The sequence below is a fragment of the Anastrepha ludens genome, chromosome 2 (genome assembly GCF_028408465.1).
Source record: "Anastrepha ludens isolate Willacy chromosome 2, idAnaLude1.1, whole genome shotgun sequence".
Lineage (NCBI taxonomy): Eukaryota > Metazoa > Arthropoda > Insecta > Diptera > Tephritidae > Anastrepha > Anastrepha ludens.
In genome coordinates, this window is record NC_071498.1 from 94,007,795 (window position 1) to 94,129,690 (window position 121,896).

General features: G+C 36.6%; 2 protein-coding genes across 11 annotated transcripts; one reads left to right on the plus strand and one right to left on the minus strand.

Moving 5' to 3' along the window:
* Nucleotides 1–4,331: 4,331 nt before the first annotated feature.
* LOC128854779 (microtubule-associated protein tau) lies at nucleotides 4,332–72,941 on the minus strand. 10 transcript variants are annotated; one of them, XR_008453646.1, is made up of 10 exons: nucleotides 72,921–72,941; nucleotides 38,057–38,915; nucleotides 37,817–37,860; nucleotides 26,556–26,742; nucleotides 24,180–24,382; nucleotides 23,137–23,322; nucleotides 18,252–18,290; nucleotides 17,620–17,775; nucleotides 5,536–5,672; nucleotides 4,332–4,840 (listed from the first exon to the last, which is right to left on the minus strand). XR_008453646.1 is itself a non-coding variant. In XM_054089171.1 (9 exons), exons 1-9 carry the CDS (start codon nucleotides 72,924–72,926, stop codon nucleotides 4,775–4,777), a joined length of 1,746 nt encoding a protein of 581 aa, XP_053945146.1. In that variant the 5' UTR covers nucleotides 72,927–72,941; the 3' UTR covers nucleotides 4,332–4,774. The 10 variants fall into 10 exon arrangements, 9 of the variants coding, with proteins under 9 accessions (XP_053945146.1, XP_053945148.1, XP_053945150.1 ...); XM_054089171.1 differs by lacking the exon at nucleotides 5,536–5,672; XM_054089168.1 differs by lacking the exons at nucleotides 4,332–4,840; nucleotides 5,536–5,672 and adding an exon at nucleotides 6,478–12,157.
* A 7,578-nt stretch (nucleotides 72,942–80,519) lies between these two features.
* LOC128870849 (uncharacterized) lies at nucleotides 80,520–121,087 on the plus strand. Its single transcript, XM_054113290.1, has 3 exons — nucleotides 80,520–80,801; nucleotides 81,367–81,931; nucleotides 121,080–121,087. Exons 1-3 carry the CDS (start codon nucleotides 80,520–80,522, stop codon nucleotides 121,085–121,087), a joined length of 855 nt encoding a protein of 284 aa, XP_053969265.1.
* Nucleotides 121,088–121,896: the final 809 nt, after the last annotated feature.

A 121,896-nucleotide genomic window follows, 5' to 3' on the forward strand; every position in this document is an offset into this window, starting at 1 on the left:
TTACAAGAAAGATACCTAAACCAACTAATGATTAACAGAGAAAAATCTTAGCTGTTGCTAGAGAATTGCATGTGAATGCATGAAATTTAAAATTTCCGTTTAAATAGTAAAAATAGTTAAAATATTTAATTCTGCAATAATTATTATGTATCATATTTAAGCTTCAAGACACCTAATTTTAAGATTTTTTGAAATAAATTTTTAAATTGTATTACATGTTTGAAATTTTTTTAGCATTTGCAGTTATGCAGCTATGGCAGAAATCATTTGAGGGAAACCCCATTCGTTTCCCAAGCCTTTCCATTAGGGCGGGCCCGATGGTTATACGAACCAGTGGAAGCCTGATCTAGATTGATGAGCGATCTAATTCTGGTACTCATTCCTTCTAGACCAAACCTGTCTAGTTATCTCACAAGTGAGCTCCCTGATCCACCTATTGTTAGCCTGCGTGATGTAGACCGACCTGATCCAGAGCTTGCTTGAGAATAAAGGGATGCCTACATATTGGGCAGAATTAACGATTCAATTTCCAGGAATGCCTCAGTCTTTATCGTGCGGCTCAAAGTTTTCAAATTTCGTATTTACTAGTGGTGTTCGATAACACAAAAATTTGTGATAGTTATTCCTAATTCTTGCAGGTAAGGCGTTCGTTAATGCCAACAAATTGTCCACACTCAAAAATTGGTAGAGCGAAGAGGCACTCCAGTGCAAGAGAGATGATCCTTTTATGCTGGAGAAATTATAACCAGCAAAAGTTATCCAACATAATCGAAAACATATGATCTACAAGCATCTGATTGAACTTTTTGTACATAAACAAATTAATTTTTTGTGAAATCTGGTATTCTGTACATTTTTAGCCTTGCGCCGGTTTGAAATTTGCAGCTGACTATAAGCGGTTAAATTCAAAATTTATCAACCAAAAAACATGCGGATATAAAATATATTCATAGTGTTTTTTTTCTTTTTTGGACAAAACAAAAAATTGCTGATATGACCTCCTCTATTGGTTTTTGCAAGTGATGGCAATTGTTCCGTTTGTGAACTTGTTTGCTTTTCCTTCTCTTTAGGTGAGAATTTTTGCTTAGGATCCTAATTTGGATTAATGACTAGTGATCGCTAATTTTGTTACCGAAACACATAAATTTGTATATTACGCGTAAAAAGTGTTATTAGTCGAGTTCTGTTAGAAATATTATTATCCGTCTTACGAAGATCATTTTTTCCAAACATTTCAACCTCGCACCATCCCTTTCTACAGGCAATTAAATCATTTAAATTAATTTTCAGCCTATACAAAAGAATTAAAAAAATTGCCAAATTTTTCTTTTTAATTCTTTGGTTTTTAATTATAATTTTTTAGAAAGATTTTTGATATGCAGTTATGTAGCTTATTAAACTTTACTGCAAGCTTGAAAATGCTAAAAAATCTTCTGAACTTTTTATATATATTTTTTCTGCACGGTTTTTTATTACAAATGCACGACATTCTCTTTATGTAGACCAAATACAAATTTATCTAAAACTTCTGATTAAAATCCATGGCATTGGGATGAATAGTTTGTGAAATTTTTCTAATTTTTGCATATTTTTTGTATATGATTTTTGTTAGACAAACCTTTACAAGAAAATAATGACCATCCAAAAAAAAGAAAGAAAAATAGTCATAACTGGTAAAAACATTGATGTGCTTTCATTTAATCACGGCGGTGTATGTATCTATAGTAATGTAATACTCTTTTCGTAAAAAGCTCAACACTCTTCCCATAAGTCGCTTTTCAAACTCGCCTTATCTCTAAAACCTCTTGTATAACGATCTGCATCAATATCAGCTGTTTTTATGCAAATTTACTCGAAACTTTCGTAACTTTTAAGATCATTTCGTCACTCACAGAGTTGGATCATCCTCAGTACGTCCTGCTTTAAACCACATACTTAGTATAAATTCAAAATAGCGAGTTTTCCAACATGCACGGAAAAATCACTTTGTAACAAAATTATTGCTCACACGCAAATGAAAAATTCACAAAGCTGGAAAATACTCGTAATAATTTTGACAATAACTCAAGCGTTTTTCGCTCATAACATAATTATTTTTATTTTTATAATACAATACATTTTTTTTTATAACGGAACTCTAAGTTTGAATCTTGCAGGTCTCGCTTCCATTAGACAAACTGTAAGTCCATCACAACCATTTTAAAAAGACTTTCGGATTTTCGTTAAAAAAATTTATTCGATAAGAGTGTTGATGACTTCGATAACATTTGAGACGAGACAAGAGTCTATAAATAAGACTTCGAAACGAACCAATAATTATAGGAACGACACTTCTCAGATGGACTAAAACGCTAGAATGTCGATCTAAAGAAGATTTTTTTAACGGCCTTCTTTGCACTTCAAATGCCTTCTATGAGGTTAAACTGGAAGTAAAGAATATAATGTGTACTAAAGTATGTGAGAGAGGATCATCGACCCAAGAGGCCGGAATCACACTTTCTTCATCTCCCCAGTAATTTATTGTAGGCGCCTAATTGTCCAATCGCCGTTTCACGTTTCGCGAGACTTTTTCTTGTTCTCATGACTCAAGTTACGACTTCGCCTTTTTGAGATTATTTAGAGGATAAAGGGGACTTCGCAGAAAGAGCTCAAGGTGGTTTCGAAAGGAATACAAGTTTATCTCAAAAAGTAATGTGACTGTTGAATGTTGATCATACCTAGATCTTTGAATTCATGAACAGATTGCAGTAGAATATTAGCAATATTATAAAATGATTGAACAACATTTCAAGCGTTGGCAATAGTAACATGAAAACAATTCTTGAAATTTAAAAAGATGCCTGAGTCACTGTCCCGCATTAATTTCCGATTGCAACATAGTCGCAGAAAATATTTTCATATCATCAGCATATTGAAGAAAATAGCTTTTAATCAAGCCTGCTATATAGTCCATCGCGTCATAGTGGAGACTATTCCACTCTTCTCACTATTTAGCTTTTTGTTAAATACAATATCGTTGCAAACGTCAATTCCTTCAAAATCACCTCATCACAAAAAAGAAAGCTTTTTAAATTCTCCATTAATGTGTAACATAGCTTGCACCTTACCACGGGCAGCAAAACATGCGGTGTTGTGGGCTGTATTTCATAACATATTGCCAAATGTACTCTTCTTGATAACCTAGTAAGTACTTCCACAATCTATATTTGAAATGCTTCGGGCTTGGATTGTAAAAAAGTCTACCTTTTGTACGCATTGCCCCCAAAAAAGGGTTTGATTTAAGCGGCGTGTCAGGATGCATTCCATGTTATACTGGTCCTGGAGATACCGCTACAAGCCGCTAAGCGACTTGTTGCTCATAAACACGCCATTTTGAAAACGAAATATTTTATCCACAAATCTTACTTTCCCTCAAAATTGCTATAGCCAGCAACCCAGTTTCTTGTTAAGCCAGCTAATTTGTCAAGAGGGAACGAGAAAGCTGTAGTCAACCACAATAAAGCGAGACATGTCATGGTTGACGGATGCACGGTGAAATTTGTCGAAAGCGTCTGCTGCCTCGAGTAAATGCCTTCGTATCATTGGTAGAATCTTCTGTCTGAACATCATCAGCAAGCACGCACTGTATAGATTAACGAATGAGGAACCCATCCTCTGGCAAATCAAACGCAGAAGGTGGCGATGGACAGGATATGCGCTTAGAAATTCACCAGATAGCATCACGAGAATGGCAATGGCCTGCAACCCGCAAGGAAGTAGAGGTCGCGGTCGGCCAAAGAATACTTGGAGAAGGTCGATATTGCGCGAGCTAGCAGATGCCGACATCACATGAGTCGGCGCAAAAACAGCAGTCCAGAACCGTGAACGACGGAACAGTCTTGCGAGGCCCTATGCTGCCGAGCGGAGTGAACAAGGAAACTAAAATTCAATAGAGTATTTCTTTATAAAAAAAAATTCAATAAAAATTGAAACTCAAAACTTTGCCATGTGTCGCGCTGCATTTATTGTACGCAAAGGTGTACATAGCAGACAGTTCTGAAAAGGAGATGCGTTTAAAGTGAAGACAAGTTACTAACACGAAGCCGAGAAAATGGATACAAGTGTTTATTTTCGTTATAATATGGAGTCCTCTGTGTTGAGTTAAGGCAGTTTTTTAACTATACTTATATTATATATGTACATGTAAGTATGTATGTAAATGTATTTACGTTATAGAAAACTAAGCGTATTTTGCACAGTTCAAACAACCTACCGAAATTAAAAAGAAAAGTAACTTGTGATGCAAGAAATATTTTTTTTTATAATTTATTTTAGAAGTGAAAAACGTGAAATTTGTGAAAAATGATTTATTATTTGCAAATTGTTTGCTACATTTCAAATGCACACCGAATTAATACGATAAAGTAATTTTACATATTTTGTGGGTTGTGACAATACAGTTTCAACAATTACAGTGTTGTTCATATGTATGTAAATTTATATTTGTATGTATGTATGTTTGCAAATTTTGAATTATTTTGTTCCATAAACGTTTCCTTCAATAAATATTCAATCGTATGAGAGTGATGCTAATAATAATAATAATAATAATAATAATGTTTTTATGAAATATTTTGTTTCTTTTTATTTTTGTAATTTTTGTTTTTTCTAATTTTCTTTTGTAAATATGTATGCATGTAATGTTTATTTTATTTTGCTGATTTTGTTTTGTTTTTTGTTTCTGCTTGTTTTTTGTTGTTTTTTTTTTGTTTTTGGTTTTTCGTGCTTAATTTATTTAACTCTGCTGATTTAAATTTTCATCGGCACCAGTTGTTGAAGTCGTCATGGATGGTTGTGGACTCTGCGTTTAAGAAGAAATGATTCAAATAAAAAAGTATCAAATCATAAGTGATCTCCTCAAATTTAGTCATCTAAACTTACTATGAACAAGTTTCTATTCACAAACAAAACAAACAAAAAAAAACACGATAAGTAATCAAAGAGGAATGTCAAATGTGATGTAAAATATATTATTTGGAAATGAATAGAAGCAGAGGAATATGGAATGCTGTATGAGGACTTATATTACAATAATTTTCCATAGCAAAAATACAAAAAAAAAATTAATCACTGGCGTTTAGAGTACCCATTCAAACGATTTATATGTATGCATAGGTATGATACTATGTACAGATGTAAATATGTAAAATGTATGTAAGTATGTATATTTGTATTTATGCATGTCGCATGTACATATAGCAAATGAGGGTCCATGGATCGCAGGTACAAAATGTTTGAATGCAGTTATTTGAGATGGAAATGTATAATATTTATGATTTTTTTTTGGGAGTTTCAAGTATTATATGAGTAAAACAGCTTGCAACCGCCTTGCAATGCATCCACAAAGTGGCTCTTCTACGCTACACGCTAGTAGTACAGTACGTCAATTGCGTCAATACAATGTTAGTCAATTGCGGAATAAAGAAAAAATATTATTTTTTATCTTTCGAAATATTAAAATAATAGAACCCAATGTAATTTGTTGCTCGCACTTACGGTACACGATGGTTGTTGGTTGAGTGAACGTTTTCTAGCGGATACGTAAATACTCGTATATATGTATGTGGTTTCTCATGACAGTTAGGGACTATCAGTTCAGTATTGCCTACTCAGTAAAACGTATATAAATATTCCTATAAATATAAATAGTTAACTTATCTTTTAGTTATATATATTAATTTTTTGTTAAATAAATAAATTTGTAGTTTAACATCTTAAACTACCTAAGGGCATGAGGACGTAATATTTTAACCATATCCCAGACCAATGATACCAGTTTTAAGCAAACTTAATAAAAACAAAAAAAAAACAACAAATATTAATAAATACATTTTTGTATATTGAAATAATAATAAAAATATATTAGAATATTACAAATATTTACATATAGGAAAATACGCTTAGGTCTACATACAAATTCTATAGAAAGTTCGTCGAACTTATATTTTCGAATACAGAGCAATTCCATGTGAAGTGAGCCAAGTACAACGTGGTGCAAAATTAATCATCCAATATTGTTTTTGAAGCACTTTTTTACTAAATAAAAATATGCTTTTGAGTAATGGAAACCTTAATTTTCACCTTTTTTGCGCTCCATTGCTTGTCTGTTTGTATACTGCAGCTGTCTGTCTAGATATCAAGTAACAAATATGATTGGCGTATGACGGGATTTGCGAAAATTATAAATCTTCCGATAGGGTGACTAATTTTGTGCCACCTTGTATTTTGTATATTGTCGTAAACTTTTATGAAAATTGGTTAATTTGCAAGCTTGAGCAATAAGAAGTAAACTGACGAATTTTTGAAAAAAAATTAATCATTTTGAGATTTGTTCAATATAGAAAATTTTTAAAATGAAATATCTTCGTTCTTATCATTTTTGTAAATTCTTTTTTTAACTTTTTTAATTTTTTATGATATAGTATATAGTATAGAGTATATACTTTTTAAAAAAAGTGTTTTTGGAACAATATCAAACATTTTTTGTAAACATTTTTGTGTAAAAAAATTTTGTTGGGCATTTTTTAAAACTGCTTCCCTCTCAGATTTGTTTCTTATTTTTGTCATTAATTGCTAAGACGTACTCCCTGAGAGTTTCATAGACCGCGTTCACACAGGGCAATATGTGTTCAAGCAATTCGAAACTTAAGGGGGGGGGGGGGGGGGGGGGGGGTTAACGTTTTTAAATTTTTTTTTTTGAATTTTTTTTTATTTGATTTTTTTAAATGAAGAACCTTTCAAAAATATTCTGTGAAAATTTCAGATGAATCGGAGCAAAACTTACAAAGATACAGCCATGTCAGTGTTGCTATCTACCTGGCTCAACCGCGCGCCATTTGTACTTTAAAGCGTTTTTCCCACAACTTACGTTTTCAAAGTCGGTGCCCCTCATAACTTTGAAACTACTTCACCGATTCTTTTGAAATTTTGAACACTTTTTCTGTAGATGTTTTACAAGGTAACGCCGAAGAGTTTTTTTTCGAATTTGTTGATACTTTTGTTTTTACGGTAACTAATTCACCGGTTTTTTACGCGAAAATCGTGTTTTTGACTTTAACGTGTTCCCAAAAATCGAAAAAATTTTAATTTCAAAAAACCCTCTCGGCGTTACTCGATTATCTAACGAAATAACTTTGGTTTTTTGATTTCAGATGATTTAACACCCAGTTATGAGGGGCACCGCAAAACTACTTTTTTTTTGAGATGCGTCCGAATAATTTCTGCCATTGCCGTATTTTTAAATATTTTTGGATGAAAATTTCACAAAATATACTTCAAATGCTATAGTTTTATGTAGTAAAAGATTTGACGAATAAATTTTAACTGTGTCATCAAAAAAAAATCATAAAAATGTGCCTTTTTTCCATGAATTAACGTTACCCCCCCCTTAAAGAAAAGGGGGAGACGAAGGAAGAAAAGCAGTACTGGCTCTCTCATGCTCGAGCAACTCACTTTGTGTTTTCATTCGTCTCAATTTTTTTGTTCACTATAGACTAAAAACTAAAACAGTTACAAGCAACGGAGAAAAGGGAAGCCTAAAGAGCTACAGCTCTCGAATTTGGTAGGTATTCTTGGGATTGAGGACTTGGGATTGATTCATGTCCTTTCAGCAGAAGCTGTATGGAGGACGAGGTGGAATCATCTCAGCTACCCTAGTCTCGTCGGGCAAAGATTTAGACAGCTGGGCTCCCAGTTTTTCGCTACACCTGCGGATATTACGGGCTTAAATGTCACACATCTGGTGAAAATCATCAGTAGCTTGAAGCGCCTAAAGTGAACGTAAATAGTCACTGTTGGTCATCATGCTCTAATTCCAAAGCCTCTTCTTCCTTCTATTCCTTCTCCTGTATGCTATCACGACGGACGAATTTTGAATATTTGTCCAAGTGGGCCCCTCGCAAGAGCAGCCATTTATCCTAACCTAACCTAATGGAGTTGCCCTGAAACTGTTGTCATGTCCTTTTTGACCAACAGATCTACCATAGGCGCCTTCAACTTCGATTCACTGCGGGAAGTGCATTGTTTGCACTAATACGTGGTATCTGATCAGTTGTAAAGATTTCATGGAAACATGAAGTAATGCAATAATCCTTTGAATTGCAAATGAACGTCTGTCCTTTGTGAGTATGAAGGGTTGCATATGGTGCCACTAGTGAGCAAACATCCTATCTTGCGGATAATTTTTGAATCACCTATTACAAAGGTTTACATTTTTTTATGAGACTGGTTTCGGATGTATTATTCTGCGCTAAACTCGTTTCTGGGGATTAAAAGTAACCCGTATTTTTTACAACTATTATTTTTTAAACTTGATACACTAGAGACTTGAACCTATACTCAAATTAAAGCTTGAATCTTACGCTATAATAATCAAGTATACAAATTCCGAAAAATATAATAGGGCCCAGAATTTACGATCAAATTGCAAATTATTATGAGCTTAGCTAATTTTTCAGGGTTTTTGGGGCCATTCTTTACAAATCCGATGCCATTTTGACTACAAATATCTCAGAGACTTCAGTTGGATGGCCTTACCTCAACCTTTTGATTTTGAGTAATTTTTGGCTATAGGAAGAAACCGGCCGCCGTAATCAAATGGGTTTGTGCGCGACTACCATTCTGTTGAGCACGGGTTTCAAACCTAATCAAAGTATGAAAAAACATATGATAGAAAAGGTGCGGAGGCGCCATAAAACTGTAGAGCAATCTCAAGACGCACAACCCAAATGGTAGGAGGAGCTCGGCTAAACAAGAAAGGATCTAGACGCCAATAGATCCTAAAATAGTAAACATAAAGTTAAAATCTGAGGCTGTGCTTAAGGTTAAATAACCGACAGTAAATAAATATCAATGATAGTTGCAGGTAAGCACTTAAAACTTTTCAATACACCGCAAAAGCAGAAAAATTTTGTTTCAATTTGCTCGCTCGTTTTAAGTATCTCATGAACAAAACAATTTTGAGCGTTCGGATATATAATTTTATTCGGTTTTGAATGAATTTATTTTCGAAAGCATGAGACATCAAAAGATATATCCTTTTTTAATTACACCTTCTTAGTGATGCATGAAACAAATAAAAATGGCTGCCATTTCTAGGACTTTCGATCTGGACGCCAACTTTTGAGTATCTTTCGTCATGAAATTGGCCACAGAATGTAAATTTAAATTCTAGTCGGTAGTATATGTATATATATATAATATAATATATACCATATATAATAGCCGTTAGCCCCGAGTGGAGCGTATGTGTACATATGTATGTATATGTATATAAGAAACCATTTTAACTATAAGTAGCTAGCAATTAAGGCACTAACACACATACATATACTATATTTACATACATGTTTATTAAACTTAATACGATTAAAAACGTGCATGCTAAAATTTGTTAATTTTAGATCAAAATTAAAGAATTAAAAATTAGTAAATAATTAGGTAAAAACACGTTTAACTGGTCATTGGTCTAAAAATGGTCGTACCTAGAGATTTCTACACAATACCCGGTTTCTTAAACCGTTAATAAAATTGTGTTTAAATTCTCGAGTGTTTAAATTACACTTCTTACTGATCAGAACTCTTAAATATTTAATACCTACAAATTACATTCTACATAACTTATCTATATAATTTAATATTAAGGAGAGTTAATCGCCTTTCACTATGGCACTATTCTCCCATTTTTTTTGTATTAATCTCCTATTTTTTTGTAATTTTTGTAAATTTTTTGAATCTTTTTTTGTTTTGCTTAATTATGGTGATAATCTTGCCACTGTAACAAGTGTTCGTAGAAACATTTATAAATATTATTAACATATGCATCTGATGAAATTCGCTAGGCTACAAATTAAATCTGTAACTTTGATTATGCACCCTTAAAAAATATGTGTGTATTGGTATACTTGAGCACTAGGTGTGTAGCAATAAGTGCATCTCTTCAAATTGTAGGATTGTATATAGCATTTCAAGTGTAGGCATGTAAGTACATAGTTTTTTACAGTTTATAGTCAAACAAACAAATAAAATATTGTCAATGTTATATGTATGAATGTGTACGAGTATGTAATAAATTCTTATTTGGCATAAAATAGCTCTCTTTATCCTTCTTTGTACAATATCATTTTGCGTTTGTGTTCACCGTTTTCATTTTGTGTGTTATGAACTAGAAACTATATAAGCTTGCTTAGAAACGACCTAAGTCAAGGCTGTGTGCTTGAGATTTGTGTTCTTATGGTTTGTGAGTCGTAATTAACACGTTGAGTGCTGTCATATACATGATGCTTGCATAACCCAGTTGTTATTGTTGTTATTGTTCGTACATATCGGGAAACAGTTTTCAGTAATAATAAAGTTAAGCTTTTTCTTGGTGTAAAAAGTGCATATACAAGTTTTTTACTATAGATTTCTAAAATATGCAGATAAAAAATGTCTTTTGAATTGAGTTATACGAGGGTTGGCTTTTGTGATGAGCTGTAATTCTATATTTTTATAGGAAGTTTTGCTATTTTTAGCATAAACTCACATATAATGTTTTCACATCCAAGTATTATTTGTTCTTTTTTCAGTGAGTTCATGAAATTCATCTAGCCCAAAAGATGGAATTAACTCATGAACATTTTCGTTAACGATTTTTAACGTAAATTAACAAGGCAGGTGTGCATTGATCAACTTATTTCCACATTTGGCGTTGAAGCACCACTCTTAGTCACTGTGAAACTCTGCTACAAAGGGTTCCAACATGACCGTCCTTCATTACATGATGCATTTCGTGAAGGCCGCACATAAACAGTTGTGCCAGAAATGCTGTGCGTCAATTGATAACGCAAAATCGTCAAGTGACATACGAGTATAAAGAACTAGAGGCATCCTAGTGGGACTATTAGAAACAAAACAACAATCGATATTACGGATGTTCTAAGATGGCCATGTCACATCCATACCACTAGAGGCACTTAAAACAGTAACTTCTGAGTGCCATACAACCATTTGTTTGCCAGAAGTTTTCGGAGAATTGAGGACAACCAACCGCCGAAGATGAATCACAAGAGAGTTTTTGAGCACTCAAAATATCGAATGGGTCATCCGCTTTATATCCGCGGTCTGGATTTGACACCTCATAATTTTCTTTTTGTTCCCGAACATCAAAAATAAAATGCGGGATCAAAGTTTTTCAACATCTGAGCAATCTGTTGAAGCCTTTAAACAGCTCGTTTTGGAGGTATCCACTTCTGAGTGGCACAAGTGCTTTGGAAATTAGATTAAGTGGCAATAGACGTGTATTGACTTCCAAGGATAGTAATTTGGAATATAATAAAGCCATTTTCATTATTATTTTACTGTGTTTCTATTATTGGGCGCAATACGTACGTGTGGCATACATGCCAACCCTGTATACGCGCCAACGTAATATAATCAATTTTTTTATTTGGTTTCAAATGTTTTCTTGATTTAATAGGAGGACAGCTGGCACTCAAAGTGTTAATTTTTTTAATAACAGCACAGCCGGCGTTAAATCTGATAATTTTATTTGAAATGGTTTTTAATGTAATTATATGGTAGCCGGCTTCAAAGGGTTAATTTTATTAAAAAAAATGTTTTCCTTCTGATTTAATAACAGGATAGCCAGCACTCAACGTATTAAGTGTTTCAAAAATGTTTGATTTAATAATAAGGTTATATGTATGATTTTTTATAAACCCTAATATATACTTATTTTTTGTTGTTATTGTTGTAGTTAAGCTACTGAGCTAAGCGTTCTTGTGAATTAGTTTTTGAAGGTACAAAATCGAAATTTGCTGATTGCACAAAATTAAGTGCCGTTTTTAGTTATTCGCTTTTTTCCTTTGGCGTGTTTGATTGCTTAAATTTCGTCAATTTTTTTGTTTGCTTTTAGTATTTTGCTTTTTCGCATTTTTAGTTTTACTTAATTTGTTATGAATATATGTAAATATATGTATATATATATATTTTTTTTTTGTTGCTGTTGTTGTTCATTTGGCAAAGCACATTTATAGTAAATTCATTTAAATAGCGATTGAAATATTTCATTACACACACAGTCTGAATTACAAAGGCCAAATTCTAGGTGGATGGTGGCAATAAGGCGCCCCTGCGGGAACTATAAATAAAAGTAAAGAGAGAAAAAAGAATAGAAGAACGGGATGTTGTTGGTTGCTGCTATGTATAGTTAACGAATTGGCATTTCATTGAAATTGAATTAAATTGAATTTAAATGGCCTGAGTTAGGCTGAATTTTGAATTTTTGAATATTTATTTGTTGAAACTAAATAAAATAATATATAAATTATAGACACATACAATTGAGGATTGAAAATAATAAATTATTATTATGATAAATGTTATGTAATGTACAAAAGTTATTATTTTGCTCACAGGATATCATAAAAAGTAATTTTTGAAATTAAACAAAAAAAAAAAAAACAGAAAAGTTGTCATATGTTATATACTCGCATAAGCATTTCTAAATATTATGAAACTCTTTAAAAGATTTCTTATTATTTACCAAATTCATAACGAATGAGGCAAAGAAAGAGATGAAATGTGCAAATCTATGTATTTTATTTTAAAATATAAAAATATTAATACATAAAAATATATCATTTTCAGTATACTGTGGTTCTTTTTGAATTGGTTAAAAGCAATTGTGGGGCTGAGCTTTTCAAGGATCCACACCTAGCAGAAGTACGTATAGGAGCATTTAGTAAGTCGTTGAATGCTTGACTTTCCTTTCGATCGGCTATTGTACTGACTAAGCAGAATATCTCGGGTTCTCAGAGCAAATACATATAAGCACAGTATTGTGGTTGTCTCCTTTCAACTCTTGAGCAGGTGGCACCGAAGAACTATCAAAGGGTACGCTAAAATTTGAGTAAAAACGATGAGTGCGAGCAATATATGTATGTACTTTAAAACTGTATGCAAATAATTTAATACCAAATTGCACAGACGTAGTAGAGTTGTAGCTGACCGAAGCCAAGAGTAAAGCTGATCAATGCTAAAAATGCAGTAAAGAAGACGAAAGATGGAATACAAGCCTGCGCCTCCCGAATTCGCTGCAATGCCATATCTTCTAATATATAATAAAATAAAAAATAAATTAACAAAAGGAAAAGGAAGAGTAAGCGAAAGCGATGGACACTGCCAAACACAAGAAATTACACACCCACACACACTTTCTAGACACGCCGTCATCGGCAAGAAAACACAAAAAAATGTATTTGCAAGTATTTTTATAATTCGTGATTTCACAATTTAAGCCTGAATAATTACACACATAAACCTTCCCTTCCTTTTGTTTGTTTATTTCAAGTGATCACATAATAGATTGTCAAAATCGCATAGTGAAATTTTTTCTCGAGCTGCTCTTCAAGATCAAGAATAAATAAATGATATCACAAAAACTTTTTGTTGAAACCATTCGAAAATCAATTGGAGGTGAAATTATTGGATGCTTTCCAAACTATTTCTTCATTAAAAAATATTCAATTCAGAGCTCAATGCAAAATATTCTTTCCTTGATGGAATCATTTCCTACAAATTACAACATAGATTCCCTTCTCTATCTAGTGCCACCAGAATGAAGTCCCAGATATAGAATTTCCATCTAGATGCAGCTGTTCTGTAAGGGAAATTGTGTTTGTTTTTTAAATCAGCCAACCGAAGATGGTAAAATGGTAGATGGTGAGAAAAAACTAACCTAACTGACTAACTAAATAGATTTAGTTTGTAATTAAGAACTTTAAACCTTCTACAAAGTTACCTAAGCTACTAATTCACGTCATATTTTGAGGCCAAAAACTCGATATGCGGACTGAGTAAGTTTCGGTGACTTTGTAAAACAAAAAAAAAAATAATTTTGAGTCTTTTTTTGACCATTACGCCCCCCTTGCTTTTTTGCTTGTATACTGCAAGACGTAAGAATCCATTTGCAAAAATTAGAAATCTTCTATGCATATATAATTTTGGCGGGTGTTTGGCCGAGCTCCTCCTCCTATTTGTGGTGTGCGTCTTGATGTTGTTCCACAAATGGAGGGACCTACAGTTTTAAGTCGACTCCGAACGGCAGATATTTTTATGAGGAGCTTTTTTCATGACAGAAATACACTCGGAGGTTTGCCATTGCCTGCCGAAGGGTGACCGCTATTAGAAAAAAACTTTTTCTTCATTTTGGTCTTTCACCGAGATTCGAACCGGCGTTCTCTCTGAATTCCGAATGGTAGTCACGCTCCAAGCCATTCGTCTACGGCGGCCGTCAAAACTTCCACCTAGAGGATCTTCAAATGAAGTTAAAATTTTAGTTAATTCAATCTTATATTTTATTTTGTTTTTAATTTTCATGGAAAAAGCAGTCCCAGAAGTAGTTAAGAAAGAGATTCATAATTATTTATTTTTTTTTTTTTTTCTTCAGTTAAATTTATATAGCATTTCTTATGATCTATTGCTGAATTATTCTTAGCTAACAACTTAATTAAATTTTTGATAGAAACTTTCCATTTCAGTTTTGATTCTTTGGATTTGGGAAAGCATTAAAGTGTGAACAAGAAAATTCTTCTTAGACATCCTGTGAACGAAGACTCAAACTAAAATTTAAGAACACAAGCAGAAATTATAACTTAAAGAGGGGAAAACAGGAAAAAATTATATCAAAAATTAACCAATTCAGTATTGAGCAGTTTCGGATAGGTTTTTGGTCTGATATGGGGAACTTTGTATTTTTTCACATTTCTTTTACAGTGCTATGCTAAGCTGATGTAAACATTAATTAAGTAGATTAGTAGGTTATTGCTTCAAAAGAGTTATGAAAAAATTTAGTAAATGTATATTTTACGGTTTCAGTAAGTGTACCGATGCAAATTTATCTAGTACTCAGAATGATTAGCGGTATCTAGCTATTTGAATATTTTTGAGAATAATTGTTTCTTTTTATATTTGTATGTATGTATTTGGATAATCGGAAATTTGTGCATGTACAGTACCGCGTGATTGTGCTTCCCTTAATTAATTTCTTATTTGCCTAATATTGCTAGTGAATCGACTCAACTATCCACCAATCAATAAATTTTGCATAATTTCAATAGAAATGTTCTAAAGTGAATGCATTTACTTATATATGTATATATATGTATGTAGTTTGTGTGTGCTATGTCAGCATGCGATCATAACGATTTAAGATGAGTGTCTTAAGTGTTTGTGCAAACTTATTAATTAATAAATGTTTTACTTTCATTTCTTCAGTATGCTAGACAGATTAGTTCTTAACCAAAGATATTAAGAAATACTTGTAAAACTGTTAGTTATTCCAATTGCTTAAGAGTAGGCAAATTATGCATTATGTTTGATGCGAATTTGATTTTTAAAAATATTTGAACTGATCAATGAAGTCGCAGAAACAGCGAAAGCCAAGCACTAGTGCGATACAGGGTGCACGAATAACGGTTAAACGAATGTGATACTCAAAGCAAAAAATAATACATACGACTAGGACGCAGAGAGACGCAAAAGGTTTTAAAGAGCCATTAGATTTAGAAATAATAATGCGAAATTTTACCACAAGAAAATAGTATAGTATAATAAAATATAGTATAGTACCGTAAAGAGTATAGTAAAAGCTCTCTTGCGGAGGCTCCTAAAATATGTCTTCTCTGATAAGCTTGAGAAGGGTGACGGGAGCGAGGATAGCAAGAGTGCTACCGAATTTTCTGCTTGATAACTCTTCAGACCGGTTAGCACACACCAGTGAAGGTTATTGAACATTACGGCTCGGTGGACCCTATTAATGAGTCTTGCACTTATTGGAAGAACTTGTGGGAATGCATGGCAATATATGCTTTCAATCTGTCATTACATAAGTAATTTGTTCGGCAAATGAAATGCCAAAGAAACGACTCAACTTGTTACTAGCAGGCAAAGAGGAAATTTCAAAGTTTCTTAGAGCAAATGTTTCCAAAATTGTGTATACTAGAGTTCTGGATTTTGTTTGCACAATTTAGGCATCCCGGGCAAATGAGTGACGAGTAATCGCACACCTGTTCGATGTTCATTACTCCAAAATTTTCGAGCATGAGCTCGGGTATATGAAAAATTTTTAAATAACTCGGCCAATACTATTGATTATTTTGACTTTTTTGTCAACACATTTTTAAGTTTCATAAATTAGTCACACACAGTGCTAACGTTATGGGAATATTGATGATAAATGATAAATAAAATTGACAATTTTGACAGTTTATCTACTCAAACTGTTCAAAAGCTCAAAAATTTCGAAGCAGCATTTGTGCAGTTGAGCAATGGACAAGTACGATTAGTCGCACTGTTCGATACCAGTGTGTATGGAACTCTAGTACATTCACATTTTTAAGTTTAACAGTTGATCAATTTATCAGTTCAAAAACGAAGTGTGTCCGCTTCTCATAAACGTAAGCTGAAACTTTAAGCACGTTTTTCTCATAATAACATTTTTAAGTCTGTAACTGCAATTACTCAAAAGCTTTTAAAATAATTCTTATCGATCTTATAATATCCTATGATAATCTGGTGATATATAAAAAGATTTTTTCAGCAAAACTTTAAAGAAGCACCTTTTTTTAATGAAAGTCAAACTTTCAACTTTGACCTGGCCCCTTTTTGTCAATTTATGCATTCCCTTTAATTTTAATAGAAATTAGTAACAAGATAATCCTTCAATTGAAATAAATCCATTTTATTTTTGCATTTCAAACGAACCAGATTTGCAAATTTTTGGTCACGGCGAAACGTATTTTTCTGAAACAGGTCACTTTGAACGCTCATAACTGCTAATTGTTTCACATTTGAAACAATTTTTTCAATTCAAGCTCAACTTATGTACTTTTAGTTATTCATTTTCATAAAAATATTTACTGTTTCATGAAAAAAAAATTTTGCAGAAATCCTCTTTACCCGATACAAAAAGTCTTTGCCTACCGGAAAAAAACAAGCATTACCTATCTTCCAACCAGCAAATTTATATAAGTAATACGAATTAATTAAAAAACAAGCAATATTGGTAGAATAATACAGAAGACATACAACTAAACAAAGTGACTGATTTACACAGTTTAAAATTATCAGATATCGATATGTGAATAAAATAAAATCTACTTCGCATAGACCAAGGATTAATGTAGTTGGCTTAACAAGGCAAATACGACTTGCAAATTACTGCCCCACCACCTGGCATCAGCCATAACCATAGAAAATCATTGGAATCATGAGCGACCGCATATGAAAGCTTTTACTGTATTATTTGAAAAAAAAAAATGCAAAGATTTTTCTCTTCCTTACAATTTTTTTTAAGTTTTGAATGCCTTTTGCGCCCTACCTTTGTCCTAGCTATTTTTCTTTAAACTGGTAAAAAAAACCACAAAACCAAAATTTCTAAAAATCAATTTCTTAATAATTTTTAATCAAATAATATTTAATTAAGAACTAAAATAGGTGAAATTTAAATGCTTCAAAATTGTCTTTACTACATCTTCAATTCCAAGAAAATTCCTAAAACATATTGTACGATTATTACTATGTTAATCACATGGTGTTTACCTGTGTCGGTGGTGTCAGTGCAACTGTATGTTCAACATTTTTCAGATAGTCCTTATCATCAAAAATTTTCCTCTCCCCACCACCGGGCTTGTGCTTAATGTTATCCAAAGAGCCCACTTTGCTTTGTGCCTTAAGTTCTACCTTTTGAGTTTGTATCTGAAAAGTAGTAGCACCCGAATTTTGAAAAAAACCACGTCATTTGCAAAGTAATTAAAAACAGACACACACACAAGAATGGGAAGAAAAGAAGACATTTAAAAACGAGTCACGAATTATACAAATTGTTTTGTATTTTTAAAAAACTCCATAAACAGCCAAATTGTGCAAAGAAAGTGCGAGTTTTCAACAATTTTACTAGTTATGTAGCTAAATATTACAAATCTAAGCGAAGAAAGAAATATATGGCAGAGGAGTAGAAAAAATTTAAGAAAGTATAATTTTTTTTTTTCCTTTTCATTTTCTATGCACTACTCGTCTACTGAGTTTGTTCATTTGCTGCGAGTTGTTTGTTTGTGGTGCCTTTAGCCTTATATTCACATATGAAATTTTAGACCAAAAAAAAATTTAAATAAGCTTTGGATAGTACACAAACAATACAGTTCTTTTACATAAACAGTTTACAAGCTACTTACATCCTTGGCGGGTGCGTTTTCCTTCAAGATTTGCGATTTCTTACATTAATGTTACATTAATTAATTTTTTTGTTGCGTTTAACGCATTTATATTATAGTAGTTTTTGTTTTGATTTTAGTTTGCCAGTATCAATCAATCAAAGTTTGTTTAGTTTCGGAACATAAAATGCAGAAAAAGAGAAGAAACAAATAAAGTACAATAAATGAAGTACTAAGTAATAAAAAACGAACACCAAATACTGCTCCGTTACATAAAAATAAATGCGAATATGTATGGTAAGTATATACAAGTACGTTTGATTAAATACAAGTAAATGCGCGTGACATTTTACTAAACGAGTATAGACAAGGTGGTGCAAAATTATTCATCCAATTTTATTTTTGAATAACTTTTTTACTAAATAAAAAAAATGAGTTTGAGTTATGAAAATCTATATTTTGACCTTTACGCGCTCCATTGCATGGCTGCTTTGTACACTGCAGACCACACAGTTCACAAGTGTAAAATGTGATTGACCTACGCCGATATTTTCAAAATTTATGAACCTTTGGATAGGGTGATTAACTTTGCACCACCTTCTACAAATAAGATAAGTAGATATCCTATATGGTATTGCAGAAACTCCTAACAATTTTTTATATAAGTATGTGTACATATCGCACCCTAAATACAAAAGGGGCACAACTCAAAATTTTCCACACTCGATCTTGGCTTGTTTACAGTAGCGCAGAAAACAAACTATGTGACATATCACGCTGAAATTTGCCACGTAAGCTTATAACAGTCCTACCAAAAAACAAAAAATGTATTTTTGCCATATGTCATCCGCGGACCGTTTTATTGATAACGTCTCCCTCATATTTGAGCACAAGGTACATTTTGAGTTGTGACCCTTTTGTATTTAAAACTCCAAAGTTTGTAAAATTTCTTAATAATCCTAACTTTACAAATTTTTGTATCCTATGTTAAACATATAGTGTTCTACGTTTTATTTATATACTATAATATATATAAATAGATACATATACTAAATAGAAGATGAGTTCAAAACTCAAAAGTCAATTCATGTTTTACGGACCCGTATCGGAGCTTATGAAGTACACTTCTTTCTACGTTTTATTTTGGTGGAATTATATTATATGAATTTCGAAAAAATTTTAGAGTTCACAGTTACTTCAATAATAATAATATTGTAATATCCGGGGAATGCAAATTTTGACCGCGTCTGAGAAAAGGTGTAAAATCCTGCGAAACAAACCATATTTTCATAGAAAAAAACTTATTTAAAGCAATTTCCTAGACGCATTTGCAGGAAAATTTTTAGCGAATCTTCTACTGATTTAAGCTCTAATTCGATATACCTACCGTAGTTATAAAAAAATAAATACTTAGCACCTCATTTTCTTCGTAGGAGTAGTTTCATGGTAATAGTAAACAAAAATCAACTTTATTTTGAATTTGATAAAAATTAAGTCAATACAAGTTCACTGCATACTCAGAATATTTGCAGCGTTAGGCATTGCTGAGAATAGCTGTGCCTTTAAAATAATAAAAATTTATTTTTTTAGAAGTCAAACCCCACAAATAAATCAGCGTACGAACTTACACCTGCTTTATGTGTTTGCCTAATTTGAGTATTGATATAATTATACTTGTATGTATAGGTATGCATTTCTCCAATTAGCTGCGATCCAAGGACACCTCCATTTACTATTAATTCTATATTTTCACAGCATAGTACGAAATCTGCAATAAATATATACGCCTACAAAATCGACATTTTTGTGTTTCTTAATTGATATGAGTCTGATTTCCGAAGTATTTTTGCGCGCTGAGAACTGAGTGTCTATCATGGCAGTTTTCAGAATATCCTACTTTTCTGAAAAACCTGTCGTGCAAGAGATTTCAACTTATACTCGAACATTTTAAGATTCAAGTTTTACTTTGAATATAGATTGAAGTCTCCGCAAATACCCATTTTTGTGGGTTTTGGCCAGCATTTGCTACAAGCATAATAGCCACAGCTCTAAAAAATATGGTGTTGCCGTACTGCGACAGCCACAATATTCTAAGTACGTTTTTCGTTTAGCTATGCTGTGTCTTCAAATGTTTGCTCGTATGATTATAATGTGGCTTGAGCTGTTGAAGAACTACAACAGAGCACAGCAAAGCTCTAAAAAAATACATGCAACGCTTGAATCTTTGCAACTCTTTAACAACTATGGTGTTTACTACCTGCGCGATCTAACACTGCTCTTCCAACACAAAAGCAAAGCAATAACGGTTGCGGCAGTAAATGCGAAAGCAATTCGACAGTAATTGGCACAACAACACTCAAACATTTTCTAAACGGCTGTCGCTATGATGCCGTGATTTTTTTGTGGTATTACTTTACTTTCGCTATGGCAGCTTTAATTTTCGCAGCCGAATGTACATAGACATATATAAATATATGCATGTGTAGTTGGCGCTTACAGCCTTTATTTGATGAGAGGCCGAGCTCCTCCTGCTTTTTTGGTGCGCGTCTTGATATTTTTCCACAAATGGAGGGACATACAGTTTTAAAGTCGACTCCGAACGGCAAATGGTTTTTTATTAAGAGCTTTTTAATGGCAGAAATATACTGAAAGACTGTGGACTTCTAAATGGGAATTATATTCAGCGTACAAAAATACATCTCATATCAGAAAACAAAAACCATGTAGACCTGTGCTATTTGAGTCCCAAGTTACGCAAGAAAGTCAGATTTGTTACTGCGTATGTTAAATGCAATTTTTTTGTAAATAGTATCATATAATGTGGAGTCCAGACATTTTATAAGCCTCCGAAGTGATCTCGTACATTCTCAAAACTTTAATTTTTATGCTATTACTAAGTTCACAAGGAAGTATTTGTAAGAAAGAACAACACATAACTAGAGAAAGGTTGAATATTATCAAGAGTCGACTATTTAAATCTCTGCGTCACAATTATGATACAATCGAAAATATTTATTTTACAAGCGATAAATAAAGTATTTTCTGAAGATTAAAACTAACCGCAAATTTTTTTAACCAACGAATTTATTATGTGCATACTAGGTGTGTTAAAAAAATATCGCGAATTTTGTGTTTTTTCAAAAATTATTTATTAATTCATTAATATCTATTTTGTCCTCTTCAAAGTAATCCCCATGAGATATTGTGCACTTGTGCCAACGTTTTTGCCAATTTTCGAAGCACTTCAGAAAACTATTTTTTTCTAATCTTGTTCAGCTCCTCCTTCGATGCTGTCTTTATCTCGTCAATCGTAGTGTAGCGTCGTTCTTCCCCATGGAAGGGAACAAGAAAAAGTTACAGGGGGCCAGATCTGGAGAATACAGTGGTTGTGGCATCATCAGTGTGTTATTTTTGGCCAAAAACTCGCGCCCAAGCAACGATGTGTGTGCAGGGGCGTTATCGTGATGCAAGAGCCAATTTTTGTTCTTCCACAAATCCGAGCGTTTCTGGCGGACTGCTTCGCGCAAATTGCAGGTAATATTCCTTATTGACCGTTTTACAGTATGGCAAGAACTCATAATGCACAAATCCCCTGCAATCGAAGAAAACGATAAGCAAAACTTTTACATTCGACCGAACTTGGCGCGCTTTTTTTGGTCTTGGTTCGTGCGGCAGTTTCCATTGAGATGATTGAGTTTTGGCTTTCACGTCATAACCATAAAACCACGATTCGTCACCAGTTATGATCCTCTGGAGAAAATTTGAGTCGTCGCGGGCAGAGTCCAACATCTCATTAGCAATGTTCATGCGATGCTGCTTTTGGTCGAAATTGAGCAGTTTTGGTACGAATTTTGCGGCGACCCGTCTCAGGCCCAAATCAAACGAATGGCACGATCTAATCGATATGTCTAGGTCCTCAGCAACTTCTCTAATGGTAATCTGACGATTGGCCAATACCATTTTCTTTACTTCATCAATTTTTTCGACTGTTGTTGAAGTGCTTGGGCGTCCGGCACGCTTTTCGTCGTTCACATCTTCTCGACCTTCTGAGAACATTTTGTACCACCAATAAACGTTGCTTTGGTCCAAAGTAGCTTCTCCGTATGACACTTAATTTCGTTTTTCACAAAAATGTTGATACAGGTTCTTTGATCCATCTTTTTGAATAGGTAAAAATCAAACACGAGCCGAAAGACGTGCAATCAAAGCAGCTGTCAACAATTAACTGAACGTTCAAAATGGCCGAACTCGACGGCATGAGTGAGAGACATGAGTACGAACATATCGCCACAAAAAAATCGAAATTCGAATATACGCAACCTACGGAAATTCAAAATTCGCGATACTTTTTGAGCACACCTCTTACGTATGCATGCACATCTCATATGTTTGGCTTTGTTTTAGGTCTAAACATTTCTGATATAGTTATACGTGTATACTCGCATATGCAGCTTAAAGTTCCCTTATAAGTACTTTTCTTCCAATTACACAAACGCAACACTAAGTCAACATATAAGTGTATATATATTTACATAAAAAAAATATTTCAAGTTAATAACGCATTCCCAAAATTTGCTAAAAGTACGTACGTATGTATGCTAAGAACGCAGCTAAATCTGAATTAATTATAATATTAAAAAATGCATTCAGACTCCAGCGCAAAGCCGATTCATATGGGCATGCAAATTTCAAAGCAATGCTTGAGTAAAGAAACTGCTTGACTAATTGCTTCAATGCAAGTATATATGTAATAGCATTCCATTTCAATAAACAAAGTTTGTTTTTATAATTATATAAAAATGTAACTCGAACATGCTTCCGAATCATTTAACAAATATTGTACTTATGCATTCGACTGACTGAACTGACATACAAAGTTTTCTGTAACTTTCTGCGGACACCTTACCTTAATATCACCACCGCCCGGAGTATGTTTGACATTATCCTTTGAACCGACTTTCGGCTTAGCCTTATCTTTAAAGTCCGTTTTAATTGTTTCAATCTTCTTATCACCACCGCCCGGCTTATGATTGGCATTCTCCAAGGAGCCAATTTTCGACTTGGCGTTCCATTGTAACTTTGTCGAAATTATCTGTGTTGCCCATAATATTACAAATTTAAATAAATATGATTTTCATATGTAAGTATACTTATATAATATGTAAATATGTAGTAGTATTGAGTATGAATCATATTGACACATCTATGATTTAGTAGGCACTGATGTTTATGAAACTAAAGAGGGGAAGTTGGAGTATGACAGCTCGTAAATGTGGGAATTATTAGAATGCCTAACCACATTTAAGTTCCTAAACATAATTTTGCACCGAAATTTAATTTTTAATAGTTCCAAATTTTCAAATTAATTTTTGTATTCATTTCCGTATACCTTTTCTTTATTTTTTTTTTTCAAGTTTTGCTTATATGGAACGGAGCGTAATGTGAAACACAAATCGACCGTTACAGTATTGTCTACATATGTTTAATGGTGTCTGAAATCATAACATAGTAATCAGAAAACTATTCAACTGTGAAATTGCTCCCCCACTACATACAAATAAGTAGTGTATGCACATAAGATACATGACAGAAAAATAAGTAAACTACAATTGGCAAGAAGTGACAAACTTCAACAAATTAAAAGAAAAATGTCTGCATAAGATGCATACAAACATATGCATATGTATGTATGCTGACACTATGCTCCAAACTACTTGATTTACATTTGATAAAGCAATACCAACATTATTCAACTACGTAAAATACGCTTAAGTGCTTTATTAAACTCAAACTAAATGCATATAATACGAATATTCGTTGTCAAGTTTCGTTTAATTTATTCAACTCAATTTCACTTATTTGAATGAGTTCAGCACTCTTTGATGGCATGCTTCAAGTTAAATGTAATTTTTTTTTCTTTTTATTTAAATTCAAATCTACTGATCTTACCTTCTTTTCGCCACCACGTGGCGTGTACTTGTCATTTTTTGCCTCAATTCTGGGTGCTGCTTTTATTTCGATTTTCTTGCTCTCAATTTTGACATTACCGCCACCCGGCTTGTAACTAGCATTGTCCAGCGACCCAATTTTGGAGCGCACGGCCTTAAGATTGGGTGAAGGAGCGTGACCGACTTGAATTTTGTTCATTGGTACTGTCAAAGAGAAAGTTGTACAAGAATAGTGTATTTATTTAATTATTTTTACATTTTTGGTATTGAATATGTAAATATTGGTAGATTATTGAAATTGAAAAAAAAATTCTAATTAAAAAAAAAATTGTTTTTGTTTTTTATAGCAATAGTGGGCGCAGAAACAAATTTAATTAATTTTAATTTTCTAATTATCAAACAAAAATTATTAAAACAAACTTTCTGTTTTGTTAAATATCAGAAAAATTTGTCAACAAAAAGAATATAAAAAAAAGGTTTCATTTCTCTTGTAATTGTAATCTTAACTAATAGTTATTTAAAACAGTCCCAGGCATTTTGGACTGCAGAAAAGAAAGTTAACAGGTGCGATCGAGTTGAAGAGGGACAATTTGTGTGAAAATGTTGTAGTGTTTAATTTTCAAGGCATAATTTGCGTAATAAAAGCCATTTGAAAGCAAACACACGTAAGCTTTTGTAAAGCTTCAGCAGTAAGGGGTGCAGCAGAGACTTCTCTTTGCGAATGTGCAGCTCTCGCAAAATGAAGACTCGTACACCTGCTTGGCATAACACAATACATAGACCACATCAGGGGTCGCAGTGCTTTTAGGCGAAATAATAATAATACCTCAATATAGAGGGACCCTAATTCATATCCTGCGTTAAATAACTATAACAAAGGTACTTCTTGACAGGTGTTTACAATTTCATTTTTCCTCATTTCACTGTGATAAATTATACTCGTCAGCAAATAAAATTGTCAAAAGTCAACGCGATCTTTCAGCCACTTGAAACTTGCACTTTATTATATCAACGCAGTTTTGATAGTAATGCAAAAATTTTTTATCGAAGGTATACTAAGAGCTTTAACCTCAAGATCCCTCAAAAAAATCTTGAAAGAAAGTCATTGTCATGGAAAAATGCATGGCTTTATTCTAGAACAACGTTGAAAAATATTGCAAACTTACTTCCAAAACAAGTTTTAAGTAGTCCAAACAGTGTGTTTATTGAAAAAAAGTTAATTTTTCCAAGAAGCTCGTTTTCATATAAGCGTCTATGTTAACTAGCAAATCTGTCACATCTAAATATGTATGGTATTTAATAAGTAAGTTTACGACGACATAGACATAGCGCAGCATATTCGATGCGGTACCAGTTGGTGGTAGTAGAGGAAGAGGAAGGCCTCCTCTGCGTTGAAGAGATCAGGTGGAGAAGGACTTGGCTTCACTTGTGGTGTCCAACTGGCGCCGGTTAGCACGAGAAAGAAACGACTGGCGCGTTTTATTAAACTCAGCCAAAATCGCCCAAGCGGTTATCGCGCCAATTAAGAAGAGAAGGAGATATATTTATAAGTAATTAGCTAGATGTTTAGGTGGCTCCTTTTATTTGTGATGTGCGCCTTGATGTTTTCCCACAAATGGAGGGACCTACAGTTTTATGCCGCCTGCGAACAGCAGATGATTTTTAAGAGGAGCTGTTTCATGGCAGAAATACACTCGGAGGCTTCCCCTTACCTACAAACGGGCGACCGCTATAATTTGGTGCTTCATGCTTGGAATTTCGAACTCGGGCATTACCGAATAGTAGTCACCATCAACCCATTCGGCTACGGTGACCGCCTTATGCCGCATCTGTGGGTCAGAAAACCCTTACGTGATCGTCGAGAAGCTTATGCAACCTCAAAGAGTGGCAGTTCGATGCGGACTTTAGAGCCCATTTCCATCATTAGCCCATTTTAGATTGAAAATGTTGCTGGAAACGCCATTTCAATCAACGTTGAGCACTATTGAAGAAATTGAAGACATGAACTTTGGCGATTTTTGGTTCCAGCAAGTTCGACAATCGTGTTAGCAGGCGTCTCAGCGACGTCTCAATGTTGCGATTTGACGCCGTTTCGTTTTTCTGCGAACGATGCAGATCTATAAGATGAATATCGAACAAGTCATAAGTGAGATAGAGCCAGAAACCGACTCCAAGGTAAATTGGGTTAACAGCCACATGAATGAAATCGTCTTCAATAAATAATGGGAGTAATTGCTCTTTCGAATAAACCAGTAATAAACTATGTTAATTTTTTAAGTAAACCATTATATAGACCACCCTGTATGTGATCATTTAGTATTCATCCATATTTTGTTAGGTTAAACATCAGTTCTGATATTTATATAATTTCTCTCACCTTTTTTTACTGGCTCCGGTTCGGGAGTCTTCAACAGCAAGCGATTTCTGGATGTGGAACGTGATTTGGACGATTTGTTCGATGGTGTTGCACTGGGTGGACGAGATGCGCCTCCTTTGTCTCCCTTCGAAGTAGTAGATGTTGGTGTCTTGGCCGGGGAGCTGGGTGATCCGGGTCCGTTGCGCTCCTAAAATTGGATACACAAATTTGGTTGTTCAGAAATACGTTCGTCTTTATCTACATATTTATGTATGCATGTATATATGTATGTGCGATACGCCCAATGCTGCGCGTCAAATCCTGTTTACAATTAAAAAATTCGTGTCAGCTGTAATCACCAAATGCATTTTTTCACGCATTTCAAATTTAGCACAATTTTCTATATTATTTTTAAATATTTATTTGACTTTTTTTAATTTAATAAATTATGTGCGCTTCTTGTTCGATTGGTACTCTTTTTCGCCTTATTTCGTTACACTGCTTTTGTAGACTTCGACATTTCGACTAATTTGAGCATTATGACTTCAAAGGACGAATGTGATTTTGCAGGAATTCTTCCACATTGTTTTATCGATTCAACTCGACGCAAAGTGTACCACTTTTGGTATTTTTAGTGTAAAGGTAGTTGAATAAAATACCATGCAAAGCAACAAAAAAGAACAGAAAAAACTACAATACAAGCAAGAACAGAATAAATTCAATGAAATGCGCGAAAACATAAATAATATTCCCACACCCCTGGCACTTCAAGGCTGATTTTCGCGTCTGCGATGGGGCTTTACAATTGGCATAGATAGTTCGGTCGACGGTAACACTCCTCAGCACATTTACGCCGTTTCGTTTCATTTCGCTCACATCAATAAACATTTGTTCTAAATTATACTTTATGAGTTTAGCTGATTTACTTGATTAGTTCTTTTGTTTTATTCATGCTCATACTTCTTTAATTTATTTTTGTCTCTTTGCGAGCCGAAGTAATTCTTTGCCATTAGTTGTGCTTTTGTTTATTTTGACGAAAAGTTTCTTGACTCCGAATTCATGTAGAAGTCACACACTCATATCCTTGCCATGTCAGTGGCAAGGTTCACAAGTTTTGAGCCGCCTGACGTCTTACCATCAAATGTCTATCTACACACCACTTCGTATCACAAAAAGCAGCTGTTGGAATTTACACACCTGTTCAAGCGGCAGCGCTTATATCTATGTGTTGATAAGCCTTGAGTAATATTGTTAGCACAATATTGCACAATAAAATATGTATGTTTATCTTTTTTAGCAAATATGTAAATATGTTTATAAACTACTGCACGGCAGTAATACAATTTTTTAGTATGGCAATTTAGTTGTATCGCTGAGATCGCTCATTCAGGACTGAGCTGTGAAAACTGGCTTCAGTAAAATTTTCAGCTACGGATTCTCAGAGCAAAGCAGCAAGTCAGTTGCGTCAATGAGGGCAGGTCATCAAAGTGTATGGTTTACTTTCTACATACGCGCCATATGTAGCTGCACAAACTTTTGCTATGTGTTGTATGTGGGCGGGTTCGCTACTGAAGCGTGGCGCCATATCGAAGTTGAGCAACGTTTTTCAAGAATTGTTCGAACTCATCACAACTATGCACACAATGTTCTTCAAAAAGTTCAATTTCAAAGCGGATATAAGTAAAAACGTATGTATATGCGTGGGTCGCTTTGTTGTTAAGTCGCATATGGTAGTAGTAGATTTCAGTCGCTTTTCATCAATTTTTTTATTTTTCATTTTCACATTTTCGATCTTATTCCGCTTACCTTTTATGGTATGATTTAAAAAGGCAAAGAAATTAATTGAAAATCGTTAGTGTTTCCTGAGTTACGTTGCCCAGTAAGCAAATGAAAGGTAAGAGGCTGTTTTCTACCACTTTATGATTTAGGTTTTATTAGATGACTACTCCCGAGTGACTTAAGAATTTACAAGAAACTTTCTGATGGCATGCTGTCGGGGGTTTGCCCATGTAGTTTTATTGTAGATTAAATACATCGAATTCAATTTCTTCATACTCGTAACTACCACTGTACGATCAAAATCTCCACCCATATAACAGGTGGCACTAAAGTAATAATCCTATCAGAAAATGCTATAAATTTTGCGATTGGCCCCTAATGTCAGTTCTGTTTTGACATTTGTGTAGTAAACACATGCGAAATACACGTTAATAAACAATGCTACGCTACACTGCTCCAGAACGCGGAATATTGCTAACTATTTATTTGACCAATAATTGGTCGGTGACTTTAGCACAACGTGAATTTCGTCGCAGATTTCCTCGCCGTCCAACGCCTACTGGTGAAACACTGCGAAGTTTAGCTGCTCGCCTCGAAGAGACTGGCACAACACGAGATGCTGCCAGGCGTGGCAGACCCCGGAGTAGCCGTTCTGCAGAGAATATTGCTGCTGTAGACGAGGATGTCATGGAAGCGCCGTCGACATCGACCAGACGACGTGCCACGCAAATGGGTATCAGTCGACGGTCTTTACAGCGAATTTTGGGACAAGATTTGAAGCTGTTTCCGTACAAAGTCCAGACGATGCATCAGCTCTTAGCTGCTGACCGCCAATCGCGTCTAATATACGCTCAAGCCATCCTTAATCACCACCAAGAGGAAGATGATTTTTCATCAAAAATAATCATGAGTGATGAGGCCCATTTCCATCTTAGCGGGTACGTAAATAAGCAAAATTTACGCTTCTGGGGCACTGAAAATCCGCGTGTAACCCACGAAGAGCCATTACACCCGCTCAAAGTCACTGTATGGTGTGCTGTTTTCGCTGGAGGAGTCATCGGACCTTTTTTCTTCGAAGACGTCGCGGGCCAAACGGTTACTGTGAATGGTGAGCGCTACAGAGCAATGATCAACGAGTTCTTTTTGTCGCAACTTGACGAATTGGGATTGGAAAACATGTGGTTCCAACAGGACGGTGCAACGGCACACACTGCACGTGCCACAACCGATATGCTGAAGGATGCATTTCCCGAGCGCCTAATATCCCGTTTTGGCGATTTGCACTGGCCAGCAAGATCGCCTGATTTGAACGCTCCAGACTTCGTTTTGTGGGGCTTTTTGAAGTCGCGGGTTTATGTCAACAAGCCTCAGACTCTTGCAGCTCTTAAAGACAATATCCGTCAAGAATGTGAGGACCTATCGCCGGAAGTTTTGGCCAAAGTGATGGAAAATGGCATAAAAAGGGCTCAAATGGCAATCAACTGTGGCGGCGGCCATTTACATGACATCATATTCTCGACTTGATGTAAAAAAATTAAAAGACCAAATAAAAATAATCCACAAGAAGAATCAAAGTTTTTCATTTTTTTTTTAATTACAGCCAAAAAACATCGCAAGGTTACTTTTGCGCCACCTGTTACTTTAGTTGAACGATCACCATATTTGACTCTTTTAACTCCGCACTATGGACGCATTAATTAGTTCTGCAAATCAAAGATGGATTTAAAGGCTTGGACAGCGTTAACACCTGTCCAAGAGTATTATAAAGTTGAGTAGACTTCAAATTAGGACCTTAGTAGGGGCCCTCACAGGACATTACCTCATAGGAAATCATGCAAGGAGATTGGGCGTTTACTCGCATGATTTCTATCGTAGCTGCAAAAATGAGGAGGAGTTGGAAACAATTCAACACCTTTTTTGCACATGCCCAGCTCTAGCCAGAAGCAGGAACCGATATTTAAGATCCTGCTTCTTAACGAATATATGTAGATAATCTAAACACTTTAGGTATCAACAACTTTTTATGCTTTATAAAAAGCTCAGGATGGTTCACTATGGAAAGGGAAATGTAGCCCAGCCTCCGGGGCTCACAGCGGACCCATTTAGTGGTCTAAGTGGCGTCGTTGTCTCTATGTGTGATGCGGCTGCCAAGCCTAACCTAACTCCGCACCCCTTCTGAGTATTCAATAAACTAAAATAATCCCTTCGGCGACAGAGTTTCGAGCCCATGGAAAAGATGCGACGTTTGCCCTTGCGAAAATTTAAGATCATTTCAAAAACAGATTTCAACAATTTTTTCAACAGTTTGAGAATATTGTAGCAAATTAATTATTGACTGCTATTCATTTGGAGAGTGAGTGAGATTTGGAGGTATTAAATAAGATTGTAAAAAACCTCTTTCACGATAATCGATGTTCATCACTTTTGTTTGCAGTTGTAGTAACTGTACTCAGGAATATAGGAGAATATCTGCAGGAAATAAAGGGTCTATTAAAAGTGACGCCTAGATTTCAGGAGTGAATAATTCCTAGACGGTACATTTTTTATGTCATCTTCGCCAACTGTCAAGTAGATAGATGTACAATTTTTCACAATAATTAAACACCTTAATTATTGAAACTTATTATGAAAATGGTCGAACTTTAGGAACAACATATTGCAAAATTCTTGATTATTTTGGTGGAAATAATCGTTTGAATGAGTCTCGACAATTCAAAGATTGATTAAAAATTTCAAGAAACTCATTCTGTCGAGGATAGAAAATGTAGAGTGAATCAGCCAACAACGATTCCAAAGCTGAAACACAACATTCGAATCGAGATTGCTCAATGCGATTCTTTGAAAACTTTAATTATCGCATGGTAGCCTGTAGCCGTGCTTAAGACAGACATTTAAATGATGTAACTTTTCACATACGAGGTTTGTTGAAAAAATAAGATGATTTTTCAAATTTCGCGGGCTACGCACATTCGACTTTCGTTTATTATTATTTTTTTTATGTTGGTACTCGTCTCGAAGATATGTTCACGGTTTTAGCAATATATCATGTTTAGTTTATTTGTGAGGGGCATAAAGAAGTCGTGACGTGTTCGTCGATTTTCTGCTTTTAAACCCGTCTTTTGAAAGACCCTTTATTACCAAGCAGTTTTATTTATTTATATAGAACTGTGGTCAGAGCTGATTGGCTGAAATAGCAAATAACAAAATCGAGTTAAAGGAAATAACCGACAAGTATCGATTCAGTATAATAATAATAACAATAAACCCAAAGATTGCCCTTCTCCCACGCAACCCACACGAAAGGCACAGATCGCACGACACACAGATTTTGTTTGTTTTAGCGCTAGTCAAAGAAAGCCAGAAATTAAGTTAAGTGTTTAGACGTAAAACTGTTCAGCTACAGAAAAAAGTCTTCAGCTGAATAAAATGTAATATTAGAGGCAGGATACAATATTTTTTACAAATTAGTCTTACTTCTCCTTCTATTCCACCATGCTAGCTGGTGCACGAACAAAAATCGTGATTCGTATTTCTTGTGGTATTAATTTATATAAACAAATCCAACTTTTTGATGTTGGAAAAATAAAATAGAGCAAAGCCCTTTTAAATTTTCTTTGGGGTTAAGCTTAAAAACAGATCACTCTCTCAATCACCATCGGAAGTAACTCTGATTGTTTTTTAAGCTTCACCAGGGGAGTGACGTTACACCTGGCTAGAGTCAGTGCATCAGCGCACCACAGCTAGTTAAATTGAAATTTTTTCTGTAGTAAAACTAATTTAGCTGCGAAAAAGTTACTGATATCTGATCAATTAGTGGCATATGAGCTATATCGCACAGACTACCGACCTCGAATACCTTATAGTTTGATTGTTGGGTATATAACCCACAAAATTTAACGGTTTTATCTGTCTAAATGAAGGAGTTATATTGCGAAACCATGTATCTGAACAATAATGAAAGTTTAGATTGGAATTTAGGACTGGGATTTTCTAGCGCATGAGAGCTATTATGAAGAGAACCCTGTTTGGACTTTTTAGCTACAGGTCAGACAAACGCTTGAAGTGTAATAATTTTTTTAATTTTTAAATTAATTAAACTTGTTTTTTATATTGTTTATATTTTATAATATCTCTGGTTAAAAAATGTGAACTTTTGATGAAAATTTGTTGAATTTTTTTAATTTGCAGAAAGTTGGAAAATTGGATATACATATATGCGTTCTGCAACAGAATTAACTATATTTTCATTAAAACTTATTAAAATTAAATAACAAACAAGTAAACTATCAAAACTTGTTCTCTCAAAGACAAGTCCGAAGAAAAAACAATGCTAGAAATCTGAATCTTTAAGGGGGTATTCTAGTCTAGAAATTTGAAAAAATTGAAAATTTTTTTTTTCAAAATTTGATAGTTTAACTATTCAAAAATATCTCCCTAAAAGGATTTTTCAAAATTCAAATTATTTCCGAAGCTACAACTATTTTAGTGACGCGACAGCTGGACTGGTTTGAGCGGTCGGCGAACTTTAAACGTGTTTTTCTCGAAACTACTTCTTTCGATACGGTCGGCACGATATCTCAAGTTCTAATCAACCGATTTGCTTGAAATTTGTCATGAATATTCCTTAAATATATCTCTATCGTATGAAGCTCGAAAAACTGGAAATTTTTTAATATGTGTAAACAATTCGAGAAAGCTTAAAAATTAGAGAAAAATCGACCTCAATTTTTTGAGTAGCCGCCATTTTATGGAAAAATTTTTTTTTCCGTTTTTTCTGGTTCATACGATAATGACATTCATATTAATTAAGAATTTGTATTTTTTTTTTTTTTCAGATGACTACAAGGGTAGAAATCGTGACGCCGGGGACACTGCCTTTTTTTCCCCCCTTCCACTTCAAGGACGCATAACTCCATGAAAATTTATTTTTTTTTTCAAATTTATTTTGTGTGCTCCTAATATATGAATAAATAAATGATAAAAAAATGTATCGTAAAAATATCAATAGCTTTTTTTTTATTCATCGTCAAAAAATGCTCGAAATTCGGGCTTCTAGACTAGAATACCCCTTAAGGAAAGGTGCTGACTACAATAAAATCTATACTATAAAGGTGAATGTCTGTATGTTGTCCGCGCATCACTACGAAACGACAACACCAAATGACGTAAACATTTTTATACATTCATATTTTTACCCAATGAAAGTTATAGGCATGTTTTTATGATGGAACACCCCTTCCATAGCCCCCAGGCGCACCACTCTCATTCGTCACTAATAATCGAATATTTGCTTAAATTTAATCTAAAAAATCTTAGTTTTTCCTATATCCCACTATTTATAGCACACTCTAGACTTCATAATTCACATACACTGTGGGCAAAAAGTAAGGTGAATTTGGTTGTAAAATGAAAAATCTTTATTTATTCTTGTAAATCAATTTTATCCCCTTCAAAATAATCCCCTCTTGATGAAATACACTTATGCTAACGATTTTCCCATTTCCGGTATAGCCATCAGCACCTTCTCCGATTCAGCTTTTATCTCCTCAATCGACTCGAAACGCGTTCCCCGGAGTGGTCTCTTGAGTTTTGGGAATAGCCAGAAGTCACACGGAGCCAAATCAGGCGAATACGGTGGTTGCGGAACGATATGCGTGGAATTTTTGGCGAAATGGTCACGAAGAACGAGTGCAGTGCGAAACGGTGCATTATCGTGATGCAAAAACCAAGAGTTATTGGCCCATAATTCTGGTCTTTTTAGACGAATTGCTTCACGCAAACGACGCATAACGCTCAAATAATATTCCTTATTAACAGTTTGGCCAGGTGGAAGGAATTCATAGTGCACCACACCACGAAAATCGAAAAAACTGTCATCATGACCTTTATTTTTGAACGACTTTGACGTGCTCTTTTCGGTTTGGCTTCGCCTTTAGCACGATATTCGCTTGATTGGTCGGTTGTTTCAGGGTCGTAAGCATAAATCCAAGTCGCATATCCCGTAATGATGCATTTGAGCTTGTCCTGATAGTCTGAAAGCATTGTTTCACACACATCAACGCGACGACTTTTTTCCAAGAAATTGAGAGTTTTCGGTACCAAACGAGATTTGACTTTTCGTAGGCCCAAATGGTCTTTCAAAATTGTTTTCACAGATCCTTCTGATATTCCGATCATATCAGTAAGGTCTTTAACAGTCAACCGACGATTTTTGAGCACTAACTCCTTCACTTTATTGACGTGTTGGTCATCTGTTGACGTCGATGGTCGTCCGGAGCGCTCCAAGTCATCAACACGTTCTCGACCCTCTTTGAAGTCTTTGTACCATTTATAAACATTTTTCTGCGACATGGTCGAATCACCAAATGCCTTCTGCAACATGCTAAATGTTTACGCAGCCGAAATTTCATTCCGCAAACAAAATTTGATGGCACTTCTCTGCTCAATCAAATCAGACATTGTAAAAATCGAAAAATGCACTCTTGGTCGTTTGGTAAACACAAGCGTAAATATATTACTGATAATGACATTCACATGAAAGTTGGCCCAGATGTTATTATTAAAAAAATAACTAGAGCGAAATTTTAATCCCGCGAAGTTTGACAAATAAATTCACCTTACTGTTCAACTATGACCCAAATGCAAAGTTCAAAAACGGTTTGAGATAGAAAATTGATAAAAATAATTTTGCTTGATACTTTTCTGATTGGTTGTTGTAATTCTTTTATATACATATCCTAAATCCCTCAAAACAACTCCTACGCGAGCGGGGCCGCGGGTTAAAGCTAGTTTAATTATAATTTAAAATTATACAGAAAACAGAAAATCCAAAGGCAAAAGTGAAAGAATGAAAGTTGGAATTGAAATTATGACCGACTCTTGCGAGACTCTGTTGGATGCATCGAGATGTATGATGGAACCTATGTCAAAATAGACTCTAGAAAATTAGCAGGTCTGTAGTACCAGAAATAGAAAGTAGGTACTGTGGATGGGTCAGTATTATGCATACATAAAAGTTGAAAAAAATTAGGAGAAGATTCCAATTTCCTAATTTGTATTTATGTATCGTTCAAGAACAGTGGATATATTCCATGCTCTCTGAGAGGTTGTTAACCGCTGGAGAGAACAGTGGCGAACTAATCACCCTCAAGGGCACGCAAGGTCTGTGCGCTAACATCGGATAAATTCCTAAAAAGGCTCTGCACGAAAGTCTTTCCAATAAAGTTAAATGTCTAGGAGTAATCTTGGATAAGAAGTTGACTTGGAAGACACACGTTTCACTGAAGGTGAATCGCGCATTAAGGATTTTTCAGCAATGCCGCAGAGCCTTTGGTAAAACCTGGGGTCTGAGACCTGCTGTGGTCCTATGCATATACACATGAGCACTTATCAGACTAATCATCACTTACGCCTCTGTGGTCTGGTGGCGACGGACCATGGTGAAGTCCACACTCCGGGAGCTATACAGGCTCCAAAGAAGTGTATGTTTATGCATTACGGGTGACATGAGTACAATCTCCGACGATGCTCTAAATGCTATGATTGATTTGATCCCCTTGGGTCTTAAGATAAAACAGGAAGCAATAAAAGCAATGTGTACAATCCATAAATATGGTTTCTGACACGAAGACGGAACTTCGGAACACAAAGAAATCTTTAAGATGCTATCTGAGCATCTATCGAGACATCTCCTCCTTGACTACCTACCTTCTTTCCAGAGCCACCAAATCTCTTCGTGCTCCTTGGCTCGACCCATTCAAATTTGAATTTCAATTTATTTACATGACGGAAACTATGTCGGCCGAAGTTTACAAAAATGAGTACCTTAATTGCGACTACCTTATACCATCCTATAAAAAGCACAATCTTTCAGGAATGTTTTTGCCTCGGTTTGGCTACTGTGTCCCTTCATTTTGGCTCTTTTTTTTTTAAAAAAAAATACGTCAGTTATGTGTCAAAATACGAGAACCCGCCAAACGCTCCAGAATTGAATCCAATATATTAGACCGATATTAGGCTGTTGGGAAACAAAATCAAGGGATGGGTAAGCTACTGGTAATCTTAAAGAGTTCAAAAAAAGAGCAGTCTCAAAACAAGCGATACGGTACGATCACAAAATGGCGTGTGTAGAACTTGGTGAGAGTGATAAAACGAGATTTCGGCAGAATTCAACTAGCGCTTATAAAACTGGGTACTTTATTAGCAAAACAAAGTGTGAAATTTTTCATTGAAAAAATAACAGGTTCTTTAGAGTACATTGAAAAATACTGAATTATGAATTATGACTCAAAGGAACTAAGCCATTTAGAATTTGTTTCACATTTTTTACAGAATGTCTACAAAAAGAAATATGGTATTATAATGAAGAATTAGGACCTCTACATGCAACAGTACAGCCCTCGTAATATTAAAACAAGGATTAATAAAAAATATACATATATAGGTACATAATTCAAAAATTTTAGAAGCAAAATAAAGATTTCCATCACTCAAAATATTTCTTTTTTACTTAGTAAAAAATTTATTCAAAAACAAATTTGTGATGTATTAATTTTGCATCTCCTTATATAATTCCTTCATATCTTGTCTGTAGGCATTCTGACTCCTAGGCCCATATTTTCAATATGGAAGGCCCCTTTTTATGATACCTTTGAACAAACGAGCGCTTCCTGATTCAACAAAATTCTGGAATCGAATGGAATTGTGGGTGGTCGGAAAATTTATTCCAAACACTCGGGCGATATTGCCCTTTGCACCTAAGATCAAGTGATGCATAGGTTATAAAGGATGGGGAGGGATAGAAATTTATTACTCTTCAGCAAACTTTCAAGCTTTATGAGGAATCTTACCAGTTTCTCAAGGGAAGAGAAAGTCGTAAATTCTCAATACATTTGATACTTTGTTAGGTCCTTTTAGGAAACACTTTGTTGTTTTGCAGATGTTGGTACTACCTTGATATAACCTACCGCTACCGCTATATTTGGCCCAATTTGGCTTCGATCCAATTTAACACTCTAAGTAACCGCTTTCCGTCAATTAGTTGCCTCAAACCTCAAAGTATTTCGGCATCCACATGAGTTTAAGTTCATTACGTCAGAGTTTAGCCTCAACTTACATATCTTCAGTTTTGGAGCCGTCGGTGTATGAAGTTCCTACCGAATTTAACAAGCGATTATCTAAATCTCTCAAATATTAGCTTGTAAGAAAACTAATGACATATTTTCTTCCAAAGAAATTCCAAGTATCAGTTTATCAACAACAGTGGGTCTTGCTCTGACAACCTTTTAAACAAGAAACTCCAATTTTAAATGTATTTAAATATCGTCGTTATTGTAAATACTTATTTAATTGCACATTGGGTTAAACTCAAATTAATAATTTTTTAATTAATCAAACATATTTCTTGATAATTACGTTAACAGAATTTGGTGGTACTAGCTGATATTTCTATAAAAATACCAATACGACGACGAAAGCGTGTTTATGCTCATAAATTCACTCACCTTCTCCTGAGTTGACTCATCAACGCCACTGTCATTGTCACCTTCTGCAATGAAATGGAAGCGTTATTATTTATTGAATTAATAGAGTGAGAAAACGAAATAAAAGTTAGTTTCAATACTTGCAAAATTCCATCACAAAGAAAATTTCATATCCAATAAATAATTCTACACTAATATATAAACATAAACGTGCAAAAGTACATAGCCAAATACGGTTATTAAACTATGTCTTATTCTTACTGGGAACACCACTTTTCTGCTTCTTCTCATTCCCTTCGCCGCTGCGTAATATTTCATGTATGTCCGACAATGATTTCACGCCATTCGCATTCACCTCAGCTATGGACGGGAGCGTCTCGCCCATACCAAATGCGTCTTTGAACGAATCCGATTTATCTACCGTCAGCGCTGGTCCCATAGGATCTTCGTTTACACCCAATGTTTTACGCGGTGTTATCGCTTGACCCATTACCACATCGTCGTCATCTTCGTTGTAATTCGAACCAGCTGAAGGTGGACGTGGTGGTAACTGTTGTTGTATTTGTTGTGGGGGCGATTGTTGACGTTGTTGCTGATGCGGCTGCTGTTGGTGTTGCAACTGCTGCGGCAGCGGCTGTAGAAGTTGTTGTTGTTGTTGGTAAGGTGGACGTTGCGGTGGTTGTGCGCCCACTTGTGGAGCGCCAGGTGGACGTACAAATGGCGGGCGCGCAGGAGGATTACCAGGATAGGGATTTTGTGGACGATTACCTGGCATTTGTTGACCCGGTGTTGTGGCAGACCATGGATATGCACCAGGTGGACGCGGTTGGCCTTGCCCTGGTGGGCTCATTGGACCACCATTTCCGACAAACGGACGCATTTGCACATTTTGTAATGGTGGCGGCGGAGGACGCTGCCCGCCACCTGGACCCCCTGGACCCATCAGTAGATTTCCTCTGCTGTCTGTGTTACGCAAAGGTGGTGGCATTGGTCTTGGCGGAGGACCGCCGGGCACTCCGCCCATATTCATAGGAGCGCGTGGTGGCCCGGCCATCGGACGAGGTGGCGGCATGCCTGCACTGGGAAATGGAGGGCGGGGTCCAGTAACGGTTGGTCGCATCTGCTTATTCATGATTAAAATTGATTTTAGTTGGAGGCAAGAAAAATTACACATTAACAAACCTACATATCACTAGCCTACTGTACTTATATATGTTTATATGAAAAAAGTTACGATTATGTTCCCAACCAACGAAAACCAAATGTGTCTTGCTATGAAATCGTGTAAGACACCTGGTTAATTCCAGCCCAGATAACGCGGTATGTCGCTGTATAGAAATTTTTGGGTTTATTTGTAAATATTTATGCGCAAGTAAAAATATGTAAATATGTATAGCTTTCTATGTATTTACTCTACTCGCTGAATTTGTTTATATTTTAATGGTATCGTATTTCGTGATTTTGTTCAGCGACATTCCGGAAAAGAGTAGCAGATTTGACCTAAATAATGAAATTCAGTTGTAATCAGAGCTGAACGAAAGGCTACAAATCGCTTATTGATTCAACAAATTCTGACTTTTATATTCCCGCATAGCTACATACATACATACATATGTATGTAAAAGTAAACGAATATTGTCGTTATTTGTTGAATAAGAAATGTATTGCCCAAAATACAAATTAGAATATATTTGCAATACCGCAAGTCCTAGTGTTTGATGACAAAAGTGATTGTAAGTAGCATTTCTCTAAACCCTATGCCAACGCAAATCAACGTCTGCTAGAACAAGATTTTTACTTGTACAATGATAAATGCCTTCAATATTTCTTCAGCTGCTTGTAACATAGTAGGGAACTTTATTGCCTAATTTGAATAACAGATTACTATATCAATAGCAACTCTCGGTGCAAAGTATCCATTTTGGCTTTCTTATGATTTATGTGCATAAATCTAGTAATTTATGAATTTTAAATGAGATTCATATAAATATATACAGTCTGTCTAAAAGTACGTTCACATATGCATTAATTACCAATAAATCCGCCAAATTAATATACCCGTTCACATATGGCAGTTTACCTGCAAAATTGACAATCAACTGTCAAGACTGCTTTGAAAGGGTTTCCTTTATAGAAATTGATTTGGTGGAATATTTTGGAGTTTTTGGTTTGTTATTATTAGCGATATGAAGAAAGGACAAGGAGAAGGAATAGCTAATTTATCTGCGGAATTGGCTGCTAATAATAAACAGTTGGAGGAAATCCGTACACGACGTTTACTTAGGTTTATAATCTCAGATTTTGGGAGAGAAATTTTGTATGGGAAATCTCGCTTTTTAATTACGGATTAGGAGTTATGCTGAAAACAGTGAACACCGTAAAAGCAGCCCCGATTCAGCTGTTCCGATCAAACTAATGAGAACCCCATGTAAATGAAAAGTTCCTTCCTTCCGTATCGTAGTACCGTAGATTTTATTTCACGATGTTTAAAAAAATCCCGTAATACCGACTCAGCTGATTGCTCTCTCACCACACAGTGTTGCCAAGCAGTACATTTCGAAATCATTTACAAAATAAGCTTAGAAAAATGATAATTTTTGTTAAAATAGCTTAAAAATACTGTTGAATAATGTTAATTATAGATAAATGAACTATTTGCATTTGTTGGTTTTTGGCTTTGGTTTATTAAACAATGAAAAATTGTAACTGATAACGCGGATGTGTGAAAAAGTGTGGCAAAAATATCAATGGCAACATTGTGTAGATACAACCAAACACATACACACACAAACCGATGTATTGTATAAATATGTAATTAAAAGAACGCAGTTGTAGTCGGGGGTGAGTGTTTGTGCACGGTAAGGGACTGCGATAAGGGATTCCGTGCGGTGTTCACTGTTTTCAGCATAGATGACTAGATGTGAAACTCTTTTTCTCGTGAGAGCGCTGAAAAATATGCATTTTTTATAACATTTTCCAATATTGCCACACCGGTAGAAACATGAATTGGGTATTTTTCAACCAAAGGTCTGGAATTTTTAGTTTCCACACCACCATTGAGGTTAGTATTTAGTGTGCGGTTGCCCAATAGCCTTATATCACTCGTAAACACCTACATATACTAAAAATAAACACAATCCGTATGAAATATGTGCATAAATAAGCCAAAAATTTAAAAATTTATATGTAAATGAAATTATTTAAAACTGATATACATAAGTAATTTAATAATAATAAAGTTATGAACCCAAAAAACATGAGTTATAATTAAAAACATGACTTATTGCGATTCTTTAATATAACACAGAAAGTGGGTAACAAAAAAAAAAATTCTCAAACAACGAACAGAATAAGTTAAAGCAGATTACCTTTAATTTTTGTAAAATATCTCAAACACAAATTCAGTTCCCTTACGTACGCTTTTCAACCATAGAATATTTACGTAGATACAAATTTACATAAACCAGCACACAGTTTTCAATAAAATTACATTATGTACATAAGACTAATTAAAAGTAGAAGTCGAAAAGGATATAACGAGCTTTGGATTCTACAAACTCACTTCAATTCAAATTATTCCATTTCAATTGAATTAATTTTAAGACAAATAATTATAAACATTTCAACACGTCATTTCTCCAATTAGCAAAAACGAACTGTTTTCGTCTGTTATTTTTGGCGCGTTTCTTCTGGCAGTCTGCCATTTCGCCTATCAGCTGTTCAAAATCCCATAATGTGTGAGTGCTGCCAAATTTTGAAACGTCCTCATGGGCGCGATCTCTCTCAAAATGAAGAAGTTTCACATCTTATTATCTATGGTTTTCAGCATAAAGCACGAAAGAGTCATCTACTTATATGTGAACGTATTATAATAGAAGCGTGGCCAGCAAAATTCAAACCTAGACTTTCGTTACAAAAAACATGTAAATGCTGCTAAATGTAATGTATATTTTTTCGCAAAACACGTTGTGCATTTTGTAAAAAACTTAGAAAACGTGCAAAATGAGCTTCGCGTATGAAAAACGATTAGAAACAGTGTTCCTATGTAAACACACGAAAGGTCTAAAAATGTTACGTGCATCTGCAACGAAATATTAGAAAAAGTCAAAGATTCGAGGACGTGTACTTGCAAAAGAACTAAAATTCCGGAGCACATTGAAAAAACCGCTGCTCTCATTATTCTTCTGTTCTTGATTGGCGCGATAACTGCTTTCGCGATTTTGGCCGAGTTTAACAAAGCGCGCTGACAAAGTGAAGTACCTAGGACTTATCCTTGACAGAGGTCTTACGTGGAAGCTAAACATTGAGGAGAGAATTAGGAAGGCAACAGTCGCCTTGTATGGTTGCAGGGGCGCTATCAGAAAACGATGGGACCTCTCGCCTAAAGTCACTTTTTGGCTTTATAGCACGATTATAAAACCAATCTTGCTATACGGAGTCCTTGTCTGGTGGAACTCGCTAGAAAGGATGGAATCAGTTAAGAAGCTGGAGAGGGTACGAAGGTCTGTCCTCATTGGAATCAGTGGCGTTGCACGCGCCGTAATCAGACTAAGGTGTTCAGGCCATAAGCTAGACTTAAGTTACGGACACTCTAGCATTCTTAAAAATGTTAAGTTCATCCCCATGGTGCTGGATCACTGTACACCCATGCTAGGTCCGGGCGGACCTTTCTCTACTCATATTCCCTCAAGGGAGGAGTGAGCGGTGTGCAACATTTGTTGGCTAGGCATGGTAAACATGTTCACGGATAGCTCGAAGTTGGACGGAAGGGTAGGTGGGGGAGTTTTCTGTAAGGAGCTTCCCATCAAACTTATATTCAGGCTTCCGGACCACTGTAATGTTTTCCAAGCGGAGGTATCCGCAATTAAGGAAACTATGGATTGGATGCTTACCTCGGTAATTACCGTTAAAGAAGTAAATATTTACTCCGATAGCCAAGCGGCAATGAGGGCCTTGGGCTCCTTGTTTGTGCTTTCGAGATTGGTCGGGGAATGTCTGGCTTCTCTCTCGATTGCATCCGAGTACTTCGACATCAGGCTCATTTGGGTTCCCGGTCACAGCGGCATAGAGGGCAACTGCTGGGCCGATGAGCTGGCTAGACAGGGAAATTTGGAGACGTTTTCGTCGCAAAATGAGAGGATTGGGGTTCCCTTAAGAACCTGTGGTCAGCTCCTGAAAAAATGGGCCTCGAGTCAACTCAGCGGGCGCTGGGCTAGTGCGCAAACGTGCAAGGTCGCGAGATCCTTCTGACCACGGGTAGATCGGGGACGCTCAAGGGAACTCCTAAGGCTAACAAAGCCCCAGCTCTCAAATTTGGTGGGTATCCTTACCGGGCATTGTCCGTTAGGTGTCCATGCGGTGAGACTTGTGATTGCCTCAAGTCCGTTCTGCAGAAGCTGTCTTGAGGACGAGGTGGAATCATCTCAACACCTTCTTCTCAGCTGTCCTGCTCTCGTCTGGCAAAGATTTAGACACCTGGGCTCTCATTTTCTTGCTACGCCTGCGGATATAGCGTGTCCAAATATCTCCAATTTCGTGAAGTTCATCAGTAGCTTGTTGCGGCTAATTACGAACGCAAATCAGAAACCGTCGGCGCCGTCATAAAATGCATGGCCATCATCGTCGCTAATCCCAAGGCTCCTTTTTCCTTCCCTTCTCCCTTCTTCTCTCCCCTGTATGGTATCACAATGGACGAATTTTAAATATTCGTCCAAGTGTTCCCTAAGCTAGGGCAGCCATTTAACCTAACCTAACCTAACAAAGCGCGCCAGTCGTTTCTTTCTCGTGCTAACCGGCGCCAGTTCGACACACCAAGTGAAGCTAAGTCCTTCTCCAACATAGAAGAGGCCTTCCTCTCCCTCTACTACCACCCGGTACTGCTTCGAATACTTTAAAAGTCGTTTGTATTCATTCGGACGACATGACCCAGCCAACGTAGCCGCTGAATCCTTATTCGCTGCGCTATGTCTATGTCGTCGTAAAGCTCATACAGCTCATCGTTCCATCGTCTGCGAAATTCGCCATCGCCAACGTGCAAAGATCCAAAAATCTTCCGCAGATCACTTCTGCTAATTTGCTCGCATTATAACACATTGAAAAAATACTTGCATAGGCCAAGACAAATTCAGAACGGAATTGGACAAACGTAATATTCACTCAAAAATCTTCCTTTCGGGCGAATAATTGCATACGTCGGTCCTGGTGTAACACTTATAATCGACAACTTCAACGAACTTTTAATCATGCAGTTAAAGTTTATGTTAGGTTGTTCAGTTTTGATGAAGTAAATCTACCAAAAGGCCGACAGCTGCGAAGATGTTTGAAAGAACTAGCCAAGGGTGGATTTTACAAGAAGACAGCAAACCCAAGTATAGAAGCTGAAGGTGTGTAGAGTGGAAACAGCCAAATGCAATTGAAATGTTGGATTGGCCTTCACACTCGCCTTATGCCAACCTTATAGAAATGTTTGGGCAATAGCTAAGCAAAAACTCAAAGAGAAAGAATATGACGGTCAAACAGTTATCATGGCAAATTCGGCTGATTTGGAGCCGATTATAGCTAATGGTCATGGTTAAACGTTTTTTTGTTTTGAATATTTTGCTTTTAATAAATATTATAAACCTATAAAATGTCAGTTTGTTAGAATTGAATTCGTCAAATAGTTTCTAAGTTATGGCGGTCACGCTTCTATTATACCGACTGTAATTATTCGATTTCGACAGTTATTGTAGCGAATCATCACGCCTGTAAGTATGCAAACAACTGCGCTGTTTACTTACCATTCTATGTATTTGCCTGGCACATATCCGCAACTCTCAAACGACTTATGGAATGGTAAGTTTAAAATGTACACTGTGTGCATACAGTATTAACACAATAATAAATTATATGCCCATATTTACTAAAAATATTTTTTACTAAACCTTTCATTAATTTTCCATCTTCAAAGATTTTGATAAATACTATCGACTTAGCTATCGACGCCACTTTCGAATATTTGTTAGTGGGGATGTATATCCCCTCTCAAGAAAGCTCCAGATCAGATGGCTGAGGTTTTGTAAAAAACTCTTATATGTGGATGAATCCTAAGCGAAGAAGTAGTAGCAGGGTTGGGCAGGGTTTAGCGATAGCGAAAAATTGCTTTGACCACACCCCAATACTTAGCAGGGACCCAAAGTAAAAGATACAGTTCAGAAAGTCTTCTATATAATCACCTGCAAAGTGGTAAAACAATTTTCTATAATTACAAATCAATAAAAAAATAAATTAAACTCTTGCAGAAAAAAAGAAATATTCTTACTAAAATATTCCTATTCTTACAAGGTGAAGCCCAAAATAAACATGATTGACAATTCTGACAACTTCGAGTTTATTTATTCAAAATAGTCCCCTCTGGCCTTGATGCTCTGTTTTGCGCGACCTAAAAGCTTTTCGAAAGAGTGTTTCAGGCCATTGACGGCAATGTTCTTCAGGATGTCAGTAGAACCCTTTTGGATGGCCTCTACGGACGCAAAACCTTTTCCTTTCACGACCAAATGCAATTTTCTGAATAGAATTTTCCGGTAGAAGGCTCAGGGAGCCATATCAGGCGAATGCGGTGAGTGATTAATGGTTAAAATGCGATTTCTAGTCAAAAAAGCAGTCACAAGATGATGCATTTTCTGAGTTTTTACTTTAAACTTTAACCCTTTTTTCAGAACGTGATTTTAATCACCTATATATTCTCTTTGCGATGCCCTGCGTCTCCAATACTAAACGTAAATTATTGGAGGTTGAATTAGTTTTAAAGGTTTTTTTCGAAGATTTGGGGCTTTATTGTGAAAAAAACGGTACAAAATATTTTATTCGAAGTATTGGCCATCGCTAGCTACAACTTTCGCCCATCTTTCGGGCAATTTCCGGATGCCGTTTCTCCAAAATTCTGGCCGCTGCTTGGCTATCCATGACTCAACCCATATTTTGGTAGCCTCGTACGAGGAGAACCGCTGGTCCGCCAAATCGAGACTCATATGCCGGAACAAATGATAATCGGAGGGAGCTATGTCTGGACTATACGGCGGGTGGGGTAACACTTCCCAGCCAAGCGTTCCAAGGTATTTTTTGACAGGTTGAGCAACATGCGGCCGAGCGTTGTCATGTTGCAAAATAACCTTGTCGTACCTTTTTACCGTTTCCGGCCGTTTTTCTTTCAATGCCCGGCTTAAACGCATCAATTGCAGTCGGTAACGATCCCCCGTGATTGTTTCGCCCGGTTGGAGCAGCTCAAAATATACGACGCCGACCTGATCCCACCAAATGCAGAGCATGATTTTCTTGCCGTGAATATTCTGCTTGGCCGTCGACGTTGATGCGTGGCCGGGCAAACCCCATGATTTTTTGCGTTTTGGGTTATCGTAGTGGATCCATTTTTCGTCGCCAGTCACCACCCCATGCAAAAAACCCTTCCGATTTTGTCGCTCGATCAGCAATTCGCACGTAAAAAGTCGCCGTTCGACGTCGCGCAGCTTCAACTCGTACGGGACTCAATGTCCTTGCTTTTGGATCATTTCCATCGCTTTTAGACGCTTGCAAACGGTTGATTTATCAACGCCCAATGATTCAGCAAGCTCTTCTTGGGTTTGGCACGAGTCCTCGTTTACCAATTCCCCCAATTCCGCGTCCTCGAACTTTTTGGGCTGGCCAAGACGCTCCTTGTCTTCGGTGTGAAAATCACCACTTTTGAATCGTCGAAACCAGTACTCACATGTTGAAATCGACGGAGTATGGTCTGGGTAGGCCTCCTGCAGCAATTCACGGGCTTGGGCTGTATTTTTTTTTCAAATTGAAGCAGAAAAGCAAAGCTTCCCGCAAATTGCGTTTCGACGGCACGAAAGTTGACATACTCGGAACACGAAAACACTGCGTTGTTTATACTTCAGCGAAATGACAGATACTGATAAACAAAGCCTAGGGATGAGGCTTTGTCATGAATATATATTCAGTATTGCCAACGCGATAAAGTGATAAATAGCGCCATCTGTGTGTCACCTTTACAACTAATTCAACCTCCCATAAAATTAAGAGTCATGTTTCTTTATACTGCCGAGTAAATTTTCTTTTTCATGTAGATACATAGCTATTTTCTCTCTCTCTCTCGTTTTAGCTAGAAACTAGTTTTAACATATCCATGATTGGCAAATTTTTGAAAACTGATTCTAAGTCAGAATTTGGTTTTAACTAAATATTTGTTCACGTTGGACTATGACTAAAGCCATTGAGTTTTTGTTGTGAAAGAAGAAATATAAATCAAATGGCAAATATTGCTTACAAACTTACAAGAAATCGAAATTAATCACTATGCTCGAGCGAAAAAATAATAATCGGAAGCTAAGTATTATTCTTGAGTTAATAAATAAAAACCGAATAATAATCATTACTCTTGACCAAGCGCCTTAAAATCGAGATGAAATCTTTATTCATGAGCAGAAACACAATAATAAAAATATAATCAATGCTTTTAACTAAATTATTTATTAAATATGCTTAAAAACGTATACATCAGATAATAATAATTTTATGTTGGTAAGTACTTTTTTACTTAAAATGGTTAAGATCTCTGCTAAAAAAATTCTCAAGTAACCACATAATTGTTTGTATTCAAAAACTCTGAAAATTTATATGCATTTACTTGATATAAATCCTTTTGATTGGTTACAGAGCATACTAATCAAAACACCAAAAAAAGGATCGTCAACTGATTGCAGTAACTGGAGGGGAATCATGCTACTTGGCTCGACATTGAAAGTCTTCTGCAAAATTTTGCTTAACCGCATACAAGATAAGGTTGAAAAAACACTCCGGAAGGAACAAACTGGTTTTCGTTCCACGCATTCATGTATTGACCGTATTGTTTCCCTAAGAATCATTATTGAACAAATGAATGAAATGCAACAACCGTAGATTTTCAAAAACGCACTCGACTATGTGAAGCACGAAAGCTTATTCAATCACTAGATCGAAAAGGCATAGCAGAGAAACTTTGTAATCTGATAAAGGCACAGTATTCAAACTTCAAATGTAAAGTAATGCATGAAGCAATGCTCCCAGTACCAATCGAAGTAGTTACAGGCGTCAGACAAGGATGCAGTGTTTGAGTGTAATTGACGAAGGCTTATACAATGCAATTGACAAAAATCCCCGGATTAAATACTCAACAGGATTAAACAAAGCCAAAGCAACCTTTGCAATGCTCAAAAAAGTGTGTTACTCCAAGCAGCTTACGGAGAAAACGAAAATATGCATTTTTAATTCTAATATCAAACCGGTCTTTGTGTATGGTTGAGAATCCTGGTCAGCATCAGTGGAGTTTGTGTTTAAATTGCAAACGTTTGTAAATCGATGCCTCCGCACAATAATACGCGCTTGGTGGCCAGAAATTTGGATAGCGAATGCTGAATTGCACAGAAGGCGCAATCAAGTTACAATCGACGTCGAAATCCGTGGGCATGAATTGGACGCACCCTTAGAAAACCAGCCCAAGAAATACCAACGATGGCCTTAGAATGGAATCCATAAGGGTATAGACGCAGGGGAAGACTAAGAGGATCCTGGCGATGCTGCTTGCATGACGAAGTAGCTCGCAGCGATCTCACCTGGACTCAATTGAGGCAAAATGCAAGCGTTAGAAATATGTGGAAATCATTAAATTTGGCACTATGCGCAACATAATCGGGGATTAAACAAATAATAATAATAATACTTTATACATTCCATTAAATTTTTCTTTGGATGACTTTTACTAGCTGGTGCTCGACACCAATAGAGAGTTATATTCCAATTACTAAAATCGCTACTTCAGCATAAGCATTCCAAGTCTATTGAGGGCATAAAAATAAATTTGCGGAAGGTGTTGCTGATGCACAAAAATGTATACGATTTTTAAATGTTCGTCACTTAAAATTACTCAAAGTATTGTATTTACACAGGAGTATATGAGAAGGGTAGTCGAAACTTACTAATTAAAGTTTTTTTTCTCTATAAGTGGGGATCACTTGGCTTTGTAATATTTCTTCACTTTAGCGTGTTATTTTTAGCCCTTCACTGGGCAGGTCATAGATTTTGAATTTGCTGGCTGGGAACGCTAAAAGGATATAATAAAGGGTGCCTCAAAATGATCTGCCAAATTAATTTAATAAGCAAATAAATAGTGTTATTATTTAAAAAGTACGAATAACTATATTGGTATATTACAAATATTAAGGCTATAAGAAATAAGACTTAGGTGCGAATATTCGTGAAACACCAAAATGAATAAAAAAAATTGTTTTCTAATAGGGTCGCCCCTCGACAGGCAATGGCAAACCTCGAGGGTATTTCTGCCTTGAAAAAGCTTCTCATAAAAAGTATCTGCCGTTCGACTCAAAACTGTAGGACGTCCCTGCATTTGTGGTAAAACATAAAGACGCACACCACAAATAAAATGAGTGGCCAAACAAACAATAACAGACTTAAACGCTAATTCCTTATATGTATATGTGCATTTGTAATGGGTGCATAATTTAAATAACTTGATTTAAAAATTTGAACATGCAATGGAAAGTAAAAACGCTAAACCCTTTAGGAAATATTGAAGCTTATCCGTTCCAGTAGAATCCGGACAATGAACATACCAAATGTGCCATAAGATGGGAGTAGCCCGTTAAAATCAAGACATTGCATAGCAAATCGAACAAATCTACATTGAACTCTTTCGAGGGTGGCACAAAATTACCCCCTCTATTAGAAGATGGTAACACTTGTAAACTGAAGTATACAAACATACAAGCAATAAAGGTTAAAGTAAAGATTTCCATCAATGCAGGTCTGTTTTTTTTTGTATTTAGTAGAAAAAGTGATTCAAAAGCTAAATTGAATGATTAAGGATAAGGATGATAAGGTTCATTAAAGTCTCGCTCCTACTGTCGTAGAAAGGCTAAGTTGGACTTTAGCAAAAATGAAACTAATGTAAAAGCAAAATCCTAAGTAAAAAGCAGTCCTGAATCCGAAAATTAGTATACCGCGGAAAAACAAGCATTAGAAATGGTATAAGTATAGGCAATCGGATTTGGAACGTTACGGGAGATCATGTGAAGCGATTATTTGCTTGTATTACACCACTCGGATAGTTTGTTGAATATGGTTAAATAAATGAGTGAAATGAAATGAAATATTCAAGGTTTTGGTGCTACATTAAAAGGCCGTAAATTGTGATAGAAAAAGACATCATAATTTTTTTTAGTTAAATTTACTTTTAATTTAATTTTAAATTAAAGCTAGCGAAATTGCCTGATCTCAATTTTCAATGATTAGTACGCTATATTTAGAAATTTTTTAAATATCAGATCACTATGCGACACCCAGTACATATAAACATACATATGTAGGGTCTGCCAAGACCTAGACGGCACCTGTTTTTATGGCATCTTTGATATCTGTCAAGTTGACAGTTTTACAATATTTCACGATAGAACAACGCATTAAAATTATAGAAACTTATTACGAAAATGGTCGAACTTTAGAAACCACCAAATTTTGTACATATTTAATTTTAAAACTACATCTGGACGCATCTTTTGAAAGACCCTTTATATAATATAGATGCCTGAACAATTGCTTTGTAAGACGTGATTTTACATACTACTGCTATACTTACCGCTTCTGCATCACCCATTCTTGTTCACAATCAACTAAATTAAGAGCTTAATTTTTATATTTAATTTATTTCGTTACTTAAATTCACTGCTGCGTTTTAATTATTTACTACTTATTTCAACGTATCAAACCATTCGTTACTGCTACTATATGAGTTTTGTTATTTAGCGTCAGGATTTTATTTATTTGTTTGTACCAAGTGTCTGCGACAACTCCGACACTTTGAGATCGAAACGCACTCACTCACTTAAAGTTTCGTTGAACAGAGGAAATATACAAAAGCAAAAAACAAAAAAAATAAGTCATTTAATAGTTAAAAATACAATAAAACGGCTTTATTTCCCGTATTTACCTATAAAAAGTAATGTTTCAAAATGAAACCAGGTCAGTCGGCGTAATGACTCTATTTGAAATTCTTTCAAATGCTTCTAAGCATTCACAAACATATAAATTTCTCATCACAAACAAATAACTCAACCGTCTCAAGGTATTTATAGACCACAAAAGCACTTTTTTGTTTTTATATTTACATACCTAAATCAACCTAAGGACCTACTAATAGCAATTATACATACATATGTATGTAAGTATGCATAGTTAGAAAGAGAAAGTGGTTGTACGTATCTTGCACGTATTTACTGCCATTTCTGACCACGAGTGCTCAGTGAGCAGCCAAGCAATCAAGCCTTCGCTGATTTGCGTATTCTAATGCCCTGTTTAACACTTTCAATATTGTTTGCCATTTGGCTTTTAATCTAGAGGCTTTTATGCAAAACACTTCCCTTTTATGTACCCTTTTCACGTTGTTGCAGTTCACGTTGACAATAAAGTTGAAAGTTGAAACTATTGAAACTTCAAAAAACTTTGCTATTGCTAATTTGCATGCGATTTTCTATTTGAAGCGATTGAACAAGAATGCGCAATCACAGCCACTGCCGTCGCCGTCACCGCCTCTGTTACTGTCACCGTGTTTGATGCGCGCAAAACCCTTTGGATTGGATCTATGAATGTAAACACTTGTATGTGAGCATCTAACTGGCTTGTACGATCGTATGACTGTAATTGTTTGTGTTGTGGTTTTTTGTAGGGGTATCTAATACAGCCACAAATGGCTGACGGGTACGAAATGCACGAATAATTTCAGTTTGCGGTAAAGTTTTCGACGCCATTGTTGCGGCAATCGACATTGATTGCTATCGATGGCGCTGTGCTGGTGGTGTACAGTGGTGCTGTTGGTTGGTCGAATATGAACAAAAAATTAAGGTAAAAGAAATAAAATTGGAAGACTGCAAGGAATGAAAGGCTGCACATTTTTCATAGATATGAATGACTATGGCGGCCGCCGTAGTCGAATGGGTTGGTGCGTGACTATCATTCGGAATTCACAGAGAGAACATAGGTTCGAGTCTCCGTGAAATACCAAAATTAAAAAAAACAACATTTTTCTAATCAAATAGGAAATTAATTGATAGAAAATTTTGAAGATAAAAAATTATAATAAAAATGTTTAGTGACAGTAAAATTTTTCTTTCACGCCGAAAGATAGGGAAAGTAAAACGTTTATTGAGCTAATTATTTAGTGCACTCTCCCCAACCCCGATCACTGAGGTATGAGTTTTGGATTTTCTAAATATTAAAAGTTGTTTCGCAGTTTATAAATATGTATGTATATCCCAAGTTGGCCATATATATATTTCATTCTTTTATTCTTGCGTTGAACATAGGGTCCCAAGTATTCAAATTAACAGCAATGTCTTATAACCTTACTTTCAGAAGCTGGCAATTTTAATGAGTTGACAAATATTTTTTGTTTTGTTATAAGTCAAAAACTCAAACTCAAGATTTGAAAGAGCTGCTATCCCTTTACTTCAATTGCAGTTTTATTTTTCCAAGTGGAGCTAATAACTACTTGCATGAAACTACTGCAGAAACTACTTCTGATGAAAATATATGGATAAAATGAAAAATTATGTGCTTCTCAGTGAAATACCAAAACTCGGTTTTTATTAAAATTTAATTTAAAAAAAATTATTTAATATACAATAGATCATTTGTTGGGTGACAAAGTATTCAAAATTCCTATTACATAAACCTTTTGACCTAAGCATGTGTGGAAATCAAACAAATATTTTTTCTACATTTAAATAACTTGCAAATATTTCAGCAAGGTGAATTCATTTAAGGTAACCACAATGCTGATTTTTAATATTTTTTTTTTTTTGAATGTGTTGAACGTTAACACGTTGAGTGCCACCATACAACAAAAAAAAATGGGGTTCGTCCGGCCACGATTTTTTTTTACATAATACAATAGAATATTTGAATTTTTGAATAGGCCATATGATGCCACATTGGTCTCATACCCATAGGCCAAGCAGCATAAACAATGCAATGGCTCTGGTATGGCGTGAATACACTACTACTAATAGCCTCTATGAAGCAGCTGCATCAGCACAAACCGAAATCTCACACATTATACCGTGAAACCAAGTGTCACCACGAGGCCTGAAAGTCCCTTCGCACTGTGAGACCAACCTGGACTCACATGGCACTCAGCGTGTTAAAGAAACATTGTTTTTTTTGTTGCTTATGTGTTTTTGTTGTTGTTTATTTACATTCTGATTGAAATTTAGACATTTTTGCCACTAAATGCATGTAAATTCTATTTGTGGTACTACTATCACCTTGTTTGGATTTACCTAGAAATTCAAGTAAAACACAATTTCCTTCAGTAAAACCTCAGTACTAAATTTTTCTGATTGTTTGGAAGAAAATTTCGTGCTACACAGCTAGAAAAGTAAACCATCTAATTTGTGAGTATCAAATGATTGACTATTCGCTTGCTATAAAGTAAGTAAATTAACTATTTTGAAGTAAGTAGACAATCAGTTTATCTAGTTTCTTGAGCGAATTTTTCCAACAAAAGTCCTAACTCCCATCTGAATATTACTAAGAACTATAGGACTCCTTTAGAACTGTAGAATAATCTGCTACAACCGATTAAATGAGGCATAATGGACTAAATAGTTAACTTGTCAATGGAATGTTGTGATTCCAGCTAAAAGTGTTGTCCAAAACAAACTATAGACATTGCCAGCCTCTAACGGAAAACCATTGCCCATATTTGGGGTATTCACAAGAATGTCGCTAAATGTCGAATTGTCGTATGGCGTAAACTTTAAATGGCAAAAATATATTTAGAGTTTTTGCAAGGGATTGTATACAAGAACATATGTCATGTTATGACAATTAAAAATACTTGAGATTTTAAGGCGCCTTGGCATTTATTTAACCATTAAAACCTTTAGGGCATAAGACAATAAGAGACTTACGTTACCTTGTGAGCAACCTAATTGATTTTCCCCAATTCTGAGGATACGTAGATATCTACTTCCTAGACTTATTTTCACTCTCATACTTATAATCTAAAATCTTATGTAATTAGAGAGTTCTCTCCACAAAAAAATGGTTTATAGAAATGAGAAGTAAAATAAACTCTACATAAATATATTATTTGTTCCGATAAATATGAAACTCAATATTATGAAATTTCAACCCCATATTTGTAGTTGCGGTAGGAAGAACAACCACTTAAAAAGAGAGGTAATTTTGATTACATACAATAGAATGTATCTCCCTATAGAGCAATTCCATATCAAGTAATAAAAGCATTTTGGACATTGCTTGAGTGAAAATATTTTGAAAACAAAAATTATAAATTTAAGATCTATTCAATGTTAAAAAACTTCAGATAGTTTTTTTAAATAAAATATAATTTATATATATATAAACATTTTGTTTTTTTTTTTGATAAAACATTTTTTTCCTTGTTCGAAATCTTTGGAAAGTAAATTTTTTTATACAATATATTTTTTTTTCTTATTTTTTATTAATTGCTGAGACTATGCTTAGCCGCCGCCGTAGCCAAATGGGTTAGTGCATGACTACCATTCGGAATTCACAGTGAGTGAAACACTAAAATGAAGAAACAGTTTTTTCTAATAGTGGTCGCCCCTCGGCAAACATTCGAGTGTATTTCTGCCATGAAAAAGCTCCTCATAAAAATATCTGCCGTTCGGAGTCGGCTTGAAACTGTAGGTCCCTTCATTTGTTGAACAACATCAAGACGCACACCACAAATAGGAGGACGAGCTCGGCCAAACAACCGAAAAGAGTGTACGCGCGATTATACTATATATACCTACATACATATATAAGCTTAGAAATCTCTGCAATCTTCTTAGTTTTGAAAAAAAATTTTGTAAACGATGTTGAGAATGTTTTTATGAAAATTTATTTATTTTATTTAAATTCAAATACGCAAGTTAAATATAAAAAAATGTACAGCCAAACAAGAAGTTAGTCTCAAAATGGTACTGGAGTTTAATTATTTTTACTTTAAAGTTTCTGATTTATATATATTTTAGTGTCCAAAAACGTTATTCATTCTTTCTTTACTAACGCTTCAGTTATAAATTAAGAATTTTTATGCACCCTGATCGCAAAACGATACACTGTGAAATAGCTATGCCTTATTTGGGAATTCCAGCAATATTTCGTGTGAGAGCGCGCTATTAGAACAAATTATTGAAAAAACTAATTTCGAACACAATTAAAATTTTCGGCAGGGTGCATACCAAATAGTTGCAGTTAAGTCATCAAGTTTTAAGTAATAAAATTTCTTCAATAATAAAGTAGTATTAAATGTTTATATTATAAAAGCCACTAATACGTCCATATAGTATATAAATATTATATTCATTATTATTTATTTTTATAGATATTTTTATGTAGCCTCCAAAGCAGGTGTAAAATGGTAACAGTGTCCAGCTTAAATTGTAATTTTATTGATTTTTCATGCATCCACAGCAGGGCATTAACACTTGACGCCAGCCAGGATAATGCACTTTAACCCAGTGAAGGGTCAGTCTGCACTCATAGCAAAGTATTTTTAACAAACATCTTCAACTATTTCGCACAACACGCGATTTACACAAAAAATATATGTATCACGAAAAACCTTGTTTAAGCTGTGCAGCTGTAAACTTTGCATTGAATATTTAAAATTTGTAGCAAAAAAAATTTCCTATTTCACCAAAACATTCACAAAATACACGAAACTGCATCAAACAAAACAGAACTTGTGAATGAACGCTTTACTTTATTTGCCAGAGAGTATCAATTTCGATAGGCAAACAATCAACTGTTAAACGCGAACGCTCAGACACGACTATTCATGCGATTGGCAAAGGAATGGAATTTCTTAGAAATTTGTTTTGATTTTTTCGTTTGCGCTTCGAGCGGCTCGATGTAAGTTGGAAAAAAGGAAACAAACATAAATGACCTCCTTCCAACGTCAATACCTCGTATTAAATACATATATAATACGGCATACAACAACAAAACAAAGTAGATGGAATACTAGTAGTCGTAGTCGTAAAATAAAAATGTCCTTGCGCAGTTTGTTGGTTGTCAGTGGCAAATGCGAACGACTAACCGCCCGCCCGCACAGCTAAGCAAATCAAACGACACAATTGAATATGAAGGCATAGCGTATCTATTGACAAACATACATACATACTTATTTACCCCTTTAGATAATCCGCGTGCTTATGCACCCGCATGCGCTCCTACTACTCAAATATTTATAGCGAGTGGTATTAGGTGGCCAAACCATAACAAAGCGAACACTTGCACATCGTGCTTCTTTAAGAAAACCCGAGTCGCGAAATGTGAAAATAAGGGCATGGCGGCAGGTGGTACCGGCAAATTGTGTACCTCTTGTTTTTTTTTTTTTTTGGAGTGAGACTTTAGCGGATAGACTTTTGTTGGTGAAGTCATTAAATACAGTCGGAAAAGTTTCAACAGTAAAGCGTCAAATAAAAATCTATTAAAAAGTAGAAATAATTAAAAGTGGAATAAAAATTGCTACAGCAAATTAAGTAGAGTAGAATATATGGGAAGAAAGATGAAAAAATACGGATATGAAATGGAACATTTTCAGCTTTTCTTCTTGCTAATCGATGGAATCAAGTTATTCTGAAAGCCTGGGTTTTTTTTTAATTTCTCACTTGGTAATTTTAAGCGTTTTTTCCACGAAAAATAAATTAAGAAGCAAAGTAGAAGAAAAGAAAACAATAAATATCTTAGACGTTAATTCTGAATTTATGACCTCCTTAACTTAAAAAACGTAAAATACTGAAATTTTGAATATCTGAAATTTTTATGTTTTTTTTATTTTATTTCTTTTTTAAGTCTATGATTACAAAAATCTTACAGACCAGATGCTACAGAAAGTTCTTAATATTAGCTTCTTAATGACTATTTACAAAAATTGTTTCTTGTAAACAATAGGAAGTAACCCTAGCTACAAAAAGAAATCTTGGCATGGCAAAATCAAGATCTACATAGTTTTCTATAGATTTTATTAATTTCATTAACTATAGGGTGTTTTTTTTTTACTTCAGTGCACCAAAGCGCACCATAACAGCCATTTTTGACAAAAAATGAATTGCACATTTACAGTTATCGTACATGAAACTCCCCAGAAAAACCTGTTTATGATAAAAGTATTTGCGTTTAAGTTAAATCTAGTTTTTTAAATACTCCTCCGAGACCAGCAGTTTTAAGTTACAACCCATACTTCCAGAAAAACTTGGTTGTATTAATTCTGATCAGTATTAGCATCGCAGGCAATCGAAATTACATGAAATACTATTAGGTAAGAAAAAAGTTGTCGGTGTTTTTTACATTAACGCCTATATGTTAGTAGTAAATAATTCCTAGACGGTCCCTTTTTTATGTCATCGTTGACAATTGTGAAATAGAGAGATTTACTATTTTACATGATAGAACAACGCCATAAAATTATTGAAACTTATGACGAAAATGGTCGATCTTTATGAGCAAGATATTGCAAAATTCGTGATTCGTTGACAATTCGAAATATGGACGTTATGTTAAGAATACAAGGGGAAGTCCAAAATAAACAAGACTGGCGTCATAAAAATGTTTTTGATATTGCCGTCTTTTTAATGAGTTAGTGCGTTAGAAGTTACATCCCTAGCTGGCTTCCAGTGAAAGCTAGGTGATATTCGGTTCAGTGGAAGTGAAATTATTGCGTCTAAAGTGTCAATATGTTTGTGTCATCGGCACAAAAATGAGTTTCGAACAAAGAGCTGAATCAAATTTTGTTTTACAATCGATAAAGGGTTTACCGAAACAATTGAATTGATGAAAAAAGTTTATGGCGAGGATTGTCTATCTCGTGCCAGAGATCATGAGTAGTTTACACGTTTTAGAGATATCGGGTGATCAATCATGAGGTGCTTTTTTCAATGGTTAAAAAAAAACAAAAATGTAATAGGACTATGAATAAGTTCGTGCGGTTTTTTTTTCGAAATTTGAAACTTTATTGACGTAAAATGGTTACAAATTTAATATTCAAAATATTGTCCATCGCTTACTACTACTTTTTCCCATCTTTCTGGCAATTCACGGATTCCCTTTGTGAAAAATTCGGTCGGTTTTGCCGCAATCCACGAATCGATCCATTTTTTGACTTCATCGTAATTACGGAAGTGCTGGTCAGCCAGGCCATGTTGCATCGATCGGAAGAGATAGTAATCGGATGGCGCAAGGTCTGGACTATACGGCGGGTGGGGTAGGACATCCCATTTGAGCGTTTCTAAGTATGTTTTGACCACTTGTGCAACATGTGGCCGAGCATTGTCATGTTGCAAAATAACTTTGTCGTGTCTATCGGCGTATTGCGGCCGTTTTTCTCGCAGTGCTCGGCTCAAACGCATCAATTGTCGTCGGTAGACATCCCCCGTAATCGTTTCATTCGGTTTCAGTAGCTCATAATACACAACACCCAGCTGGTCCCACCAGATACACAGCATAACCTTCAGGCCATGAATATTCTGCGCCGACGTCGATGTTGAAGCATGGCCAGGGTATCCATACGTTGCCCGACGTTTTGGATTGTCGTAATGGACCCACTTTTCATCGCCAGTCACAATTCGATGCAAAAAACCCTTTCTTTTGTGCCGTTGAAGCAGTTGTTCGCATGCCATAAAACGGCGTTCAACGTCTCTTGGCTTCAATTCATACGGCACCCAATGGCCTACCTTTCGGATCATTCCCATGGCTTTTAAACGTTTGGAAATGGTTGATTGATCAACTCCCAAAGTTTTTGCAACCTCTTCTTGCGTTTGAGCCGGATCTTGATCGAGCAATTCCTCCAATTCGGTATCCATGAACTTTGGCGGCGCACCCTCGCGTTCTTCGTCTTCCAAGCCAAAATCACCACTTTTAAAGCGTGCAAACCACTTCTGGCACGTTCGCTCAGATAGAGCATGCTCACCATAAACTTCCACCAAGATACGATGACTTTCGGCTGCTTTTTTCTTCATATTAAAATAATGAAGAAGAATTCCCCGCAAAAACACATTATTTGGCACGAAATTCGACATTTTCAAGTGTGGTAAAAATATTGTTGTTTACGCTTCAAATAAAAAACTTATACTGACGTTTGTGCCTTACGACAGTAGCTCTCCAATGAATGTTTGGAAATGTGGATCGATGGAATAATAATCAAGTTACGCCATCTGTTGTAAAACCGCACGAACTTATTCATAGTCCTATTAAATTATGTTCAAAACCTTTATTTATCATTTGAAAGGACATTCTTTGACATTTACTTTTTGAATATGACTTCATTCAAATGTTGGCCGCAGCTACGCTTAAGGTGGTCCATTCTGAAGGTCCAATTTTCAATCACTCGTTCGAGCATTTCGACTGGTATGTCGTGAATAACACGCGTAATGTTGGCTTCCAGAGCTTCAATCGTAGCTGGTTTATCAGCATAGACCTTGGACTTCACGAGTCCCCAAAGAAAAAAGTCCAAAGGTGTGATATCACAAGATCTTGGTGGCCAACTCACAGGTCCTAAACGTGAAATCAGCTGCTCTCCGAAATGACTTCTCAATAAAGTCATTGTTTCACGAGCTGTATGGCAAGTGGCTCCGTCTTGTTGAAACCAAATGTCGTAGAGATCATTAGATTCAATTTCAGGTAGCAAAAAGTCCGATATCATGGTACGGTAGCGAGCACCATTCACAGTTACGTTGCGGCCATCATCATTTTTGAAAAAATATGGACCGATGATTCCACCAGCCCATAAACCACACCAGACCGTTGTTTTCTCTGGGTGTAAAGGTAGCTCTTGAACCTGTTCTGGTTGCTCTTCATCCCAAATACGGCAATTTTGCTTATTGACGTAACCATTGAGCCAGAAATGCGCCTCATCGCTGAGCAAAATTTTGCTCGAAAACAGCGGATCTTCTTCAATCTTTTCAAGAGCCCAATCAGCAAAACGGTGACGTGCAGGAAGGTCATTTGGCTTTAGTTCTTGTACGAGCTGTATTTTGTATGCTTTTAAATGAAGATCCTTCCGTAAAATTGACCAAGTTGTTCCATACGACAGCCCAAGTTGCTGAGAACGGTGCCGAATCGATTCATCGCGGTTTTCACGTACACTCTCTGCTACTGCCGCTATATTCTCAATGCTTCTTGCTGGACGTGGTCTATTCGGTCGAGAATTATCCACCAATGAATATTCGGATTCAAATTTGTTGTTGGTATGTCGAATAGTGTTTAAGGCAGGCCGATTATGTTGACCATAATGGGGTCTAAGCGCACGAAAAACATTTGTCACAGAACGCTGATTTTCATAATACAGTTGAACAATTTGTAGACGTTGTTGCGGTGTGAGTCTTTCCATGATGAAATGCCAAACGCTGTTCAACAAATCCACGATGACAGTTTGCCACAACTCGCGCGCGATCTGTAAAAAAAACGCAAATGAAAAAAACTCCTCTTAATTGATCACCCGTTAGTTGTGAGGACATAAATGTCAATGAACATACGGGCCGCCCAAAATCAGTAATCACCGAAAACTCAATCGAAATTGTTCGTAAATTTATCAAAAATGAACCGAAATCATGGTTGACATTCATGGAATCGGAGTTGAATATATCCAAAATATCGATTTATCGCATTTTAACTTATCACTTGGTCTAACGAAAGATCTGAGCACGTTTCATTCCGCACAAGTTAACTGAGGACCAAAAATTTCTCAGAATTCAACATTCGAAAGACCGCATTAAAGAGGTGAGAAAATACGAGAACTTCCTTAGTAACTGGTGGTGAAACGTGGTGTTCCCAACATGAACCTGAAACTAAGCGTTAAAGTGCCGAATGGAAGGCCGCCAGACGAGCCACTACCCAAAAATTCGCGTTTGGAGAAGTCAAAAATCAAGTCGATGCTCATTTGTTTTTACGACTCCAAGGGAATTGTCCACAAGAAGTTCGTGCCAACGGGCCAAAACGTCAATGCAATTTTATATTTTGGCGTTTGTTGCATTGCAATGGTCCAATTTGCCCTCAATACCGCGAAGGAGGAAGCTAGCGCTTATTGCATGACAATGCACCATCTCATCGATCCACTCTTGTAACTGATTTTTTTACTAGAAATCGCATTTTAACTATCAATCACTCACCGTATTCACTTGATATGACTCCCTGTGACTTCTACCGGAAAATTCTATTGGAAAAATTGCCTTTGGCCATGAAAGGAAAAAGTTTTGCGTCCGTAGAGGCCATCCAAATGTCTATGTCATCCTGAAGGACATTCCAGATTCCGGCCAATGACCTGAAACACTCTTTCGAAAAGCTTTTAGGTCGCACAAAACAGTGGATCGAAGCCAGAGGGGACTAATTTGAATACATAAACTCGGAGTTATCAGAACAAAGCTCCTGTCTTTATATTTTAGCTCAGTCTTGTTTATTTTTGACTTCACCTTGTATTGTTGCTGTAGCGCAAAGTATTTCTGAACAACCTACAGCCAACAACGTCGATATCTCGACGTTCTCAACAATTATGCATTCATCAATCGAGTGCTTGATGTGTTTTACCTGTAGATGTGCTCATGGTGGACATTTTGATGGTGTCATTTTTCATATGCCATGTAATTGTTAAGAGCCGTTTTTTAATTGGTTATATGTTTTATTTTAAAACAACATATAGCCGCGCTTTTAAAGGACTATTTATTTAATTCCTGGATAATGGAATAAGTGCTCACGTGTCAGTCTGACTCTATTATTTACATGATAATTTCAAAATTTTTCGACGACTGATCGACCAAAACGAAATCGGTGGAATCACCGCTTTTTTATTGTACTCATTACTGTATTCGATTACGAGAGTCATTTGAAAAGTCCGTACAAAAATAAAAACTACTTAATTGTTTGCGGTAAACCCTTTTTAATTTTCGACATCGTCTCATTTTAAGCTTTTACACTTCGTCCAACGCTGTTAGAGTTTGTTGAAAAATCTGAAAAATAGCTATTTGTTTCTCGTTTGAATACAATCATTCTCCCGCCAGCCATTTCTTCAAATTGGGGGTCAAATTGCAGTCCAAAGGATACGATGGAGCCAAGTTAGGAGAATAGGGGAACGAGGTGGTTAATTATGCGACCACAACTGCTGAGGCCGCAGCTGGTGTGTTGTCGTGATAGAAAAAGAAAATCACTCGACTTCATCGCCTCAAACGAATGTCAAACACAAAGCAATCGACCGATCTCGATTAAAATTGGCGAGTATTCTTCAAAGAGATGCTACTAACTAAATAGAACCTCACACTGGGTCATCTCTTTGACTTTGCACGGACTTTTCAAACTACCTTCTTATAACCAGCATAGCAATTTGGCAGACTGCTCCGACTTGTCAACTTGGTTGTAGTGGTACTAAAGAATGTAATGGCGTTTCACATAACTGGCTTCATTGAACACAATATAGTGAACGATTTTTTTCTAGGCGTAATGTCATCTTTCAATTGCCGAGTAGTGTGACCTGATGCTTATCGTGAGATAACACTTAATATACACACATCTAACGGGTCAAATTTTTACTCTTAGTTCATATTTAATATTATATAATATTGTAATATTGTAGTAATCCGGTCTGCTTTGTATTCAGATTCGGTTAAAAATAAATAGAGTATAGAGAGTGTGTATTTATAGCGGGGGCATTATATTCACATTCCATGAAGCTGATGCGATAGACGAAGACCGAGCAGCTATCTATGTACTTTAAAAGGTATGGCAAGTCAGGAACAAATGTCAGGAACTTTGTGAATATGAATGAATATTTTCTTCATTTTGCCAATTGATATCAAGAACAGAAAAAAGTAGCAAATAACTAGTACCTTGACAATTGAAAGTTTTGGCGTCAAGTGGCCTACAAAGCATCAATGCATCTATATACAAGGAATGACTGTTTGGTGCGATTTATTGCAGGTGGTATTATTGCGACTTATTTCTTTCGAAATTCGTTCGGAGTCGGCTTGAATCTGTAGGTCCCTTCATTTGTGAAACAACATCAACACGCACACCACAAATAGGAGGAGGAGCCCGGCCAAGCACCTAACAGAAGTGTACTCGTCAATTATTTTATATTTATTTTTTTTTTTTATTTCTTTCGAAATGAGGAAGGAGGCACCGTTACCGTCAATGGGCCTCGGTATAGAACGATGTTACCTGACTTTCTGTTAGAGCTTTACAACAACGATATATTCCAACAAAATGATGTAACGCTTGAAATTGTGAAAGAACGTACGTCATTTGCGTTCATAAATTGGCTGCCGCGTTCATGTGACTTGTTTGTTTTCCCTGGAGTTACATCAAGTCTATAGTCTATGGTAACATGCATGCCATTTTGGACGAAATCGAGGTCAACATTCGAAACATTATTACCGGAAAAAAACGCGTATATTAGAATGAGTCATCAAACATTTAAGCAACTGCTTGAAGCCTTGCTATCAAAGCTGAGTCGATCGTTTGAATAATATGATATTTCATAAACAAAGGCTCGAATCGCATGTTAAAATTCGATATGTTTGAGCTCACGCTCGAAAGTTTCCAAGGAATTAGCCTCGAAAAGGAGTGCGGGTTGTTGCTCTTTTGCGCGGGCAGTTTTCAAATGTGGTAACAAAATCGAGAGCTCTAATTTAAATTTATTTTCCATGCCTTACCTGTCAACCCTATAAATTAGAAGACGCTCAAAAGGGTATTCTTCTATTTGATTGGCCCAAAAAGATACCAAACAAGTGGCGCCTATAAGGTCTATAAGATCGTATACGTATAAAGTTATATGCCTATGTGATATTTCATTGATTACATTCTTTATGACTCTCTCAATATAAAGAGTGACTCACGCATTTGCTTGCGTTTTACTACATTCTGGGTATGATATTATTATTTTGATGGTAGCAGAGCATACATATGTATGTACATATATAATGCACTCATTAAACAAACTTTTACGTGTTAATCTACAAAATTAACACGCATTTGTTTGAGGTTTTACTGTAGCCATGACTTTAACTGTTTATGATAATAACCCTCAATTACAATAACTAAGCTCAATTGGCCAGACAGAACAATTAAGTCAAATTTATATTCTTTAGCAATTTCAATGCAGATTTTGATGCAAGTTTCTTCATATTCATAGAGTTTTTTTTTAATTCTAACATTTCATTTATTTAATAACAAAACATTGTTCGGTATATTTGTAATACCCTTATTCGCAAACCTACAAGAACATGCACGTAGAAAATAACGAATATCGATGATCTTGAAATTAAACAGCTACTAGGTTACGAACTATCTAAATATGTAAGCGAGTACTATCTGAAACCGTTTATCTTGTCGAAATAATGAGCACGAGTTTATTCTACAAAGAGAATTCAGGTACTACTGTTACTACGCCTACGCAGTTGGCAAAGTTAGAAAGTATTCATTACAATTGTAATTAAATACTACCTATCCGAAATACGGACTTGTGGCAGATCACCGAGCAAGATCCAATCCAAAAGGTGACAAGTAGTCGTAAATGGCGATGGATCGGGCACACTATCAGAAATGACAGGAAAAGCATTAACAGAACAGCATTGGAGAGGAACCCACAACGACACACCCGGTCGTCCACGAAACACTTGGACTAACCTTCGTGAACTAGAAACAATCTACTAAATGTGGGATGTCGTAAAGGGAGTAGCGATTAACGGAATAAGATTTAAATGCTTTGTTGAAGCCCTATGTGCCCAAGTGGAATAATAAAGGAATAAAAAAAATGTTCAAGTGTCCAGTAATTAACATAAAGAAACATCATTGTATCATAGTATAATTAATTTTTATCTGTAATTGGTAATGAATACACAGTTTTTGAATTACTTTTCAATTGCGTTCGATTACTGCCCATAACCTACTAAATTTTGCATAGATATGAATTTCTAACCCTTAATAAAATCAACAAGTTCAAACGCAGCAACAACCACAAACACACGTAGCACTAAAGCTCCGTTTTGATACCATTCTGGGTTCTCCGACGGGCAGATATCCACAGCTGTTGATGTAATGGAGAAGGTTGATGGGATTAAGTTAGCAGCACAGCCCCAGGCTATCGAAGAAAGGAGCTCCCAGTGATCTTAATCGTTTAGCTCTTTCCGTCTCGGTGGTTAGCGTTGCAAACCACCTATTTTTTATTTTTTTTACGACGGTTGGCGACATCTATGTTTTTAATTTTGCACGAATATTGATTATTGCTTCCTTTTAAGTGAAGAGGGCGCTAATAGCTAGAAATACACCCACCACCTGTTGAGAAAATTTAAAATAAAAATCCGTGGCCGCGCGTTGTTGTGAAAGCTAGAAAATTCATAATAAATTCAATAACGCAATTTATGGTTTGATTTTTGTGCAAATTTAGTTCTTGTGGTGTGTTTGATACACAGTGGTTGCTTTCTCGCTTAAATTTCGATTATTTGACGAATATTTTTTATAATCAGTGGTGGTTAGCCACAATAACCACCGTGACGTAAGTATTCCTAGAATTTGCTTTTTTATACGGTCACTATGAGTGGGACTTTCTTTGGTATTTACAATATTTTAGGCAATTATTTCAATAATAAAACCATCATTGACGCAAAGGGAAATTGAAGAATGTTTGTATGAAGATTTACCTTCAAGACCTGAAAGTGAAGCCAGTTCCGATGAGGATGAAAATCTAGACACGCCTGAGTGGCCAGTGTCAAAATCGATATTGGATGTGTGTGGGGCAGATGTACAGAATATCCATGAAGAGCTATTCGACGGCGAGGATGGCATACCATTATCAAACTTTGTAAGTCAGAATAATATTGATAGCTCTACGACCTTGCAGCCTCCTAAATGGAAAAGGACCTTCTCTATGGATATACCTGGCGATATACCTCAAGATGTGGAACAAGTTACTCACAGGGAACGTGATGGAAGTGGAGTTAGGATCGATTGCCCTCTGGCTGTAAAGAAATACAACAGCAATATGAACTTCGTTGATAAATTCGATCAATTAAAAGCGTGTTATTCCATCGACCGAAAATCCCAAAAGTGGTGGCACCGAATTTTTTTTCATTTCTTGGATTGCTGCGTTATAAATAGCTCTATAGCTTACAAAGAGCTTCTGATTAACAGACCTCATTTGGATGAGTTGACATTGAAGGACTTTCGCCGCTCAATTTATCAGGGGCTGTTAGCAGCTTGCTTCGTAAACAAGCGAACTTCAGGAAATTCCGCGATCAGCAATGGATCAAGCCCAAGATCTCTTGTACCAGTTGCTATAAAACGGTATAAGCCTAGCGTGCCTGCTGAAATCCGCCATGAGAGTAATCGACACCAACCGCTTAGAGGCACACTTAGAAGATGCGCCTTTTGCAGTACCAAAACCGTCCCTGTCCGCACAGTATGGCAATGCACAACATGCCACGTCCCACTTTGCCTCCGAAAAGGAAAGACATGTTTTTCAAATTTTCACAAGAAATAATTATTTGTAAATTTATTACCAAATTTTGTATTGTCTTTTTTCTAAAAATAAATAAAAAGTGAAGTAATTGAGTGCATTAGTTTTATATTAATAAATTTTTGTACCCTTCAGTCATGGTGGTTACTGGTGGTGACCACCTTGTTGCTCAAAAACCTAACGGTAAATATTTTTTTTTTGCATTCGTGTGGTACTTGTATTCCATATTGACCAATTAACAACAAAAAATAAATTTTTTATGTCGCAGTAAAGAGCGTGACGGAAAGAGTTAGCTGCCAAACCCGGACATTTTCCGATAAAGTGCTCAACAGTCTCTTTCTCTGAAAGGTCTCCACAGCTTCAACAATGGGGATTAAATGGTAAACTTAGCTTTCATCCAATGACCAGTAAGTACAGCTACAAGTTTGAAAATTGAATAGCGAGGAGTCCCAACAACTTCCTGCGTCTAATATCATTGTACTGGGGCCCAAGAGTTTTCCAAATAGCACATGAAGAAATGGAACTCCATCTGCCCAGCGCTTTAATTAAAAATAGTTTTGAAGTGAAAGAGATACCGGTGTCTCGGTAGAAGATCTCTGAGTCAATTCAGTCGACCCCTTCCTGGCACGCTCACCAAATTTGATCAGGAGTTGACCATCTGCACCATGGTGTCGTCAGAGCTTTGATCGCAGCTTGACTATCGGAGAAAATGTTAATATCTTCCTCGCTTCCTAAGCATTTCCATGCCAGCAGGTTCGCAAAAACGTTTATCTGAAGAACACTAGCAGTATTCTGCAGTTTAACGGAAATAGATAAATTGGCTGATTTAGGGGAAATCCCTAAAAATGCGGTGTTAGCCTGAAAATGCGACCATATCCCTTGAGAGATTGCCTCCTGATTGCACTTTGAGCAGCGATGGAAATAACGTGTAAGACGATGGGAAGTAAGAGCAAAACGACATTAAGGGCGGCACTGGGACAAGTTGTACATACACCGTGGATGTCAATAGAAACAAAAAAAATCTAACTTAAATGTGAAATTTATTTAACGGCACTGTTCTTGAAATACAAAAATGATTCGGAAAGGGCATGATTGATGTGTGTAACATAAAATTAATAGTGACTCCAACCCGGTTTGGCATCGAAACAACGACCTTTGTTCCAAAACGACTTTACGTAGCTCTTCTACCGTCTGAAACTCACAACTTATAGAATGTACTCGACAAGAAAGGTTTCCCACACATATTTTCGATCGGGTCTAAGTCCGGGGATCGTGATGGTCACTCTAATACTTCAATTTGTTTTTCCTATAGCCAACTATGGGTAGCGCGAACCGCATATATGGCGGCGTTCTATTGCTAAAATACGACGTTTGTGAATGGCAAGTTCTTCATAAAGTTAGTCAAGACTTCGTACAACAAATTTATGTAATTTTCTGAGCTCATAGGTCCGGAAATTTTTGTACATGGGTGTTTTGTTGCAGTAACTGGAACCAGCCTAAATTACCAAAATCCCCCTTCACTTGCTAGAAAAACTCAGTACAAATTATGCCAATAGTATGATAATTAAATCCATCTAGACTGCCGAGTTTGAATTTTTTTTTCGTCGGAAAATGTCGCGTTTGTCCATCCACGTCGATCAACGACAAATGAAGTTCTGCAAATTGTAGTCTGCCACGTTTCTGTTAATAGTCGATTACTGCCGGCTAAAATATATTGCACGCGATGCTTGCACACACAAAATCAGTAAAAGCTGCTTAATGACTCTTAAAAATAACATTATTAAAAAACAAAACAAATTTGAGACAACATAGCCATAGAATCAAGCCAATAATTTGCAATAAGTTCTCCAACTACTTATCCAACGGTTAGTCGCTGAACAATTTTTTAAATGCTTAAGCGAACCAAGTACATTCCCTTTAAGTTCGCGTGATGTATCACTGCAAATGAAAATGATAAATGATGAATAATCCAAAATGACAAAGGCTAACCGATTCTTCCCTTAAAAATCTTGCTTTAAAGCATGCCAACTTTTCATTTCAATAAAATGTTCTAAGAATTGCCTTTAATATTTATTCAGTTCAGTCAAGGTCAGGTTTTATGAATGATGCTGAAATTAAAAGTAATTCACATAAATTCAAATTATAAGTAAATCTACTTGTTATTTGATTCGACCAATTATCAGAAAAATATACGACAATGGCCATAATACTTCGATCACTTGATATGGAATCGCTGACTTTACTTTACAAAAAGAATTTATACAGACTACAACATGTAAATACTTATTTAATAAAGGTCTGTTCTCAGATTTTGATTTATTTCATTGTTCTACTGAAAAACATTCGCACAATTTGCTTATTTTTCCGCCGCTACCCTTAAAAGTCAATTGAAAGTTGCTCATACCACCCGTATTACAAAATTTGAGGACAATATATTTTTGGCTGCGCATACGAGCTATGTCTATATAATCCAAAAATTTATTTAAATCAGTTTATTATTAAAAAAATCTCTATGGTACAGGCCTATATGAATATATTATTAAGAAATCCATTATTTTTGCGTAAAACTTTTAAAACTGTTTTATGGTCGATCTTTAGATTTTGGGCGATGCTATGACTACTACATGCCGGTCAACTTTGATTATTTCTGTGATTTTATCGACATTTTCGACATTTTTTTTAGTGTGAAATGTCACCTTGACAACGAGCATAAACTTTAAATTGTTTGTTCGATACTTAACGAGTAATCGACATAAAACTCCATTTGTGGAAAAATGTCTAGGCGCACACCACAAATAAGAGGAGGAGTTCGGCCAAACACGAAATGCAGAGTAGAAGTCCCAATGGTAGCGGGAGATTTCTAATTTTTATTCTAAATAAGCTGAATAATGGAGAGCGTCAAAATAAAGATATCCGTCACTCAAAAATTCCATTCTTCATTTATTAAAAAAGGTACGAGCTGCCGCCGTAGTCGAATGGGTTAGTGTGTGACTACCATTCGGAATTCAAAGAAAACGTAGCTTCGAATCTCGGTGAAAGATAAAAAATGAAGAAAAAGTTTTTTCTCATAGTGGTCGCCCCTCGGCAGCCAATGGCAAACCTCCGAGTGTATTTCTGCCTTGAAAAAGCTCCACATAAAAGATCTCTGCCGTTCGGAGTCGGCTTGAAACTTTAGGTCCCTCCATTTGTGGAACAACATCAAGACGCACACCACAAATAAGAGGAGGAGCTCGGCCAAACACCCAAAAGGGTGTACGCGCCAATTATTATACATTCTGTCAAAAAAGTATCGGGAATTGTTCAATAAAACGCAGAATAATTGTTTGATTATTAAAAATTATTTTTCCGCCTTCAAAATAGGCCAAATTCAATGCAATACACATATGCCAACGATTAGTGCAGCCATCAAAGCACCTTTTAAACGCGTTTGAAGAAATCTTCTTCAGTTCCTGCAGCGAATTCTCCTTAATGACCTTTATCGACTCAAAGCGGCGTCTGCGGAGTGGCAAAATCTTAAGTTTTAGGAAAAGGAAAAAGTCACAGGGAGCTAAATAGACTGGTAAATACGGTGGTAGTTCGATGATATTTGTCAAGTTTTGGGTCAAAATATGATCCACAATATGAGCTTCGTGAGTCGGTGCGTTATCATTGTGCAAGATCCATGAGTTTTCTTTCTACAAATTGGGCCGTTTCCTCCGCACATTCTCTCTCAAACGTCGCATAACTTCCAAGTTATATTCTTTATTTACCGTAGAACCTTTGGAACGAATTCCGAGATTCCGAGTGCGCAACATCAGGATAATCAAAGAAAACGAGTAGCATGGCTTTCACTTTTGACCGACTTTGACGTGTTTTTTTTGGTTTCAGCTCATGTGAATAATGTGGATAGCGCCATTCAACCGCCTGTTGACTGGTTTGCATGTCGAACTCATATACCCACGTCTCATTACCTGTTATGATGCGCTGGATAAACGTTGGGTTCGAATTCATTTGCTCAAGCATGTCTTCAGCCATCTTCTTCCGATGAATGTTTTGAAAGAAATTCAACTCTCTTGGAGACATACTTGGAACGAGTCGAGCAGCCACGCGTCTCATGCCCAATTGATGATGTAAAATGTTGCAAACTGATTCGTGAGACACGCTAAGGTCACAAGCTACCTCTTTGAAACTTAAATGATGGTTTTCCAGTACCATTTCCTTGACTTTGTCGACGTTTTCATCCGTTTACACCTGCGGTTGACTGATATAATTAAATGCCAAAAATAAGCTAATTGATAGGCCACGCTCAAACTCTGCGACACTATAGAGGACAGTTGTACCAACATTCCAGCAAAAAAATTTAGACATATGTGTAACGCGGGCTTTTTAAATGAACAATTCCCGATATTTTTTTGACAGAATGTAGTGCTCAATAAGTAAAGTATTTTCTTCCAGTTTCTAATCATAATACCCTAAACACTAAAGATTCTGAAACTTGTGGGGTATGAAGCCGATAGGAAAAACCATAAAAGCATTGGATAGAGCTTTTCTAGTCTACCGAAATAGTTGTAACAAAATTGATATAAGATTGGCAAGACGCATTATACGAAGACGGGATGTGACTCCAGTGAAAAATTATTAATTTCGGTAGTACTCAGGTGACGTGAGACAACATTATAGCAATAGAGTACCTTGGTTTATGAGCAGGGTGCATAAAGTGAAGTAAGTGGAAATCCTTAAAATATTTTTCCTAAACATGGCTTAAGTAATCTGTATCTCGCCCTCAATAAGTGGGATCTAATGGCAGAAAAGATATCATTCTAAGCAAACTGCTGAGACAGTTCTGTGATTGCTTGAATCAGTATAAATTCAGCAAGGGTCGAAGATAGACACTAGAGAAAAGAGAAAATACACCATATTTCGGAGTTTTTCTTCGATAAAGACAAACCAGGTGGCTCAAAACGTGAATAAAATGTTTGTGATGTGCTAATTGTGCTTATGCTAACATTCAATTAAGCGCAATTTTGGTCTCATCGATTCCTTTCCAGTAATTTTGGTGTCAAAGCTTCCGCACGCTCTTCTAAGCCAATGCCCAAAATTAGGATAAAATAAAGAAAATTGCCGAGACCATCCACTATGTAAACACTTTTACAATTAACCAGGAATACCAATAACCAAGGTGGGATACACAAAGAAACTCAATGTATGCGTGAAGCGGGTGGAAAGTGGTAATGAAGAGTAGATCGCTTACGATAGTGCTAAGCGAGAGTGGTCGTGATCAAATCAGGATCATGACAGGATTGACGGTCAGAAATGACTTGCTATGAGGCTGATGACATAAGTCTATACTAGATGGGCTCGCCACGCCCAAAGGAAGCAATCTCCTAGAAGAATCCATCTTTGGCTAATAGATAAGAATTATAGTCCATTATATCAACACCAGATTACACACATTAATAGTGCTTGCCAGAATCTTCCTGAGTTTATTTGGAAAGCTCTTATGCATCCACCATATGGTTCGGACCTAGCCTGTCAAGGGCCTGTTTCTGTCTATGACGAATGATTTTGATGGAGAGAGAAAAAAAGAGAAACCGGGTGTCATAAATTTTTGTGAATTTCTATGAAAAAGGTATACTTTCAAAATGGCAATAAGTTATGGAAGTGAATCGGATTATACTGACCATGCTAATAAAGTAATGGATTTCTTTTTACTACGCCTTATAAAGGGTGGGCCATGTAAATTTGCTTTTTGAATCGGCTATAAAAAAAAAAAACTAATCAATATTTTTTCAAACTTTTTTTTTATTTTGAAGATTGAACTTTGTCATTTATGAATAAAAAATAATATCGTTCAAATGACTGCCATGACTGGCTTTACAGTTGGCCATTCGATCAACCCAATTTTCAAGCACATTTTCGATTGCTTGGGCTCCAATTTCATGAATGGCAACTTCGATTTCGTGTTTTAAAGCATCAATCGTCTGTGGATGCTTCGCATAGCATTTGTCCTTAACGGCTCCGCACAAAAAATAGCCCAACGGGCTTAAATCACAGCTCCGAGGCGGCCAATTGATATCGGAATTTCGGCTGATTATTCGGTTTTCAAAAACGGTAGCCAAAAGTTCGAGTGTAACTTTGGCAGTGTGACAAGTTGCACCGTCCTGTTGAAACCAAATGTCGTCCATGGCATCTTCTTCAATTGTTGGAAACAAAAACTCGTTAAGCATGTCACGGTAACGCTCGCCATTTACTGTAACCACGGAGGAAGAAGAAGACTCACCACTTTGGAAATAGGTTTTCCACATTTCCCAATTTTATTCAAGCGTATAGCGTCCCATTTCGTAAATGTCAAACCTTTAAGTAAATTATGAACACATTTGACATGTCATTTGTGTTACCATTCTCAAAAAAATAGGTGGTTCAAACAGCAAACGCCATATGGCCCTCCCTGTATTATTACAAAATATTGGAGAGAAGTGGAAACGAGGCGATTTTTTTGACAAAGCTGTATGCTCATATACAGTGCTATTATTAGTTTCAAATGAAAAATTAATGGAAAAATTTAAAAAACCATGTTACCTGCATCAAGTCTTGAAGCTTTGCAAGCATTGCAAGTATTGAAACTGATTTTTGAAGAGAATGAAAATTACCTGAAAATAAAATAAAGTGCATAATGAGTTGTGTTATATTAAAATAAATTAGGAAATATATGTAAAAGTATATACATACACATATTTACATAAAAACATTTAATATACATATATTTACTATACATAATTATTTTTTTTGAAATTGTAATACGTATGTGGTCGTAAGCTTAATTTAGTTTAGACTTTACATTAGGAATCCCAGGAAGTACACCACATACACACATATACGTCTATGCAAAGAAAGCTTTGATTGCACTTACATTCATACATACTTACATACTCTACTCAAATTCGCATAGCATTCCGACAGAGCGCCACTCGACTAAAGCTCCACAAGTACTAAACAAGAAAAAGTTGCCATACAATCGAAAGCTCATCGTTACTGTTACACTGTTAATTGGACTTCTTGTGTAGTCTCTCATTGAATGCCTCTCTTTGTTTATGAAACACACACTAACCTACCCGTACCATCATGAAAACCACCTAAATTACGAACATCGGTAAATGTCAACAATGAGCGGCCAGTGGTCACCCTCAGCAAGTGATTGGATTAGTTTTGTTATTTATAGTTTTTTTTTTTCTTTAACATTTTTATGCCATGGCACTTTGTACGCTTCTTTTGTACACCTTTGTTGCTTCTACTTTCAGAAAATAACAAAACTTAGGCACAATCAGAATTCGTTTTCTTTCCTTAAAACTATTCTCTACGTATATATTTTTTTACTGTTTTACAATTTTTTACTATTTTCTTCTATTTTTTTTTAATAAATTTTCCTCTTCATTTTTATTTGTTTTTCTTTTTTGTTTTCCCTCATTCACTTTCATTGGTTAGCGTCTCCTTCAAAATTATAGTGGGTGATTAGCTTAAGGAGAGTGTGGGGGAACTGAGGATTGAGGGACAGATACCTGAACAGCTTTGCATGACTAATCGTTCGGTCCACCACCCGCCTGGGGCAGGGCAAGGAGTGGCAATGGGCAATAAATAATAAAGACAAAACCTAAAGCAGTGACAACATACACAGGGGTGGATATGTGGACATACTAAATGTTAAAGAGGTGGGTTGGTTGACAATCACAATACCATTTCATCATCGCCATAACGCGCCGAATGCGCTGGCGCAATGCGCAGTTAAATTCACACTCTCTGTATGGCCCGATGTATAAATAGATGAACATAATAGTCGCGAAAAGTACATATATGCATATTAAAATATAACAAAAAATATGTGAACACAGTGAACACCAACATTCAAAAGTGTATATATATATATATATTATAGTATGTACTTATATACATATGTAAGCCTACCTAGCAAACCATAATTATCAAAAAGAAAATCTAATGATTGCTTTTTCGCAGCCTTCAGCTTCATAATGAATATGCAAACAAAGCTTTCAAAAATCATGATTCATCATAAAAAGACTTAAGGGAGGTTTAGAAGTTATTTTTTGGTGATTGATTTTCTAGGTTATAAATAAACTTACATACATATCAGTACAGAGGATTTTCTAATTATTCATCCTAAAGCATATACACAAATATTTATTCGTTTTCAGTTCAAACAGTTCGTTCTTTTATTCGTCATCTGCTTTTTTTTCAATTAAAAAAACACCGTTTTGAAATATATTTTCATTTGGCCCTGCAATAGCACATCCTATCAACTCAATTTTCCCAAATACATACTTATTTACGTCTGTACGATCTGCGGTCGAATCATCACATCAGCGAACGTACCACTCGTCACTGAAAAATGCATATTTCGTACTATGGCATACATATATGAACGTGGGCTGAACGTACTAAATAGTTTCATCGAGCTGTCACCGACAGCCGTCCGCAAACGATCGAATTTAACCATAGATATAAGTAAATTGTAAAAGTATATAAGGAAATGCGGTTTTTGTAATAAATATATTATAGGTAAATTCAAACCCACCCAAAAAAATGTCTTGATGGACTAAACGACCAACAAAGACTGCAACTTGCAGCCCTACGCGACATCTTAGGGAGATAAGTAACTGCAAACTTGAATTTTAGTTTTAAATATTCAGTGGATAATTTTTCATTTATATGTAAGTTATTTTTGTTGGATACCCTATCCAAAAACTAAGCATGTGGCAACACTCAACATAACTCGGATGATTTTGACAGCGATTCGTAATAACGGGTGCGAGAAGAAGAACAGAAGCCGAGGCAGACGATCTTGATATACGCATTTTCTATAAATTTTATTTCTGGTGTAATGTATTTTTATTGATTAACGAAATAAACTAATTTGTATTATCGGGATAAGACTAAACGTGTGACACGGACACAACAATTTTGGATGTTATTTTATTTACTTTTGTATTCTTTAGTATTTAAGTATTTATGACGAAACATTTTTATGTGATAAATGCAACAAATGGCACTAAGAAAACATGTGATAAAAATAAATAAAAATTTATTTTTTTTTTTCATTTTTCTTTATTTATTGAATCTTTCTTGTATAAGAAACTAACAATAAGTTTACAAATCTGATATATTAGAGTAATATGTTTCCTTGCCAGTGCAAAGAAACGAATTATTTGCTCAAATGAATATATATTTACATATATGATTAAATTTATTTGCATGAGTATTATCTTTTTAATTCACGTTAAGTATGGTACAAAGACTTTCCGTTTGACTTAAAAAAGTATTTTAAAATTTTAAAATTTTCTTAAAATACAATTTTTTTTTTCTTTTTTGTATGTAAAAGAGCCTACAAAAATTAAATATCGTTTTTCTTTTTTTTATTGTAAAAAAAATACTGAAAATACCCTAAATTTTCGAGCTCTAGACCATCGGGACCCCTTCAGAAAATATTCGACAGGAATGCGAACAATTATCACCAGCAATCTTGCTGAAAACATGAAAAATGCTGTAAAATGGGCACAAATGTATATCAACCCTGACGGTAGTCACTTGACAGATATCATATTTTCCAATTAATAATTTGTAAAGGTCCAAATAAAGATTTCCATTACTCGAAATGTTTTTTTATTTAGTTAAGTTGTTAAAGTTATTCAAAACCAAAATTGGATAATTAATATAAGTATACAGGCATAAATGAAAAATAATCAACAAAAAAAACAAATAAATTTTTATTCTAAACTTTGGAACGAAATGACGCAAGGGTAGGATATAAAAAAGGACGAATTCTTAAATTTATTGAGAAAATTGGGCTCAAAGAAATATTCAGAATCCGTGAAGGCCACACAATGAATCTTTTTGCTAAATACCCTTATATTAATAATAACTGGAATGACAAAAAACTGTAGAACTTTGCTGCAATAGCATTTTTAAAAAACTATATCTTAAAATTATCACAGAAGCATAGGAAAGCTCAGAACTTATAATAATTGTATCGTATTTTTGTTGTTAAGTTTGTTCATTATTTGGTTCACTGGGTAGGTAAACCTAAGTATGTATATTTGGTATGCGGCAGAGAAATTTTGTAAAAATGCATTTTTATTTACAGCACCTCGCTAACGCCACAAACAGTTACATTCCCCATATGACTTGAGGTGCTAACTGCGGAAAAACGAATACGGAATCCATTCACCATTTAATTATCTATCCACTTATTAAGGAGTACACTTTGCACCTTTCAAATAGATGATTAGCACTTTACTTTGCGCTCTACTACAACAATAATCTAAATGGACAACAAAGGAAAAATGCACATGTATGTGTATGTGTGTTTAAATGCTCATTACACTTTAATAGGTACTCGTATTTGTATTAAATGTTACCCACACATATTCATATGAACATCAAGCAAACGGAAAACATTCGATATAAGTAGAATAATCGAAAAAACATAATAATTTCAGGATTTTATTTGTTTACTTATGCTCCGACCTACCTCAACATCAGAGAGTCGCATACATTTCATTTAACAGCTTGAATACTACAGATTGTTGAGTTTCTACCAGACACATCTTGCGTTAATAAATCAGTTTAATACAATATTTACATTTTTCTTGCAAGGCTGTTCACCTATATACCATTGGACTTTAGGACAACAAATTTAGACCTTTTGTGATGTTAAATAAGGAGATATGATAGATTTCGAATATACGGTTCATATCATTGATCTAATTTTTAATTGTGCTCATAATTTTGAAAGTAGTCTAAGTCATACATATTTTGGGCGAGGAAGTCAATGCTTTACATTTTCGTAAGTTAAAAAATACTTTTCTATTCTGCTATACGTATTAGGACTATGAATAAGTTCGTGCGGTTTTTTTTCGAAATTTGAAACTTTATTGACGTAAAATGGTTACAAATTTAATATTCAAAATATTGTCCATCGCTTACTACTACTTTTTCCCATCTTTCTGGCAATTCACGGATTCCCTTTGTGAAAAATTCGGTCGGTTTTGCCGCAATCCACGAATCGATCCATTTTTTGACTTCATCGTAATTACGGAAGTGCTGGTCAGCCAGGCCATGTTGCATCGATCGGAAGAGATAGTAATCGGATGGCGCAAGGTCTGGACTATACGGCGGGTGGGGTAGGACATCCCATTTGAGCGTTTCTAAGTATGTTTTGACCACTTGTGCAACATGTGGCCGAGCATTGTCATGTTGCAAAATAACTTTGTCGTGTCTATCGGCGTATTGCGGCCGTTTTTCTCGCAGTGCTCGGCTCAAACGCATCAATTGTCGTCGGTAGACATCCCCCGTAATCGTTTCATTCGGTTTCAGTAGCTCATAATACACAACACCCAGCTGGTCCCACCAGATACACAGCATAACCTTCAGGCCATGAATATTCTGCGCCGACGTCGATGTTGAAGCATGGCCAGGGTATCCATACGTTGCCCGACGTTTTGGATTGTCGTAATGGACCCACTTTTCATCGCCAGTCACAATTCGATGCAAAAAACCCTTTCTTTTGTGCCGTTGAAGCAGTTGTTCGCATGCCATAAAACGGCGTTCAACGTCTCTTGGCTTCAATTCATACGGCACCCAATGGCCTACCTTTCGGATCATTCCCATGGCTTTTAAACGTTTGGAAATGGTTGATTGATCAACTTCCAAAGTTTTTGCAACCTCTTCTTGCGTTTGAGCCGGATCTTGATCGAGCAATTCCTCCAATTCGGTATCCATGAACTTTGGCGGCGCACCCTCGCGTTCTTCGTCTTCCAAGCCAAAATCACCACTTTTAAAGCGTGCAAACCACTTCTGGCACGTTCGCTCAGATAGAGCATGCTCACCATAAACTTCCACCAAGATACGATGACTTTCGGCTGCTTTTTTCTTCATATTAAAATAATGAAGAAGAATTCCCCGCAAAAACACATTATTTGGCACGAAATTCGACATTTTCAAGTGTGGTAAAAATATTGTTGTTTACGCTTCAAATAAAAAACTTATACTGACGTTTGTGCCTTACGACAGTAGCTCTCCAATGAATGTTTGGAAATGTGGATCGATGGAATAATAATCAAGTTACGCCATCTGTTGTAAAACCGCACGAACTTATAAATAGACCTATTATTTTCGGCTTTTTATTGTCTTGAATAATGAAAATATATTATGAGTGTTAATTTTTGTTCTAACCTTCCACATAATTGATTTTTTTATAGATTTAAATGACTTAATCCACTGCCAAAACCAAGTAAACATGAAAATAATTCAAAGCAGTAAAATACGAACTTTACTGATAATTCAAATGTAATAGACAAATTCACACAAAATCTGTTTCACATTTCCAAAGCTATTTTAATTTTTTTGTGTAATACTTTTAAATGCTCAAATTGTTCGTGAAAGATTGTAGGGATTTTACATTAAATGTTTCTGCCAACACTACTGGTTGAATACAATGGAAATAAGTCAACATTTTTTATCCTCCTCTGTTAACCTAAAGATACAAAACGTTAAATTCAGTATCATCAAAATTTTGTTTATAGGGAAGTCTTAAAAATTCTTTTTCACGAAATTTTCATCCAAGAAGCATATCAGCCCGAGTTTGCAAGTCGCTTGATGGAAATAATTACACAGCCCTACCATTTTAAAAAAATGTTACCCAACACAAACGTACGCTATTAACACGGCCGATCCTCCCTAAGATTGGTAAGTGCATGTGTTTGCAATGCATCTGTATCAAATGGGCAAATATTAGCTAGCGCAAAGCTTTCTAGCGCACTCACCTTAACCCGTAAGAGTTTTTTTGGCTTCGGTTAACCACCTAATTAAAATTGTCTGCTTAAATTTTTTTTGATAATTTCAACCCTCCAACTGCCTTTTTAATGAACTTTAATTATACTTGTTTTGAGAAAATACCTCTTTAGAAAGAAGGTAGAGGATTAAATGTACTACAAAAAACTCCTCATTAAATTCTACTGTAGAAGTCTGAGGACAGAAATTATGATTCAAGTTGTTTTACACGTAATATTTTTGAACAACTATTCGCACTATTGCCAAAAAATTTTACAAATTCAACCCTACGTAAAGGGGTGTAGGGCAGATCGCCTCCTCGTGGTGCACCCTGGGTAACGCCAAATGATCTGCGGCCTTAACGGCCTTAAACCTGAACGGTGACGACCCTGCATTCTTTTGGCATTCTCTCTACTCTATGGTCTTGAACTTCGTTTCCTGAGCTGGTGGTTGCGGCATTCTGCCACCTGAGTACGCTGGGGTGAAACTCAACCGAAACGGCTGGTGGGCAAATGTCGTGACTGCCCCCGTCCCGTTAAAACCCTGGCAGGCCTCGGAGTACGTTCCAAACTCGTCGCCATTGGGTTGGTGGTGTAGGTGCGGTTGAGTTGACTCCCGCTTTGCGTCCGATCTGGCTCTGAACGCATACCTCATAAGGGTATGCGTCAACCCTAGCACGGCCTCCCTGCCTCGGCACAGATAACCGTGGGATCACTTAGGGACGACTACACTTTCGAGTCATGGATAGCGGCTCCGAGTGGGGACCCAATAAAACAAACATGAATATTAACAACAACAACAACAACAACAACAAAACAAAACCCAAAAACCCGAAAAATTTAGGCGGCAGTGGGGGATTCGGAGCCGAACCCCAAGGTCTCCTCACTTAAGGAAAGAGGGGCGGAACCGCCTTCTCTAACCAGCCCTAACCGAGAGGCAAACCCGGGGGACAAAACAAGTAGGTGCGGAAGGGTGTCGGAGTCGACGCTCAAAGCATTATCTGGGTGGAAGTCGGAATCGACTTCGAGCACCATCCCAGGGGGGGTGAGCGGGAACCCGCTTTACGTAGGTAGACGGTCGCTTGCGGAACCGCCTGCGACCCGTAGTGAGGTAGGACTGGAGGGGATGGCCAGTACCAGTAAGGGATTTTCCCCAAGCTTTCCGGGGGTTTCTGGGACTTCTTCTCAGGGGTCCCTTGCTAGGCCTAAACGGCAGCCAGGACAGAGCAGGAAAGCCTTCTCTGACCAACGCATAGCCGCTAAAATCCTGGAACGCTACGGCGGCCAAAATGCTTTGCAGGTACCTGAGAAGTATTTAAGGACGCTTGAGAGGGCCAGGATGGTACTTAGCGGGGCAGAGAAAGGCCGAGTGGAAAGGGTGGGTGCGGTAGCACCGCCAGTAGAATCGGCAGTGAAGCGGCAACGCTCTCAAGAGGAGGAAATTCTCCGGCCGAAGAAACCGAGGACTGGGGGCGGTCCGCCGAAATCTTTTAGCGAAGTCGCTAAGCAGGCGGGATCCATCACTCTGGGGGTGGTCGACAACAGCAGGGAAGATGGCGCCATTTCCAGGGACGAGTGGAAAGTAGTGGCATCGGCCATCTCTGCGGTGTTTATGAAGGTGGTAAGGGAAAACCCTGGATCTCCACCGTGATGTGAGAGTGCCGGGTGGCACCACGGCACCTTTAAGCGAATTGTGTGTACCGATGAGCGGTCGGCCACAATGTATAGGGCGGCAGTAGCTCTGGTGGGGGAGGTCTGGAAGGGAGCCAAGCTGGAAGCTGTGGACAAAAATGACCTACCTCTTCGTCCGCACGCCCGGGTCTGGCTTCCCTCAGAGCCCTCTGCTCCAGAGGATATGGACTAAATCCTCCGTTACTGTAACCCTAAACTTCCCACGCATAGCTGGAAGGTAGTCAAGGTGGAGAAGTCCGAAGGACATTTTCGGCAAGCGCTGATTCTGCTAAATGCAGAGTCCCTCGGGCCTCTCGCTGAAACTAAAGGGATCATCACCTATGGCTTCGAGAAGGTAGTCATGAAGGTTTACCAGACCGATGCCAGAGGTGATGTCTCTGCAACTCCGGTAATGCTGGGAGGGGATAGGCCCACGGTAGAGGAAGCTCCCGTGGAGATGGACGTGGAATCTGTCATGTCGGATGGGGGCAGTGCTGACGACGTCCGCTCTCTAGCGGGGTCAGTCTTCAGTATCGGGCAACTGTTCGACAGGGCGGAGGAGGAGGGGCTTCTGGCCTCGGATAGTGAGGAGGCTGACCTCAGGATGTTGGAGAAGATTATTGAAGATGAAGATTCTTCAAATAAATCTCCAGCACTCTAAGGCAGCTTCCGCTAACTTACTAATCCACCTTGAGCAAGGTGGAGTTGACGTAGTCCTGATCCAGGAGCCGTGGCTGAGCAGTAGCGGTATCTCTGGAATTAGGACGAAAAACTATTTACTGATGGTTCACAGTGGTGCAGGTAAACCAAGATCCTGCATACTCATCAGAAAAGAACTAAAAGCATTCATTTTGCCTAATTTCAGCAATGAGGACATTGTCTCTATAAGCCTAGAGAGCACCATCGGGAGACTCTGGCTGATCTCAGCCTATATGGCACACGATGACGAGGTGGAGCCACCTCCGTTACTGCTAAGGGAGGCCCTAGCTGAGGCGAGGCGGAGAAAAATCGACGTCATTATCGGAACCGATGCAAATTCCCATCACACTTGCTGGGGAAGTTCGGATATCAACTCAAGAGGTGAGTCACTTTTTGATTTTATTTTAAGCGAAGACTTGGTTATTTGCAATAGAGGTAAGGACCCAACCTTCATTACGGCGGTTAGGGAAGAGGTGCTTGACCTCACCTTAGCCTCTTCTACACTTAGGTATCGAATATCTGATTGGAGGGTGCTCTGCGCTCATTCCTTTTCGGATCACAGATACATCCAGTTTTCTTTGAATGAAACCAAACCGAATAGATCCTCCTACAGGAACCTTAGAAGCACGGACTGGGACCTATACTGCAGAAACCTGCAGGCTTTCCTTCCGGAAGCACCGCAAGAAAACGCGGATCTCTCGGAAGAATCTATAGATGTATTGGTGGAGACATTCACCGCTGCGTGCAACAGAGCTCTCGAGAGCGCTTGTCCGCTAAGATCCCCCCCAAAAAGGAAAAACCGCCTTGGTGGACAACCGAGCTCACGGAAATCAGGGCTTCTTGTAGGCGGCTCTATAACAGAGCCAGAAGACTTAAGTCTCCCTCGGGATGGGAACTGTACAAAGAAGGACTGGGAATTTACAAGTCCGAAATCAGGAAAGCGAAGCGAGACTCATGGCGGAGATTCTGCGAAAGCGTGGAAGGCTGTCATGAGTCCGCGAGATTCAGACGTATTCTCTCGAGGAATTCCACGCCTATGGGGTACCTGAAAGACAGCTCGGGGTGCTGGACCATGAGCAGCGAGGAGTCACTCCGGTTACTCCTTGACGCCCATTTTCCGACAAATCCGGGCTCGCTTAATATCGGCTGGGATAGGGCGCATAGCACTCCACGCACCCACCACCGATGGCTGAATAAGCGACGCCTGGCTTGGGCGATTGACTCTTTTAAGCCCTTCAAGTCACCTGGGCCCGATGGCATTATACCGGCTCAACTGCAGAAATCTGCTGAGGTATCTTGTCATTGGCTTCTTCCGATCTACGCGAGCTGCATAGATAGGGGCTACATACCCAGATCATGGAGGGCTGTGAGAGTAACTTTCATACCCAAGGCAGGAAAGATTTCACACGTATCCCCTAAGGATTTCAGACCAATCAGTCTCTCCTCGTTCCTGATAAAAACCCTGGAGAGGCTGATTGATCTGCACATAAGGAGTGAAATTCCTCGGGGGCGTTTATCGTACGCTCAACATGCTTACTGTAAAGGCAGATCGGTAGAGTCTGCTTTGCATACAATTGTTAAGGATATCGAGGTGTCCCTCCACCAGAAGGAGTTCACTGTGGGTGCCTTCCTCGACATTGAGGGGGCTTTTAATAATGTCCTCCCGGAGGCAATCACCAAGTCGCTAGGTAAACTAGGAGTCGGAACCGAACTCATAAGGCTTATCCACACGATGCTTACCGATAGAACGATCGTGGCAGAATGGGGTGACACCTCTCTCCGCCGGCAAGTGAACAGAGGCACTCCGCAAGGCGGTGTTCTCTCGCCACTACTCTGGGTTGCCGTACTTAACGGTCTGCTGGAGGAGCTGGAGGGGAGGGGATGTAAGGTGATTGCATAGGCGGATGACGTGGCACTTATTGTCAGAGGCAAGTTTCTAGATACTCTGATGGAACTGATGCAGGGTTATCTGAATCTAGTTATAAATTGGACCGCAAATTGCGGCCTATCGATAAATCCTCTGAAGACGGAGCTCGTCTTATTTACGAGGAAATACAAAATACCAAGAGTGTTTCTCCCCTCAATATTGGGCGCTCCGTTGGAGCTCTCTGACAAGGTGAAGTACCTGGGACTCATCCTTGACAGAGGTCTTACATGGAAGCCAAACATTGAGGAAAGAATCAGAAAGGCAACAGTCGCCTTGAATGGTTGCAGGGGCGCTATCGGCAAAAGATGGGGCCTCTCGCCTAAAGTCACTTTTTGGCTTTATAATACGATTATAAAACCAATCTTGCTATACGGAGTCCTTGTCTGGTGGAACTCGCTAGAAAGGATGGTATCAGTTAAGAAGCTGGAGAGGGTACAAAGGTCTGCCCTCATTGGAATCAGTGGGGCTCTCCGTACCACTCCTACTCTAGCACTTAACGCTATGCTGAATGTGGCGCCCGTGGACATTGTTGGAAAAACTACCGCTGCACGCGCCGCAATCAGATTAAGGTGTTCGGGTGATAGACTAGACTTAAGTTACGGACACTCTAGCTTTCCCTACGGTGCTGGACCACTGTACACCCACGCTAGGTCCGAGCGGACCTTTTTCTACTCACATTTCCTCAAGGGATGAGGGGGCGGGGTGCAACATTCAGCGGCAAGGCATGGCAAACATGTTCACGGATGGCTCGAAGTTGGACGGAAAGGTATGTGGGGGAGTTTTCTGTAAGGAGCTTCCCATCAAACTTAGATTCAGGCTTCCGGACCACTGTAGTGTTTTCCAAGCGAAGGTATACGCAATTAAGGAAGCAATGGATTGGTTGCTTACCTCGGTAATTACCGTTAAGGAAGTAAATATTTACTCCGATAGCCAAGCGGCAATTAGGGACTTGGGCTCGTTGTTTGTGCGTTCGAGATTGGTCGGGGAATGTCTGGCTTCTCTCTCGACTGCATCCGAATACTTCATCATCAGGCTCATTTGGGTTCCCGGTCACAGCGGCATAGAGGGAAACTGCTGGGCTGATGAGCTGGCTAGACGGTTTCGTCGCGTAATGAGAAAATTGGGGTTCCCCTGAGAACCTGTGGTCTGCTCCTGGAAAGATGGGCCTCGAGACAACTCAGCGAGCGCTGGGCTAGTGCGCAAACGTGCAAGGTCGCGAGATCCTTCTGGCCACGGGTAGATCGGGGACGCTCAAGGGAACTCCTAAGGCTAACAAAGCCCCAGCTCTCAAATTTGGTGGGCATCCTTACCGGACATTGTCCGTTAGGTGTTCACGCTGTAAGACTTGGGATTACCTCAAGTCCGTTCTGCAGAAACTGTCTGGAGGACGAGGTGGAATCATCTCAACACCTTCTTCTCAGCTGCCCTGCTCTCGTCTGGCAAAGACTTAGAAATCTGGGCTCCCACTTTTTCGCTACGCCTGCGGATATAGCCGGCGTAAGTATCATAAATTTGGTGAAGTTCATTAGTAGCTTGATACGGCTAACTACGAACGTAAATCAGCCCCCGTCGGCGCCGTCGTAAAATGTATGGTCATCATCGTATCTAATCCCAAGGTTCCTTCTTCCTTCCCATCTCCTCTCTCCTCTCCCATGTATGGCACCACAACGGACGAATTTCTTAACATTTGTCCAAGTGAGCCCTTTAGCTAGGGCAGCCATTTAACCTAACCTAACCTAACCCTACGTAAAAATATAATTCAGACCATCTGAACTAGCACTGTATTCAGTAAAGTTGGTCCTGGAGGCATCCTCTTTCATAATTATTAGCATTTGTTCGTTTTGAGTAACCAGTGTTGGACAGTATTATTATAGTTGCGCTTTCAATTAAAGTTGCCACCGTGTCCTTTATGAGTGTTGTCTGATTGATATAACTAATAATTTTGGTTTTTGTGCTTTTTTTTTATTTCCATAACTAACAGTAAACTATTTTCGCAAACTGTGCTAATAACAAATAGTATCCACGGCTTCATTTGCGGCAATTACTGGTAAATTTTAGTGAACATAGTTTGATTAAAATAACATGACGTCAAATTAATAAAAAAAATTAAAACAAATAAATACAAAAGGAGTATATACGCGATTCAAGGGATTTTTTTTTTTAATTTTCCTTTTTTACTTATTAAGTAATACCGGCAAGAGAGTCATATGTATGTATGTAGGTATAAGCAAACAGTTTAAACACGTTTAGAAACTTTATAGTCTAAGTGTATTTGAAAAACTCTTTAATATTGGAAACTTTTAATCTCTTTGTGGACTAACAGCTCAAGTTTACTCGGACAGTGCGGCCATAACATTATTTACTTATTGTTTTTTGCTTATTTTGCATATTTACATAAAATCATTACTTGATGTCATATTTTTCAAAACTAATTAATCATTACATCAATCAAGTAAACAATTTTTTATGATGCTGAAATAATACAAATACGAATAGGTTTAACAAGGTGAGTAATTCGAAAAAAAACTTATCGCCCGATTGCAGCAAAATTAGCATAGCTCAAAAGCAATTCCGTTAGCAAATTATGCAGTTATAACATAGTAAAAAGCATTATGACCATCGTTGCTGCTGGTATTTTGAAGTGATATTCGTACATAACGGCAATATTCGATGCAAACTAAGGTTATAAAATATCCAAGAGTTTCTTTCGATCCACAATCGACGTTTGAGTGAATGTCGTTTGGAAACGGCATTCAAGGACAAAACTAAAATATACACCGCAAATTGGAGCGGAAGCCTGTCTTAAACATCTTTCTAGAATATATTGGCCAGTCTACTCAAATTGTCATTTTTTTTATGATTAACAATACATTAAATTAAGTAATTCAATACATGAATTACCTCACTTTCAAACGTATTTAGTTTCCCTATTTTTTGAAAATTATAGAATTAGATTTAACAGCAGAACTTTTACAATTATTTTAGAAAAATATTTTGAAAATGAAGAAATTAAAACAAAAAACAGAAGAGTATATCCTCTCATTTTATTACATCTATACTAATATTATAAAGAGGAAAACTTTGTTTGTTTGTTTGGTTGTAATGAATAGGCTCAAAAACTACTGGACCGATTTTAAAAATTCTTTCACCATTCGAAAGCTACATCATCCACGAGTAACATGGATTATATTTTATTTTGGAAATAGGGCTCGAGATATAGGTCAAAACGTGGACCCGGGTAACCTTCGGATGTGTATGTACAATATGGGTATCAAATGAAAGCTGTTGATACGTGCTTTAATACGGGGTAATTTTCATACCTATTGATGACTAGGGTCTCGAAATATATGCCAAAACGTGGACCCGCCGTGTCTTTGCACCGAATTAAACCAAACTTACGCACATTGTTAAGTAAGTATTGAAAATGGGTTTCGTAAAGTTTGGTTGTAATGCGGAGCACTGGCAACGGGTACAGCGTTCTTTTGAACCAGCCATAATGTCGCTTACTTTTTTAACGCTTGGGGCGGATCTGAACTGTCAAATTGACCGTGTGAGTTACAATGTGTCAATATTTCTTTCTGATTTGGATGCCATAAGGAAAAAACGTAAGTGCAACATGTAAAAATTGTTTGTGAATTTTTTTGGAGTGGATTTTGGAACAGTGAATAATTTCTTACGAAATTTGAGAATTTAATGTGAAATCCGAATGAAATTATGTGTTCGTGGAAAAAAAAATTTTTTCGTTTTTTTTTTTTTTTAAATATAAATGGATAATGGTTAAAAAAGCTCCAATGCTTAATAAAACATATAAATTGAAACGAAAAATTCATGGATGATCAGGAAAAAAGACGATTGTTTATTCATATGCGTTGATTTGAAATTTAAAAACAATCTTCTTTTTTCCTAATTTTCAATTTATATTTTATATTTACTCAAAAACAAATAGAAAAACAAAAAATATTATTTATGCCAAAGCGCTTGAATAAAGAATAAAGAAATAAATAATACGAAAATCATATATTTTCTGTTCTAAACCATATCTATTCTATTTTAGTGTGCCCAGCGAAGGGGGCCGGGTTTGCTAGTTTTATTATATTTTTCCTCTACGTCCTCATCACAATTTATAGATGTGTTATAATTTTTCGAATTCCGGGCTCTAACTGAAAGTTGAAAGTACTTTTAAAATTTTGACGGGATGAAGAGAAACCAGAGCCTTGATTTTGTTGAACTGATCTTAAGTATCGTGCACATCAATTGCCTCCTGTGGTAAAAAAAAGCTTTTTTCGCACTGCGTAATATGGAACATATTTGTACAACAACATATGTATTTAAATGTATGAAAACAAAATAGGTTTTGAACAGTAACCATTCTTTTTTTCAATGTCTATAAGGACGTGGGTTTCTTAATATATTAAAATTTAAATTTGCATTTCTTAAAACCAAATCACTAATCAGTACAACCATTCGAACTCGCGTCTTCTGTTGGAATGAATATTCATTCTCTATGAGAGCTCAATTCGACTAAATTGGGCTTAATTTACGCAACTAAGTATTACTTAACAATTCACGTAAGCTTTTATATGGGAAGGCCTTAAGAAACTTGGAGAACTGTTGATTTTAGATTCTTATGTAAGAAAATCATGCCACAATATGATCAATTTCTTTTTACATCAATAAGCCTTCAAAAATTTGTACGTGATATTCATATTTTACACCAAATTTATTTGCTGCGGCGTCCTTAAAAACTACATACAACAGTATGTTGCAAAGTTATTAAATCCAGGCTAGTCATGAGCAGTATGTTTACCACAAATCTGTATTTGTTTAAAGTATTGTAAAGGGAGAACAGGAGACCAAGTACAGAGTACAATTAACTAGAGTATTTCTAGAGCTCAATGAAACTGAAAAGAAAAGCTTATGCAAATATTGAGTGCTTTTATTTATTTCGCATGTGTAAGCTGAGTACGTAAGTTGCGCTTACGTAACTTAAGTTAATTTAAAGTCTAGAATAATTAAAATAAAAAATAAATAATTGGCGCGTACACTTCTGTTAGGTGTTTGGCCGAGCTCCTCCTATTTGTGGTGTGCGTCTTGATGTTGTTCCACAAATGGAGGGACCTACAGTTTCAAGCCGACTCCGAACGGCAGATATTTTTATGAGGAGCTTTTTCATGGCAGAAATACACTCGGAGGTTTGCCATTGCCTGCCGAGGGTCGACCGCTATTAAAAAAATGTTTTTTTTTTATTAATTTTGCTTTCACCGAGATTCGAACCAACGACCTCTCTGTGAATTCTGAATGGTAATCACGCACCAACCAATTCGGCTACGGCTAGAATAATTAGATTCCTGCATTTTAGACTACTAAGTGTCGGCTTTACGTAAATTGAGAGCTATAGGAGAATCGAGCTTGCCACATCTTCGATTTTATAATTCTTATTAATAAATACACATATGTGTGTACATATTTGTAAGTAATTGTCCACAATCTCTGAAGAGAATCGTTGGATCGAAGTCTATGCGTTCTATGTTGTCCAATGCCGGATAGGAGCAGTACCAGTTCCCATTGTGTTTCAGCCTGCAGATGGCCTTCAAGGCCTATCCTTGGATGAAAGCATCAAGTGGTGGTAGACCAACCAGAACATCTAATGTCCCCTTGGGAACAGTCTCTATTAATCCCGGATGACACCAGCAGATTCTCTCCGGCCCGCACCGTAATGATTCTTTGGGCAAGCATTGAACAAATTCAATTCACTAGCAGTCGGTCTACGCCATTCCTACTGCAGAACTGCACATGCTGTCGGAAGTGGTATTATCAAACGCCTACTCTACACATGTCCAAAAAGATGCCCAAGCGTAGTTCCTCATGTCAATGGCCAGCTTTACCCTAGGAACAAGATTTACAGTGCCGACTCGCAGGATTTTCCGCTTTGATAGGCATGCTGAAATGAAAAGAGTGGGGTAACCTTCAGCGACCTCTGACGCATATGAAACTCCACCAGCCGTTCGAGACATTTCAGCGTGAAAAAGGTCATGCTGATGGGTATAAAGCTTTTAAGGCTGGTGTAGTTATCTCTCCCAACTTTAGGGAAGAAGACGAGCCTCACCATTCTCCAAAAGCGTGGTATATAAGCCAGAGCCCGGCATGCACTGAAGATTTTCTTCGAGACTGCAGTCACGGACTCTATGCCTTCCTTCAGCATGGCAGGATAAATTCCATCTGGTCCGATGCACTTGCCGGCAAAAGATTCGATGGCAAATCGAATGGCGGCTTCATTCACCACAGATCTTCATTAAGGGCTGTTACCGGTCAATTCTTATCTGATTACCTGGAATGTGAGAGTCCATCAGCAAGCTGAGTGTCTCACTTTGCTTCTCCGTGAAGGAGCCGTCAGATTTCCGAAGTGACCACAGCTTTGCGGTTGGATCCCTTTACTTAGTAGTTTATCCACTTCTCGTTTGGCGGACGTTTTACATATACATATACAGTAGGTTCTGTTTTTATGCGGCTTTTTTTTATGCGGTTTTGAAATAGTGCGGTTTTTTTTTTAAATTACAAAATGCATGTCGACCTATCGGGAATTGTACATATAAACAAGATTCTAAACCAGCTAAGCAAATACTCATCACAGATTACATCAGAAATGCTAACCCTACAAGTATGGAACCGCCTGCATAACTATCTAGATCAGACGTGTACATTTCCTAAAGTGACGAAAGTGATTTTGCGCCAAATCCTAAACGAACGCGCAACATTGTATTGTCTGATTCTATTTCTGACGTAAATTTATTTTTCGATTCTGACGTTCCTTAAATAAAGATATAATTTTCAAAAATACAATATTTTGTTTGTGCGATTTTATTTAATTATTTCAGATTCATGCGGTCTATGGAACGTATCTATAGTAATAATATGGGACTAGTGCCCTTTTTTATGCGATTTTATTACATTATTTCAGATTTATGCGGTTTTAGCATTTGAAACGTATCTATAGTTTTACTATAGAACTGGTAGCTTTTTTTATGCTGTTTTTTTTTTATGCTGTTTCTTGCGGAACGTATCTACCGCATAAAAACAGAACCTACTATAGTTTATCATTTTTCCCAAGTCAACATAACATCTCTGCGCAGGTGCAGAATTTTTGGATTAAATTTTTGCCGTGCATATAGGCGAATACTTAATTTCACAATTGAAATTTATATAAACCGAATTTTATTTAGTTATTTATCTCTATAAGTTCATATCATACTTTTATTCAGAGTAAATTATTGAGTGTTAGAGAGCTCGAACGAAAGTTTCCCAATGCATTTTCACTAAAAGACTTACGATATATAAGCCAACCAGCGTGGTAAAACCAATCACACCGGGTATTTGAACCAGAAAAAATCAACAGTCAGTCACACAAGTTGTTTGCAACGCCATCTGTTCAGTTAGTGTAACCTCTTACAATATTTTAGTCATGGCAGCGCGAAAGATTCACCCGCTTACTAGCATTGAATTCAAGGGCCGAAAGACGAAGTGCTGTAACTGGATAAGGGATTAAAATCCGTTATCCATGCTTATTACTTGCAAATGGATAACAAATGTCATTATAATAAATGTCAGAGAAGAGAACATTTTCCAAATATGTAAAATTGTTGGAATATTTATGCTGTAAAAATAGAAAAATAAAAAAATAAATTTCGGAAAATGTTAACAATAACCCAAATTTAAAAACTCTATACATACAAGTACACGTAGAAGGTGTCGTAAAAAAGAATAGCAACGAATGAATTAGCAAGTGCAATGTTGCACAAAATTAATCAACGTATCGAAAGATTTCAAATTTTCATTCATATTTTTATTTAGTAAAATAAGTTATTAAAAACGAAATTGGATGATTAATTTTGCGCCACCGAATTATACCTGTTATATTCTCCGAATGTTAATAGAAATAACTACAATTGATTAACCTCATAGCATTGCTGGAGAGTAGTTAATTTTTTTTTTTTTACCGTTTATTATTGTTTCTATTTCAACTTAAAATATTTACAATTTTTCTTTCTTTTTGGGTTTCAACAGTATTTAGAAGCCAATACCACTATATACATTTATCTAAGAAAAAAAACAAAAATTAACTCGTTATTTAATTAATAGTTAATTGAGTGCCATTTAATGTATGTTAAGTAGCTGGTCAGCTGAAAATATTAATTCCTGTACCAACATTAATTTTAGGCAACTATTTAAATCCGAATTCCGTCGCACTAGGTATTAAATTGCAAGTAAGCACTATTAACTATGTAGCTCGTATTTTCGTGTAGTTAATAACTTATTTACCAGCAAACACTCCAAAAAATAATGCCGGTTGGTATACATACATACATATACAACCGTGTATACATATCATATAATTCCCTTATTAGCTGTTAGAGTAATTACAGGCAACAACAATTTATTGGCCATTGAGGTCATCCAACCAAAATACATGGACATCATTTGCGGCAGGAATGAAAAAATAAGAAATACTTTAGGGTTATTTTCATGCAACGTATTTGGGAATTATCGATTGCTGTTCGACTGACAGCTTTGCGATGGCGCTCTTGTAGCAACGCACGCAACGGAATGTTAGTCAATCTGTATGGTGAAAACCTATACATTCCTTGATTCATTTGTGCATATATTTGTGTACATACACATAAATATACAAACACCACCACCAAAAGTGGCGGCTCAAATAAAACTGGTGTACAAATTGTAAAGCGAAGTGACCAAAACCGAAGCAAATGAATCTAACGTTAACAATCGGAGAACACGAAAATGGGCATGAATAAATTATGAACATCAACATTGTCATCATCATCATCGTCATGAGAATAATGTTATTGCTGATGAACGTGATAATAATGTCAAATGCTCTCTTTTTCTGCGATGTTTTTTAAACATCTTCGTAGAGCCAACAGTAATAACGGAATAACAGTTACACGTTATTTTATGTATAAAAAAACGCAGTGCTTGCATTTTGTAGGCGTTTTGTTTTTGTTGTTTGGAGGAAAAACGAAAGTGAGTCTATTTTCCTTTTATGTAGTGTGCGATTTTGTGAGTTTTTGTTTGCTACTCACCGACTTGTGAAGTTTTCTTGTAGATGATAACTTGAAACAGTTACAAATTGAATAGTGGGACTTTTTTCCATTTTATCTTTGCCTTATTTAACAAGGCACCAAGTCTGCTTATGGAAGTTGCTTGCATGTAAGTGCATATGCTTTGGTAATTTGTGTGTCATGCTTTTAATTATGACATGCATACTTATGTATGTACATGCTCGTAGTTGCATATATCAAAAACATATTCGCGTGCTGACGAATATATGAAAAGTGTATCTTGGCATGCATTTGTATAGGTATATATATGTATGTATATATGCATGGATTTGTATAACTACAAAAGCCTACTTAAATAAAAGTTAGTTTTTTTTTTCAAGGAGAAAGTTTTTCGTGAGTTAATATTTTCGTCCTAGATACTAGGACTGGCACCTTACCAATATTTATATTAACTTTTCGCACCCTCGCTGCTCGAAGATCTGATTTTCCCTCATAGTATAGGCAGTCTAATCCCAGAATCAATCTTAGTACGATTTATGTATGCAGATTCTACGATAAAGGCATCACTGAGTTCGAATGGCAATGTCTTAGATTCAAGATTCTTAGCGCCATTTCGTAGATTTTTCAAAAAAATTTTTACAACGTGTTTTGGTTGTCGGCCAATAGTTCCAAAATAAAATTCAAAAGGAATAACTGCTTCTATTTTACTAATTTATAAATAAATATAATATAAAAATATTGAAAATTTGTGAAATGTGAGAAATATATTAAATAAAAATATTTAATTTTTCCTTTCTTGGCAACTTAACCTTGACGATTGGTGGTTAAACTGGCGTACATCTATGAAATACTGGATGGATTTGCTTAGGCATAACCTCAGGGTACCCATGTTGGAAAGATCAGCCTGAAGAAGTGAGACTAAAAACATGGGATGATCACTAAACATCTTGCCACCAATCCATGATAGCTCGTGACCATCGGACTTGTTTTCCGTCGGGAGTAAAATACTGTACTATAGCGTTGCACCTCACTGATAGTAACCTATCTGAGTGAGAAACTATGGGCGTACTGTGCTACTGGGGGCTATAATACAACGGACCTTCTTTCCCCCACACTCGTGGAATACAATAATGGAAAACAGATGAAAAAAGGAATAATAACAAAGCAGGCGGAATCACAAACTGTATCTCAACTAGTAGAGCTCCATCTCACGGATTGCCAGTTACTAACTCCTAAACAGAGAGCAGCAAGACGGACGGAGGGCAAAGATAAGGGTAAATAAAACCCAATAAAACAGGCAAATACTGAAATTTATTGAAGAAGTTGGGATCAGAGAAATTCTTTGAATCTATGAAGAACGTATAATAAAGTTCGTTGCTTGTTGTGCTTAAAAAGAGGAGGTATACAGATTGAAAAAAAATGCGGATGAGCCTGCCAAGAACCGCAAATTTTGTTTACAAAGCGCCATCCTTTTTCTAGGACCAAAGGCATTTCTTAATGATTTACGCTACATTTATTTATTTTTAGTAAGTCTAGAAATACATGATTTCTTACAGACTACAACACAAATATCGTTAAGTAATGAGTCACACTTATCTATTTAAATCATTCAGTAACAATTTGAAAGTTTGTTTGGAATAAAAAACTCAAAGATATTGAAATTTTATTACACTCATTTTATGTATCGAATCAGAAAGGGCATAAATCGTTCTAATTTACTCCTCTACTCTAAGAAATAAATCCTTACTCCGCAGGTTTTTTCTGAAATGTAAAAATAAGTGAGCTTTTACAGAAGTCTACAGTCAATGACACTACTAATGCTATCAAAGATAAAGCAAAGTGAATGAATACTCCTTCTATGCCGTTAACCAGCTCCAAGAGATTTTGGAGGAAACAGCTGATTTACTGATGATGATTTACAGAGGATGTGACAATAGTTTATTTACAAGAGGAGTCGGCAAAAACTGATATTGTGTTGGTGACATAAGAAAACATCACTATTTTTTTATGTTACTTCGTTGTCGTCTGACCAACAACTAATTAGAAGAACGTAAGAATATGTGTGAAGTGAGCAGGCAGAATTGTGCTGCCGAAGTTAGTCTCACAATTTTGCTCCTATGGCAAAGACTAGACCGTTAATCGGGAATTTGAAAGAATCAGCTGATTGGTTGACGTCACCGGGATCATGACAGTGGTTTATTTACGAAAAACTGAGACGGAAAACCCAACACAGCCCATGTTGCACGAGAGTGTGAATACGTATGAAATGAGCAGGCAGAATTCTGCTGCCAAAGTTACTCTCACAATTTTGCTCACATGGCGAAACCTCATAGTGAAAACAATTCAGAAGGTGTGACCAAAATTAGACCGTTAACCGGCTCTCAGCGAAATTGAGAGAATCAACTGCTTGGTTGACGTCACCGGGGTCATGACAGTGGTTTATTTACGAAAAACTGAGACGAAAAACACCAACACTCCTTCTGCCATGTTGTTTCGTTGCCATCTGAACACCAACTGAATGGACGAGTGCGTGAATACATATGAAATGAGCAAGCAGAATTGGAGTCCCGAGTATCCGGGGACGTGGCAGCCCAAGTTGCTAGCACAATCTGGTAATATTATTGTATATATCATTTATGAAAGGAATCGCGTCTACAAAAGTGATTTGGGATTCATTAAATTCTATTAATACAGCAAAGATTATGGAATCTCTATATAAAGAAAGAATATTTCTGCTTGGATCGTACAAGTGAGGTAAAACTAAATTTAAAAATGTACCAAGGCCGCTTAATTAAAGGACGCAGAAGTAGGAATTTCGAATCGAAAATTACACCCAGATATGAAATTTCATTCATAAACGTGCTACGCGATTTCTTAATTAAATTCGAGGTAGCAAATAAATAGGAAAGGGTATCTGAAAACATTTCCTAAAATCTAGGTGAGGGCGATTTTTATCACACTATGCCGCGACGTTATTGGGATCTATCTGGAAAGACTAAAAATTGATTTGAAAATGTTTTAATTGTCTGCATATAAAAGAAATTTCGAAAATTGAAAGCACTTAGATATATCATTAACAAAGGGGATTGAGAGTAATGGACGCAGAATACTGGCTTGGTGCACACCAAAAAAGACAACAAAAGAATGAGAAGAAACCTTGCACTTGACGTATTCTTAAATTTTGATGTTTCTCTTCTTCCCAAAATATTATTACTGCTCTCCCAATAGAATTCATTTTATGTATTCATACAACTGACTCATTGATGACTTGAAAGTAAGAGTTCGGCGAGTTAGCAGTGGAATAGGCGAATCAAGGTGAAAAAACAGGTACAAAATTATACTGATACCTTTATATTGTAAAATAAAGCTGAATTAGCAACAGCCGAATATTATTTATTAACGCTAAGTAAAGAGATTTTTCAAGCTAAGGAAAGCGTGTTAAAAAGTACAGTTCGAAGCAAATAAATAAATGTAAAGGGTGTTTTTTTTAGAGGTCAGGTTTTCAAGATGAAATAAAGCGTATATAATTTAATGTTATGGCCAAGAATTTAGCTTTATTATAAAGATAAGGGTTTGCCATTATGTTTTAAAAATGATTTCGGGCAAGTGGCCGCCGCGGCTGGCTCGAATAAATTCCAGCCGAGAGGCCCAATTTTCGACCACTTTTTGCAGCAATTGGGGCCGTATGTCAGCAATAACGCGCCGAATATTCTCTTCCAAGACGTCAATCGTCTCGGGCTTATCTGCGTAGACAAGCGACTTCACATAGCCCCACAAGAAATAGTCCAGCGGTGTTATATCGCACGATCTTGGAGGCCACGCCACAAGTCCACGGCGCGAGATAATGCGCTCACCAAAAGTTTCCTTCAATAAATCGATTGTTGCGTTGGCTGTATGGCATGTAGCGCCGTCTTGTAACCAAAGGTCGTCCACATCAACATCGTCCAATTCAGGCACGAAAAAGTCATTAATCATGGCTCTATAGCGCTCTCCCTTGACTGTAACATTATGGCCGGCTTCATTTTTAAAGAAATATGGACCAATGATTCCCTCTGCCCATAGAGCACACCAAACAGTGACTTTTTGAGGATGTAACGGCGTCTTAGCAATGGCTTGTGGATTAATATATGTTCACTCCAAATGCGACAATTTTGCTTATTGACATACCCATTCAACCAAAAGTGAGCTTCATCGCTGAACAAAATTTTCTTGTGAAAATCGGGATCGGTGGCCATCTCGTTTTGGGCCCAAATTTGCACGATTTGCAAACGTTGTTCAGGTGTAAGTCTATTCATTATGAAATGGCAAACCAAACTGAGCATAAATCAAGTGACAGCTGTCAAAAAGACCATCTACGAAAAAAGTAGTGCCAACTTGAAAACCTAACCTCTAAAAAAACACCCTTTAATTATATAATATATCTAAGGACTTTCCATTCCACCTGTAGCTGTTGTGAGCTTTAATCCTTTTTCCCAAGTTTAGTGTTATTGCTTTTTTTATTATTTGATGTTGGCGGACAAAGTTTTAATAAGAGCATCTACATGCACGCAAAAATTAAATTTTATATATATTTACTTTATTGATCAAACTGTACTAGCACACATGGCTTGAAAAATGACAACAGCAAAGGGGCAATGCGACCCAAAACTCACATTTAATTAATTTATGCGTACGAAAGTTGAATGCTTAAAAATGCAATTAATGTATTTGTAGTGAATATACAACTTGCTTACACATCCATATACATATATGCACATATGAACATAGACAGAAAATATATTTTGAAGGCTAAATATTTGGAGAATCAAACGTCATTATTTAAAAGGCATTTTGGGACGTTTCTTAAGAAATGATTTTTGATGCATTTATGTAAATACATTTGCACACCTTTGCACGATATTTTTCTGTTGGTCTAATAATAAACGAAATACATGAAAATCTGAAAAGATGAAGACGCAAAAAACTTTCCAATATCTCTATCGATGCTTACAAGTTCGAAAGTGTAGAAAATTCCAACTACCAGTTTGTATTAGTAAGCAAGAGGAACGATATTAGTGTCACCACCCATGAGAGACTGATGGCAGCCAACCACCGCTAATATAAAATTTCTTTCTAGAAAATATAAGCTTACCATATATCATTCCATGGTAAGGCAAGTACTTACATACGATGCTGAAATTTGGTTTTTCCCCTGGCAGAAGAAGCGAAGTCTTTCTTCTTTCTGAGCGCATTATCTTAAGAAACATCTTTGGTCCCATATGAGATCACAGCGGCGGTTATCGGATACGGTATAACAATGAGCTGATTAGCCTGTGCAACGGCAAAATTGTTGACATTTTTTTTGAAACTCAACATTTGCATTGGACTGGTCCACAGAAAAAATAATTGATTCCAATCCAATCATAGGAAAATGCAAAGGCAAACCTAAGTTGGCATGGCTACAAAACATCGCCAAAGACCTAAAGAAGTTTATAGTAAAAAAATTGGAAGGTGGTGGCTCTTAACCGATATAAATAGAAGAGGAGCGTTGAGGGAGCTAAAGCTCACCCCGAGCTGTAATTCTCGTAGATGATGATGACGATTATCGCTCGTGAGTCTTTTGAATCTTTCCGAAATTTAAACCACTGATCCAAGTTACCCTTTTCAAGTATGTCAAGTCATTCGAAAGCGATACAGGAAAGCCCATGGAAAATATAAGTAATACAATTTTTTTTTTGTTTTTGGCCAATTGAAACATCGTGAAAACTCTGATGGTGAAAACTAAATTTTAACGATTCAATAAAAATTTGTATTTCGTACTGAGAAATTCGACTCTCCTGCTCCTTTAAGTAGCTCTAGAGTTTAAGGGGTATAAGCAAACATTACATGATCCCAAATTCTCACTTTCCCTTTCTTTCAATTAGTCATTAGAGGTCATGGCCAATCAGTTCTTATTTCGTGCGCTATTGTGTTACTTTCAGCGCAAGTTGTGTAGGTAATCGGCTTCTAATCTAAAAACTACCTTCTGCCAAAAACAATATCGGGAATTGTTCATTCAAAAAGCGCGCGTTACCCAACTGTCCTCTGTAGTGTTGCAGAGTTTAAGCGTGATCTGTCGATTTGCTTGTTCAGTCGACCACAGGTGTGCTCTGCGATTTTCACTATGGCTAAAATATCGAACAAAGAATTTGTCTTAAATTTTGTGTTTTTAAAGGGATTTTGTGTTCCAAATCAGTGCAGAAAGCCTATGGCGAGTGTACTTTACCAAAAACACGGATCTACGAGTGGTATAAGGCTTTTGCAGAGGTCCGAGAAGTCGTGGAAGATTTGCCCCGATCTGGTCGCCCATCAATGTCTTCAACGGATGAAAACGTCGACAAAGTCAAGGAAATAGTATTGGAAAATAAGCATTTAAGTTAAAAGGAGGTCGCTCGTGACCTTAGCATGTCTCACGAATCAATTCGCAACATTTTACACTATCAGTTGGGCATGAGACGCGTGTCTGCTCGACTCGTTCCAAGTATGTCTCCAAGAGAGTTGAATTTCTTTAAAAAAATTCATAGGAAAAAGGTGGCTGAAGACATGCTTGAGCAAATGAATTCGAAACCAACGTTTATCCAGCGCATCAGCGCATCATAACAGGTGATGAGACGTGTGTATATGAGTTTGACATGCAAACCTGTCAACAGGCGGCTGAATGGCGCTATCCACATTATTCACATGAACCGAAACCAAAAAAACCGCGTCAAAGTCGGTCAAAAGTGAAAGCCATGCTACTGAATATTATTTGGAAGTCATTCGACGTTTGAGAGAGAATGTGGGTAGGAAACGGACCGATTTGTGGAAAAAAAATCATGGATTTTGCACCATGACAACGCACCGTCGCACAGGACTCATATTGTGAACACTTTTTGACCAAAAAGTCGACAAATATCATCGAACTACCACCGTATTTACCGAATTTAGCCCACTGTCTTTTTTCTTTTTCCCAAAACTTAAAATGCCACTCCGCGGACGCCGCTTTGAGTCGACAGAGGCCATTAAGGAGAATTCTCTGAAGGAGTTGAAGAAGATCTCTACAAATGCGTTTAAAATATGCTTTGATGACTGGACTAATCGTTGGCATATGTGTATTGCTTCGAATGGAACCTATTTTGAAGGCGACAAAATAAATTTTGATAATTAAACAATTACTCTGCGTTTTATTGAACAATTTCCGGTACTTTTTTGACAGAATGTATACGACCGCCCATATTTATTTAACTTTGCGTTTTTGCTATTGCCCAAATATTTTCAACATGGTTGGTTTCAGGTCACTGTGGAGCCCAATGCAACATTTCAATCCCATTTTGTTGTTTCCACTATTGACATGTTCTTGCATGTTCTTCCAAACATCTTCGCAGCTGACGGCAATAGTGCTGTTTGTATTCGCCAAAAAAAGATTCCGCCGTGAATATTACGTTTCTCTCATTCCTTTTTAAATTTGCCTTAGCCCATGCCAGTCTCATTATCAGAGAGCAGCGGTTTTTCCATATGCTCCGGCATTTGAGGTCTTCTGCTCGTAAAAATCGTCGAACATTGTCTTTGGATACATTAACACCATTTTTCCTTAAAACTGATTCAGCTTCACGCAACGATAAGTACAGCTTTGATACAAACAAATCAATGAACTTCTCACCTTGCTTTAGAAACTTTGTGTTTATTGCTTCATCTGGGGAAGACGCCAACGTTTTTAACTTCGGTATACCGTTTCATCCGTATTGAGGAAAGAATACGTCTATTTAACAGCAATTAATTTTTTTTATAACAGAACTCTAAGTATGAATTCTGCCGGTCATAGTTCTATTAGACAAACTGTACTCTTGATTATGTGTATGAAATAACTTACGGGGGATCTACTAATTTTAGTACTCAGACGTTGGAATCGATGTGAAACCAAAAGAAAGTATAGAACACATAATAGCATGAGCAGCATGGATTAATTCAATGGCTTTGAAAAGATTCTCTTCAAACAAAAAGTCTATTAGGGAAGTATACAATTTTCTTTTAAATTATATGTAATACAACATGACTTTATATCACACTAACTGACTTATACTCTTCTGCAGTTTTCTCGCCATTTTAATTAAGATTGCACTGAATAGAACATAAAACTTATTTATGTGTAGTACATCGGGCCACCTCTAAACATTGCTGTACACATTGCAATTATTATCAGCAGAAAAGCACTTTATCTAATTAAGAGTATATCCTAGCGATCTAGATCCCGATACCTCGGGATCCCGAAAATTTTTAGGTCCCGAAACCCCCGTGATTTTTGGCACATATTTGTATTTAAAATTTTTTACAAAGCATGTGAAATGGAGACAGAAAATTACACTCAATAATCTTTCTTCTCTTCATGTGGTATGATTATTTTAGCAAATCTAGAAATACATGATTTCCTACAGACAGCAACAAAAAATAAAAAACACTTAGCTATAATAGTTTATAGTTATTTTTAAAATAAATGCAGTGACAATTTTAAACTCTGTTTAGAAGAAGCAAATACAAAAGCCAAAGAATTTGGAATTTTATTAAATTCATTCAATGTTCTATGCTCCCGCCCCAGAAAGAAAAAATTATTGCTCCGCAGCTTTTTTTATGGAAATTAAAAAGATATATTAAATGCGCTGTAAAAGAAATGGGCAGTCAATTACACCACTGGTGGCAAAGACATGGTGTCAAAGATAAGGCACATCTTGCAACATACGAAGCAGTCGAAGAAAATACTTTTAAATTCGATTAAGTCTCTTAATATGGCAAAGGTGATACAGAGCGGCAGACCGCATCCACTTCAAGTATATATACATATATTATGCCGGGTCGATTTGTGGGGAGGCCAAAAAATTGCCCATTGCTCTGTAAAAATCATATTCTAGGGATCAAAATAAGAAACTTTGTCGAAGGAATCATACCTCTAAAACGAATTCTGATGTCCCCCAATTTGGGTCGAACTTTTTAGTTTCTTTTCTCATGTAAAGGCCAAAAATGGTGATATTTTGAAATGATTGTATGGGGCACCCCCCAGGGGAGCTCCAGGGGGTGTGCCACTGGCATAGGTGGATCTTCCGTCCAAAGTTAGTGGGGGTCGGTCATACATTTGGACTCGATTGGAGCACTCTAAATGGGTCAAAGTGGGATTTTTCGTTCGACTAAAAACTAAATTTAAAACTTATTATTTCAAGGCCAAACCATATTATACTGGTTTTTGTCCCGCACAAATAAGGGCATCGAGTTGTTTTTTTAAGTTACCTTATGAGATATCCACATGCCAAAAAATGATTAAAAAATTATACATGTAACTGTTTTGTTACCGATGAAATAATTTTTAATTTGAATAAAAAAGTGTATTTAAAACTGATTCTTATTTATTATTTCGTAGGAGAGCATTTCAAGCAATATTGACAGCCAGCGTAGCCGCTGGATCTTTATTCGCTGCGCTATTTCTAGGTCGTCGTAAAGCTCATACAGCTCATCGTTCTATCGCCTACGATATTCGCCATTGCCAACGACCAAAAATCTTCCGCAGAATCTCTCGTGCTAACCGGCGCCAATTGGGCACACCACGTAAAGCCAAGTGCTTCTCCACCTGATCTTTCCAACGCAGAGGAGGCCTTCCTCTTCCTCTGCTACCACCAGCTGGAACCGCATCGAATATTCTCAGAGCGGGAGCGTTTGTATCCATTCGGACGATATGATCCAGCCAACGTAGCCGATCCAGCGGCGCTATGCCTATGTTGTCGAACCATCGATTGCGATATTCGCCGACGCCAACGTGCAAAGTTTCAAAAATCTTCCGCAGAAGCTTTCTCTCAAATACTCCAAGCGTCGCTTCATCAGATGTTGTCATCGTCCAAGCTTCTGCGCCATACGTTAGGACGGGCATGATAAGAGCCTTGTAGAGTGTTAGTTTTGTTCGTCGAGAGAGGACTTTACTACTCAATTGCCTACTTAGTCCAAAGTAGCGCTTGTTGGTAAGAGAGATTCCTCGTTGGATTTCCAGGCTGACATTGTTATCGGTGTTAATGCTGGTGCATAAATAAATGAAGCTTTTTACAACCTCGAAATCATAGCTGACAACAGTAACGTGGGGGCCGATACGTGAGTGCGCCGGCTGTTTGTTTGATGACAAGAAGTATCATACTTCGTTTTGCCCACATTCACTACCAGACCCATTCGCTTTGCCTCTTTATCCAGCTTGGAAAAGGCAGAACTAAAAGGGGGTTGGTAAGGCCGATGATGTCAATATCATCGGCATACGTCAAGAATTGTACGCTCTTATAAAATATTGTGCCTGAGTGATTAAGTTCTGCGGGTCGTACGATCCTTTCAAACATCAGGTTAAAGAAGTCCCACGACAGCGAGTCACCCTGTCTGAAACCTCGTTTGGTATCAAACGGCTCGGAGAGGTCCTTCCCAATTCTGACGGCGCTGCTGGTGTTGAGCAACGTTATCTTGCATAGCCGTATTAGTTTTGCGGGGATACCAAATTCAGACATCGCGGCATATAGGTAACTTCTTTGCGTATTGTCGAATGCAGCTTTGAAATGAACGAAGAAATGGTGTGTGTCGATTCTCCTTTCATAGGAATTTTCCAAGATTTGACGTATCGTAAATATCTGCGATGGTGGACTTTCCAGGTCTAAAGCCACACTGATAAGGTCCAATCAGTTGGATGATGAAGGGCTTCAGCCTTTCACACAATACGCTCGCCTTATGGGCGATATTTATAAGACTAATCCCGCGATAATTGGCACAGATTAAAGGATCACTCTGGGATTTGGCTCTACTCTATGGATTTGGCAGAGCGCACTTAAATTCCAATCGGCCGCCATGCTTTCATCCGACCATATTTTGCATAGAAGCTGATGCATGCTCCTTACCAGTTTCTCGCCGCCATGTTCGAATAGCTTAGCCGGTAGCCGTCGGCGCCCGCGGCTTTGTTGTTTTTAGCGTTATCGCTATTCTCACCTCTCCATGGTCGGGTAGCGGACGACAATTCCGTCGTCAACGATTGGGGTATTGGGATCTTCACATTCTCTGTGACATGCGCAGCTGTCACTATTTAAGAGGTTCCAGATGTGTTCCCTCCATAATTTAAGTATGCTCTGGATGTCAGTCACCAGATCGCCGTCTTTGACCTTCTGTAAGCCGTCTAGCTTTCTGGTAGAATTTTCGGGTGTTGTTAATATTGGCCAGCATCTCAAGCTCCTCGCACTCGCGTTTTTTCTTTCTAATAACACGTCTCTCTTCCTTTCTTAGCTCTCGGCAGCGATCCCACATGGCTTTTTTCGAGTTCAGTGGTCTTAATATATTGAATATCTGAATCCCGACACTAGCCCCGAAAATGCGAAAAAATAGGTTACCTCCTCAGCATGCATATGTGCGTATTTGCACATTTTCACCGGGTAGGCGTACAATGCGCTTTTGCGTTGGTATGTTTGTTGTTGCTAGCAGCTCATTCACTCTTAATTGAGTGCATTCACACTTTGTTCTACTATTTGGCCCACATTACGCGACTGCCAAGACACAAGTGCATATACCTTATACGAGCATGTATGTAAGTGTGTACCAAGTCATCAACACGTTCTGGTATTCATTTGTCGTTGAATCACTTGAAGGGCACTCACAGTGACCGACGCGAAAATTTCCTAAAGATAGCCACGCTCCACTTCTACCAACGCCGCTAATGACGGTGGATTGTAAGTGAAAAGTGGCTATAGCCATGTACATCTATCTGTGCGTGCGTATGAGTGCTCGAATGTATGGCAGTTAGCACCATGCATAGAAAAATAGTTGTTGTTGGACGTGGTATTTAGTACTATCGTGTATTAAATCGTTTTCTTTGTGGTATCTTTGACGTTGCGAAACCACAAATGTATCCTTTTAAAGAGTGTGAAGCAAGCGCTTTTTGCTGGCAGTTGTTTTGCAGCGGTTAAGCTGTTGCATGAAAATTAATTGGGCTGAGCAAGCGTCGGAACTGCTTTGAGTTCTATAAACATTGGCGTACATATGCACATACATACATATCACAAATATGTCCATAGACATGAGCATATACCATATTCACCTAAGTAAATATGCAAATAAAATATACATGCACATACGTTCGTATATGTAGGTATAAGTGGTCGCATAAAGTCTGTAAGTTGCACTTGAATGTTTGCATGCAAATTAGCCAAGCAACAGGTAATTGATGCCAATCTCACTCTATAAAACTCATTGTGCAAAAGGGTGCTCTATAGCAGATTCCATGTCGTAATTCAAGGCGAATCAGCGGATCGAATGAAAACTCTTTCAATTAGATGCGGCTACTTGTACATATGCATGCATGTACTTGGAGTCTGAAATATTTAAAGAAAAATTCTAAAAAATTAAATTAGTGCCAGCTAAGAGTCTCAAGCTGCGCCTGTGGTAGAGTGGCTTTCTGGCATTTCAAGCAGTTCCCATGATTACTAGAGTATATCAGAATAACTGTACTTTTTGAAGCAATTACAAGAAATCAAGAGCAACCGGTGACATAAGTCTCAATTTAATTTAATTATTCTACGCAACATTAGCATCTGTAATTGATTCAATGCTAAGACTACAAACATATTGCCTAAAGCAAATATTTAAATTTACCTAAAAGGAAAGCTTGGCAAATAAATGGTTGTACAATTTTCGGCACGATTAAATATCCATTTCAGTTTTAATGTTTCAGAACTAAGTTTTTGGTCATTACTATAAAAAGATTCAGCCACTCCCCTGAATTACCTTTGTATGTATGTAAAATAATAGAAACGGTAAGACATTAAAATTTTATGTGTACGCTCAGTAATATGCGCATATATATGTGCATATGTATGTATTTAAGGGTGCAATCATTGATTTATAGCTGACTTACGCAAACATACAAAATTCAACACTTCCAGATTTACTAATTAAGGCTAGCCGCCCCAAATATCGATTTTGTAAACACAAATGCATTTACAAACATTCGCATCTACTTATAAGCAGTCATGGCATATGTATGTGTGAATCGGTAAAATGGACTTAAACCATGTGTTTCTTGCCTCTTTTGGGTGGGATACCTCGAACTAAATAGCAAACACTTAATCAAATGTTTCATTTATTCAGCCTAAAAACTACTATCAACTGTGTATGCAGCAGGAATCTGCATAAACCCCCATTTAGTTTAAGTTATAGAAAATACTTTGTATTATTCCTACAGGCATTCTTTCTTTGTTATACCTACAGGCATTCCTTCTAAAATAACAGTAGAAACATCCGATCTCTGTAACCGTACCAAAAATTAGCATGTACATACATATAATATTGCTATCATATTTGTTTTTCCATCTGTATTTTTCGTTAAGCAAACAGTGCCTGCTTTGCAGATTTGATACTATAAATAAGGTTGCGAAAATACATTGCACCCTCTTCTACTTGGTGCGTGAACAAATCCACACATTATTATACTTAATTCCACAAAACAAACTGTATAGCTGTAGTAATATACCAAATATGTAAATTAGCATACGAAATTGTGCAATCCGAAAGTTCTTCAAGTCCTAAGTAATCACTGTTAACTCGTATCCCTACGATTTCTTCTCTTATGCACCCGTTACAAATTAGGAGGTAGATAGGTAGGTAGAAGCGGCAGTCGGTATTTGAACCAACTCACTTAGACCGTTGCAGATCCATTGTGATATCACAGTAGCAGTTTATCTGCTACTCCTCATTTAACCATTTTGTTTTAAGTGCAAACCCATTGATCCGGCTGACACTTATATCCCTAAGGTAATCAGTATCACGCAAGAACGATGAGCCAAAGTATTAAAACCTAGTGGTATGCCACTTGGGACAGTAACGGAGAAGATGTCTGAGGAACTCTTTCTGCTCTTCATTCTTGAACTTTTGCACTAGTCGAAATGAGGTACGTTCAATCTTTGAAACAACTAACATAGAGACTTTTTCCTTGACCGATTAAATAGCGCATTTCCTACAATTTCAGCCTGCAATACGTTACAGTGACAAGGAAAACGTTTTGGTATCCCCGCACGGCTAAAACGACTGTGTAAGATGACGGTGCGCGCTACCACAAGCGCCGTCAGAATTGGAAGTAATCTCTCCGAGCCGTTCGATACCAAGCGAAGTTTCAGACAAGGCGATTCTCTATTTTGTGACTTTTTCAACCTCTTTTTGGAAAAAATCATTCGCGCTACCGAGCTGAACCGCACTGGTACCATAAGAGTACCATGCTACTATCATATGACATTGACATTGTCGGCGAAATCAACCGCGCTGTATGCTCGGCATACTCCAGTTTAAAGAGAGAGGCGACCACTGTAGGTCTTGCGGTGAATGAGGGTAAAACAAAGTACCTGCTGTCAACACACAGGGAGTCTTGGCGTCTTGGACAATATGTCAGTGTTGACAACCAACAATTCGAAGTTGTGAAGAACTTTGTCTACCTTTGGACCAGTATTAATAACAAAAATGACGTCAGCCTGGAGATCAAACGGAGAATAGCTCTTGCCAACAGGAGTTACTTCGGGTTCAGTAGGCAACTAAGAAGTAGAGCTCTGTCTCGAAGGAATAAACTGCCACTCTACAAAACATTCATCATTCCCGTCCTAACATATTGCGCAAAAGCATGGACGATAACAACAGCGGATGAACCAGATTTTGGAGCCTTCGACAGAAAAATTCTACGTAAGATTTTTGGCCCCCTCCTCGCGTAGAACAGCGAGTTATATGAACTATATATGGCCGTGGACATAGTTAAGCGTGTAAAAATACAGCGGCTACGCTATTTTGACTATAACACATGGTGGTAGCGCCACATAAAAAAAAATTAGAAAAACGAGTCAAAACGCTTCCTTTTGGCTTTTTACAGTAGACAGAAAATGTGTATTGCCAACCAACTCGCGTCTAGCTGGAATTCTAGTACTTACTAACTTATTAAAATATGGTACAACAGGATTGGTTGGACCCAGACCGAGTGTTGTGACGGAGTGTCCAACACTTAAATAGCGCCGTTGATTAGTTGCAACTAAATCTGGGGAAGGTAAGAAGAAAAGAGTGTTCAAAGCATCAGAGGGTGTGGTTCTAAGAGAGCCTGATACAAGCGTCATTCGTGAAACCTTCTGAAGCCTGAAAAGGAAGATAGGTGTTATAACGTTCCTATATAGACAGTGAGTATTCTTCGGAGAAAGACCCCACCAGCTGCATCCTATGGCTTTTTTACATGAAAATAGAGCTACAATAGCTTTTCTTACTCTGTCCTATACATTCATGTTGCAATTTAGTTTCTTGTCGATAATCACCCCTAAGTATTTGGCGCTATTATTCTACGTCTAGTCTTATACCATTCCATGTCAAGAAGATACCACTATTTTTTCATAAGTATATAATTCATACTACAAAAAAACCATAAAACGCAGAGTTTCACACTTTGTACAAAATTTTTCACATCACATAATAAAGGTAGGGTCTTTCCAAAGACGTGCCTAGATATTGTTTTAAAGCATGTAAATATTTAGATTCTTTCAGGTTTCACTATTTTTACTCAATTTAGTTTCTTGTCGATAATCACCCCTAAGTATTTGGCGCTATTATTCTACGTCTAGTCTTATACCATTCCATGTCAAGAAGATATCACTATTTTTTCATAAGTATACTATTCATACTACAAAAAACCATAAAACGCAGAGTTTCACACTTTGTACAAAATAAGTGAAAAAATACACCATTTAAATATCCACTATCAGCAAATCTACAGGTAAAATCCGCCAAACAGTCGATTCATGGATGCCTAATTGTTGAGAACGTAGAGATATCGTTATGGAAGGTTGTTGAGCAACACTTTGCGTTGAAGTAGCAATATTCTTAAGAGAACGTCCAGATTTTGGTCTATCTAGCGGTGTACTACCGCTCTACTTGGCAAATGCGAACAACCGTCTAGGTACCGTCTAGGAATTATTCAATTATTTTTTAACTGCAATACTAAAGAAATATGATTACAATTTTTTTAATATTTATAACAATTTAAATAATAAATAATAAAAACCGACACAACCTATCTTGATGATTTCGTACGATAAACATTATATTTTTGACTGATGAAGTCCATTTTTATTTAAAGTTAATGGAAAAAGTTAAAGTTAATGAGAAAAAATCTCCGTAATTGGTTACATAAAGGACAGAACAAACTATTAAAATATCAACAACCACTTCATAGTTCCAAAGTGACGGTTTGGTGTGAATTAGAAAGCAGTAAAAAAATCGCACCATATTTTTTTGAAAATCGTCGAGAGCAAGTAATTTTTGTGGACGGTCTCTTTTATCGGTGCGGTCTGGATCTTTCTTTTCTGCCAATAATGAAAGGCCATTTTTACTTTGGTACACAACACATGGTTTCAGCACACCTCGCCCTACACCACCAAAGAAACCTTGGACGTCCATGAATCGCTATTGCGTGATTCCCTTCCTAACAAATTGATAAGCCGTTTCGGTGGCATATCCTGGCCACCCAGGTATCCCGATTTTATGAAATAAAAATTAAAAGGCTGAATTTAAAGTTTTTTTTCCAAAAAATGACTTCTTTAATTTTTAGCTGTGTTCACATATACCCATGTGTTAGTGACAATTGTAAAAGTGTTCTAAAAAATTAAAAATAAACAAGCAAAACAACAAATCAACAGGTATTTTATGGCATTTGGATTTAGTAGTATAAAAATATAATACAGTAAAATATAAAAAATAATAAAATAAAAAATAACTAATTGGCGCGTACACTTCAGTTAGGCGTTTGGTCGAGCTCCTCCACCATTTTGTGGTGTGGGTCTTGATGTATGGAGGGGCCTACAGTTTTCAGCCGACTCCGACCGACAACAGGTTTTTTACGAGAAGATTTTTCATGGGCAAAATATACTCGGAGGTTTTGCATTGATTTACGAAGGGCGACCGCTTTTAGAAAAAACTTGTTCTAACTGTTAGAGGCCGTAGAGGCCGTACGACCTAAAAACATAGGGTTCAGTTATTTTATGAGTCTCCAAAACTAAAATGACTGGAATGTACTATAAAACTAATTTGTTGTAGATATAAATTAGCAGTGCTGTTGTGTATACTTAATTGAGTATCAACCTTCTTCTCCAATCTAAGGAACCAACAGCTTTATGTCGAATTCGAACAACCAATGATTTCAAAACAGATTTTTTCACGACATAAAGAGTAAAAAAGAATATTTTTTTTTTATGTTTCAAGAAATCGAAAAAAATTTTTTTTAAACAGCAACCAGCCTTGGAAATTCAACACAAACACACATACATCATAAATTACATACTTTTATCTTTATAATTTGTTTTAATTAGCATATAACACTATTCATAAATATACATATGTAATACAAAAACGCAAAATATAGGCACATATTTACGAATGCTTGGAAATAAACATGTTTAAAAAAATAAAAATATTGAATCATCAACCTTTGACTATCTTAGCCAACCAGCAAACCGGTATCGCAAAGATAACCACTATACTATGTAATATGTATTACATATTCATATTGTAGCTATGTAACTAAATGAGAAATCTTCATAAGTTAAAGCAAAATAAAAGAAGGTAATATAATAACAAAAACAATTGATAAGAGCTACATATGTGAAATTGCAAATGAAAGTAATTATAAATTGGAGACGAACTGAACTTTATATCATACTTCCGATTTCGCAATATTTACCCTCCGATACTCAGAATAGCAATTGTCTTTTAGTAAATGGAATTTTCATAGGGGAAGAAACAAAAATGGATTGTCACAGAGCACACGATTGGCGATTGTTCCCCTGCATGAAAAGGGTCGTCCAAAAGACGCGCCTAGATTTTGTTTTAAAATAAAACGGGATCCTTCAGGTTTCACTACTTGTATTTAACAATTATGATTGAAAAATTACATAATTTAATTCCACCATGAGAAAGGCTATAGGTGAAATCTGCCAAAAAATCTATTCATGAATGCCTAGTTCTTGAGAACGTCAAGATATCGATGTTGTTGGCTGTAGGTTGTTCAGCAAAACTTTGCGCTACAGTCTATTCCCTACAGAACGTTTAGTTTTTGGTCTGCAAGTCCTTTCTCTATCTTCGACAGAACAAGTTTTTGAAATTTTTTCATCAACGCTTGAATGGCCGACTCATTCGGACATTTATTTTTACCCAAAAATTCCCCAATTAGCGATGTGCTAAAGATCGACCACTTTCATAATAAGTTTCAATAATTTTAGTGCGTTCTTCTATCGTGTAAAATAAAGCATCTGTCTTCTTGACAAATGTCAAAGATGACATAAAAAAGGTACCGTCTAGGCATTATTCACTACTGACATCTATGCGTCAGTTTTGAAAGACCCTTTATTTTATTATCTTCATTGTAATGCTGCAGGGACGATGCAGGACATGTAAATGTTAAATATTTATATCGAAAGCATTGCGTTTAGATTGGGCTATGACTACTGATGTAGAACAAGTGACTGACGAGTCGTCAATCCATCACCGGTACCTAGCACTTTGGTTCGATCATCATTGCGATGAAGTTTTAGTAAGTTGCTGTGAGCAAGTGTCAGAGGGTTTACGAGTTTGTTTGGACATACTGGATTGCGCTGGGGTGCCGCAGCTTGAAAAAATATTATCAAATACTAAACTGTTCTATGATAGATAAGAATTCATGAAATATCTATGTATATAATTGACACGTTTCGATAATTTAATTGTTTCTTATTTAATTAATAGCTCATTCCCCTGTAAAAGCCACATAAAGTTTCAAACTTAGTGCAAAAACAGTTCAACAAATTTCCATCAGAGTTTCTAACCTTTTAATCATATCAAATTCTTTAAAATGTCGAGGATTCGTTACATGGAGAAAATACATGCACCAAATTTCAATGGAGCTTATAGTCTGATTCAGTTCATACTCGGATTTACATATATCAATTATTATAACGAAATTTCTTTTTGGAAAAAATAATAAAATGTTCGAGGCATAAGAAAAAAGCTTACTTAACTACTTAAATATAATTTTTTTGGAATATTATTATGATGAGCCGTATTTATGGTTCACTTTGGTTATTACTCTGAATATGTCTTGTCTACTTATATACGTTTGGGAGTACATAATACGAGTATACCCATAGGTAAGCAGGGAGACGTTTTTGTCATGATATCACTCCTAGTTGGAGTATAGGATAGAAACAGAGGCTCTCCAATAATTTTTGTCAACCACACCATGTCTGATTTCGTTGGAAGGAAGCGCTGGAAGGCTCTGATAAAAGATTGTGCACATCGAAGTTTATACGCGCCGGTTTCCTTGCTATTTATATAGAAAAGCCATTTTGGCAAAATTATCGTCTTCTCTACGGAATCCAGTCTATTTTTAACCCAGTTCTATTTTCATCTTTCAGTTTTGTAATTAGTCGGCATTTCATCGGTGGCAAAAAACCACGGCATCTATAATCGTAAGGCAGTTGCAATTTTATAGCCTATTGAATTTTAGTATAATAAAATGTAAGTTTGAAGTCGCTCAAAAAATTTTTTCGATTTTTTTCTCGTACGAACATGTGATTTGTTTTTTATTATTTTAACTTCTTATATCTCTCTGAAATTTTATTAATAGTCCGATTTAACAAAGCTTATCTTTTTTGTTTTGTATGTCACATCAATTTCCTAAAAACCTGCAACGCCTTGCCGATTTTGTTCTCACTTGAACACAATGAGAACAAAAGGGTTTAGGTGATTACTCCAGAGATTTAGCAAGAAAACAGCCAGAAACAAACCCTGTTTTTTCGGATATAAAGAAAATTTAACCTAAACAAAAGTGTATTAGCTCCGATTGTGCTAAATGAAAAACTTCTGGAGGTGAAGCCGCAGTTGCAGCACTAACAATCTTACAGCACTTCCCCTTATATATCAAAAAGCAGTTTTCTTGATGAATGCCACATTATACGCTTCTTAAGATATTACACATACTGCGGGCGCTCAGGTTAATGAAGAAATTATTCTCTAAATTTTAGTCCATTTGCAAACTTTTTAAATATATTTATTTTACTTAAACAAATTATATGCGTATGGTCGCATGGGTATGTAGATATTCATCTTACTGAACATTTTGGTGCATTTGTGCATATAAACTACTTTCATTTCATCACGCACTGGACAAATAAATTTTGCACAAATTGCACCAGTAGACCCCTCGAAAAATCACTATTCTCGGCGCTTAATTCTTGATGACTTCATTCAATTGTACATATGTATGTATGGTAGGTACATGCCGCACATACATTCACATATACTTGTACATATATATATATGTATATAAATCTACGAATATAAAATCATCAACAAGCGTTGTTCAAACTGATTGTAGTCCACATTGCACCAATCATAAAACACAACGGCAATAAAATTAGAATTGGTTATTTAAAGCACGATGAGCCGTAAAGCATAGCTGGACGCAAAGTTTGTAGAAAAATAAGAATTGTCTGATACAATGCAATGTCAAGCAAAAGGTGTAAACTTGAGACTATAGCAGCCAAGTGATATCACCCAGCAATAAATCGGGTAAATCAGTTGGTCCCACATAACGATAATAAAACACAATGGAGAAAAATTGCTAATTGTAAAGCTGTGAAATTGAAAATGCAAATTGCAAACTGTTACGCTACTTGTTGTTGTACTTATATAATAGCAAAAAATTGCTTAGAAAATGATGAAATGAAGCAGCTAAATGTACAGTTGACTTCAACACACAAATTAACCTGGACTTTTGCACAAAAACGTAGTACAACGCACATCATTCGATCTTTATCTGAATACGTTGATCTACATTTGAATTTGAGTATAACTATGTATGTAGATAGCTGCGTATTCATGTGGGTGTGTATGCATTCAGCACTGCTGCTTTAAGTATTTCTAAGCATTAATTAACGCAACGCAGTAGCAACATTAAAATTCATAAATTATTCCATCCATAACCTCAATATACGCTGGCCACAGACAATTGAACAGACAATCACAATGAATATGAACTACTACACGAGTTTAAGTTTAATTATCTACCCATAAAAAACTTGTCTAAAGGGATAAAATGTCTATTAAATGATTGCGGTTTTATCTAATATCATTGAGACAAGCAAACAGCAAACATGGAGCAATGAATGTAGTACTTTGGAAAAATGAGAAAATATATATTGGGTATGGGATGCCCAAGATGAACAGTCCGATTCACTTGATTAGAGGCTACAATTTTTATGGAATAGAATGTTTACTAAAGCAACCGTATTTGATCTAGCGACCGCCGTAGCCGAATGGGTTTTTTCTAATAGCGGTCGCCCCTCAGCAGGAAATGGTAAGCCTCCGAGTGTATTTCTGCCATTAAAAACCCCATCATAAATAATGTCTGTCATTCGGAGTCGGTTTGAAACTGTAAGTCCCTCTATTTTGGGGAACAACATCAAGACACACGCCACAAATAGGAGGGGAAGCTCAGCCAAATACCCAGAAAGGGTGTACGCACCATTTATATATATATATATATATATTAAAAATATAAGGGGTGGTTAAGTTTTAAAGGCCGGTGTTGATTTTGAATAAAATACAATTTTTTTAGAAAATTATTGTAATTTCTCTTTATTATGATAATATTGGTATGGCTCAATTACGTATGGATCAAAATATTGGCCAAATGGCCGCTGCGGCTTCGACGCCACACCTTCATCCGATGGTTCAAATTTTCGATGACGCTGAGGCATAATTGAGGTTCTATGCCATTAATGTGCCGAATTATCTCATCCTTTAGCTCTTGAATTGTTGCTGGCTTATCGACGTACCCCTTCTTTTCAATAACCCCATAAAAACTTCGTTATCATCTCACGATAGCGAACACTATTCACAGTAACTGAAGATGATTTTCATCACGAAGTGCGCGATATGCATTTTGATTTGAACGCCCTTTATATAACTTGATAATTCAAGTAAAGACTGTACTTTACTCGAAAAAAACACCATCAAATGTATTTCGCAGCAGTAAATGTTTAATAAAATACTAAATTATTTTATTATAGATAAAAATTTACTGACCTTAAAACAAAACCCGTTAAAAACACATAAGTTGTTTTGTCCAAAGGTGTATATGTAACGAGTATATAGGTATAAGTAAATTCATTAACTTAATAATTTCAAAATTTATGATACAACGTTGTTTCTAAATGAGATCGTAGCGGCTCCAATTTAACAAAACGGTATCAATTAAGTTAGATGAACTAGAAAATCCTTTGACCAAAAACATAGTTGAAAATCCGAGCACAATGCAATTAAAATTTACACTTAAGAAAAATATCATTACCACTCTGGGGTTAATTTGGCATGACATTCCCACAAGAAGCATTCACATATATACATAAATTTCTAACAACACACGCACACACAAAACATATGTAAATTGCAATGAAATATGTTGCTGAAGTGAATAAAATAATGCACCGAATCCGCAGCCATCAACAGATCAGCACACAAGCAAAGAAACATATAAAATAATTAAAAAATATACGCATTAGTATTATTTGCTTACCATATGTGCATAGTAAGTATGTATGAATACACACACACACATATATATGTACATATGTATTTTGTTTGTTAGCTATTGTCGCAAATCGCAGATGTAAGATACGGCAATTGTCACACATTGAGGTCTTTCAACTCGCACTTGCATAGTTACATGCCGATTTGTAATTGTTCTAACACTGTACATACATATAAATGTACCAATTCATTTTGCAAGTACTTCATGGTAAAGAACAAAAAAATATGCAAAAATTGCGTTGAGTCCCTCCACACCCCGGCAATGCGCATTTCAGGCTTGTACCTTAGATATGTAAGCGATATGACAGAGAAAATGGAGTTGTAACAGAGTCGCGAACTCTAAGCCAAAAAGTATACATACATGAATGTGCATACTAGTAACTATCTTTGTATGCATGTACATATGTATGTATATGTGAAACATGAATGTATAAAAGTGCACACGAGGGTGTGCGGAAATCTTTGGCAGTTGACATGATGCCATTGTTTTCTTTTACTTGCCTTGTAGTCTTCTTACTAGCTACACAGAGTCATACCTACAAATGTACCTATGTAGGTGGATGTATACTACATATGTAGATATAAATATGCTTACAAGTAAATATGTGTACTTATGAAAATTATCTTGCACATTGGTATATGAGAGTAAACCTTCACTTTAAACTTTTTTCTGGCAATCACAATGCAATTCTCATGTTACAACACATCCAAATATGACGACGACGACTTGTTCGGCAGTTAAGCACTTAACGCTGTCGTTTCCATTTTAGAAGGACACTTAGACGGTCACCAACGTTCTCAAAGAGTGACGTCGCCGATTCGGCAAACACTGTGAAGCAGCTGCGGCAAACTTTCCAGCAGACATTGGGACTAACAGGCTACCACTTTGAACATAATCAGGCATAAGTACATGTAAAGGCATTTCTACAGTATGGTGTAAAAATAAGTGAATACTGTTGAGTATCAGGTAATTTGTTAAGAGCTTAAGAACTTAAAATGATAATAGAAAACAGATATATTGTTGAAATGATTTTTTTTTTTTCATTATAATCTGGTAGATAATTTCGTGTCATTTATTTTTTGAATATATATAGTATCCTGCATTTGTCCGCCTAGACTCAAATTTGCATGGTCCATTCGATCAGTCCAATTTTTGAGTACTTTTTCCAAAAAATCTGGCCGTATGACGTCAAAGGTGGCTTGAGTATTGAAATTAATCGATTGTTCAGCGCCCTGTGTTGCAAGTAGCATTGTCTTGTTGTCAGATGATGATTAATTTTTGGAACTTCGCGAAGACATTTTTTTATTTTTCAAAGTAAATTTCCACAATTTGGAAGCGTTGTTCTGGCGTTACATGATTCATGATGACTTGCCAAACCTTAATTAATAGAAATGTCAACACAGTTTGCCATTCTCAGCTGTCAAACCTTAGTTATCGATATCGATATTTGTTATGCAGCTTAAGAAACAGCCTATATAAAGATCATCTAATTATAGTAAATGTTTCTTCCACTCTCTTTTTCGATTATCTCTTCATTCTACTGTCCCTGAGAGAACCCCTGTACCAAGTCACTTCTAAATATAAGGTGGCAGCAGAACAACAAAAATTGCAATAGCATATTGATGTTCCTTGACCGCTCCTGCACTGACTCAAACGGATTCGACTCAGGTGTTAAAAGAGATAGTATAACTTTGTAAAGAAGATTATTCGCGTATTATTGTTGATAGTACCTATATCCCTTGCTATGGGAAAAATTAGCCAGTATCGCTGCGGGGTCATATTCCAATATGATATTGACCCCAAGCACACGGCCAAAAACCGCTCAGGAATGGAGCAGCAACCAATAATTTTAAATCATAAGACGGTTAGCATAGAGTCCGATTTAAATCCAACTGAAAGTTGTTGGTGTTTCCTAGAAAGTGCCCATTTACACAGGTAAACATTTAGAAGGGAAATGTTTTGTTCGTGGGCGAACGACGCGGATCCGGAAGAGAGAGAGGATTTTGTCTCCCGTACTAGCGACATGCTTTGTGCTTCTTATTCGTATTTCCAATCTTAAAGCAATTTTTGACTGTTGCTTCATTCGTTTTCTTCTTTTGTGGGAGGAAGTTCTGAGTTCTGTGTTGGGTTTCAATCAAACGAAAGAAATCAACGATGATAAACATCAGAACGCTGCCTGGGAAATGCAGGATTGTTTTTGCTATTAAAAGTTGGTAGATTTTGGAATACGTATGGGGCATATTTATGTTGAATTCTAATTTTTCCCCCATTTCTAGATACTCAAGTTAATTATTTATAATATGAAGTATTTTTAATTTATTTTTTTTTTATTCAAGTACAAAAATGTATATAAAGGGTGGTTAAATTTCAAGGGCCGATGTTGAATGTGAATCACACCTAAACGTCAACGACACCGTTGGACTTCTTTCTTTGGGGTTATTTAAAGAAAAGGTTTACGTCGATAAGCCAGCAACAATTCAAGAGCTAAAGGATGAGATAATTCGGCACATTAATAGCATAGAACCTCAATTATGCCTCAGCGTCATCGAAAATTTTGACCATCGGATGGAGGTGTGCCGCCGAGGACGCGCCGGCCAATCGGCCGATATTTTGTTCCATACGTAATTGAGCCGTACTAATATTATCACAAAAAAGAAAAGTGACAATAATTTTCTAAAAAAATTGTATTTTATTCAAAATCAACGCCGGCCCTGGAAACTTAACCACCCTTTAGATAACGAACTATTTGGAGGTGTGCTGCCAGTCGCGGCGACTATTTGGCCAATATTTTATTCCATACGTAATTGAGCCGTACCATTATTGGCATAATAAAGAGAAATGATAATAATTTCCAAAAATAAATTTATTTTATTCAAAATTAACAACGGCCCTTGAAACTTATCCACCCTTTATATACGTAACCAAATAAAAATTGAAATATTTAAGAAACTGTTGACGAACGTTCTCCGCGGAGGATGCTAAAGTAGTAAACGTCAAAATGTTGCCGAAAACAATTTTGCTCTTGTGACCGCGAATGCAACATGAAAAGAGAATTTCCAGTGACTCCCATCCAGATGTTTCCGTGTGTAAATCGGCACAAAAATACGGCGCACATCCTCATTGGAAAGATCCACTTTGGAAGATAGTGCAAGAGGATTGGCAAAATATTTCGCTCTATGTATTGTATTGAAATATGTACAGTTTTCTACGACTTTCTAAAAATATTGATTTTGATTTCGCTTTTTAATACCAAGGAATTGAAGTTTAATAAAATAAAATCTTTCTTTAATTAATGAAAAAAAAAATATAATTTGTCATTTTTCATTTTCATATGGCGTGTACTCAAATTTGCACAATACTGTAGATATATGTATGTATACATGGGAACATACATATGTATATCATACATATATGATTTACGTATGCACTTGTGACTCTTCTCACATCACTTTTTCAATAGCAAAGTGTCATACGTGGTTAATACCTAATTTTCTGGTTGCATGTGTGAGCCTCATTCATACATTTTTTTATGTTTTTCTTCATTTTTTGCTTGCACTGTCTGGTATTTATGGCACTCCAACGCATTTGGCACTGAAAAAAGAGAGTTGGCCAGAGTGGTGTAGACAAAATGGCACAGACATCCCAATTCAATTATTAATTCTTGGAATTCATGAACCGTTAAAATGTTTGTGGCTGAGGGAATTCGTGAGTGTCTGCATGTAAGGTACGTTTAAGTATCATAAAGGGCAGATAGTATGTAGGTGAGACATTAGTAAGGAGCTAAAATGTAAATTTTTATAAGAGCATAAAATGCATTCTTAAATAATATAAATGTGCGCTTATGGGGGAGAATATGTACCGGTGATATACAACAAAGGTGGTACAGGAGTAGGAAAATCACATAAAAGAACACACTAGGCAAATATCGCAGCCAGAGCTGCTACCATACAGTTCACCGTTGAACACAATTTCTGACGGGATCTGTCCAAAAACTGGTCTCGTAAATCGGGCATATTTTGGGAAAGGTTGAAGCTCACTTTGAATAAGACTCTCCAAACAATTAAGCTCTGTTTCCTACCTGGCAGCTCTAACAGATATTCATTACGGCAAATCTTAGCAGAAACTTGCCAAAAAGAACATCGAATTTTTGTTCTCCTTAAAACTGCAGCTAAGTTCATTATTACACAAATATAAATTGAGTCCTTTATTTAGTGTTTGGCCAAACTGCTTCAGCAGTTTTTGTTGTGCGCCATGATGTTTTTCCACAAATGGAAGGACAGTTGCAGGCTAAACTTTTCTTGGTGTTTCATTCCCTAGCCAAGGAGAATTATAAGTGGAGAATTCATTTCGTTCATAAGGAATCTAATAAAAACCTCAACATTTGACATATGTATATAATATAATATATTTAATTTATAAGTATAGTAGGTCGAGTGATGACAACGTAAAATATGTATCTGCTGAAGTATATGGAAGAAGAGTGGACACAAAGATGTATGGAACTTATGGATAAGTTTTTGTGGCATCGACACAATTCAACGAATTTTAATCTCAAGCTTGCTCTAACTAGATTGTAATATACGAATGGAACCTAATGTCACAGTAAGTTGGTAGGTATAGTGGTTGTCAGTTGACATGCCTAGGCCTGCTGTAGGCCCATTGTGCTACCACCAGGGCTGTCCCCTCTCCTCACTCTACATTGTCCTCATTGAACCAACCTGTGGCTTTAATATATTTAACAAGGCTTGTTATTTTCAACCTTATTCTATCCAGAGCCATGCACCCGCATAGAAAGTGTTCTATAGTCTCATCTTCTTCAATGTCGTTACAGCTTCTGCAATACTCGTTATAGGATGCTAATTGGCGCTTACACCCTTTTTGGGTGTTTGGCCGAGCTCCTCCTCCTATTTGTGGTATGCGTCTTGATGTTGTTCCACAACAGTTTCAAGCCGACTCCGAACGGCAGATATTTTTATGAGGAGCTTTTTCATAGCAGAAATACACTCGGAGGTTTGCCATTGCCTGCTGAGGGGCGACCGCTATTGGAAAAATGTTTTTCTTAATTTTGGTGTTTCACCGAGATTCAAACCGACATTCTCTCGGTGAATTCCGAATGGTAGTCACGCACCAACCCAATCGGCTACGGCGGCTGCCAGTTAGTGAAAGAGTTAAATCAACATCCGTGATCCTATTAACCCATCCGAAACTGCAAAATTATTTTCCAACAAATTGAAATTTCTTCCATTTGTACTATAGAAAAGCAGAGAATATATATACATACCTATACACTTTTTTCGAATTACTAACATGAGTATAGTATTCTGGGCCCAACCTCATTTACGTTAATTCGCGACTCTACTATCTACTATTTTAAACAATCATACTTCTTTCTTTGAGCAATTTATATGCACCGGTTACTGAAATGTTCCCCTTTTTTATTTCAGTTTTTATGAAAGGGGTGAGTGGCTATCAACCAATGTTGTCCATATCTTGTGCCAAGTTTGTTTTATTCAAATTAGTATTGGTGTACACATCCGTAAATGCAATTTTCCTAATCCTACATAGTGGGAGCAAATCTAGGAATTCATCAAGTTTGGCAAATGTGTATACTAAACTTGTTCCAATTATAAAAATATTCCCGCACTAATTATAAAAATATTACTATTTTTGAACTTACGAGGAAACTTCTTACAACACAGGAAATTATTGTCTGATTTGACACATTTTCAAAACCAACGTACCTAGTTTTAGGACTTGGTTGAGACAGATCCATTTTCACTCTAGTTATCGGATGCAGGCAGACATGGAAAAATCGACTCCTTAGATTATTCTGCATATTTTGGTACAAAAAAATCTGTTATTATTATTCTTTTTCGTCCATATTTTCAGTGATCTAACTCGCTAACTCTTATTACTTGAAATATTGTGAGATTTCATTCAACTAACAGCAAATGCACTTTACAAGCAAAACGCTGAACTGCAAATATAAATATTTATTGTATAGCATATAAAAATATGTATGGTATAAAAAAACCGTATCAAGAAACAATCAACAATCAACTGCGTCTAATCTCAAAATAGTGTTCAATTGACTAATGAAAAATGTTTGCCGTCCTACTTGTGTATGTGACTTATGCAGAAATCGATTTTATCCCAACTTATTCAATAACCACTGCTTGCCTTGAGTATTTCTTCTTTTTTTGTTCCTTTCCATTTCTTCGTTGTGTGAAAGTATTTACTACATTTGCTTACCTTTCTGTTCTGGCTGCGCTTGTTTAACATCCACTGCCGCTGCTACTGATGGCACGGCCACCGGCTGCTGTTGCTGTAGCTGTAGCTGCTGTTGTTCCTTCTGTTGTTGGTATATTTGCTCCTGTTGATGCTGTTGCTCCTTCAATAACAGCGAGTGTGAGTCATTCACTGTTGTTGCGCCAGCAGTCTGTGCCGGTATTCCTGCGAAAGTATCTGTTGTTGCGGATGCTGCTGCGACCTCAGCTGCTGCTGTTGTGCCATTGCTGACAACCGCAGCTTCCAGTGCCACAGAGCTTTTCTCCAAAAACTCCGCCATATTGTTATACCGCTCTATACGCTCAGCGCACTATATCCGCCTGATGACTGAATGAGAAATTAAGTGTGTGCGTGTGTGTTGTCGAATGACTGTATCGGTACACGTTTGTCCTAATTCTGTAGCGCGCGCCTTTGAAGA

Coding starts and splice junctions, on each gene's coding strand:
- LOC128854779 (XM_054089169.1), bottom strand. Junction 26,743..37,816: donor ATGAGTCAACTCAGGAGAAG/GTGAGTGAATTT, acceptor ATCCAATTTTAG/GAGCGCAACGGACCCGGATC. Junction 24,383..26,555: donor ACCGGAGCCAGTAAAAAAAG/GTGAGAGAAATT, acceptor TCTCTTTGACAG/TACCAATGAACAAAATTCAA.
- LOC128870849 (XM_054113290.1), top strand. CDS start 80,520: ATGGTACTTAGCGGGGCAGAGAAAGGCCGAGTGGAAAGGGTGGGTGCG. Junction 80,802..81,366: donor CTGCGGTGTTTATGAAGGTG/GTAAGGGAAAAC, acceptor TCCGCTCTCTAG/CGGGGTCAGTCTTCAGTATC.